We start from the raw sequence: 144,179 nt of genomic DNA, 5'->3' as shown, positions 1-144,179 counted from the left end.
TGAAATTCCCACCCTGCATTTCAACCGCATGCTGCGAAAGGGCAAAACTGAGGGAAATGAGCGTAATCTTGCATCCCGATTGATGTATTGTATTACGGTAATTGAATTTGGAACGACATACTTAGTTGTGCGGCGGTGTATGTGCTTAATTTAGACCCGACAGTTTGAAAATTACGTGCCGCTAGTTATGCGTATGTATGTATGTATATAGGCGTATATTATATAAATATATATATATAATATTCACCTATATTATGTATACGTATATTATAGAATATATATATATATATATATATATATATATATATATATATATATATATATATATATATATATAAACACAGATGTAGATTTTTAGAATATAGAGACACAAAGAAAGGACACTCACAATTTGTTATTTTACGTTTCGACAGCACGGCTGTCGTCATCAGAAGGATTTTGATTCTGAAGACGACACCCGTGCTGTCGAAACGTAAAAAAACAAATTGTGAGTGTCCTTTCTATATTCTAAAAATCTACATCTGTGTTTTTATATATTTGTGTGTCGCCGAAGAGCGTTCCATTTCGAAGATATTATATATATATATATATATATATATATATATATATATATACACACATATATATACACATATATACATACACACACACACTCCATTCTTTTATTTCCTAACCCCTGGAAATGTGATCAAGTGACAACACAGCGGTGAATATTCTTCGATGGCCACACTCAATTCTTATGCAGAATTGTGTAAAGGCATCGGGAGGTGGCAAATAATTAGAGGATCTGGACCGGAAGTTAGGATGGAATTGGCTAGATTTGCTATTTTCACAATTCATTAGAAGTTTCTTGAACGCATCATCGATTTCGTCCTTGCCTTCTGCGAAAGTAAACAAGATTATGAAGCAAATAGGGCGTTAAGTTAGGTCGCCCATGGTTCTCTTCGTCAATAATTTTCCTTTTATTGAGTTTGTAAGTGAGCCGTCTGTACTTGGAAACGGTTTGCTATTTTGCTGTGTGTACTCTAAAATGCGTTGAATCTTCATTGCGTCATGAAATTTATCGCCACATTCCTTGCTTCTGAATGCCAACGTGTGATCGTGTGTGTGTTGATTATTTATATCTGATGAACGCCATGACTCATTACTCGCTCATTTAATCTGTTTTAATGTCTCGTAAGTACTTTTAACGCGCTTAATCACACTTTGGTATGGGAAATAGTGCAAGATATCTTGGAAATGCATCGAGTTCTCAAGCCATTCAATGCCGAAATTTGAATTTGAACTTAAACGAGGTTTTCGCCGGAGGACAATGAATATTGTAAATGAGAATGGTTTGAGAGACCTTCGACCGAAAGGCAATGAAGTACCTCTTGTGATATTCACACCTCTAGCAATTACATTAATTTTTACGTGCATATAAAGTATTTTAAGTGGTTGAAATTAAATAATTTACTTTGCGATCCCCCACACTTCATTCAAAAAACACGACCCAGGTTTCGACGTTGAACGTCATCATCAGGTTTTTTTTTAAAGTTACTCGCGAGAGACATGAAACCTCGGAGGCCGTGGGAAATTTCGCAATATTACTTGATTGAAGGCATGAAATTGCGGCGGATCACTCGCGGGGCAACAATAGATAAACAATTTATTTATTTATTTTTGAGACGTCATCAAGTAAACAAACAAATTAACGATTCGAAACCACCAGTAACATCAAGCCAACAGTTGTGCATCGCTGCGCGTGCAACCCGAACGTGAATTCTGATTGGTTATTACCATTCAACAGCATAGTAAATGATATTTTACAGTTGGTTCCTGAACGAGGACCGTGATTGACAATGAGGAGTCGATTAAAGTTGAGCATGGTCGAGCTTATGGCGTCAATTGTGAAATTATCTTTTGCAAGATTGATCGAAAGAAAATTGTAGAAAAATTTGACCTTGTGAATGGGGATTGTGGGAAACTAATGTCTTCGGGCTACTTTTATCTTCATGATTTTTTATAGTTATATTATGTGATTTAATTTAATTATTCTGTTTTTTCATCCTCGGTACTTAGTTTCTGATAGTGACTCCGAAAAAAAACACTTGAATTGTAAGTCAAAAAAATTTCATGTGGTCGAAAAAGAAGGCCATGACGAAAAAATGATGGGCAACTAACTCCTGCTGATCGTTTCGGTGTCGTCTCACGTGTTTGTAGCCTAGCCTTGTCTGTCGAAATTAACATGTTCACGACCGTAACCTTGTCCGAGTGGATATCGCGTTGGGAGTCGGAGATAAAAGTTATTGAATTAGGAAGTTCGTAGAACTTCGGACTTCACCTTCACCGTGATAGCTTGGCGTTAGAAATTTTTTTATTTGCTCGTAGTCTTGGGAGTGGTGCGTCCATATTTCCTATCTACTCCCAGAAGGCTTCACTTCGACATGTCATAATTACAAATTAGCAACCGGACGTAGACCTCACGCAACCGCCCTCACTCCACCTTACCGAATGAGTTTATATATATATAATCTATTCCCCACCATTCCGGTGTGTTCCTATCCCTTTCCTTATAGCTATATCCATGAGGTGTGTGTGTGTGTAATGCCTTTACCGCTGCCGTGGATTAAAATCTAGTTTTTCATTTTCCCCACTTGCTAAGAATGTCCTTCCCTCCGATATCACTTAGTCCATCTTTCGTATACACTTTACCAAAATGACAAAGTCGTTCGCTCGTTCAGTTATTTCGCAGAGTAATTCCCCCTTCCCTGTGTAGAATTGCCGAAATAACAATAATTTTATCGTCTAATCCAAAAACCACCCGGCAGACGAGGGGGTAAACGCGAACATTTTTGGGGAAAGGAAGCGGCTGATTCGGGCGCCTGGGAGGAAAGGAAATCTCCAACAAAACAAGGTGGGCGGTGTGCTATTGTGGTGCAAGGGAACGTCACAATGCGCTTTTATGTTCGTGTGTGCGTGTGTGTATGTATGTATTGTTGCGTCGGTGGTTTGGGATTGGGTCGACCCGTGAAACCGGACCTCTCTTCCTCCCCCCGCTCCGTTCTGCCCGAACCCAATCCGCTCCCCATCATCATCGTCATCCCCCCTTGCAGCTGCACTCTCTCGCACCTATACGCCTGCAACCCCTCCAGGGGCCACCAACCCTCCCAGTTATTATGCCGTGCGTCCCACGGGGTGGTGCCTCCCTTCGTGATTTTCGATTCGGTCAGTACCTAAGCTGTGTGTTAGCGTGAGTGGATAATGGCCCCGTTTGGCACGAATTCGGGGAGAGAAGTTCAACCGTGCGTGTTATTCATACGAGACGCAACTCGTAATCCCATGCGGATGAAGCCATATTGCTTTTCCCCGCGGCGGAGGAACAGTGTATATAAATCGATCCTATGTTAATAAATTCGTTGAAGGTTTTCAGGAAGGAGTGTATGTACTCATTTATTTATGACGTGATCCCAAAATATCTACTGGGTTCGAGTCATTAAAAGGGTGAAATTAATTTTATTAAAACATTTTTCAAACTCTTCGTTCTCACACCTGAAATAAATAAACGTGTGTACCCTTGGCGACGCTTTAGAGGCAGTAAAGAAGATAATTTATGAATGGTATTGTTAGTGTTCTTCGCTGGCGCGCGAGCAATATTGTAATAGTTGACGATCACCTGCCGGGCGTGTTTCAAAATGGCAATTTTACATGCGCTATTTCAGTTGTGCGTTTTTTTGACACATTGTGCTTATTTAATATGCTAGTGTTTTTCACAGATGCATAGGGTCTTTTGTAATCGAATTGGAATCGGCCGTTTCCGTGTGCGCGACCTTATTCTCATCCGTCCCACTTAATAAATATCAAGAGTGCAAATCGCCGTCGGCCATGTTTGTGCGATCGAAGTGAAATTGACTGCGTTCTCGTGTGCACTTTTCGGGGCTGAAATTTCATTTCTGCCGTTGTGATTCATCGTACTTGGAGCTCGTTGAGAAGAACTGAACCAGCTGTTCCTCATTCATTTTTATCACTTCATTTTTCACAAAAAAAATTGCATTCAACTTAGAGTAAGTTGGCTCATTGATGCTGTGGCATTTTGATCGTACGAGATAAATTCACACTCAAATATTCAGTTCCATTGGGGTTAAATCGAATCACATGAATCGTCTTTGGATGCGGGTTTGACAAATAAACGACCCGTCGTAATAACTTTTAGAGAGGCGAAAACATCTCGAGTGTTATTAGATGAATTCATTTTCCTTGGCGAGAAAATTGAAATTTCATGATATGAAGCGAGTATGAAGGATGTTGCTAGTCTGTAAACGTTTTGCCATTTAGCCCATACCACAATATTCAAATATTCAATGACAAGATGTGTTGTTTTCCAAACCACATTACTATTTTATAATTTGAAGTTCTGTTTAGTACGGCATTTAACCTACATGAAATCATTTTTCACCTCATATGCTCCCCTTAGACTCCTGTCGCTAATATTATCACATAATATACCTTTGCCCTTGTATCTTCCACTCTTCCAAACTTTACTACCCCGTTGCTGATGTCACGTCATGGTTGATATCGGGACGTTCAACTACGCCGGCATTATAAAGGAGATTTTATGTGACTTAAAAAGTGGGGATTGTATTTAATACGACCATATTCGCATAGGTTATGTCCCACCTTGTCGTAACCTCCTTTAAGAATTCTAATTTTTATGCAAACCGAAAGATGATTTCCTTATCATGTCATCAGGGATTAAGTTAACACCGTTTGACGATAGTTGAAGAAGTCGATAATGGTTAGGGACTGTCTGAAACCTTTGAAATTGGTAGCATTCCTTGATTGAATCAGCCCAGCTGTGAATACGGCGACATTCGACTGTGACAACATCGCTTTCAACAATCGTTGTAACGTAGAAACTCATTCGACGCGAAAGTGAATTTATTCCAATGGAGAATCGAACCGTCGAAACATTAAATATCATATGACACCATCATGTTTCTCCTCCTACTCTTAGCATTGTTCTAAGAAGAGTTTCTAACTGGCCGTCCCAACGTTGTCTCGCTATTGAATTTCCTTATTTTAAAATTCATCATTCGCATTAAGTCCGAAAACGTATTAGAGACTTTTTTTTCATTACAGGACCCTGTGTGTCCCTATATATGTTAAAATGAGTGGAGGAGCATTGGATATCTACGAGGGTCATCCGGAAAGTAGTACCCGTTCGTGAAATAAAGGCACAAAAGTAAATATTAACAAACATAAAAAATTTTATTTGAAAGAGGATACTTTAAACTACTTCTCAACATAATCTCCAAGCAAATTAAGGCATTTGTCATAACGTGTGACAAGTTTCTGTATTCCTGCTGCATAGTCCTTCGCCGCCAGCTCATTGAGATACGCGAGGGACCCATCTTGCACAAATTTTTGCATAATGCAGATGGTGTTTAACAATTTCATGAACAATTGTTCGAGAAACATTGGGAAAATGCTCACAGATGTCATCAATTGTGACGCGCCGATCGTTCCTCACGAATTCGTCAACTGAGCTCACCAGTTGGTCTGTAATGACAGACGGTCTCTCCGAACGCTCATCGTCGTGTGTGTTCCCCCTCCCCATGTTGAAGTTGCGACACCACCGCCGAACAGACGACTCGTCCATTACATTGTCTCCATACACCTCCTTTAATTGGCGATGAATATCACATGGGCGAACGTTTCTTGCATTGAGGAATTTAATCACTGCCCTCACTTCACAACTGGCGGCGTTCTCAATTTTTTTAAACATTGTAAACAATCACAGAAACAACACAGGCAATGCTAGCGTCACGCAACTTGGCTCAGAGAAGGCAGACAAGCCACTGAAGCTATCTGACCTCGTCCAGCGGCTACTCGCGTCGTCAGCACTTCATGCGGCACGAACGGGTACTACTTTCCGGATGACCCTCGTATTTATGTGTAAAAAAAATATTTAATCTCGCCATCATGTGTGAGGAGTGGACAATTTCGTCATTCAGTGCGTGGAACTAGTAAATTAATATCAGACGCCGCCGTTTTAGTGCAGTGATGTTGTTGTGTGTGTATCTCTCGGTCGAAGTTCGCTGTCGACACCCCAATTTCCTCCTCCTCAACCCGGCTTGTTCTCATGCGGGGGAACACACTCTCTCTCCCTCAACCCGGCCGTCGCCGCCTCAACGAGGACAAAGGTCGTCCACCCCCACCTTCGGCTAAGGGAGAAAGTGAAAAACGTGGGCACGTATATGTGCGCCCATAGTGACATTTCTTTTCCTCCCGTCATCCGGGGTCGTCTAGAAATACCTTGTAAGGCGTGTTGGACTGGGGAACGACAAGGCGCGAATGGTGTGACTAACTTAGAGAAAAAAAACATCGCTTATTTTCGAGTTTCGCCTTTCGCTCCTAAACCCATGATATCGAGGCGCGCGGAACATACGAGGTGTCTCCGAAAAGTATCCGACTTGCGTTTTTAATTATTTTTTTAATGTGAGGGTGTTGTGCACTACGAATGTGGTCCAAAAGGTCAGACGATCAACAAAGAATATTAAGTTGAATTTCTGAAAAGATTGCGTGATGCCGTGAGAAGAAAACGACCGCGTCTCTGGTCAAGCGGTCGCGAATGGCTTCTTCGCCACGATATAACGCGCCAGCGAATTCATCGAACCTTGTTGTGCAGCAATTTTTCGCGAATCACAAGATTGTTCAGCTTCGCCAGCCTCCGTACAGTCCCAAAACATAGCTCCCTTTTTGGATGTTCCCAAAATTGAAAATGGCGCTCAAAGGAAAGCGGTTCGAGACGATTCAGAATGAAGCGACGCGCGAGCTGAAGGCCATTCCAAAATCTGCATTCGAATCAAATGGGGACTACTTCGAAGGATGCCACGGCCCAGATGACTATGAGGATTAGCACCAATGCGGAGATATGAACGCAGGTCAGATAGTTTTCGGACACACTTCGTACCAATATCCAGGAAACGCTCGATCCTCGCACAACCCAGCCATATGCGGTGATCTTTAAATCGCATCCTCCCGATCTAAAGTTCGTGTGCGTTTTTAAATATTTTTTGAATGCTGAGTTAAATGGATTCCGGATTTCTGAAAGGGATGATAAATTGGACACTCTTTCTCGTGTCCTAGTTTTGTTATTAAAAAAAAAATTGTTTTCAAATCATCGATTTTCCTTAGGAAGTGGATTATAAGTATAGTGTTTCTGGGTCGAATTGAAAGTTTTTTATCTAGAAAAAAATACGCTGGATGTTCCAGACTCGAAGTCATTCCGACTTGATTCTCCAAATAAATAAAAAATACTTATCCAACGGACGTGACCACAAACAGGAATACGAGCACCTTATCTTTTCTAGGCTGTATATTTATTTTCCAGAGTACACCATAGTTGAATACTCTTCAATTCTGCATAATACTATCTTACTTTCATTCCGTTCAACCTGTCCATTATTTATTTCCTTTCTGTAGCTTTCCCAGCCTTATCTTCTCTATTGACGTCTTAAGCACGCAATTGGTATTCAGTAGGTATCTCCCAAATACACTTCCTCTTCTTTTTGAGCTCTCCCAACATCCATCTCTCATCCCCTGCCATGCGTCCCGTCTTTCCGCCTCTTTCGGGTTTCTCCCGGCATCCATCTCCCTTCTCCTGTCAAGAGTATGGGATTTATTGGTTTTCTTTTCCATTCCAATCCACTTTCTCCGTCATTCTCCACAATCAAATCTCAAAAAAGCATCCTAATCTGAAACTCCCGTATCTGCGGCGGCTGAAGATTTATCTGAACCGCACTATAGACTACGCTTCGTGAATGTACCATGTCAGCAATTCTCTCCACGTCCCCCTCCCTCTCTCATAGGGCTTTTCTTTCTTTTATTTAATCTATTTATTCTAGTCTACAGCACTTCATTAATAGGCGAACTCTTCAATCTGGTTTAGTTGACACAAAATTGAAATCTCTTTAAATGGCTTCCAACAATGAGTAAATGCCTTACAATTAGTGTCGACGGCTTCTGTGTGTTAATTCTCCGCAATTGTCTTCATGTCGCCTAGTGACGCCCAGGCTGAAAAATGTAAATTTTACGAGAAAAGCAAAATCCTTTCAAGTGAAGTGTGTCCGTCGCGAATGGCAGACTTCCAGCTCCTTTTCCCAATCTCCTCTCTCTCTCCCTCCCCAAATATCTCACCCACGCTTTCTGGCCGAGTGCGGATTCTTTTAAACCGTCTAGGGAAACCTTCACCCCCCATCGGGTTATATATAACTTCTCGCCGATACTACGTTGGAAGGAACCCCAATGCCTTCACCCAGTGAGCTGTGTTTACTCGGAACGCCCTTCCCGTCCCCTGAAATTCCCCCTCCCCTCCCCCCGGGCCAATTTTCCCCGTGAGTCGGAGAGAGATTATGGCAAATTTCTTTGGGGTTCTGTCACGTCACCTTCCAGCCGTGCGTTGTTTGAGCAAGTGATTTATCTGGAAGTCTGGCGAGTAAGTTGTGGATGTCGACGGAATTCCGTGCTGATTCAGTAATTCGTTCGTGCACAGTCGAGATATTGTCGTGTAGCCCACTCGTCAATTTCGTTCTGTGCGTTGCTAAGGTTTGTTTATTCAAAGATGGCGCAATTCACCACATTCTCCCGTGTCCAACTCATTGAATTTCATTCCGTCTGTGAACTATCTGGCATTCCTCAAAGACTCTCAGCGGCAGTTCATTCCGTTTTCAGTATTTTGTCGCTTGAAATTCGTACTCTCGCCGCCATTTTTCATGACGTTTTTAAGTTCAGTATGAAGCGTTGTATGCGCTCGATTGTAAAACTCTGTGCCTATCTCAATTCACTAAAGCTTTTCGATAAGGTTAAGGAATGTACATTATGAGTGATGATACATTTCTCACAATCTGCAGTTCCAGTCGGCATTTATAGCGGCAAGCCTGGTATGACTCAAGTATTTAGCTTGCCTTTTTGTTATATATGCGATACTGGCAATGTTGAAAGTGAATATCCAGATATTTCCCTTGCTCTAATAGTAATAATATATTTCATTGTTTATTCTTGATAAATGTTGGCCTTAGAGAAAACTTCCCATCTGGTGAAATTACTAGTCCGTATAAGTTGCCCCATCTCCCCTCCGCCTCGGCACTTGACAGTTAGCATAGGGCAAAAACTGATACTCTCGACTCGCCAAGTCTCGCCATGAAAATATCACAGGAAAATAAGAAGAAATTTATCTTGTTGCATGGTAGATTCTTATTTCGACGATATCTTTTTCTGTATGCTGTGATTTATGTTAATTATTAGAGCGAATATGTTGTCTTCAGGTAAATCTATAATAGCAATTCGAACATATGCTCTCTCGTGTGAAAATCAATCGCACAGCATTCCACTCGAAGAAAGGGAGCTAATTTCACGCTAGACCAAATGAACTTTTGCGAGGCGTTACGCTATAATGGGGAAACAACTGGCGAACTGATTACGTACCTACATTAAAGCAGCTCTTCTTCGTCCGAAGAATTCTTAAGACAGGTATCTCAAGAGACACGAAGAAAAGAGGTGAGGGAGGAGATCTTATCTATCCTTCGTTAAAACCCCATCTCGTATGCGACTCTATTTGTTTTCCAGCACTTATGATATTAGTTACTTTTCAATACATCAAGTGCCTGTGTTGACCAACCTGAAATCGGAGCCGCTAATGACACGAATATCACATGCACGCATCTCACTGTGCAACAAAAGAGGTACCTTTAGTACAAGTTTAATGATGGTTTTGAAGGCATTGTTCCAGTCCCACATTGATGACATAGTCAGAGACGGGACCACTGTCACGGGAAGAAAATCTCTTATAAACCAATGAAAGGGATATGACACATGGAGACTGAAGTAGAAGAAACGGTCATTCCCAGAGGCTGGTAAAAAAATCGTCCGTCTTCCTAACGATGTGGTCCAATCGCAAATCTCCGTGCCGGTGCATTCTATACAAAACCTACAGGTGCAGCAGACAGGCGTAGGTGAACTCTCCACCTCCCCTTCAACCACCATTGGTCGACTGCTTAGGTGCCTCAAGGGAAGTTAGTTCAATGATAAGGCGGAGGAATACAAAGCAATATCCCCACTCTTTTGTTCCATCACGTGACTTAGCTGCCGCTTATCGCTTAGCCCCCATCCCACCACGACCATGTTCTCTTCCCCTTGATAAGCACACTCTCAGGAGACCCACCGTTGCTCCTCCAATTAACTTCAACCAGTGTAGCTATCTTTCCCTGGCCGGCCGGTTCTACTCCTCGTCGCGCGTTGGTTCGCTGGTGACATGGGTGGCCGGCATCGCCGATCCCGTCGCCGGGCCAGCATCAAGAGTTCGCGCTCTTTGCTCCTCGCGGGGTCGCTAAAACCTCCGGGGATGGAAGCTTCGACCGCGGCGGGAGGAGATGGGGACGAAGAGGGTGGAGAGGTCCCAGGTGAGGACTTGCCGGTGAATTCGTCGCGGTCGTTTTGAGTGAGTTGTGTGGCAGGTAGGCGAAATACTGAAGATGTCCACCTTCGCGCTTACGAATGTCCCAACTAAACGATTCGCCAAAGAGTGGTATCATTGACGAAAATTTGACTAAGCTACATATTTCAGCACGAGTTACGAGCAATGTGGATGTCTTTCAAGTGATCCATTGTTAGGAGAATCGGTTGCTAAAACAAAGCAACAATTGTGAGATCGCGGTGCTGTGGCATATCCAAAACCTCGATATGTGTTATTACTGCTCGTTGCTGTTGCTAATATCATTGGATGTGATTTTTAATATTTTGAATTGAAATCGTGACTTGAGGATTCGCAACTTGTCTGTTGGATTGTGAGATTAGGCCAGTGTGTTCTGTGCAAAATGACACGCAGCGATCTATTTTGCTGTGATATCATCGGACACCGATGCCGTTGGCCGATGCAATCTATCTTGAATCTTACTTTCATCCAAGTTTCATTCATATTATTCCGAGATAAATCTCAGCTGGTGTATAGTATGTGAAAGTGGGCTGACGTCGTTGCTGCGTGAGGAGTGCATTGGGATCGCCTGTTATCTAGTCACGGGCGTCAAGAATAGCGAGCGTTGTGTAGGCTGTGCAGTTTTCTAGGAAACACGTGAAGAACGCGGTGAACGCAGGATAATTGTCGCCGGATATGGTGTCAGAATGTTTCGCTACCTCATAGTTTCGCCTGAAGAGTGATATTACATTTGAGTTCATTGCCAGTTTTCCGCGACCGACTGCATATCGGTAGACCTGTTCAACCTCTGCAGTTGCCCATCTCGATAAAGACATCGAAGTTATTCTCTCTTAATCTTTAATTGAGGGAAAGCCTGATAAAAATTCGTAACTTAAAACTGCGAAGAATAAATGCAGGGATAAGGCGTAGGATTTTTCCGACTTATTTTCCAGAGACATGCTTGGTTAGATCCCCGAGGCTGACTGGGAATGTCTCATCTGTGGTTCGCAATTGTAACTGAAATGGCCACAGGGGCCAAGTTAACGTAGGGAAACATATTATCAAACGAGAATCGAGTTGTATCAGTTTATGCTCTCCGTCATTTTATTCTAGACGAGAACTGTCGAGCTAGTCTTATAGGTGTCGATCTAAATCATCGCAGTTAAATTTTTTTTAAAATGGTAAATAATTAAACAGGGTTAGCATAATTGATACATGATGGGATGATGATGGAAGGCAAAATAAAATGCATAAGAATGGGCACCTTACTGTTATATGTATCTTCTCGCTTTTATACTTGCTCAGAGCTGTGACAGAACTATTACTCGTTTCGTCAATATTATCTGTCCTATTCGTGCGTTATATTTGTGTCGCGCGAGGGAATTATAATTATCCTCTTAAGCAGTTGGCGTGTTTTGTGAATAACCTTGATCTTGATATGTTAATCGACGCTGACTTGTCTCCATTAATCCTACACAGCCTTCGTCGATAACATTCGAAGCGCCCCCGTCGACATCGTGGCGTGTTTTGACGATGACGGAATGTTGACGTAAGTGTTTGTTTTCACTGTTAAGGGATTGGAGGTCATCGCCGATGGTCGCTACGGAGGTCCTCCCCCCCCCCCCCCTAGTTATTATCACTAGGAAAGGTTTTTCCGGAGTACTCCCGGAAACAATAGAAACCCGAAATGCACAAAAGATTTTGAGCATGGGAGTATATGCCTAAATACCATTCTGCAATATTTTTTTAGAAGTTTACTCTAATACTACTAATTACTAATTTTTCACTTACTTTGAAACAACTTGAATGCATTCGATGCGTTCCGTAATGGTTCTTCGCGAACCAACCAAAACTTTCTTTTTCGTTTTTTCTTCCACCCGTTTGTTTCTTGTCGAACGGATTTCGATATTCGAAGATGCCATCGATGGAAACTATTTTTCTTCACTTTCTCCGCTTGAACGTGGAGGGAAGAGGAAAGATCCAAACATGGCTGTCATTTAAACCAACAAAGTCGAGCCCCAGCCAAACTCTGCCTTGGTTACGTCTCGATCCGTTTTTGTTTGGTGTTCTATTTCGTTTTGATGTAGCTGTGTTATGCTCGGTGTATAGTTGGGATAGTTGTAGTCAAACAAAACTATTTTCGTCATTAAGATCATCGCGTAACCTCTAAACGCACTCGGGATTTAAACGTGCATGTATGTTTCTTAAGCGGATTATGTTAGTATATTTTGATGCAATCTCAGTTGCTAATTTAGTATCAGTTTTAAGCATTAATCGGAGTACGTTATCACTTCGCCAAGTCGCGGTTCGAATTCGCATGGAAAATGTATCTCATTTTATTGATGAGTATTCCTCCGGTTGATTTATGAGCAGAATAATTGGACGACGACTGATCCCAAGTCCACTTTGCCCATGCAACAAGACGAGTTAAACGCTTGAAGAAATTCTGAATTTTGTCGTATAATTTTATGCGCTCCCTTATGTATGGAATTGTAATTCGGGTGCATTTTAGGTAGTTAAAATTTCAATTAGTGAACATCTACATTACTGCCCTTTTATCATTTGCAGGAAGCCCCTAAAAGCTGCCATTGAATCGTTAAATTTGCCATGCTCGTCATATCTTATTTCATGACCCAATAGGAATAAATCATTATCGGCTTCCCACCCTGAGGGCGCGGGTTCAAATCCCGGCGGTGTTGAATATTTTTCAGAGGTATCTCGATCCCTACTTGAGGTGCTTTGTGGAGGGCACTTTGAGTGAGTACGCCGTCCGTCGGATGGGACGTTAAACTGCGGACCCCTTGGCGCCTTTCGTAAAGAGCAGGCTAATGCCGACGCCGGGTTTCTCTCCACCCTTCATCCTTTCCTGTCCATCCCCTATGGCGCAAATGACCTTAGCTGTCGGTCGCCTCCCCCTAAAAACTACTACTACTACTACTAAATCATTATGCCAGTAGAATAGGCGTTACCTTTGGCTATCGGGGGAGGGGGGAGGCTAATGGGCCTAGGAATGGTCTATGGTTGTGGCGGTAACTCCGATTGGTCATCCCGATGCACCACTTAGACAAAGAGGCGGAAACATGACGAGAATAACCAAAAATCCATAACCCAGCGAGAAATTCAGATAATGGCCGAATTTTGTTTAAGTTTGAAGACAATTTCAACGATTAACTCGTTAATGACATGGGCGTGGTGTCACGACATTTGAGAATTATGCAATTGTGACGAAAGCGTGTTTGCCACGAACGTGCAAATGGAATTTTCATGTGCGTGTTTTATCTTTAGGATCGATAAAACGCTAAGTACCAAAGAAGTGGAATTTCTTTTTGGAGAATTGATTAAAATTTCAAATAATGCTATGCGACCATTAAATATGAATACTCATTTCAGTGGCGTGTACGGAAAATATCCGCACTTGAGACGCCATCTTGTTTATCTGTAATACTATAGTTTGCTAACGTTGCCAACGGATACGATAAGGAGAAACTGTAAACAAATCATTAATGAAGGAATAGCTGTTACACCTGTAGAGGAAACGAATTGAATTCTACGAAAGAAGTCGACAAAAAATGCAAAGAATTTCGGTGATACAGATGGGAATGAGAAATACGTTGAACCATATTAGTTTGGAAAAAGCATTTTAACAACTTGTAAAAAAGCACGAAAGACTTCGCGTTTCCAATGAAAAGGATTTATTGTCAAAGGAAAAGGCTTAGTCTTTGATTTTTATCTTCGTATTTTACTAATGGTTTTCCTCAAAGTATCTGCCTCGACCATCTCTCAAACTCATAAAAAATTGGTGGGCCTTAACTCTTTCATAAGGTCGGAGGCGAATTTCCCGGGCGTGAGTGTGATTACCGCGATCACTCTAACATCGCCCAACAAGTTGGGCAAGGCAGACTGGTGAAGAGGTGTAGCGCCGAGACCGACAAAATGTATGTGCCGTTTTTATTCAAGTTGGAAAGAATAAATGAAAGAGAGGGCACAGAATACAATACGCTTGTCCTTTCGGGGCGTAGTGTCTGGTTTCCCGGGTGGGCGGGGTGAGAGACTGGGACGGCATTGGGTTTGGAGTGCAAATGGGGAGTCAAGACTCGATCGATTAGTCTCCCGTCGCATCCCACCCTCGTCTGGCCGGCCATGGGGAAACCGTACTCTCCCTCTCTCGTCCGAATTGATCCTAGCCTTGTTATTAAATTATTCCCATCACCCTCTCTCTCCACTCATCTCCCCATCCCCTCCTCTTTTTAAGTGGAGGCGGTGACTGCAGAGGTAAGGATTAGTCGGAAGGTGGTGATTATTCCAAAGCAGCTGTCGTCTCTCTTCTTCTGCTCGTGGAAGATTAAAGGAGACTTTCTCTCTGTAGTATCCACCGCCTTAGAGGGGCGCGTGGGTAAGGTTTAAAAAATAAAGGCTCTTTCGACGAAAACTTCTTAATCTTCGGGAAATTTCTCGACTTGGGATGAACTTCTATACCAAATGATAAATCATAAAATTAGCATTTTTCTTCGTTTTTCATATTGTATTTCATTGGTTCTGGAAAACGTGTGTATATACGAGTGTGCGTGTTTACATATGTATGCATATATATACATATACATACATATATGTGTATATATATATGTGTATATATTTATTTCTATGTATATGTATATATATATGTATATATGTATATAATGTGGGTCGCGGTAGTCGAGGGGTGTAGAGCATTGGTCTAATAACCGGAGGGCCCGGGTTCGATTCCCGGGCAAGCCTGTCTGAGCACCTGTAGCTCCACCCAAGCTACAGTATGTGATTTTTCTGGTACCAGATCTTCCTGGGAAACCATAACCAGTCGGGGAAAGGAACTTGCCCCCCCTACCCTGATGTGTACACGTTGTCGGTCTTAGTATAGGAGTGCCCTTTCCTAAGGACAATTAGTCATTCAAGTCATTGTTTTGTGTTTTTATGGTAACTTTGGAAATCAGAAACAAATTTAATTTGCCATATGCTTACAATATCTTAATGGGTGGCGACCTAACACCCCCGCCACACGCCCTTGCGGTGTATTGCGTTAATGTAGTACTGGGTGAACTCTACCATCACCTACCAAACCGACCTTCGGGTTGATTACTGTGTTTATGATTTTATATATACTTAATTTCTATTAACAAGAATGAGAATATTAATTATTTTTAATTTTCCGGATTTATAAATCTGCGAATCAGTATTTCTTCAACTTGACTCCTTTTGTTACCAAAATCTTGTACTTCTTTTATTATGTCTTCTAGATATGAGTCCTAATGCTCTGGCAATAAAGATATTCTTCCTTAAAGCACCTTAATTTGTGCGTTTAACCAAAGAGTTGATGTTTAACCACGTAGACACCATTTCATTTAGAATTAACTGAAGAACAATTTAGATTTCTGAAGGGTCTGCAACCAGCCTGTATTGAAAATCTCGTCTCTTCCTCTCTGTTACAGTAATCCCTTGCGAGGAGGAGGCACCACCAGTCCAGGTGAAGGGGGAGGTGGTGCATGACGAGGAGGGGATTGAGGTGGGGGGAGGGAGTGGTTTGGAGGAAGCAGAGGACGACTCTGAAGAGGAGGGAGAGTGGAAGTACGTGTCTGCAAAGCCCAGCGAAGGTGCTGCGGTAGTCCCAGAGGCCATATCTCCCGAGGCTACATCTCCAGTGGCAGCCCTAGCCGACGAGACTTCTTGTTCTCCTGCCCTTCCCGAGCAGGAACTTCTCGATCAAGACCTTCACTCCCTTTCCCCTGCATTGCCACCGCGAGTGGAGGCTGTGACCCCAGAGGAGAGCAAGACTGAAGACTTCCTCACCAGGGCTGAAGAAACTCACGACCTCAAGGCCGAGGAGCCAGTTGCAGATGATGATAAGGTGAGCTGGGATGGGTAGCACCACTGTAAAACTGCTCTCATTTTGGTGTGGGTCATCTGGGGAGATGTTAAAACAAGCCTTTTGAGAAAATTGAGAAAACACAATTCACACCGCATAATTTCCTCTGTGCTAGTCCTGAAATTCCTTCCTAGTTATTTTAATTCCAATCCCACGTCTGCGACTAGTCTGGAAAACTTAGAAAAGTGGCATATTGAAGGGAAAGGACTCTATGGCTTAAAGAAAACCTCAAGGGACTGATTGTCTTCCTGATTGTCCGAGATCATCAATCTTTGTGATGTTAACTCACAGATTTGTGATTTTAAATATTTTTCCTGATGATTTTTTCTCATTCCAATTATTAGATGTTTTCATTGAGTGCTGTTTCATTGAGTTTTCGTTGAGCAGTGTTAAATAATACAAACTAGATTGAGATCAACTTGCCGCTGCTATTGACATTGTTACTTATTGTCCAATGTCCTAAACATTTTTCTTGCCATTAGTTGAGATGAGGGAGTCTGTCATTGTACTTAGCTTTGATGATACTAGTTTGACAAATATTTAGCCCAGTGTGTTAAAATAACTCTCATAAAAGCAATAAAAAAATGAATGATAATTGCGGTATTCAGGCCTGCTTTTTTCTAATTTGTTTTAACTGGCACTGTCCATTATATTATTAATGCCCAAGGAGAATTACAGCATCATCAAAAATTGTCAAAATTTAACGTTCATGAAGAGCTAATTGGTATACAATATTCCATTCTCAACTGCAAGACAAGGTTGATGGCCTGAACACTCGAAATAATGAAACTCCTATAATATAGGAATATATTTTTTACAGCTCAAATGTTGATAGGATTTAGTTGATGTACCTCATGCAGCCAGACTGGTCTTTATACACATGGAGGGCAACTACTGTATTTCCTGGCCCACATGACTAACTTCAATTATTTCAGGTTAGAATTTAAGAACATTTTTTGGACCAGACAGAAAAGGTATCTTAAATATTTTGATGCATACACTTAAATACTAGTACAATGTAATTGTTAAGTATGAAAGTTAGCTGGTGCATATTGGTCAACATTTATTCATCGTAGAACCCAAAAGTTCCACTTTACTGGGCCAAAATACTTAGAAGCTGCCCTGTGTCCACACTCTGAAGGGTCATCTTAGAATTTGTTTAAATGCCATTCTGTATGTCATGCTATCTACTCTATAGATCCCATGAGGTTGTTATGATTTCAATTTTTTATCCAACCCTTGGTTACTGTTATTATTTTAATGTTGTCAAAATTTGTATCAAAAGCAACAATATTCTATGCCTTTACGGCACTCGCATAATATTGAAGGTTGAATGACTGGCCTGTGTCCACACTCCATCTTAGAATTTAAGTTTAAATGCCATTCTGTATGTCATGCTATCTACTCTATAGATCCCATGAGGTTGTTATGATTTCAATTTTTTATCCAACCCTTGGTTTCGGTTATTATTTTGATGTTGTCAAAATTTGTATTAAAAGCAACAAAACATAATGTTGAAGGTTGAATGCCTGTAGACTCTTGGAGTTCATCAGGAGAGATGCAATGTATGTAGAAGCATGTGTTGTTAGCATAGGGGCAACATCTCAGTTAGTCCATGTGTGCTGTATTTAGTTTTGTGGCAGCACCACATGTGAGATGAAACTGAATGTGCTACATCGTGTATATTTATCATATATTTGGAAATTTTTTAAGAAGTGCTTTGAAAAATGTATTAATTATACTCTTGTTTCTTACTGCCGACTCAAAACAGTGACATAATCAGAATTTGTAACCATGTTAATTACTTTCAATACCCAATGTGGGTAAAAAATCCTTAATAGCAAGTATTTATTTGTACTAGCGCTTATGTATTGAATCCTGACCCATAATGTGCTGGCTGATTTTAGAGCACATTTTGAAGTAGAAAGAGTGAATATTTTGGGCCGGCCATTGCAGCATTTAATTTTGCATAAATCACTTCTGTTATTCTGCAGATTTAGGATTTTGATGTTAAAATTGTGGCCCTTTTTTATGGCATTACAAGTTATTTGAGCCATTTCACTGCATGGCTTTGAAGCTAGTTGCTGAATGGAAAAGGCTAAGCCACAGCCATGTTTTTAATCTCCAAATTAATGACTAGAATATGTATGTCATTGTGCCAAATTTAGTAGACTAAAATAGCTGCGTGTAACTTTTGACCATTCCTTTTTTGAGGTACGCAAAGCCAACGAAAACCCAATTTATGAGGTTGTTCAAGATTTTCATTTTATGATATTTTGAACGAAATGACTCAATTTTTCTGTTACTTTAAAAGTTCAGGTAAAGAGTTTTGGTTCGATGATGCTATGCATAAATTTTCGTTCATGTCAAATTTCATATTGCAAAAGTGAAGTCTGCTAAAGGACATCAATCATGATGATTCTTTTATGATTATGTATTATGTCTGTACTAAGGCAATCTTTTCTTTTAAATTTAAATCTCCCATCACTTGTCAGTAAAATGTCAATTCCTTTCAATTTTTTTACAGTTCTGCCAGGATTTGGGATTTGAGGTAGTGCAGAAGACCCATGTAGAAGAAGCTGTGTACGAGGCTGGTCTATTGGAGGAGCCTGCCGAAGTGGGGAGGGAGTCACAGTCAGAGAAGCCGCTGCAGGAAGAAGTGGGTGACGTACAAGAAGCCAAATCACCCGAACACATCGAAGAGGAAACTGAGGACTCCACGATGGAGTCTAGACTAAATCCAGATGCTGCTGAATTTGTGCCGGTCTCTCCCACGCCACTTGTTAACGTCGAGACATTTTCCGGGTTTAGTAGCGATTTTGATACATTCAAGAAGGAGGCCGAGGCATGCCCCGGTGAGGTGTCTGGAGAAACTGCTGCAGCCAGCACACCAAGGGCACTTGCAAGCAGGGTCCTTGATGATGACTCTGATGCAGTTCTCTCGTCATCATTCAGCCACGATATTCCTAAAACGTCTGCTGATATGTTTGAGGCCGAATCGGCCCCTCTTGCTCTGGACCCATTGACTTTGACTGGCAAATTCCATGAGGAAGATGAGAACAAGGAAAACATGTGTCAGGAGGAAGATAAAGAGAACATGTCTCAGCACGTTACCACAAGTGATGTAGGCAGTGCTCTGAATCGCAGCTTCGAGGTACTAGAAGAGCATGTGGCTGGAAATGATAAGGATTCAGATTTCTTTGGCTCTCCATCTAACCTTTCAAGACCTGAAAACAAAGATGAATCAGAAATGGTTAGTGAATGCTCTGGTCAGGATTTGATGTCTGATTTGGTCCCTGAAACCATTCAATCCGAGATGAAACTTAAAGAAGAGTTGCAGCAGTCAAGTGAGATGACATTTGAAACATCGGAACAGATTCCAAATGTTTCTGAAGTTTCATTTGAGCCCACGCTTAGCTCACAATTGGGAGAAATCAATATTAACCAGTTTGGTGATTTTATGCAACCTTCCCCTGTGGAAGATCACAAAAAACAGCATGATGTTCCAGTTGATGATGAGAGGCTGTCTGCATTGGACAGTGATGTGCCAAAGATGGAATTAAGTCCGAAGTCTGATGACCCTCCAACTCTAGAAGTTGATGACCAGGTTGAATTGTTGGATCATGGAGAGAAAATTGAGGAGCTCCAAGAGCCGATGCACCACTCTCCAATATTGCAGGTTTGTCCCATGAAATTGGAGGATGTGAAGGAGGAGAACATTCAGTCTGAGCTACTGCCATCAGAATTGAATGTTGTCCAAGAAGACGTGCTTGTAGATGAAGAGCTCACATTGGATATGAGAGAGGACAGCTACGAAAGCAAACCAATCCCTCCTGAGCCGGAAGTAAATATTCCTGTGGAGCCCATAGTAGAAGCATTTGAAACCCTGGAGTCCAAAGTAGCAGAATTTACTACGGAGTCAATTGTGAAGTTTGTCCAAGAAGCTGAACCGCTTGAACCTGTTAGTGTTGTGCCACCTTCGGAAGCAGTCTGTATGAGCCCTACTTTCCCCACTCCTGCTTCAGAATTATCATCTATTATTGAAGGGAGCCAAGCTTTGTCATTAGAAGAGAATGTGCCTGCCATAGAGGAGAAAATCCAGAAAGTGGAAGAGATATCCGAATCTTTCAATTTGGCCTCCGAAATGGTAATGCTGCAAGAAACCACCATCAAGAACCTCGAGGAAAATATATGTATGCCATCCACAGATATGATTGTATCCCCAGAGCCTGTGGAGATTGTTGATGTGACACAAGAACAAATTAAAACAGAGGTTTCCCTGGTTGATGTTACGAGCACTGAGCCCTTAGTTGAGGTCCAACCAAAGGAAGTTGCTGAGGAGAGTATTCCAGAAGACGTCAGCAAAGCTGCTGCTATAGCAGGTGCAGCTGCTGCCGTGGCTGCTGTGGCAGGTGTAGCGACTGCCGCTGCTGTTACATCTACACCTTCTGACACTAAACCGGCAAAGAAGCCTTTAACTGGAGACAAGAAGCAAGTGCCTGATAAGAGCAAACTGTCCTCTGCGACTGCTACAAAAGCAAAAACTTCTGCCAAGCCACCGGCTCCTGCAACCAGAACCATGGCTTCTAAAAAGCCTGCTGCCCCAACTACAAATAAGACTGCCCCCACACCCGCTGCAAGGACGACAACTGCTGAACGCAGACCAGCTGCCTCTACAACGAAGCCTGCAGCTACCACCAAACCAGCCACTACTGCATCAACTTTGTCTTCCAAGCCCAAAACCTCCACTGGAACAAAACCTACAACTGCTCCCACTAGCAGGGTGAGTGCTGCACCCAGGACTTCAGCTGCCCCTTCAAGACCATCCACTGCTACCAGCACAGCCACCAAGACTGGAGTAGCATCGGCTAATTCCAAGCCTGCCGGTTTGTCTAGACCTTCAACGGCTCCGCCAAAGACCACAGAACCAAAAAAGATGCTGAATGGGGATTTACCAAAACCGGCATCAGCCAGCACAACCGCATCGAAAACATCTCCTCGGAAACCGATCGCTGCTACTTCCACCACTGCATCAAAACCACTTGGCAGTACCAGGCCATTGACATCGGCAAGAGGGGCTGCAGCACCTGGGAAAACAACCACAGAGACAGCAGCAGCAAAAGCCAAACAGTCATCAGCCACTGGTGCAGTGAACGGAGCAGTACCGAAGACAACCAGAATGTCCTTGGGTGCTGGAGCCAAGCCCAGTGCACCTGCGCCATCCAGGACAAAACCATCACCCGCAACCAAGACGGCAACCGCACCGCCTGCACCTGGGAATGCCAAGAAAGCAAAAGAATCTGTGAACAAGCACATCTCGGCCACACGCCTCTCTGGTGTCACTAAGAGTGCAGATGGAAAAACTACTGGCAGCCTTGCTGCCAAGACGTCAGCTGTCAGGAGTCCAGCGACAAAGACCATGGCAAATGGTACTGCTGGAAAGAAAGCAGAGGTGAACTCAAATACCAAGAAGGTAGAGGAGAAAGTGGAACTACTGATATCGCCGCACGAGAATGGTATTGCTTTGAATTGCAATGAGATGAGAGAGTTAGATGGGGTGGTGGCCATGGAGGATGGCGTGCATGAAGCAAAGGAGCAGATGGTCTTGATGGGCGATTCGTTAAGTATCGGGGAGGCTGTGTGAATTGGAGGGAGCTGTGGGGCAGAAGTAGGATGGGAGGATGACCTTCTCTCCGCGTAAAAGGGCATGGGAGGGTCATGCTGCCGTCCTACTTGTCAGTCTCAAAATCTTCCAAGCATTTATGATAAAGGAAAAAGGGTTCACTATTCTCATTGCTTCAATTGTTGTGTTTATAATGTTGCTTACTTACTTTGGGGAGGGTGGGGGGGTGAGTGCTGCCCAATTTCTCCCTGTGCTTTTTTGGCATGCTGGTATGACCCTGGGCCGAGCAACATGAGATTGGGAGAGAGAGAGAGAGTGATGATCCTGGAATATACTTGTGTAACTTTTTCTATTTCTAAGAGCTTTATTGGGAAATATCCCACGATATTAATTTAATGCTTTATTTTGTTGGATTTTTTTTGTTCCTGCTATAGAATTTGGAAGTGTACATGAATCATATCTTCAGGAGGGTTTCTAATTATGGAAATTCTAGTATCTGACAAGGATATCATACAGATTGTATCATTTGATCACCGTGGATCTTCTCGACGCAGAGGCAACTGAAAGAGTGTGCCTGTGCCGTGATTTTTGTTGCCTCGGTTCTTTATTTCATGAAACTTAAGGTTTCATCTTTTATATTTAATGCGTATTACCCGAGAGGTAAATGAAGTTATCCTGGCTGGACCTAAAAAAAAAACAAGGAAGGAAGGAAGGATGTTGCTTTTATAATATTTGTGCTTTAATCAGGATTGTTTTACTTAAAATTTAGTGCCAAGTGCCTTTATTTGATGAAGGAGGCCACTTTTAAAAATAAAAAACAGATTTTAAATTACTCCAACCTGTTCTGCACATAAGTATGCTTTGTAATTTTGTATATCTATCTCAGTGTTTGAAAAAAATTAATCTGGTACTTGAAGCACTTGCAAAATACATCAACGGAAGATCAAGCATTGCTGTACACGAGTAATGTTTTATGTACAGTACCTTTTTATGTGATACATGATTTCTCATATAAAAATGTAATAAAGTTTTTAAGAAAGCTATGACCGATTATTATTTTAAATATTGCGGAATCATTTTGGCTTTTGCATACAATATGCGGTTTGATGACAGTGACACTGAAAAATAAGGCGGTAGTCTTCCTCGGTAATTAATGATTACATGTATTTGTTTCTTGTGAATTATCAATTGAGATTTTCACAGATTGCTTTACTTAATCATAGTCTTTCTGAAAATGAAATGAAAGGAGAGTGGGTTGGTGGTGTTTTGCGATAAGAATGAAGTAAATGAAACGGACTGATATAAAAGCAGGTAATGCTAAGAGAATGGAGAAGGGTGCCCCAGGAAATTTGAAGGATGCAGAGGAAGTGGGTTAAGCAAAGATAAGAGGAGACGGTGAGATCTTGAAGGCATTGATGGAGGGAAGAAAGTTAAGTGAGCAAGTCAGTGGAAGGAAAAGAGCTGGCATTTCCAAGTGAATGAAAGAAGAGTAGCGTAAGGCATATGTGATGACGAAAAATGCTTCATCATAATTCTGTTAAGGTATTTAGTGTTCAGCATGTGTTAATTGTAGCCAATCAGTGCTACATCCCTTGGAGAATCATCAAAGAGTACACCTAATTTTATACGGATTGGATTCATTAAAGATAATATACATAGAAAATGGAACCATAAGGAAAAGTGTTGCGCGAAGGACTAAATTTTGGAAAATATTGCTAATTTAGAGGAAGTGAATCGAAGTATGTTTATGATTTACATCAATTGTCAACAAGAACTGCTTTAGGTAATACACATTGGTCTTGAAATAGTTCAGTTAGTTGCACAGGATGTTGCGAATTTTAATCAACTTTGCCTGCTATGCATTGCCAAAATTCTTGGGCCCTTGAATAATTTAATACTAGAGCATGGAGCCACCTTCCACTGCAAATTTTTACTACTCATAATTTGTCAAATACCTCATCTGCCGAATTTGAAAGCATACATATTAGTTGTGGCTTTTTTCCCAAAATTATGGTTAATAAAAATCACCTGAATTTATGTAAAGGTTTAAACTTCATGGGGTTAATGTTCAATATTGAATGATATTTCTTATCCCATTTGGTCATTGATTCCTATTTTGAGTCAATTAAATTAATTTTTATTCAATATTTATCATTCAATTGAAGAATGTTATAAATAGGATTGTTTTTATTAAGCTCATCACGATCATGCAATGTGAATATCATGTTGCTCACTTCTCTAATGTAGAAAGACGTGCGAGTGAGATATCGAACTAATTTGATTGTATTTTATTTAACCCAACTGATTATAACAAAGAAGCATGTCCTCTTCTTAATTTTCAGAATTGTTTCTCGAAAAAATTGCCTTGTTAAAACTTTTTGTGTGCGCATACCCTGCTGAAATGAGGGTACCCCTTGAAGGACAAATGTTGCAACAAAGAACTTGGAGAAATCTTTGGATTAAAAGATTGGATATCATAAATTGCAATAGATTCTAAACATATCAACAAGTATGCCAGGCTCACCTATATAGTAACAAGCCAAACTTTCTTTAGTTTCCAAGATAAATATTATAAACAAGGTTTCGGTACCACAATGGCCAATTCCCTTTCACTCTGTTTGGTTAATGTATGCATTATCCATTTTGAGAAGACCTTCAAAAAGAAATTTGATTAATTTCCCTCCATACCTTAACGATATCATGACGACATCTTTGCCTTTTTGGCCACTAAGATATAAAAAATAGAAAAATTTCTTGAAAATCTTAGTAGTCTTTTTGATTAAATTCAACTCACCTATGAAATTATTATTATTAGGTAATCTACCGGTTAAGGTAGGTTTTTGGATGGACGTAATCACTAATTAAATAATTTGTGGCCCCTAGCAAAACACAACCTCCTACTCTACATCAGGTCCCTGTTCAGCTCTGAGTACTTTCTTCCTGCCTTCATCCCGTCCAGCATCCTTATCCTGTTCCTGCCCTTTCCTCGTTTGCCTAACATTCTCCCCTCAACTAGTCTTCAACATCCCACTGCCGGTCAATAACCCCTTCATCCATTTTTCCTGCCTCCATAGGATTTCTCCCAACAAACACCTTTCTTCACCCACCATACAAAGTACTTCCTCATTTGTTTTCCTCTCGGTCCATTTCACCTTCTACATTCTTCTCCAACCTGCATTTCAAAAGCCTCCAATCTACGTCTATCCTCCTGCTTCGATGACCACTTTTCCGCACTGTACATAGCTACGCTCCATATCAAAGTTTTTACGAGTCTTTTCTTAACATCCTTACTCAACGTCCCTATCATCAACTCCCTCCTCCTTGTGAAAGCCTCTTTGCCTAGTGCAATTCTTCTCCTTACGTCCCTACTACTTTGACCGTGTTGGTCCAAAACACTACCAAGATACGTAAACTGTTCTACCTGCTCTAGTTTTTGCCCTCCTATTTTAATGTTAAGCTTGGCCTTTTTCTTTCTAGAAAATCGCATAACCTTTGTTTTATTAATATTGATTCTCATCCCGTACCTATCGAACTGGATTTCCAATTCACTAAGCAATGCTTGCAGCCCCCTGGCTGACTGACAAACCAAAGCTTGGTCATCAGCAAACCTAACTGATTTTACGAATTCCCCGCCCACTTTCATTTCTGCCTCCAGTTCCTCCCATGCCCCTTTAATCATTTCCTCTGCATACAGGTTGAACAGCAACGGTGGTAATGGGCAACCCTGCCTTACACCTCTTCCTAACACTGCTCATCCGGACTCCCCGTTCCCCACCCGCACCTGAGCAGTCTGAGACATGTACAGGTTGCGGATTAGCCTCCTTTCCCTCCAATCTATTCCTAATTTCTGCAGAATACTCATTAGTTTTTCCCAATTCACTCTATCAAATGCTTTTTCGAAATCTACGAAACAGGCAAATACCTCATGGTTGTGTTCTATATTCCTCTCGATTAATAATCTCATTACTGCAATGGCATCACACGTACCTCTCCCCTTCCTAAACCCAAATTGATCATCCCCTAAGTAATCATTTGCCCTACTCTCTATCCTTTTGTTTATGATCCTGAGAACAACTTTAGCTGCGTGGGATATCAAACTTATTGTCCTATAGTCCTCACATGACGTGGCCTTTACCTTTTTCGGAATAGGAACTAAAACTGATCTCGCAAAGTCTTCCGGCCAGATTCCTTCCTCATAGATACTTCCAATCAGCCCATATAGCCTCTTCCTCCCACATTTTCCTAAACATTTCAATAGTTCCGCAGGAATGTTATCCACCCCCACAGCCTTATTTAGTTTCATCTCTCTTAATGCCCTTTCTATCTCATCGTCTAGTATGCCTGGACCTAAGCTATCTTCCTCTACGTCATATTCTTTTTCAATGTCTAACTTTGTTGGTCTGAGTTCTTTACGATACAGTTCTTCTATATACTCCTTCCATCTCTCTTGGATCTTTCCTGTGTCAACTATTACCTTACTTGCCTTATCTCTAACTGCTATCGTTGATCTCCCTTTCTTACTTCCCGATAAAGATTTAACTTTGCTGTTCAGCACACCGATTTCATCCTTCCTCTGCAGACTTTCCATATCCTCGCACTGCGTCTTCTACCAAGCTTCCTTTGCTTTATTTGTTGCCCGCCTCAATTTATTGTTCAATTCTTTGTACTTAATTTTGCCTAATTCTGTATTTATATTCTTCCATTTTCGCCGCTCATCCATCTTTGTAATCATCTCATCCGTGATCCATGGTTTCCTAGTCCTTTTAGCGTTAACGGTTCCAATAGTGTCTTTTGTGGCTTTAGACAACCCTTTCTTGAAACTTTCCCATTTTTCTTTGATAGTACTAAGCCCTTTACCTTCCTCCATGATTTTCTCTACCGCCTGTTTGTATTCCTTCCTTTTCAACCCATTTAATGCTTCTACATTCCATTTTCTAACTCGCCACCCCTGCCTTATCTTTTTGAAACGGACGCTACATTTCATAACAACTAAATTGTGGTCTGAGTCCGCATCCGCTCCCGGGAAGCTGTGCGAATTTATCACACTGTTCCTAAACCTGTGTCTAACCAGGATATAATCCAGCTGATACCTTTCTGAGGCACCTGGCATTTTCCATGTATGCCTGCGTCTTTTGTGGTGTCTAAACCAAGTGTTGGTGATGACTAAGCCCTGTGTCCTGCAGAACTCAACTGCTTTCTCCCCGCGGACATTCCTCATGCCTAATCCGTAGTCCCCGACCTCGTCATCATCTCTTCCTTCGCCTACCGTCGCATTCCAATCCCCCATCACTATCAAATGTTTCCCTGCAGGAACACACCCGATTATGTCCTCTAACTGATCGGAAATCCTATCGACCTCTTCTTATTTATGGTTGCTCGGTGGCATGTATACCTGAATAATAACTAAGTTCGTCGGTTCTGCTATTATCTCCACTAGTAGTATTCTATCCGTTACCTGCTCTATGTTGACTACGCTTCTTCCTACCTCTTCATTTGATACTATGGTAACCCCTTGTTGCCTCTCGTCCCCGCCGTTGTATATTATTCTATTCTGATCACTCCAGTAATCCCCGCTATCCTCCCATATGACCTCATATAGACCTAAAATATCTATTTTTCTCCTTTCTATCTTTTGCTTAACATTCTCCAATTTCCCTGTCCTCATTATTTTACTAACATTCCACGTTCCTATTCTAACTAATTTGGTCTTCTGTCCTGCTGCTGCCAGTTTTCCCTGGCCAGGGTTTCGTGGAATGACGACCGCGGAAGCCTTGCCTCCCCCGCTGCCGGGCACGACACACGGCCGATTGTGCCAAGCCCCGTAGTTGCCAGAACTCAAAATCTCTGTATAGTCCATCATGTTAATCTTGGGAATGATAATTGAGGTGGTTTCCCGTTGCCTTCCTCAATAGTGTTTTTAACGCGACACCGTCACTTACTGGCCACCCCACTGGGGTCAGACGCCATTGCAGCCGCCTCACTGAGGAACAGACGCTGCGTGGACTGCCTTTCGTCTGGCTCCTAACCTTCGATCTATCTGGCATGGGTGACCCTACCAGGAGCAATTATTATTACTCCCGCCAGCACCGATCTAGGGGTCATCGGAATGCACAAGCCTTTCCACCACGTCAAGGTTGTAGTCTGGGGAGGGCACCTATGAAATAGAGAGAAATAATAGTCTCAGTACGTTAGACCTTTTTGCTGACAAGATTAATAAGAAAATTCACATCTCAAACCTACCCCTCACTAACAACTATATACACGGAGACACATTTGACCAAAACAGCCACAAACTTGCAGGATTCGACTTTCTTGTGCATGGTTTGATAAACATCCCATTGAATGACAAATTTGTTCCATTAAAGAACTTTGCAAAAATCAAAGATATTGCTAAGAAGAATAGGTTCAAAAACACTTCAATAAACAATGTTGTCAAGAAGCATATATACAAGAAACTTATCACTGGCTCCACGACTCACAAGAAGGAAGTGTCTTCCTGGTACATAAAATTGTTTTTCTAGTTACCATAAATTGAAGCAATCGTTTGGCAAGAGTAAAGATTAAGTGTTTAAAACCTAAAAATCAGATATTTACCTAGTCAACTGTTGCTCATGCAAAAAATTTTACAGTGGACAGACTTTTAGAAAAAGTTTACCAAGACTCAAAGAACACGTCGCCCACTACATATACAATAGACCCAAGAAATCTATAATTGCAGGCCACTTTATCACAGCTGGTAAGAACATCACACAAGACAATTTAAAATTACTCATATAAACACCAAATCATCTTTTGGGCGGGTATGAAAGTTTTCTAATGAATTAACATAAACCCTATCTCATTTTCTCCCTTCATATTCCCAAGTGTTGGTATTGCTTTTCTGTAACACCTTAATGAGTGAGAGTGAGTTTGTGTGTGTGTGTATTATTCCCCCAAAGTAGGCACCTGGCATCTGGATTAATTTCTTCTAAAATCTATTCGATCTCTTCTTATGTAACAAGTAAGTGGTTAAGGTATCCCAAACCTGGTCCCTAGCAAGTGAAAAACTTCCCCCTAAACCACTTCGAGCTAACCAATGTGATTGTGTATTTGTAAGTTCCTGAATCAGATTAATTTCCTTGTAACACTATTAAGGAAACAACCATCCCCTCTGTGCAATTGTGAGCATCTTAGTATTTTGAATTTATGTCGGTTCGTTGGCATGTCAATGGATTATTAACTTTACCCTTAAATCATCATACCAATCTCAAAAGTCTTTATATTTTAGTAAAAAACCCTTTACCGCTTAAGGAAATGTTATTTAATCAGTCTAAAAAGGGGCAGTAAAAAGCTTAATTTATCCTTTCAGCCTTATGTGCAATGAAAAACTGTTATGTTTCTGACTTCATGGAAAATAATGTATGCCCCTATTTTTAGTAGCCAAGTCAATTAAATGGTTCTTTCTAGTTACATTAGTATTGGGACTGCTCATACTAATACAGTTTATATATTTGAGGTAAAGCCTCCATTCATAGATGCATGGTTTCATTGTCCCGATAATTTGGTGTTATTATTCTAATTCGTTCCGATGACCCCTAGAGCTGTGCTGGCGGGAGTAATAATAATTGCTCCTGGTAGGGTCACCCATGCCATATAGGTCGAAGGTTAGGAGCCAGATGAAAGGTAGTCCACGCAGCGTTTGTTCCTCAGTGAGGCGGCTGCAATGGCGTCTGACCCCAGTGGGGCGGCCAGTAAGTGATGGTGTCACGTTAAAAACACTACTGAGGAAGGCAATGGGAAACCACCTCAATTATCATTCCCAAGATTTAAATGATGGACAATATTCTAATATGCACCTATTTTGTCCATTCTGCCGGAAGGTTATCCAAAATTGAATTCCATCCAGGTGTGATTTGGCATTCAACTAAGCAGGGCATCAGGTTAAACATCTCTGTTGGAATAATGTAATTTACATGAACAACCACCACAATATGAGGTTGTAGTCATATTACATGCTACAGTCTCACATTGTACTGGTTTCTTCTAGTGGCATTCAGTTGGCTAAATGGGGGGATAACCTTTTGGCCAAAATATTTAATCAACCATTGCAACATTCATGGTTTTTCAAGTTTTTTTTAACATAAACCAAAAACCGTGGCTGAGGTCATTGTGCTTTGTTCTCATCTGTGATAATCTGGTGGAGAGCTGTCTTGTGTGTGCATGAATATTATGTTTTGAGGACCTGAAGAGCTTATCATCTCTGGTCTAAATGTTTGTCTTTAAATGATTACAAGCAGAGTAACCATTGAGTAAGGCCATAGGGTCTCACCTCCAATATTGAAAGGGTTTAGGGTTGAGAAGCCAAAAAGGAAGGCAGCTCACACCTTGACTGTCATGGTGAGATTTCTGCTAATTGTGACACAAGACCTTGACACACACTGTGGAGGTCATTAAGATGTTGAATGACATTAAAAGAAACTCTTGATCAAATCACTTCTGTGTTAACAGAATATATTTGCGAGCCAGTTCATGTGTGAAAACAATATTCAAATGCATGCTAGAATTTTAGTCTCTATGTGAACACTTTCAATAAGGAAATTTTTGTTAGATTGAAAGGTGGACTCAAGTAAACAGAACCCGGGGTTAGCAGACTTACGGGGTGTGTTCCAAAAGTAATGCTATTGAATTTCTCACGCCGTTCCTATTGATCGGAGTGGGATCGAACCACTTGGAGTAGGGAGGCAGGATGCCGGGAAACAGGTCTCAGTGCTCTCCAAGCTGTGAAAGTGACTGGAAATCAGTCATTGTAATCCTCTGCGTGCCGACCATCTCCCAAAAAAATGGAATTGACGATCTAGCAACATTAGGTGATTACTAAGTTTTGTGTCAAACTGAAAAAATCTCTTGAGGAGACTAACGAAATGATTTGTGAGGTTTACGGGGACTCTGTTCTGTCCTACTCATCAGTTTCGAGGTGGTTAAAGGCCTTCAAGGAGGGCCGGGAATAGGTTCACAACAAACAGCTTTCGGGCCTTTAGATTATATAAATTATGTTATATAATGATTTGGGGATATTCTGTTAATGGGCTATTCTTTTAAGATTAGGATTGGCTAATATCTCAGCAGTATTATTCAGGAAATGAACCAGATTACTTTGCCCTTTTATAAATGATGAATGGGAATAATGTGTGAACTTCAAGAGTAACTTTACTTGACTAATATGATGAGACTTGAAATACTGATTGTCTTATTTGTTGTCTCAGGCATAACTTTATGGAATTTACACAATATATTGAAATGAAGGAAGTAACTTTGTAATTACTCACATTTTATTTAAAACATTACCTAGGTTTCCATTTTGGACGTCATCATCAGGTAGTTCCTACAGGAGACAATTTTGTTTAAATACCTTGAGAGCAGGGTAGTGTGGGGTTTGGTCAGAGTGGAAAGGAAGGGAGGGTGGAAGGGTAAAAAGAAGATTAAATTGTTGGATGTAGATGAAAAGAAAGGGAAGTACAGACTGCAATGTCACTCATTGGCTGTTAATGGGGGTTTGTTTGAAACAAGTACCCCTTGTGGAGAGCCCTGGAAGTGAAAGAGTGGTAGATCCTTAACTTAGCCTGTAGGGATGAGTGAGAGGAAGGATACAAAATTTCATCAGCAAGTTCATCCTTACAACAGCACTTTTAAACTTTCCAATTGCTCCAATGCATTGAGCCTATGGCATTTATTTTTTGAAATGGAGAATTTAAGGCTAAGAGGTCACTTTTGCGGTCGCATTCAATAAGGTGCTTCACGAAGAGGGATGTTACGTTCCTATTCTTAATGCATGTTTCGCACTCCTGTATTCATCCTTTAAATTTTCATCCTATTTGCCCAAAGTATTTAATGGAACACTCAGAGCACTTTAAAGCATAACTTCACTCCTCTTGTCTTGGGAAACATTGTCTTTAAGGTGTGAGATCAGGTTCTTAAGGCATGAATTATTGTAAAAGGCAAATTCAATTTTTTCTTTTGGTAACTTCATGATTACTTTTGAGAAATGGAGAATTCATCTCAGAATGTCACCAAAATTGTGTCATGCCATGTGAAAGAGAAAGCTCCCCGCTCTAGTTACAGCTAATGTAATCACTTCAATGGTTGATTTTGTGGTAACGGTAGAACTGATTTAGCAATAATCCCTTTAGGAATATTGAAATTCATGCAATATAAGTTATTTGTGATCATTATATTATGATAGGAGTACACAAAAATGGTGCGATAAATATTCCTGTGTGATGAATAAGTCACTGAAACTTATTATCATAAACTATGCTGAGAAGGGACGAGTCATTACTGGATTTTAACCATTTTAACTTTCCCACTGCATTTCATCTCCTTATACTGACCGTCCTTCCTTTTTATTGTAATCTTTGTTTTGCTCTTTTTACCTGTATTTACTTTTTACTTCCATATCTTCTTGGGTTGAGCTATCAAGCTGTACAATTAGTGCTGAACAGCATTTCTTAAGTCATCCCCTACATTGACCTTTTGCTGGGTGACTTGATGTTTTATAAAATGCCTGACCTTAACAGATGGTAGTGAAGTATGCTAAAATTACCCAACATTGCTAAACATCCATACATTGACGACGTAATGATAATAATCTAATTCAAAGTGACTGGAAATAAGCTCCTTTGCTCACCTCTGGCCATGAATTGGAATTGGCCTCCATCTTCTTAGCTTGTCATAGCAGCCAATTACCTATGAGTCGCCTCTATTACTTTGCATGTCAATTTCAGATAAAAGAAATTAACATTCATCAATGACATTTCAAGAATTAGTTTAATGCAAATTACAGGTTATGAACTATCAGTCTGATAATTGTTTTGTACAAATTTTCAATCCATATCCTGCCTATCTCTTAATTTCCTTATAACTCCATTGACTTACATCTTCTATCACCTGCTTTTTTTGTAATTTATCCATGTAATTTCTCAGTATTTCTTCCTCTCTTAATTTCTATTAGTTTAGGTTGTCGATAAACTATTGTGCCTGAGTTTCATGTCCTATTAGTTTGCATCTTCTTTAAGTGTTCTCCATCCACTCTTTGTTCCCTTCACACACACTTTGGAGTTGTTCTGCAATTGTTACTCTGCCAATTAATGGTGTTTTCATCATTCTTGTGTAATATCATATTTCTATTGCCTTAAAACTTATCTTTTCTGCCCATATCATCCTTGTCTCCCAGCCTTAGAAATTAAGCCAATTATTCTTAGGTGAATGGTTATACAAGGTCTGTTTGAAAAAAGATGAGACTGTTTGACTAAATACCTGGTTTTATAAGTTACCCCTTAATCATGTTTACAAGGTCTGTGCAATTAATACGCGAACTGAAGCCATGAAAACTTTAATTTGCAAAATTTAGTCTGCATTGATTTTGTCTCCTTCAAAGTACTCTCCATTTGTTGCTATGCACTTATTCCATCTTCTCTATTCCACTGTTTATTAAGGTGCCCTTGGAAGTCCTCTTGGCAGTTAGGCTTTTTAGTTTTCTCATCGTTTCTTGCTTAATTGTGTCTTCCACATCTTCCCAGTTATATCTCCCGTCATCACATTTTTGCATTTTGGGCATTGGAAAAAGTCGCAGGGGGCGAGATCTGGCGAATAAGGAGGATGATCAAGGATGGTGATTGAATATTTTGCCAGAAACTGGTGAAAAATCAATGCTGAGTGTGCAGGTGCATTGTCATGGCGAAGGATCCATCCATCGCCTTGAATCAAATTTTGGTCGCACGCGATCTCTCAAATGCTTGGGAACTGTTACAGTAGAACTCGGCATTTACTGCTTGCACTTCAAGAAGAATGATTCATGTCCATGATGAACAACACCTTCGACGCTGAAAAAACCAGAAGTATGACTTTAATTTTCAATTGGCTTTTTCTTGACTTTTTTGGTTTGATTAAATCCACTTGGAAACGGATGTTTTCCTCAAAGCATTATCACCATAAACGGCTTTCATCATTTCAGTAATTTCTTGATAACGTTTTACCGAACTTTTACCAAATATCTTGATGTTGATTCGTTGCTCCGTGATTCCTTCAATTTCCATTTTCAACCAAGAGTAAAAACAAGGACAACAGAAGGTAACATAATTGGTGCAATGCGCACAGCTCGATGATCCGCCAACCACAGATGGCTCATTGGGTTTCAGGCAGCTAGCGCCCCTAGTGGGCAGGGCTATAGTTTGCATCATGGCCGCCAGATTGCACCAGTTCTCGTATTTATTGGACAGACCTCATTTCACCTTCAAAATACAGCCCTTGGCTATCAATATAATGCTCCCTTTTTTTTAATCCAACTTTCGAATGCTGTCAGAAATGTTTCTTACAGGTAGCATTAAGTCTGTGGTAAAATATTGTTGGATGTCTTCAATAGTTTCGAATCAGCATCCTTTCCAGGTGCATTTCAACTTAGGAAATAAGAAAAAGCCCACTGGAGCAAGATCCGAAGAGTAGGGTACGCAGGGGAATCACTGATGTGCTCTTTTTGGCCAAGAATTCAGTAAAAATCAATGATAATGCACTGGTGCATTGTTGTAATGAAAGCTCCAAGACTCTTCCACGCTTTTCTACATTTGTGGTCTCTTCTGCAGCATGGTATATCTTAACCTCCTCATAACCTCTGTATAGTGCTGCCCATTCACTGCTTTTCCTTGGAGGATATATTCACAATGAATAACCCCTTCCTAATTAAAGAAAAAATATCAACATCACCTTCATGTTCGATCGTGACATCCGAGCTTTTTTGGGTCATAGGGAAGATGGCCCCTTCCACTGTGAAGACTGGGCTTTGGTTTCTATATCGTAACTGTAAACCTATATTTTGACCCCTGTAATGATTGTTTTTAAGAATTTCAGTCGTCGTTTGAACAATCAAGCGGTTCCTGGCTGATGTCAAGATGTTTTCACCTCTGTTCATCTATTTACACTCATGGCACAAAATTGGAAGCAATGCACTGCTTGCCCAAATTTCTGTCAAAATGGTGAAACACTATCCAACGCTAATGTCAACTTCTTTGGCAATATCCTTGCTGTAAACCTATGGTTTGCACGCACTAAATCATATTATCGTGGGCTTCATTTGTTGACGTTGATGGTCATCCATTTCTCGATAATGCATCGACCAAGGTTTGTCTAGACTGGAAGCAGTTGTACCAACAAAAATACTCTACCCAGCTCATAAATTCAATGCAAAACTGCTTCTTAAACTGCTTCAAAAACCTTCATTTTCACCTTCAGAAGAATTTGTAGAGTAAGCATGTGTAAGCTCGGACAAGAATTGCTGTTATGCAGAGAAAAGCCAAGATAGGGCCCAAAGTGAGGTGATGCTTTACTTCTCATAGATGCTTGTAGAAGGTGACACACTCTCTACTGGTTGTGATCAGTCAAGCAGGTGGCATGTAGAGTGACCAGTCTCATCTTTTTTTGTACTGACCTTATACATAAATTTATCATTAGCTGACTTTGTCATTATCATTTATTGACTTTGAAGGACAGTTTTATTAATTTTTTATTTTTATAGCAGTAACTATACATTTTTATGGGAGTTACCACTAGATATTATACTTACACTACAAGGAGTATGGCTGAAGGTTTAAAACCTTAAATCATCCCTCCTCTCTCAACACTTCAATTGGACTAAGTAATGAGAACAACAACTAACCTTTGTCAGCAAATCGTAGTGAACCAGACATCAATAACCCAGATGATTGATAATGGAATCGGGCTGCTTTAGGAAAATGTCAGTAAGTAGAGAATTTGCCGTGTGTGTATGGATTACTGTATTACTTGAATTTGTGGATACATAAAGTTACTGAGAAACCTATTTGAATTTAACTGCAAAATAATTACCATTATTAGAAAATTAAGCTATTGTGTACTATCAAATATCATTTAGTTAAAAATATTAACGAGCGAACATGGGTCGCATGGAATGCATTGATGGCCGGCCATGAGTTGTGTTTCAATGGTTGGACTCATTTCAAAACCATTGTAGGACTCACAATCGCGTGTGCTAAAGTGATGCGTAAAAGAACAATTGAAATAATTGCACTGCTCAATAAATTTATTAATAAATCTCCAGCAATGACGATGGAATTGAATAGATTCCCATTTAGGGCATGTTCTAACTCTTGCATCAAGTGCTTCAAAGCTGCTCTAATTGCTCGGATTGAACCCTTAAATAGACTCCAGAGCTCATAGGGCCTTCTGAAGCATATACATCAAAGTATCAAGAAGTCTTGATGTGGTTAATGTGCAGAACAGAAAAGGTTATCATCTTACCCATTTTGGAGCTAAAAAACTTCGTCAATGAAGAACATCGGAGTGCGCATGGAAGGGTACAGAGAGCCAGTTATGTTTGAATTGACTTCAGTGGATACCAATAAGGTGAGAACAGCTGAGTGAATTATTTTTTTGCTTGCATCTGATTTGTGATTGAGAACTCTCCAAGTAAAATCTAGTGTATCTAACTTCAAAAATGTTTACTTAATACTTGATAATGCTTTCATTTTCAGAGTATCTGCGGTGCTTAAAGTTTCAAGGAGTCAATGATTCACGTACTACTGTTTCAAGTGAGCAAGTTTGTGAAGCTTATCTTTCAATAGCATCCACACCTATATTAGTGTAAATTTGCATATTTATTTCCTAATGATGATTTTCCACGCTAACACATAAGTGGTAGTCCAGTGGCTATAACAGTGGACTACAGAACAGAGAACCTAGGTTCAAATCCAGGTGATGCCTCTGCATGACCCTTAGCCCTCAACCAAAGCTGTGCTAAAGCTGTGCTCTCAACCAAAGCTATGGAACCACAGGTGGCTCAAGGAATAGTGAAGTGACCCCCCTTAATACCCTAATGTGAGCATTTCACATGGCGCTGTTGGGCTTAGTACAATGGGAGCTTTACCATCATCTGTCAAGGCAATATTTGGGTTGATTTCTTTGGTATTTTCTGCATATCACATGGAGTATATTGCTAGAGTGAAGTGCTATTAGGATAACGTACCTACAGCACTAATAACGTTCAATCTCAATTTTTCAGGTTTCAAGTCCTGAGTTCTCCTCATGGCTCTAGCCTCTTTACTGTGTTTCTTTCTCTAGTCTTATCTTCATACTTATTGCGGATTCACTTTAGGGAAGAAATTCTTCATAGACTCTTATGTGCGAGAGGGGTTGCGACTTGTGAGGTACATCATATGGCGATAGATTTTATGCATTTTAATTTCATTCAGTACTTTGTTGGTGCACATATACTATCATGGTTAGTGTGCTACCATGAGAAGCTGTTCTGAAATCTCATGAGAGTGGGTGATTTCAGTCTAGCAATAGTGTGATTTTGTTTTGTAGTTTATTTTATTTTTATTTCTTTTCTTTGGATGTGGTCATTCAGTGGACAGAGCACTGAGCTACTTACCAGAAAGGTTTGGGTTTGAGTCCTGGGTCTGCCTCTCTGCACACTCAGCAATCTGCCCAAGCTGTGTGATTTTTCTCGAATACCATATCTTTCAAATAAACCATGATGAAAGGAACTGACCCTCTTAAGTACCCAATTGATATGTGAATTTCACATTCCATTGAACTTATTAATGATTGAATTACATTTTCCAAGGTATTGGCTCAATCAGCCGTTTATTTAATTGAATGAATAAACCATACAAACTGGCTTGTACTTATGGAGATGAAAAATATGGCATCTGTGTTGTAATAGGTCATTCTAATTTGCCAATGTGCATCGAGCTATGCAAAGCATCATTGTGATTCAAAGTGAGTCTTGATGCATGCTTCAGAACGTGATCTAGTCATCCATTGAACTCAAACAATGCACAATGAATGATGCAGAACTTGTTTTCAGCTCAAGCATGTTGATATCTTTTTCTTACATGCAAAACAAACTTAAGTAATGAGGACAAAGTATGAAAGTCAACAATGTTACCTAATTGCAACTGTCTCTTATCACCTTACGACTGCTAAATCTCCCAGCAATCTAAATTGGAACTAACCAGGACTAGGCAAAGAACTTCAGCAATATTATAACATATATGCCTGAATGCCAGAATGATGGCTGAAAATTGAGGCGTAAAATTTGCGTACTCTTTTTAATGTATAAAATACCAATTTTATTTTTTTATTAAGAAGAGGAATATTCTGTTTTATGAGATTTGAACCATTCTAGTTGCACTCCTCGAATTCCAATTTATTTCATTTTTGCCAGGAGCTGGGCATGATTTACAAGATCAAATGCTTTTGACAAGTCAATATAGAGATATAATGTTTACTGCTTATTATCCACTAAATTCATGTTGGGTAAGAGAAAACTCATTGTACTTCTTAAGCTGTGGCGTTACCATTTCTAACTTAGAGAGATTGTTGAGAAATTATTTTGTATGATTATAGGCCTGTAGTTTTAAAAGTCATCTGCTGCCAGTTTTTGTGAACTGGTTTAATTAAAGAGATATTTAAGAGAGAGGGAAATACATCTTGTGTGAGTGATTCATTTATGAGATATAATAGGAGTGTCTTAATAAGATCATAAAAATTGAAGAGAGCTCCCAGGAATGTCATGTAGGTATGTGAGATGATTGACTTGTGGAATTAGTGAAGTGCTTATTGAATTGATTGGCCAAGGAATCGTTACTTCTTTCTATGTATCATTGGGCTCCCATTACTTTGGGAAAGATAATGTCAGAGGTTTTTATAGTTCTTCTGTGTTTCTATCTTGCCCGAATCTCTTTGGCTTTGATTAATATTTTCGCTGTCATACATCTTATAGTGTGCATGTATTTTCCCTTCTTATTCCCCTCAACTTCCTGTTTAGCCCACCTATTTCTGCTTCATCTGTAAACTATACGTATCCTCATACTCCTTATTGCACAATGTATCTTTCACCCTGTACATAAGTTTCTCACTTTAGTTTTTACTCATCAGTGCTATTTCTCCTCAGTGGCATTTCTCTTCTTCCTAATCTTATAATATGTGACCTCATCATCATTTTTCTATTTATATTCTTAATGTTTTGTTTGTGGGTTTTACTTTCCCTATTATGAGTTTCCACCCTTTCTTATAATAAAACCTTGTCCTCACTCAGACATTTTTCTATTGCCTCCTGATACTCTTTATTAGTGCCAATTACAGCTTTTACATTCCACATTCTCATTCATCTTCTCGTCTATATCTTTATGACAAAATACATATAGATCCCATGCTGCACACTTAAATAACTCATTCTTTAAGTCTGCATTCTGTCTATCTTCCTTAATTCCACCCAAAATGCCTACTCTTTCCTCCCCTCTACCTCGCTATCGAAGCATCCTCCCTCTGTTGATGTTATTCAGCATTCTATTTCCTCTCAGGTTCTCTTGCATTCACTCACCCTAGCTTCTTCTAATTTCTTCTACCAGCCATCTCTCTTCTGGTACCATGCCCAAACCTTTTTAATTTGTCTATTATCTACCCATTTTATTATATCCATTATGCTGCATGATGAGGGCAATGGGACACCACCTCAATTACTTATCCCAAGACTTTTAGGATGGACATGCAAATGAGTATTGGTACCCACAGGAATCTGCCCAATCAGAAATGTGTCATGCCGGGCAGAGGTAAGGATTCCGCGTTTATCATATTATGAAATCCTTTCCAAGGAAATTGAAGACAGCAACATGACAGCAGACACAGAAAATGACTGAATTAGTTAGAATAGGAGCCTGGAATGAAAGGGCAATAATGAGGGCACAAAAATTAGAGAATAAAAAGCGAGTGACGGAGAGAGAAAATATGTTTTATTGCTGTGCAAGGTGAGACGAAAGGATTATCGGAGTGATAGTTATAGAGTAAACAAGTTTTGTATAAATTGTATCACGAAAAGTTAAGGAAAAATAGATTTATTTCTGATATGACCAAAATTTCTCAAAATCCTTCACAGTCCCTTGGGCGTTGACACACTTTTGCCAGCGGCTTTTCCACGACTTGAAGGCTCCCTGACAGGCAGATTTCGGAAGGCGTTTAAGAATACGCGGGTAGCATTCTTTGAGGGCTTTTAGGGTGCCATGGTGGTGTCCTATGAGGGAGGATTTCACTTTTGGGAATAGGAAATAGTCGGCCGGTGCCAAGTCGGGATTGAAAGGGGGTTGAGGAATCGTCACGTCGCGTAGCAGAAGGTCTTTGCAAGCAGACACAAGACTCAGATTTTGGTCGACTTTCAAGACCTTCGGGACGAGTTTAGCGCAGATCTATCGCATCGCCAAATTTTCAGTGATAATGGTGTGCACTTTCATCATATCAATGCCTATACGATCTGCGATCATGCGCGCACTTAACCGACGGTCTGTATTCAGCACTTCACGCGCACGTTGTCGTCGGTTCTGGTTATGCTGTCTCATGATTCGTTCCGTATTTTGAGAATCTTGGAAGCCCTGTGATATGGGTGAATTATAAAGGGAAAACCGAACCCAACCGTGATTGTTGAAAAGATCATCAACGTCAACGGGCATAATGCTTGCAATCCCGGAAGTCACTTTATTCAAAATTATTTGATTTAATGTTTCGTAATGTATTGTATCCGTAAATACTGAAGTAACATGGCCTTTCATTAATGACGCAATGTTCTATAAATTATCGAATTTCATTTATTTTGTAAACAGGACATTTGTTTGTTTACTAATGAGACGGTGGTAATAAACTCTTTCTAATGCAAGTATTCCTGCATTTAACACATATCTACAGCAATAGTTTACGGAACTTTCAATGGGATTCATCTTACACGTGGACATTTATATCATATGGCATTCAAATCCACAGTACTTGAAAAATTAAAATGATTAGCTGTCGGGATAACCGTAAACAGGTACGATAATGGCCTCGAAAATAATTATAATGGCAAACTTATCTTTTTCTCTGATAGTAAAGGCTACCGCGATTCAATCAGGACCCTCTTTTTTATTCCGCAGATTAATAGCCGTTGGAGATGATCGCATAAGAATTAATAAAGGATTTCATTGAAATATAATTCATAATGGTCTCGACAGCTACTAAAATTAATGATACAGAAAATGCGATCAGAACTAGTTGGGTATTAAAAGTTTTGGACGAAACTATTGAAAAGATAGAACTTGCATTATGCCTTCCAGTTTTCTTTAAAAATCTTGATAGATTTGCCAACCATTTTAATGAAGACGAGCTAATCATATTATCAAAATGTAAGATTTATCAAAGTCAAGATGCAAAGGACAACAAATCAGTTCCAGAAAGTCTTGATGAGGAAGAAATAAAAGTTTCCCTCTTAAGTGATAGCTCAAACGAGATGCAATCATCTACTGGAAGCTGGAAAAAGGAAAGTGAACATTATAAAATGCAGTATGACAAATACCCTTCTAAAGTTTTCGAGGATCCAAATATTAAAAAGGTCATCAACATAATGTGGAAACATGCTGATTTAGTGCATGTTGTCAAGACTGAGTACTTTAAGTTCACCGGAGATAGTCCAGAGTTTATCTTCATGGAAAACATCTATGCTCTACGACAGTGTGCAAATGTTAGAATGAAGAATGATCACTCTTTTGAGGCAGGGAAGAAAAACATTCTATACTATAAAAATATATGGTATAAAAATGATGAGGCTTTGAGAGAAATCAATTCGCTGAAACCACAGTTAATCAATATATTGTCACAAGTTCAGAGTGATCTTGAGAGAAAAAATAATTTAATAAATGAGATGCATAACCGTATGAAAAACTTTGAAGTCCAATACGAAGAAGAAATTGAAAATATATGGTAATTTTATATGTATAAACTAATGCAAAAAATTCAGAAAATTGGTATTCTGTAGAAGAATTGATATTGTACCCTTTATCAGTACAGAGTCAGAAAAGAATATGATTATTGAAAGTAAAAATAGTGAAATACGTCAAGCAGACATCAATAACAACATTAAGAAATTGGATGAAACATTTGAAAATACAATTAATGGGCATCTAAAAAGAGAGAAGGAATTAAGAGTAAAGAGGTACCTAAATATAATATGTAAAAAAACTAGGGTTTTAATAGATGAAAAACTCTAATAATGGGATTTCATGATTTATTCCAGGTACAAGATTGAAAGTCAATTAGAGGCATCCCTAGACACATATGATAATGACTTGAGAGAAAAGCAAGCTGAATATGATGATATATTAGCTGGGTATAAGGATGAACAACGGCAAATGGCTGCTTTGCAGGTTTTAAATTCTCTCTTAAATAACTGACATTAACTCAGAATCATAGGATTAATTCTAGACAGTTTAATGTAGAAAGAGACATTCTTCACATTAAGAAAACGTCCTACCTCTAATTTGTGTACTAGCAAGGCAGAGATGGGCCTCAGACTGCTCAGGTAGTTGTGATGGATAGAGGGTCAGGATGGGCAGTGCTAGGCTAGGAGGGTACATCTACACAATATCCTGTGAGCCACCACAATGGTGCCTGGTTAAGGATATTAGGGCACAAACAACACCAGCGGAAATTTGAGTTCATACTCTAATTTAAATTCAGGTTAGCTAATTTATGACAGCACTCATGTCGACACTAGTAGAGTACATACCTCTACAGGGGTTAGGTGATAGAAGAGACTCCATAGTTTCAATCTCGCCCCAAAATAAAGACAACTATCTATCTATGCATGCATCATGAAATCATTGGTTTGTTTGATTGAATCATTAAATTTTAGTCTTTAAGTTAATATACTGGGGCACTTAAGTTCGATTTGGTTATGATTGCATATTGTGTGAGGGAAGAATGAGTACTAGAATCATTCTGTGATGGTCTCCATCTCTCTTATTTAATCTCAGTGGTTGAGTCTGACTGGGTAATATGGTGCTATAATGAATGATTCTCTTGGTTTTGCAAGGGGGTAAAGCAGGGATGTTCATTACCAGCCATGCTTTTGAACATGTATGAGATGGAAATGGTTTAAGGAGAATGCAAAAAACTAGGAGGCAAGAATGAAAGTTAGTGAGGAATTCATAAAATTTGGTAGTTAGGTTTGTGGATGATCAAGCTTTAGTTTGCTGGTTAGACAAGGAATTGCAAGCACTGTAAGCAGTGTATTAGGTATACTCTGCCATCACCTACCACCTTCACTTCACCACACTCAACTCCCTTTCGGGTTGATTGCTGTGTTTATTTTTTTCTGTTTTAGTCTATTTTGAGTACATATGCAGTGGATACATGTATATCTTATTCATAATTACTCCTTATGTATGCACTCATATCCATTTGACAGTTACCATACAATTAAATCTCTTATACACTGAGTACAATTCACTACAGAATGAAAGTGTTTGTTTAGAAAATATAAAGCGAGAGATGGGAAGAGGAAATATAGTATTATAGGTCTATGCGAGGTGAGATGGAGGGATAGCAAGGTTTTCTAAAGTGATAGTTATTGAGTAATATACAGTGGAGGGGAAGAGAGTCAGCTAGGGGTGGCTAAAATACTGAACAAAGAGGTTGGTAAAAGCGTGGTAAACAAAGAGCAAGTGACCAATTGAATATTATTAGTAGAATTAAAAGCAGAACCAATGAAATTAGTCACTGTTCAGGAATACACGCTACTAGGCAATCATAGGCAGGAAGAAGTTGATAAGGTATACAAGGATAAGATGAAAAGTTTTCGGTCTGACAATTAAAGACTGCAATTTTCAGTTAGAAAATGTTGTCCTGGTGAAAGATGATTTTTTTTGTTCTTCAAGCCAGGCCTTTTCTTGTGAAGTTTGGCATCTAGCTGGTCAGAATGGTTGAAGTAATATTTGCCTGTAATTATTCTGCCTTTTTTCAAGGTAATTAATTAACTGGATCCCTTTCGCATCCCAAAACACACTGGCCATGACCTTTCCGGCAGATGCGATTAAATTGCTTTCTATGGTGCTTAACCATCGGCTTCCACCCACTGCTTCAACTGTTCGTTTCTGGTGTGTAGTGATGGACTCATGTCTCATCCATGGTGACAAATCGCCATACAAAATTGGTTGGTTCCCTCTTGAATTGGTCCAAACATTGCTGCAAAAATCATATGCTTTTGCTTGGCATTCAGCAAATGCAACACCTACCTAGTGCAGAACTTTTGCATCACTAATTCTTTGTGTAAATTGTTTTGCACCCTTTTCTCCAATATTCCCATGGTCTTTGCTATCTCACTCACCTTCACTCGCCTATCGTCCAACATGATATTGTGCACTTTTTCGATGGTTTCCACTATGGTTGCGGTTTTTGGCCGTCCTTCATGTGGGTCATCTTCAAGGGATGTGCGACCATGTTTAAATTCTGCCAGGGATCAAGATGGTGTGGGGGCTAATGTACTGGCTTCCCACCCTGATGGCTTGGGTTCAAAGCCCGGCGGTGTTGAATATTTTTCAGAGGTATCTCGATCCCTACTTGAGGTGCTTTGTGGAGGGCACTTTGAGTGAGTACGCCGTCCGTCGGATGGGATGTTAAACTGCGGACTCTTGGCGCCTTTCGTAAAGAGTAGACTAATGCCGACGCCGGGTTTCTCTCCACCCTTCATCCTTTCCTGTCCATCCCCTATGGCGCAAATGACCTTAGCTGTCGGTCGCCTCCCCTAAAAAACTACTACTTAAATTCTGCTGCCTAATTTTGAACGGTTGATGTTAAACGAACAGAGTCCCCATACACTTTTGTCAACTTTGAATGAATTTCCATGGGGGTTAATCCATTCAAAACAATGAATTTTATGACTGCATGGAATTCAAGTTTTTCCATTTTAACAAAAACGCGAGCAAAGTGCACTGTAACTATATGCATAAACAAACTATTTGAGAGAACAAGTTGAAACTTGTCTTATGAACTAATGACTTGTGCACCAAGGCAGGGATCATAAATTTTTGCTGATTTTGCTCTTTGTCAGGCCCAACCCAACGGAAACATTTTCACCTTAACCTGGTATGATCAGTTAAGAGGATATAATCATGGTTGTTCCTCTGGAAAATATTTAAGAGTCATGGGGGATTGGAATTTGATGGTGGGTGAATGAAGAGATGGTAGTGGGGTAGGGGACTGTGGTTTATTGTGGAATGACTGCAGGGATAAAGTAATACAGTTCTGAAGGAGACAGCGGTTCATCTTCACCAACACTTGGATTAGAGACCACAAAAGACATAGGTACACATGAAAAACGTCGGGGAATTCAGGAAGGTATCAGATAGAAGATTTAGGAACTGTGGGATCAATTCACACAGTTTCCTGGAAGGAGATGCAGACTCTGATCACCATTTAGTAATTATAAAATGTAGCATCCAATTCAAAGAGATAAAACAGGGGAAATGGTATAAGAAATGAAACGTAGAAGCACTAATAGGGTAAAAAAGGAAGGAATATCAGCATTCCGTCAAGAAAATCATTGCAACCAAAGAGATATCAGGAAAGATATTACTTGAGCCATAAAAGATTCAAGAAAGAAGGATTGAATATATTGGTGAACTTTATGGTAAAGGCATTAGGCCAACCAGCTTAGACATAGCAAGGGAATATGGTGTAAAAGAGGATAGCTTAGGCTAGATGGTAAGAAAGAAAGGATATTAAAGGTATTGAAACCAAATAAGGCGATGGGGTTGATGATATTCATGTGACTCTACTTGGAAGTGAAAGAAATATTAGGAGGAAGAATCTTTATGGATGTATTCACAGCATTCATGAGAGAGAGATTTGGCCGGAAGACGTTGTCAGGTTTCAGTTCCTGTACCAAAAAAGGGAAATGCAGCAATGAATGAGGAAAACAGAACAATAAACTTGATTTTGCACTCAGCTTAAGTGGTTCTAAAAATCATCAATAAAAAGATGGAGAGTAGAGCAAATTGATAATTAAGGGATGGCCAGTTTGGGTTGAGGAAGGGGATAAGCACACATAATGCCATAGCAGTAATGCGGTCACTAATAGACCGGAACATAGAATACTATCAGGAAGGAGTTGCGAACTAAGCTGAGTGCATTTGAAGGTCAGGTATTAGATCGGAATAAATACAAATAAAACAAAGGTCATGCAGTTTTCAAGCAATAGAAAGGTTAAGTTTAAGGTCAAAATAGGAGAGCAAAAACTAGAGCAGGTGGAACAGTTTTCCTATCTTGTAAGTTTTTTGGACCAAAATGATATTTACAAAAAATATTCAGATCAGACAGAAAAGTATCGCAATCAACACATAATACTGAGAAAATGGACTTGTTACATTAAAAAAATTGCAGTTATTCAAAGTTTATTGATCACAGAATCCATAAATTCATCATCACAGCCGCTAAACCATTTCCCCTGTTATTTTTACCTTCCTCATACTCAATGCTATCTTCACTTCCCTCAGGTGCATTGCTAATTCAACAGTTTTTAAAAGACATTGTGATACTCCTATATTTACCTTCCTGTCAGGACTTTTTCAACCAATCTCAGACACTAGATATTGAAGGCCATTTCATTTTTCCCATCCATGTGACATTGGGAGTTGGTGCCTTGTAAACCTATCTTTTGTATTAAAGTGGCAGTTTTTGTGAAATTGTAATACTGGTATGCATGCACAGACTATTTCTCTACATGAATCACTCACATCATAACATTGTCCCAGAAAAATCAGCAATAGAAATACCAATCGTTAATTTTCTCGCTTCAATTAAAATAATTTCTGTTGAAATCCTTCTTCCTGTGATTTATAATCCAGTTCATAGCATGTTCTTCAAGCTTTTGACATTTAGTAGCCAATGAATATGAAGTTTCTTTTACTCAGAGTTTATTGGGAGGGATACATTGTATTAGAAGTGGGGTGACATATCTGGGGATTTAATTGGGAATTTTTTTAGGAATAATTTTCAAAGAAATATTATAACTATATTGCTTACTACTGGCTGAAAACAGTGATTTTATCAGAATTTGTAGCTAAAGGCAACCATTTTCTATGCATTTCTGTGCAAAAAACTTAATAGTTTGTATTTTTCCAGCGAATTGGTTTGCTTTATAGATCAAAGTTATACCTGCATACCCTGCCATAAGATCCAAGCCACTTTTACAGCATATTTTGTAATAAAAAAAGTGTATACTAAGAGCTGAGAATGATATATACTTCTTCATTAATCAGTTTTTAAGAGAAAAGAAACACTTAAGCAAATGATTACACATGTATTTATTAAAAAAGTAAATGATGAAAGTAAAAAATAATTCCTTAATTATAACCTCACCTTATAAGGGAACCCTTGTTTTTAGGAAAAATTTGATGAACAAGAGAAGGAGTATACAGTTTTAATGGAAGAAAAAGCTTATGAAGAACATTTAGAGTTAGAGAGACGCATCGAGGACCTTCGACGCCGCGTTGCAGCACGCATAATCCAGACATATTGGCGAGCGTTAAAGCAAAGACGACTTGAGCGTATGCGGAGTAAGAAAGCTAAGAAAGGGAAAAAGAAGAAGGGTGGGAAAAAAGGCAGAAATCCAAAGAAACCCAAAATTCCACAAATGAAAGGAGGGAGCGGCACTAAGAAACAAGGAAGTGCTGGGAAAAAACATTAACTGTTGTAAGTAACGATGATGAACTGTTGAATTTCGGTGATAAGCATCTGGGTAGGAGAAAAACTCATGGAATAAGTACTCATGCCACAGAATAGACTAGTTGCATTTAAAAGGGAACCACAATGGCAAGCAGCATGGATAGTACCACTAACAAATAAGTAAAATCTCAAAAAATAACTCCTAGCAAATACTGTATCGTCATGAATAAATTATGAATTTTATACACACTAATACACTTACCTTTGTATATTATTTCTTCACTATAGTTGGTGATACTAAATAAACATAGTTGTAAGAAATAATTCTCTTCTCTCTATTAATCAATAAGTGTTTCCTCAATTCAACACTCATTTTACTTAGTTTAATTCTCATCTCACCATAATAACCTTAGAAATGTCTATTCTACCCCGATTTCTTTATTATGATGTTTTATATCAGTATTCCTGATAAGTGCTAAGAAGTTGTCTCTTAAAAACTTCTGGGAAGAATGAACCCCAGTTGTACTCTTACATACGACCGTAGTTACCGTTCGCTTCATAAATCTGAAAAACTGATAACCATGTACAGGCTGCGGCAACGTAACTTCCTTCTTTTAAAGGGCTTTTGCTTTATGGAAAATGAAGTTGTACTGCCGCACCCTGTATATACGCTGAAAAACCACAAGTTAAAATGAAACACATGCATATAGGTATTTCTTTAAAATTCCACCACCTAATAGCATTAAAAGTGTATCATAGCACATGAAAAGAAGCAATTATATTTATGGAGTTTGCAAGATGTTGAAGTCCAGTTTCATCAAAAGGGTAATTGGTGAACACATGATGAAATATGGTTATTATTCAGACGAGGAAATTTTCTTATCAAGTACTATATAAGGTAGAATGAACAGCTGCATGTTTTACATGTGCGCACAAAAAATGCAGATGCTCATCCAAATTTTATGGGCCTTCAACTTTAGTACAATTAACTCCCAGCTGAGATAAAGACCCAAAAAAGTTTGGCTGCATTTCAAGTCAATCTGCTTAGGTTCTTAAAATTAAAAATGTTTTATTCAATAGCTGAATTTCTTAGTATTGGCTCATATGTGTCTTGCATCCATTATATGTATTTTCTTACTTAACCCAGACTTGTCATATATCAAGTGTAACAACTTGATCGCTGGACAAATAAAATGTATTTTCATTATTATGCCCAAATTTCCACGAAGTGATTCTGTTCAGGGAATTTGATATTCGATTCCATGTGCAATATATGTCGAAATTGCTTTTAAAAGTCAAGGTATTAACAGTTCCTGCAAAATGCGTGTGGATGATTAATTAAATTCACAGAATTAGAGATACGTGTTTCTAATTTTGATGGGATGAGATGCTCTGCGATACACAGGGTGCGACAACATTACTTCCTTCATTAAAGTGTTTGAAAAAAGGAAGTTATGCTGCCGCACCCTGTATTACCATTTGATTAAGTAGTGATATTGATTTGGGAATAGTTGCCTATTTAAAAAAATGCATGGCACAATCCTCAAATGAGCATTTCATTGTAGGCATTGATGCAGGATGTACCACACAAAAATGGTATAATGTCTGTTAGATTTCACTAATTTTTGAAAATATTTAATATTAGTATTATTATCATAATGCTGGATTTTAGGGTGAATGCAGGATTTTAGATTCCATGCATTTCACAAATAGAATTCAATCCATAAAAGGCAAAATTATGTGTTTCCATTACGGGTTCATTTCCAGGGAATATGCTTCTCATAGGTAACCACAATAGAGTTGTGATTTTTAATCCTCATACAACTGGGAAAAAGACCTGTATACTTTTTGCACTGAGGAATGTTTTTGTTGACCATTTTCATAGCAATTATGGACATTTACTAGTGTGCATAAAATGCATGCATTTATGCATACTAGTATGCTACAATGAAATATTCGGGATGGAGAGCACTATTAAATTATTATTATGTCACACACATTTAAAGTTAAAAACCAAGAAATGTTAAAAAATAGCAATATATTTATTTAAACATACATATTTTAGAGTCAATTTGGTTACAAAAATTTCAATGCAAAAATTATGGCGTTAATTCTCTTTTAACATGTTTTAAACACATAATTGTAGCAAAATAGTATTTGGTAAGAAAAGCAAAAACAAAGACAAGGTAACAACTAGATATTAAATCTCTAGACCATCAACATTGTATAAATCTTTCAAAAACCATAACAGTCTTCACAGAAATACGTTAGTAACATATATGTATGTGTGTGTGTATATATATATATATATATATATACACATATATATATATATATATATATATATATATATATACACACATATATATACACATATATATATACACATACATTTTTTGTATGTGTATATATATATATATATACATACACATACATTTTTTGTATGTATATATATATATTATATATATATATATATATATATATATATATATATATATATATATATATATATATATACACACACACACACATACATATATATATACATATATATTTAGGTATAAAAAGTCTTATTACATAATGTCATATTAAACTTTTGGGGAAAACAAAGATTTTTCTTTACTTTAAAAAATGGCAAACATTGGATGGCACACATCTCTCAACTCTATCAACCTAACAATATCCTTAAACATTCCTCTTTTATTCAATTATTACTTTTCATGAGTTCTCACTAACATGGCCATTGGAGTGAGGTCTTATCTCCTTATCCGCTTTATCACCCTGATCTCTTCTGATGCGTGGGCGCTCTCTGACGCAGGACATAAATGACAGTGCTCGCCTCACACCCTCAGCTCCACCATCCTTACCTGTTTCTGGAAACATTACCTGGAAAGAAAGATAGTATTTATTTAAGCATGTTCATGTCTCACTTTGCTAATTACTCAACTTAAAACCTCATTTTGAAACACAAAGAATAAAGATGGTGTCTTTTTGACAGGGGATGAGCACACTACAATGGCCATATTTGATGGCATCCTAAATGCATCTGTTTTTCCTAAATTACGGTTCAAAAAGTAACCCCCACTCTGAGAGTTGACGTTCAACACTGAATGCTATTTTTATCCCAGATGTTCAGTACTACTTATTTTGACTCATTATATTTACTTTTACATAATATTTATTATTCAATTGTTGCGGTTGCTAATGTTACAGCGGGGATTAATATTACTCATCTCATCGTTATCGGGTGACGTGAATATTGTGTTCCACACTTCTGGGATGTTGAAAGTTGCAATCAAGATATCGAACAAAATTAAATGTATTTCATCACAACTAATCACAATGAAAAGTGTACCCTGTTCTTAATGAATGGAATTATTCACTTTAAAAAATTACCAATGCTTTTTTAAGTTTTTTTTCCTTTTGTGTGAGGTAATGAAAAGAGGGATCATGTCATACGGCATCACATATGGTACATTACACATAAAGGGATTTCAAGAATAATTAAAAGAGGACACATACTGTGTTTTACATACATAGATTGAATTGATAATTATTGCACTGGTCAAAATATAAGGATGGATATTTGCGTGATACACCCAAGTTTTTTGCCCAGGAGAAAACAGAGCCAATAGAAGTTATCATCTGCACCAAAAAATTCAGTTAATTTCAATTGTAAAATCTCAATTGCACTATTTTCATTGGAATTCCATAAAAACTGACAAACCATGAGACAAGCTGCCTTAGATCAGACTTTTATCATTCCAAAACCTTGCTTAACGTACTACCTTGATCAAAAAGTTCCCGGAATAACCACCGTGTGGCGCTCCCATCGTTCCGATTTGAGTTCTGTTTTTTTTGTTAAATTGGTACATCTGTTGTTGATATTCCCTTTAAATCTTAGTGTCATAACTTGACATTTGCAAAAGTTACGTAGCCAAGAGTACATCTATCTCTGTGTGTGTTGGCGATTTTTTACAATTGCAGAAATGGATTTAAATTTGCAACAACGAACTTGTATTAAATTTTGCGTAAAAAACGGATTTAGTGGCGCACGGACGTTGGAAATGTTGGAAAAGTGTTTCGGCAACGATTCTCTAAAAAAAACGGTCGTTTACCAGTGGCACGAGCGGTTCAGAAGTGGTCGTGAGTCAATCGAAGATGATGAACGCAGTGGCAGACCATCGACATCGAAAGTCGGTGAAAAAATTGATAAAGTAAAAGAAATGTTGGTCAATAACCGCAAATTAACCATCAGAGAAATAGCGGAGGACTTGAACATTGCCTATGGATCCGCCCAAGACATTGTGGTTAATGATTTGGGTTTCCGTGGTGTAGCAGCAAAGTTGGTGCCAAAAGACCTCAATTTCATGCAAAAAAGAGACCGTGTTGACGTCGCAAAAGACATGATTTGCGAGGCTGAATCCGATCCCACATTCATCAAAAGGATCATTACTGGAGACGAGACGTGGGTTTATGAGTACGACACGCAATCCAGACATCAGGCAAGTGAATGGCGTTCACCAAATGAGCCGAGACCAAAAAAACCACGTCGTTTTCAGTCAAAAAAGAAGGCAATGCTGACGGTTTTCATGGATTACAACGGTGTAGTGCATCATGAATTTTTGCCAGAAGGCCAGACAGTAAACAAAGAGTATTATTTGGGCGTTATGAGACGTTTGCGTGAAGCAATTCGCCGAAAGAGACCAGAAATGTGGGCAGAAAACTCGTGGATTTTGCACCATGATAACGCACCGTCGCACAGTGCTATCATTTTTCGTAATTTTTTGACGAAAAATGCAACAAATACCATCCAACAGCCACCGAATTCACCTGATTTGGCTCCCTGTGACTTCTTTCTGTTCAATCGAGTTAAAAAACCATTACGGGGAACGCGTTTTAGCAGCCGAGAGGAAGTAATGGAAAAATCGCAGGAAGCACTGATGGACATACCGAAAACCGAATATAAAAAATGTTTCGAGGATTGGATCAAGCGCTGGCATAAGTGTGTTGCAGTCGATGGGGATTACTTTGAAGGGGACAATACAGATTTAGATGAATAAACTTGTATTTTTAAATTTCTGAATAAATTCCGGGAACTTTTTGATCAAGGTAGTATATAAATGGTGAAGACAAGCTGAGCTCTTTTCTGCCGTCATCGCTTCGGCTATGCAAGGATTTTGTGAGATGATGCCTGCACCGGCCCTGCCTCCCTCAATGCTAGGCACAACTGCTGCCACTCAGAGCTCAGTCTCCACAGTATCTATAGCATGACACCATCACTTTAAATGCCCCCAACTGGGCTCCTTTGCAGCCACCTCCCTGCATTTACTACCCATTTCCTGATTCCTACTTTTCAACCCAAGGGGTATAGGATAGGTGACCCTTCAAGCAGCAGTTATCATTGCTTCTGCCAGCACAGCCTTATAGAGGCCATCAGAACTAGCAAAACCTTCCACAATGTCAAGACCATAGCCCATGAGATGGCTTTAAAAATTATCAATTGAATTTGCATGCATTTTAGTTTGAAGACCTTACCTAAGATCATAAGAAACTGCTACTATTAGTTTGTTTGCTAACTGCCATCACTTTCTGGAATCATGTAGAGATTTTAACTAACTAGATGCAAATTTAACAGGAAATTTCTGGTTGGTTTAAAAAATGTGGTGTGCGAGTTGTTTCAATGGATGTTGTATACATACGGATGAAAAGGTGATGAAAATGATTCTTCTAATCATTAAAATGTTAGAAATACATTTACCCTAAGTTTAGCCTCCAAAATTTCTTTTGCTTTTTCTGATAGCTGAATCTTCTCTCTGGCAGTTTTCAATTCATGGTCCAACTTGATCCTGTCTTCTTCTAATTTTTTCAATTTGGACTCTGCATCTATAGGTGATAAAATAAAATACATTATTTGAGATACTCTATAGTTTTCAATTTATATCATGCCAAAAAGACACACAACCAATATTGCAAATTATATATACATAATTAGCAGCTTTACGAGGGGATAAAAAGAAATTACACATTGCTCAATTTCAACAGTCATTTTTTTTTAAACATCCCCTTCCAAAAATCACTAGCCAACGATTTACCTAAAGCTGACAGAGGGACCAATAACAGGGCACAAAAAAATTAGGACAAATTGTTAGAATAATGAATTTTTTAGCCATAATGACACAGCTAAAGAAGTTAACAAATGCGCATGTCTTCCATGCCATTTCAGAATAGATTCCTTTTCTGATGTGCCAGTCAGGTACAAGTTTAGATACAAGTCACATATACAGATAATCTATCTCAAATGAGATTGTAAGGATAAAGTTAATATAGGTCCCTTTTCAAAAAGAATAGGGTAAAGGGATAATATATATATATATATTATATTATTGGAGGGAAAAATATTGGAATCAAAAGCATTGCCAGACACAGCGTGGAGACAGTTTTAAACACCTCTCTAAAGGAATTAGATGGATGGAATGGTTTCAGGCGTCACTTTGTGGAAGCCATTCATTTCAGAAAATAAATACTTGGTTATTACACATATATTTTTTATTAAACATTATGATGACTTTATAAGTCGAAACCCAGGTCGTGTTTAATAAAAAATATACGTGGAATAACCAAGTATTTATTTTCTGAAAGGAATTAGATAGATTTGCAGTGGGGATAACGAATATATCCAACTTTTGATTGATCATATCAATGATTTAAAATAAGAATTAGTCATTAATAAGTCATAATCAACCTGAATGATACTTTCAAATATATATATGTACATTAATAAAACCAGAGTTTAAAAAATCCTGAATACCACAGGTATATAAAGGCAACGAAGCGAGACAGACTCAGTAAAATCACACTTGAAGGCAAGGCGCAGCTGGCCACTATTAGCAAAGACTATTAGCTGGCCACTATAAATTTATTTCATTTACTTAGATCTCATAGAGGAAAATGGACAAACAAAACTTTAGCAAATGAAAGGAGATCATTACAGCATTATTAAATATGTACTAAAAACTGCAACAATTTGACCATCTAGGGAATGGATGCACCCTTGACAATGCTAAGTGTATCCGCGGTACTTGGACCACATATTCCTATACATTAAGTCAATTCTACTTCTTATCAGTGTGTACCTTGCAATTGAGCTTCTTTATTTTTCTGAAGGTCTTCAAAGACTCTCCTTTTCTCTCTTTCCTCTTCCAAGAGTAATCGCTGCTCATCCTGAAGCTTCTCTAATTCTTCTCTTTTCTCCCATTCTTCCCTTAATACCCTGTGAATAAAAAAAATATGTTACGTACACTGTTTGAGCAAGAGTTGTCGACAATAGTGTTAAAAAATGTTTCTTGATAATTAAATATTATGATTCCTCACATTACTCAGATATTTAATGTAGAGCCATCAAATCAGGAAATTAAAAAATCAAAAGATAAATTCGGAACGATGAGCATTTTGTAGGAAACCGATATTAATTTGCCCTTTCACCACTTATTTACACTTTCATTCTGTTATTCTCAAAAAGTAAACTGTTCTAAAACTCTCATAATGTTTTTCTTCTTTCAATGAACTAACATCATTTCCTTATGCAGTTTTGACAGACAAAGTTCTGGTCATAACAAATGAGATCCAATCTTTACAAATTCCAGTTCCCATCCCTCTTCTTCCACAGTCGTAGTTTCTCCTTCTTGCCTATTTTGACAACTTTGTGACAGCCAGGATCTTTGACGACAATGAAAATTTTCTGCCTTTTGTAATTGAGAGTAATCAATTATTTTGGTCATTACTTTTCTCTGATTCAATTTCAAAATGCACACAACTTCGTTAAACAATACGCACTAATCCATAAAATTAAATGGCTCTCCACACAACTGGAATTGCAAGGCACAAAAATTGCTCAGCTGTAGTTGTTTCAATATCTCTCCAATAAAAAAAATGCAGTGTCACTGAAGTACTTGGACAGTACCTGGCTTGTAAAGCTCGGACTATTTCTTCATCTCTCTTTGCTTGAGTCTCCTCTTCCAAAAGCTTCTCCAATTTTACTTTCACATCCTCCAACTCACGCGCCTGGGTTTCAGCAGCTAAACGTGCCTGTAAAGTGTAAAATAAGATAAGGGCGGTGAGATATCTTAATATAATAACCATAATGAACTTTCACTTGGAGTTGATCTTGATAACACAAGGGCGATTCATATTCACCACTACTCATAGATGACTCTACACACTGATTATGAACACAGCTTTCTCTCTCCTTCAAACGAGTATGGACACTATTGCTTGAATTTAACCAAATTCATACGTAAAACTTAGTTGCCAGTGTTTTCAAATTTCAACATGAGTGCAAGATAACTGTCTCGCACCGGACACCATGCGGACAAAGGAATGCAACAAGGGTGTAGGGAGGAGGTCAGATTGGAGAAATGTGAAAACAAAATCCTGCTGAAAGGAACAATGACGAGTCAGAGAAGATATGCACCTCACATAGGGAGGAATCTTTCACGCCGATGATGACGAGATGCATGAGCATCTCAGAATTCCCTGGAACGGAATGCAGGAGGTAAAAGCAGTGAATAACATACCCCACTAAATACAGAGACTGAGAGGCACATCTGGGAGAATAATCTTTCATAAAAGAACCTAAAAGTTTCTCACCATGAAGAAACAGATTCACTTTTCTGTCATTATTTCACACCTTTGGCTTTGCGTGAATTGGAACATCAGTGAACTGCATGATAACAACAGATTATAGTAATTAATGGTTTCTGGCGTAACTTTATGGAACCGATTCATTATAAATAAATGAAAGGACTAACTTTGTAGTTCCACACGAAAACGATTTATTCACACGACCCGGGTTTCGAAGTAAAACTTCATTTATTTATAAAGATTTAAACCTTTAATATAAATAATAATAAAGATTTAAACTTCGAAACCCGGGTCGTGTGAATAAATCGTTTTCGTGTGGATCTACAAAGTTAGTCCTTTCATTTATTTATAACAGATTATAGTGTTTGAGTTCACATGATAAGATAATAAAAAACATTGGGGATCTTTATTGGGCAGAATGAAACACCAAGATGGACATACGAATATTAAATACTGAATTAAAGTCTAAACATCTTCAAAAAAGACAATTACATAATTGTAATATGGAATTATGATTTAGAAAGTCTTTGGAGTTGATTGCAATACAGGAGTGAAAATTTCATAAATACGTTACAAAGCCCAATGCTACATGAAATTCACATATCTGGGTCGGGGGGCCAGCTCCTTTCCCTGCGCAGCCTGTGCTTTCCCAGGAAGTACTGGTGCCCAAATTTATGACAGAGCTCAAGTGAAACTTAAGGGTGTCCCAAGTCATGTGCGGGAATCGAACCAGGGCCCTTCAGTCAGTAGACCAGTGCTCTACTAAATGGACTATCAAGTCCCCTAAACAAATTATAAGCAATTAATTTTGGAGTTGTTTTGGACCTTCTGCACATACCAAAACCAGAACCCTACTGGTGAGGCTAGAAGAATAGGAAGGATTTAACCGTGATCGATGGAAAGTTTGAGGACTGATGTCATGAATCAGTGCTTTGTCAAATGAAGTCAAATGCCTAACCACAACAAATGCGATTGAAAACTTACAGTCTTTTCTGCTTGAAGCTGAGCCTTTGCTTCCTCAACTCGAAGTAAGAGTGGGAGGAGCTGCTGCTCGGGAGGAGTTGCGTAAATGGGCTCTGAAGCACGGGCCTTGACTTGCTCCTTACGGTGCTCCTCTTTCTCTTTTTGCTGCTGCGCTTTCCTTTGCTCCTGACGTCTCATAGCTAGTTGGCGTTGGTAGCCCTCAAGACCATTGCCGCAGTGGGAGAGAGCCACGTGAAATGCACTAATCCACTGCAAGCGTGTCCTGCAAGAGATATGAATCATGACGATGCTTACTTAACCCTCAATGCACACTCCCATTTCATGATGTTGTGAAGCCTTCAAGAACCCAACTCAAAGAAAAAATATTTGACCAATATTTAGTCGGTGGGGATTTTCATTTGTCAAATGTTTGCGCGGGTTATATTATCTTAATGACACAAGACGAGAAACTTGGGTAAAACTTGGATGCTGGACTTTCAGATGCAAAAATAACTTATCTTTGTGAAGTGTTCATATTGAACAATTCACAAAAAGATGTATTGATTTAAGCAATGGGACAAAAGAGTAAATTGAGCACATCATCCTGCAGACTGCCAGACACTCTAAACCTTGAGGATCATTGGAGTGTGAGGGATGAAGATGAAAGGGTAGCATAAACCTTGAATTGACTATTTTTTGAAAATAGATGGCAAAAAATAATGCCAACAACAATTAAGTAGAACATCGGAATTGAACAATTTCATGTATGCAAGAAGATCAACAGAGTCTCGAACAAAGATACGTCCAGAATACATAGCATCAATTACTGTTTGAGCAGAATAAATAAAAAATAACTACACAATTCAATTTCATTTAATCACAAAACACTCGATTTTCAAAATTGTACATAATGCATTTATGCATTGGGTACAATATGCATATATTCACTAGCAGAGTGTTAGGCAATAATAAAAAATAATTTATAACTAAAGCAATATGTGATCTACCATGCATAAGCAAGAAAATTCAACTTGAAGGCTGTGATAAATAAGCAATAACTATACGTATTACGAGTGAACATTACTCATTCTTTTCATTTAAAAAAAAGCAGCAAAAAATATGCAACCAAAGCAATTTTCATATTAAGCTGCTTGAAAAAAGTTCAAGCTGTAAACTATACCAATCAGTAACATATTCCACAGCTAGCATCCCAAAATCTGAGACTATTCATTTCAAAAAAAATAAAATAAAAATATATTACTACATGAAACTCTTGGTGGACTTTTAACCGGTGGAATTTGGTCATGAGATGAAAGTACAAAAATGAATCACGCTAATTCAGTTGAAAATGACCAAAAGAATCTCACTCTTTCAGATGCAGACGAGAGTGATTCTCCAGTATGTCATTTAAATGCTGACACAAAATGATCAAAGGCTCGCCATCTCTGTTCCAAATAGAGATGTCTTCTTAAATATAAAAATGTATGTTTATTCTATGGACTACCATCAAGTATGAAAAAATTAACACAGATATTCCATGTGTTGACGCACTTAATTTATAGCCGTCTAATGACTTCCTGGAGAAATGTTCGACTCTTCCATCTTCAAATAGCAATGGGCTCAGGATGATGTGCCACTGCTCTGTTGGCAAGACCTTAATAATTTTGAACTCAAATTTACCTCACTTAATGATGGTTAGAAGATCAATATGATCATGCAAGACATTGGATAATTGGTCATCATAGAATACAATGCTCTAAACAACAAATCAAATATAGTCATCATTTCTCATTCAATTCGTATTCATAGATTACTTAATACTGTAGGTTTAGGATGGTCCCTCATGCAATCTACATATCACGTTGTTTGCCCTCCATATTTCCTTTCCTCATTTCTGAATTTCTTCAGCCTGCCTTCATACAGGTATTGTCTCTGAAGCCTATTACTGTATCCCACCATTAAACCCATCCTGTACTGCCTAAAAAGTCTATTCTATCCCCTATCCCTTTACCCACTCTGCTTGTCCAACAGTCTCCCATCTATTGCTGCCTTCAACATCCCATTACCTTTCAATATTTCCTCCTTTCATACATTCTATGCCTTTTTTCGATTTCCCCAAGTCATCTCTTCTTGAATTTCCCCCTATTCCCTCTCTTTGCCAAACATTTCATGATTGAAAGTTTTGCCTCCCTCTCTTTTAGAATAATATACTCCATTGTCCACCACCACAACCACATCTTGAAAGCCTCCAAATCTACAGTCAATATCTTGTCTCAAAGAACAGGTTTCACATCCATACAGTGCTAGGCTCCATTTTAAAGTTTAGTTTCCAACATATAGAATCGAATCACAAAAAAAATTTCTATTGCACTTAGGAATTACATAGGGACAAAGACTTCTTTTGTTACCCTGTCACAGTTTAATTTCACTCTCTTTAATATCAAAGAGGGATGGTAAGAGATGACTTGACTACTGAATATGATATGTAATTACAGAAAATTAAGAAGCTAGGCATTATATATAAAAAACAAATTATACATTCAATGCTACTAAAAATAAAAAAAATTAAGATGTGATATGAAATTCTACCACGAAACTACAATTACTCAGAGAAGAGGGGCATGCTATTATTTACCAAATAATATTTCCACACAGTAAGTGGTGTTTTTGCCTTACGTTTATTTTTCTTTCTTCCTTGGACTAACTTTACTCAATGATTAATGCCACAAAGTACACATTTTTTGCAGAATAAAAGAGTATGAAGCAAATTCAATTGGTTCGAAGAAAGTGAAATGACAAAAACACCACATACGTAACCAGTGACAAAACTACATCAGATTAAACTTTGCAACTCCTACTTCTACACATCAAACAAGCTTTTAAAGAAATATTTAATTATACCCTTCACACCGCAGTCAGGAATAGCAGGCACTGCAGTAAGCAAGTGCCACAGCAAGCGTGGCAAAAAGAAAGCCTGAAAGAGTAAAAATATTTTTCGAAATACTGACACAGCCAATGACACTCAAAAAAATAGTTAACTATGCTATTATAGTTCTAATGATGTGTTTAGAAAACTCTATGGAAGTTACTAGAGCCATAATCATAAACTTTAAAGCAAATCCCGTGAAAAAGGGGTTGTTAGAAAATGCATCTGCAATTTTGCTCAAAGTTCTCTACATTAGTATTTCCACCTTGATGTCTCTATCAACATTTCACACTGCTTTTTTCTAGTAATACAAAGGACGATGATAAACCTGATAAATATCAGCCCAAAGGATAAAATGAGCACAATCTTACTCCAGAATTAAAATCATAAGCCTGATTTTTAAAGTCATGATTAAGAATTCCTTAACTTCTGTTATTATCAAAGGGTGCAGATTTCATTTCCGCTGAGGGAGTACTCCATTATGTCAAAAGCACATTCTTTCCTATCGTTGATGTTGTCTGCCAACTTCATTATTATCATAAGATTATTACCTCACACATCGCAAAAACTTATTACTTTAGCTGCATTACAGGCAACTCATAACACAGTTCATTATTTAAAATTCATGCAAAATTGAGCATTGACTAAGTTAAAGAATCACTTCTTTACATGGTATATTTATTGAATCCACAGCCAGAAGAGGAATGTTATTTTATACGCAAACATTGTGTGTGAATTTAAGAACAGGATTCTAAAAGGGCATTCTTAAGTATAAGCTGAATTTTGATCTGGTCTCCAAGATGCTAATGAAACTGAAGTGGCAGCATGACCATCTAGCCGAGGGAAAATACAACTTCGCAAGCCTTTCAAGTGCTTGTAATGGCTGTAGAAATTCTATACTGCATTACAAATTGGTCACAGACTGAGTGTTGATGCCAGGTTGGGATGTCAGGGATACAAGCAAAAACAACTGCTCTGTGCCCTCTGGCATAGCACAAATAATGCTTGCTAACCTCATGACCACCTAAAATGGGTGACATACACTTGGATGCAAAGCCATGACGAGTTACTCTCTACCACAAAACATAGCACCGTTGGTTATGCTTGTTACATGATTTGCCTCTACCTCACTGACTCAGTGCTTGACACAACGCTCAGCGCAGTGATACTCAGTCAGGTACTTATTTGGCTGACAACTAGAAGAAATAATTCTGCAATCCTAAATCAGCCCTTATTACCTAAATTACTGCATTTTCCTATTGATAACGCGCGCATAATCCAAACAAAAATGTTCAGATAATTGAAAAAATGATGATGCACTTTATGTAATGAAAATTGAAAAAATCAAAACATAGATGTATTTTTACACACACTACATAAAATTTTTACACGAGCATATATATATGTAAATACAGATGGGCGGCATCTAAACACGTTCAACTATGAAGGCCTGGGCGCGCGGTATCCATACAAATTCATGAAAACTATAAAGTTCTGGGCGCGCGTTGTACATAAGGAGTGCATTGTCAATGGGAAAATACAGTAATACTACTTTTTGGGCATCAAGAGTATAAGTGATAATCAAAATATTTTACGAAAACACTTTAAGTTCCTAAAAAGATTAAGACTATATTATAAAGAAAGAGGATGGCCAAATATTACATGTAGAATACATTTTTGTACAGGTCAGAAACATACGTAGCAAATAAGTTGGAAAAATAGTGAAGATTGGAAATGTGGTCGTGAAAGACATTGAATGTACTATTGAAGTACGCAAAGGGGCTGGAGAATATTAATTGGATAGAGGATGTGTAAAATTAAAACAATAATTATGTAAAAGGTCCAAGGCATTCTGAGTAAATGTAAACCATTACTTGGAATTCAGTCTTTATACCTCATACACAGCAGTACATACCTAATTGGTAACAATTCATGTTCTTCCAGCATTAATTCATTACCAAGAATTAATCATTTATTTTAAAATTGAATTAGCTAAAACTACCACTACTTTACTAACACTTTGATTAGGAAAGTATGTACAACTGAAATGTTAATAATGCAGTTACTTATCTTAAGACAAGATTTTTCACTGTTAGTTAATACAGTACTTTATGGAAATGGGGTGACTACTATTAATAATGCATTGAAAAATGTCATTACATACCTGTACACTTATTCTTTCTCAATAATTATTCCACTTTTGCTAAGTTATGGATTACATAAGATGGAAAAAATATCCTCAAAAGCCATTTACAAAATTTCAGTTCTTGGAGTATAAAATTGACAACATGAATTGGGCTTCCACTGTAGCCATTACAGAGAGATTTTTGCATTGAAGCAATATAAATAATTAACTTACATCAGAATAAAGGCTGATACTTAGTGGATGTTCATATATTCCACTCAATTCAGCTAAGTTTTTAATTTCTTACTATCGATACTGTACATAAACATGCTGTTTTAATTAATGAAAAAATATACACCCATAAATTAATGACATTGCATGAGTCTTGCAAAAACTATTATCCAAGACCTCACTCAGAGAGGCAAAAATGATGGGATTGGTGATCCTTACATATTTACGAAGACACGTGATCAGTGAATTCAAATTCAAGGCTATGTACAATTATGTTCGCATGAAAAATTGTGGCTTCAAAGGTTTGTTGGGAGTCTTTAGAGTGAGGATCCAAGTTATTTCTTTCCTGGACTGACATAATCTGAAATTTAAGGGGAATGTTTTACATTTATAGGCAAAGAACTTAACATTGAATGGGAAAATTGTTATTTCAACACAGCTACATTCCAAGTGATGCAATTACAGCAGGAAATGGTTAATTAAAAATGACAAATGAAATTGGACACTGGAAATTGGTTCACTTGAATTTTCTTTATTCTTCTACGTACTCCCATTGAAAACAATGGAAAAATTACATATGTTATGACTTTTTCAAGCACGAATTAGGTTGATTCGAAATTTTCAACCAACAATTATGATAATTTAAAGCTATGACGTCACCTGGTTCAAGTGTATTAAAAAAAATGTGGTTAGTAATTCCTTAATTCTCCAATTCCGCGAGTGAGTCAATTAATTTTTATCTTTCTATATTTTGTTTTATATTACAATATCAGAAAATGTCAGCTTTTGTGCCATTTTTGGCTGCTTTGATTAATAAATAAATCCGGAATCTGGGGAGCATTCATTAATCACACACAATTTTTTTGGACAAGGTTAGACCCATTACTTCTTCCCCAATGACTCAACATCATTTTTTTCTCATCCACCTCCCTCTGTCCCAGCATCAAATGAATTTTATCATTTCCACAGATTTTCCACTGCATTCCGGTAACCATGGCAGTAAACTGTGAATTAGGGGGATGCAAGGATGATGATTTTTTTGTGTTCAAACTTATTGCGTATCTTAACATTCATACACCGAGTATTCATACAATATTCAAGTGCACATAGTGGAGAATAAGGTATGCAGACCATACTATTTTGAACTTCCATCACTCGTGGACACGGCCCCCATCCTTAATCTATTACTGAGATCATGCACTTTTCTTTAATTCTTCCAAGTATTCTCACCACCTTAGCAGAAAATATTTGGTTCCACCGAAAAATTTCATGCTATACCCCTTGAAGTCGATAAAGATTTTCATTTTTTTTGCTTTGTATCTTGGTAGCAAATTAGAATCTGCTAAGAGAAAAATCATAATAGGTTTTCCCAGGATCAGGGTGGCTATATTCTAACGTCATATGATGTCATCATAACCATTTTAATCACATATGATCACCTTCTATTGTTTGGGTGAGATTGCACTCAACTAAGTACTCGTAAATCAATAATCTTGAACTGAAAAACTCCATACCTTTGATCATGGGCAGCGAGTTCATAACTCCGTTCTCCGGTTGTCAGGACAAACCTGAAGTCATGGTGACCCATTCGGGGTGACGGAGACACACCTACACGGCAGTGTGGTCCTAATGGTATGGCCGCACGCGGTTCACTACCCGTCTCCTCTTCTGCTCGACCTTTGAAGTACGTCAGTCTATTTGGCTGCAGCACAAACCAATATTCACGCAGTGTTGGCAACAGTTCTCCTTTTTTATGCAGGTAACCCTAAAAAACACATGAAAAATTTTTAAAGAATGCCACAAAAAAATAGAACTTCCATAATACAGGGTGTCCATGAATTTTTATGATTTCCCATTTCCTTAATTTTTTTCTCCAGGGGGCATGTTAGTTAGCTTGTAAATGCCTCATTGCTTTGTATGCCATTAAATGTAAATATCACTCACACCAGTCTTAAAACAATGGTTTTTGCCATGGTTAGCATGCCTATGCTAAACACTAACTCATCTCATAAATTTAAAGAAAAATCATTCTCATTGGGGGTTCCTGAATAATCCTACAGCAGTTGCTTTGTTACTACAATTACTTCATGGAAATCTTCAATGTTTGTCATCAAAATATAAAAATAAAATTGGCATATTAACCTTCTTTAAAACATCCCTGACATATGTGTCATGCAGTTCTGATATGGCTTCTTTGATAGCGCCCTCTTCCAAACTTTGACTTCCCTCTATGCTGTTCGCTGGTTTTCCTACATTCGGGGGGGATCTTGGCGTGGTGCAAGATGCAGAATGCTGTGACTCGAGTAGTGACAGGAAGTCCAGGAAATTTAATGGAGTTCCCGATACACAATCCTGGATTGATCCTTCTGTTTCTCCAGTTCCCAATGAATTACCAAGTAAAGATTCCACTTGGGAGGCAAGAAGAGCAACTTCATAGGTGCTTAATACAACCTGAAATAAGAAAAACAGTTTTGGCACCGAAACCATTTTCATGCACGCTACAAAAATATATTAGTGATAAAAGCAACGCTAAATACAGACCATTAAGACGTACATATAAATAACTCCCTTCTACCATAGGAATTAACTGTTACCACACTGGGAATTTTGACTCGTCAAAAAACATCGATCACTTTCGTAATTCATCCTCATTTAGATTCACTGATGTACGATGTTTGCTTTCAATGTTTCCAAACATTTTAAAAACTAGCATTGAAAATAAAAGCGGAGTCATAATATGTACCTTGAATGATTCTTTCCCATCAGGAACCATTTCGGCAAGTAAGCAAAATATTCTAAAAATCTGATAAACGGAAATATCGGGGAAAATTTGATTTTTCCTGCTCAAGTATGCTTTCTTGCAAACCAGCCAACACACTTCGTCAATGCTTGATTCATACATCCTTAATTCCTCCAATTGTAAAGTATCAGGCAGTGATGAAAACACCTAAAAGAGAACTATTGATAAAGAGAGGAAGACTCGAAGCCAATAGAAGATAAGGACAAAAATTACACAGACCTCCTTCTGAAGATAATACTTATAATGCTCAAAGTTGAGATTAGGAGTACTTCTATAATGGTCTAATCCTTTCTCCAGGCCGTATAGATGCAAGAGGGTTCCCATGTTGGCAGTTAATACCTGCGAGTTGGAATTCAATCAGACTCACAAACAACTTATAAACTTATGTGACAAGTGACAGTACACAACCAGGAACCATAAGGTATAAGTTAACATATTTGGACAATTAGAGTAACATAAATGTGAAAATAATTAAATGTTTACCTTAAGTTTTGATTTCATCACATTTCTTCCATCACTTGACAAAGAATTAAATGCATGCCAAATGCTATTTGAGACATTTTTTAAAAGGACAGCCATGCTATTAAAATACTATCATTCGTCCCGGAATATAAACAGCCTATATCACGCCCAAAGCAGACTAAATAAAAGGGAGGATCACGGAGAAAGAAAGATAATGTGCCGGTATAAGCCGCATAACCAATAATCTACTCTCGCGAATAACGCTAACTGTAACGCGCACATTTAGCGGCAGCAGAATCAGGAAAACTCATGATTAATAACTTGTAACAAATGTCGACACACGTCCCCAATGTCTGCACATCAGGTTCTCCAGTTCTTCCTTGTATGGTGCATAATGTGAAGCCTCATTGGACGAGGAGTCTTGTGCAACTCTTTTCATAGCTATTTTTCGCTTTTCATTTGTCCTATTATTTCTCATTTTCACCTTCAATTGTTTGCTGGCGCAATTGGCGGCAAGATCTCCCTATCGGTGTTGAAGGGAGTATAGATTACTGTCGTGAGAATTAAGTTAAGTACTATATGTCAACTCGAAATTTCACTCCTTGAAAGAGCATTTTCATATTGTCGAAGACATGGAAGTGGACGATAAACCCAGTAGTTCGTCTACAAAAACACCAGAAATCGGCAGCCCAATAAGTGAGCGTCAACCTTCTCAATCAGTACCCACCAACTCTGCACCATGGTATGTTGATGGAAATTGGTGCTTAATTCACATCATGTAATGGGAAGATTTACAATATTTTTAACTTTATGATTTATCCAAATTAGGATTGAAAAATATAGACCAAGAGTGTTTTCAGATATCGTTGGAAATGAAGAGGAGGTTGCTCGATTGGAAACCTTCGCAAACACTGGAAATGTACCAAACATCATATTAAGTGTGAGTTGTTTCCCAGAATATTTATATTTTTTCAAAGGTGCATTTTTAGTTTTCATGATAGAAATGAATAGCTTTGGAGGGGTCCGAGTGGGTGTGATTCTTCATGGTTTGTTTTAGTTCTTCCTGTGCGTTATAATTTCCTTTATACACTAGGGTCCTCCAGGAATTGGTAAGACCACAACAATATTGTGCTTGGCTCGGACGTTATTGGGACCCAACTTCAGAGATGCTGTTTTGGAGTTAAATGCTTCCAACGATCGTGGAATAGATACAGTTCGCAACAAAATAAAAGATTTTGCTCAACGAAAGGTCACGTTACCTCCTGGAAAGCATAAGATTATTATTCTGGATGAAGCTGACAGGTATAAATACAGAATTATGTGTTGGTATTATTTTTAATACTGTTTTAGTATCATGATTTGTTTGATTTTTTTATTCGGTCATATCATGGGGAACGGCGACCGGAGAATTTCTGAGAACAATGAATTTACCCATGTACAGGAATTCACATTTTAAATTTGCTTAGAGATGCCCAAATTCTATTTCTGCGAATTGACACTCGTTAGCATGATCGTTTATTTCACATTTCTAGTGCTCCACTTCCTCTTTACTCCCCTTAATCCTCACATTCTGTTATCAGGAGCATTATTCACTGCTCATGGCCAAATCTTAGTGACCAGCACAGGATAAATGGAAGTGATTTACATTTTGCTGGGTACTTTGACTAATAGGGTGTGCAACCGAAAATGGCATAGTAATTGTGTGTGTAATAAGCGGTTATGTATCAATTACATAATGAAGTTGGTGATCTTAACATTATGGTGAAACATACACATTCATGACAGCCTAAGTTAACAATAATTGCCAGGAAAAATGTATGAATGTTAATTATTTTTCACTTTCACGCGTATCTCTGAACTAAATTGCAAATACTCTTCCATGGGATTAAAATATACATATTTGCAGCTGCATTCGTGTAATTAAGTTTCAGCATGTTTTTAAGTTGATGTAAAGTTGTCTATTAAACTATGTCAGCAATTTATTCATTGTGCAATAAATTGGATTTACTTGGTCAAGATTATACATATTTCCCCTTTCAATAGTACAGGCCAATGAAGCTCTATAGAGACCTGATATCAGGTGTTGCTTGGGAGATGCCATTGCTAACAACTAATGATTTTTTATTTGGGCTTATCTCTAAGAAATTGTGTTCTAAGAGTACACTACAAGATGTGGTTAATTATGGACCTAACCTCTGCTACATCTCCAAGCCATCCGACCACCTAAGTTTCCCACTTTCTCCTCATAGAAATCTCAAAAGTTTACATTTTATGCGTATCCCAATGCCTCTGCAAACAAGTTTCAATACTGTGCCATCATGCAGCGCATATTTTAGTGTTCAGTTGTCTCTTCTAAATGTCTATACTTATCAACTCCGGCCTCATTGTGAAAGCTTTTCTACCTAATGAAATTCTTCCTTTACTCCCCTTACTACTTAGCCCGCCTTCTTCTGAAAGCTTTTTAAATTAGGAGAACTCTTCTACCTGTGCTACTTTATGCCTTTACAACATTAATGAAACAAAGGTGGTGTGCACTATTGGTTGTGTGCATTTCGTGTTTAGTGCCAATCATATAGCCAAGGGGATCGGGATGGTGCGGGGCTAACGCACTGGCTTCCCACTCAGAGGATCCGGGTTCAAATCCCGGCGGTATTCAATATTTTTCAGGGGTATCTCGATCTCTACTTGAGGTGCTTTGTGGAGGGTACTTTGAGTGAGTACGCCGTCCGTCGGATGGGATGTTAAGGTGCGGACCCCTTGGTGCCTTTCGTAAAGAGTAGGCTAATGCCGACGCCGGGTTTCTCTCCACCCTTCATCCTTTCCTATCCATCCCCTATGGCGCAAATGACCTCAGCTGTCAGTCGCCTGCCCTAAATACTACTACTCATATAGCCAATATTGATGTTTTGTGTTATTCTAAAGGGAAATATTGATATAGGGTTCTGCAAAAAAATCAATATTGGCTATAGGATTGGCACCTTACCAACCCCAACATAATTGTTCATCTTATATTTCAGGTTTCGTGAGAATCTCATTTCATTTATGTTCTTATGATTAATTTACATATCTCGTACAAATCACATGAAAGGTGCCCAAAAATGATTTATAACCTTTTGCCGATTGACCAACCAAGGTTTGATCATCCATTATGCTAACTGATTTAAGGAGTTTCCAGAATGAAAATACAAATGAATTAACGTTAATCCAATAAGCCAATGTCAATCAATGCATTTACACTGTTTAAAATTTGTAAGTATATCATTATTAATGACAGAGAAATATATGTATGTAGTAAAAGAATTATTGTAGTGTTACTTAAATAGTAACACTAGGAAAAAACTATGAAATATCTCTATGAATAAATGTATGCTCTCAAATTTGGTTGCCTCTATTGTAAGCAATGCTTCTTTGAGTAAAAAGATACTGATTTTAGGAGCAGCATTAATGTATACGTATTTAAAGGCTTTCCTTTATGTTAAGTATTAATGTATTTTTATATTTTAGCATGACTGATGGAGCTCAGCAAGCTTTGCGACGTACGCTAGAAAAATATAGCAACACAACACGTTATGCTTTGGCTTGTAACAATTCTGAGAAAATTATTGAACCCATACAATCAAGATGCGCAATGATCCGCTTTGGAATTTTATCAGATATGCAGGTTTTGGCCAAGGTGTTGCAAGTGTGTCAGGCAGAACAGGTAAGTTGTTTATGTTCATTTATGTTGAAAATGAACTACTATCATTAACCAATTTGTGTTTTTAGTATCAATTAAATGGATAATGTGAGATGCTTGCTGCTTGAAATTAACAGTATATGTGTGCATATTGTAAAAGTAACACCATTGTGGTGTTCACCAATGTTCGATGTGCATGCATACGTTTAGATTAAAAATTTGTTTTTAAAAAAGATTGATGAAAATGAAAATAACTTGCTTTAACATTTCGGTGGCCCAAGCTACCTTCATCCTGGGATTACAGGGGTGTTTAAATGAGAGGGGCATTCGATGATTGGTCGTTTAGAGAACAGGAGAGGAAGGAGCAAGCTACTGGGAATGCTTGAACCCAGGGAGTTGATAGAATTTAACAAGCCTGATACAAGTGAATTCTAAGGTCCTTAATTGGATTTTTCATTTTTTTAAATTGGTCCTTACACCATATGGTTTGATTAGTATTGTATTCTATCCAATATTTCTATTTTTATGCTGTTATGATCTCAAAAGACCATTTTGAGGAAACTCCGTAATCTTATTTCAAATTTTTAATTTTGTGTTTGGACTTAAATTTGATGTTGGTTTGATTAACCAATTCACACTACTCTGCTTTTTAGGTGTCCTACACAGATGATGGACTTGAAGCCATAGTTTTTACTGCTCAAGGAGACATGAGGCAGGCATTAAACAACTTGCAGTCGACTTACAATGGCTTTGGCCACATCAGCAGTGAAAATGTTTTTAAGGTATGAGCATCTTCAGTAAATGGGTTTAGACTGTATGAACATCATTTGAATAAAAAGTGAGGTTGACTTCATTTTTTACAATCAAATGCGATGGGAGAGTGCCCTGGAGGAGCCTCGAGTACATAGAAACTTAATTTGAAATTTAGAGGTTTGCTTAAGGAAATCAGTAGTACAGTAGCAAATTTATTGATGCAAGAAAAGTAGTGTGCCCTGAATTTCAATTTCAGCTACCAGAGTGAACAGTTCAGGTGGGTTTTTTCTTGTAGGCTGTGCCGCGATAAAGTTCTCTGTAGTTAACCATGTCATAAGACTATTAATAAGTGTTTCTTCATGGTAGCCACAGATGATTGAAGTCATTGGAATGTCAAAGAAAATTTAGGGTACATGTAAATATTCTAGAATGTTTCAGAGTGGCAAACCAGATCATTTAAACTATTAATCTTCTACTAAACACCTACAAGTATTGTTGCAAGCAAAAAATATTATGAGAAAGAACGTTTTATTCAATTTTCAAAACTTTCTCTGATTTTTCAAGATAATTATTTTGAATGATTTTGAATGATGATGTAATGTTTTCACTCAAGGTGAATTTTAAGCACTAAATGTTTTTGGTGAGTGGAGATATTCATTCTCTGGTTTTCCTATAATTTGGACGACAGAAGACTTAAGTACAGAGATATAGCACTCTCATTTATGATGCATAAGTAATCATAATGTAACATAATTGAAATTTTTTCATTTCCCACAAATATTTATTTGTATATGTTAGCGTAGAATAATTGAATTAAATGTATGATACTTTTTAAACTATTAATGAAGTTAAAATTAATTGAAATAAATGGTGGTTTATTTTTTTATTATACGGCTGCCTCCTCTTAGGAAACCAACCAGTGAAAAAAATGTTTCTTTACCAATATATATCTGGTGGTATTGTGTAATTCTAGTGGTAGCATCATGATTCTTCTTTGGTCATAATAACTTCTGAATTCTTCTTGATGTCCTATTAAGTTAAAAAAATCTGGCTTTGCTGTTTTATGAATGTGTTTTATCATTCCAGTTGATATTTTCACTGATTTCATTGGTCTGCCAGCTCTTGGTGGCAACTCTCTCAAGAAAAGTCTGAAATGACTCTAGCTCTTAAAAAGTTTGGGAAAAGGCCCGAATATTTTGAAAAAGTGTGAAAATTGATAATTGAATGCAGAATATAATTCATACTCAATGATTTCTGAGACAGTAATTGGACAGGCTTCAATTATATTGGTGCCATCATCCACATAGAAGATACATAATTAGATTCAAATCACTGAGTCTGTGAGACAGCTCCTTAGGGAAAATCAGGAAATATTCAGGAATTGAAATTTGTGGAATGAGTGCCTGCACTTTGTGTAATTTTTTGTCATATTGAAATTGTTCAAAAAATGCACTCAATTAAACAAATCTGCATACCAACTAGCTGACCTGGTATATTTCACAGTAGTCAATGATGGATATTGTCTCTTATGCATGAATCATTATAAAATGGGTATTTTCGCTGATTTATTTTTCACGCAGTCCTGCACTCAGTGAATCAAGAGTAATCAAATGATGTAATATCCAGTGTATTTCCCTTCGATTGTAGTTGGGCAAAGGAGCAAAGGAAGCTCAATTTGTGTTGTTGCAACATTATATTTGATCAAATTAAAGTCATTTTGGTCATTTTGACCCTGATGGTTTGTGATCTAGAGGCTCATTTGATGAGCGTTTGATGTTAATTAAGATTGCTCCCAAGCCACAGATGAGAGACATCCTGAGAACATATTTGCTTTATATTTGTTTGTAAGCAGGTGAAAAAGTTCACATATGTTGGTAGTGTTTTGGACCAAGATGGTCAAAGTAATAGGGGGGTAATAAAGTGAAGATTTGTGTTCGACAAAGAAGCTTTCACATGGAAGAGGGAATTGATGAGAGGAGCATTGAGTAAGGATATTAAGAAAAGGGTTGTTAAAATGTGTGGCATAATTTTGAATGGCAGAGAGATGTGGTCATTGAGACAGGATAATGGGTGTAGATTGAAGGCATTTGAAATGTGGGTGTGGAAAAGAATGTGAAAGGCGATATGGACGGAGAGGGAAACAAATGAGGAAATGCTAGATGTGCAGATAAAGAAGGAGAGGGAATAATTGTTGGAAGAAATTCAATGATGGCAGGGGAGATAGATTCAGTGTGTTTTGATTTGTGATTGATTACTGAGGACTGTGATAGAGGGGAGAATGTCAGTCAAGTGAGGAAAGGATGGGCACATTTGATGGAATGAGAGGCTATAACAGAATATTCAGAATTGAAAAACTGTTTATTGTAGTGTGTGGAGTGTCAGGTTGTGTAATTTTGGATTGAGCTGAGAAGAGTAGTGACGATCAATCTTGGGTTCACCTGAAAGCCTACTATAAACTGTAGACTACCAATTAATTTGTGAATAAATTGCATTCCGTAGTAGCAGTGCACAAATATATGATGGGCGTTGTTTTAAGAATAACAACAGGAAAAAGGGAACACTGTGTATCATTCAACTAAAATTTTCTTGGTGTTGTTTTCATTGCAGACGCATCAACCACAAGTACTGTGAATAGTAGCATTAATAGAGTAACAGAATATAAAGGTTATGAGTAAAGTGTTACTGTGTTTAAGCAGTCATATGCATAACAACACTAGCATTAGTGGAAAAATATAGCATCCATGAACTGCTTAAGTCAGGTGGATTTGTTTGCAAAAATGAAAAATTGGTTACTAGATTATTCAATATATAGTATGTATATAAATTATCTTATAGGGAGTATTGGAAATTCATTAAAAAGTATGAAATGCTTGAGTTGGATTGTCACTGTAACTTGGGTTTAAACTGTCTGTATTTCAAGTAAAAACTTCACTATTTCGGCATCCCTTTCCCAAATCATCCTCCTGCTTTCTCCAATCTTGTTTGTTTGAGTGAATCTGCATTCAGTTAGACATTATTAATTAGAAGGCCTTAAAGATTAAGCATTGGAGAGTTTACATTTGAATATTGTGAATTCTCTTATTCTGTTTTAGGTGTGCGATGAGCCACATCCACTTCTTGTCAAGGACATGATCAAGCACTGCATTAATGCAGATATTGATCAAGCATATAAGGTATTTCATCCTTGTGGTTTCATAATTTATTCTATGGAATCCATCTTTTACTCTTTACATAATTAACTCTGTAGGTACATCTAGGAGTAGTCTAGTAATCTAAACTGGAATAAATTTAATCTTAATTAACTTTATTTACTTGAAGTGTATGCAGCTTTTTTCCCACGTCTTACATCTGCTCCAAGAGTCGTGGTTATTTTCATTGATTGCTATGGTCTTTTGCTTATTATTATTAAATCAATTTAGCAAGTAATTTAGTTTTATGTCTCATTCTATGCAGCTTGTCAAGAGAGAAACCTTATAGTGAAAATATCCTGATGCAACCCTTGGGCCCCATAATTGGGGCCAGCTAGAAAATGTTCTTTCTATGTTTCAAGTCCTCAGAAAAGAGTAGGACCAGAATAACTTCAAAGTAGTCCTAATCATGATTTAATTTGTAGAGATGTTAGTTCTCCCAATTTTTAATTAAAAAGTGAGTTTCACTGTGGTTGATTTACATCTTTATGATGACCATTTCTATCTATTCACACTTAAATCTTAACGTACGTACTAATATGTGATTTTCTTCTAATTTTTTTAAGATATTGAATCATTTATGGACCTTAGGATATGCTTCAGAGGACATAGTGGGAAACATATTTCGTATATGCAAAAGCTATGAAATGCCAATCAATTTGAAGTTGTACTTCGTACAGGTAAGGATTTAAAATGTTATTTTAAATGGTTTTCATTCTGATATCATACCTTTTTGTACACATGTGGGTACTGTGATTTTGGTTACTTTGTTCATGGTGAAACTATCCATGGAAATTCACTCGATCCATTTTTTTTATGTGTATTGTAATTTGATGTTTGAAATTTATTTTTTAATTTAAAATTTAATTTTCAGGAAATAGCTACTACTCAACTTCGTGTAACAGAAGGTTTAACAACTCTCGTTCAGTTATCAGGGCTGCTTGCCAGGATGTGTGACAAAGCAAAATCTGTACAGGCCTGAAAGGTTTTTGTGCTACTTTGCTGTAGTTGTCTCCTTCCTTTTTGTGTGTATTTATGTAAAAGGTAATAAATTGCATTTTTTATTTTTTTTTACATTTTTTTCATTTTGTACATAGAAAAATTTTATTTGTCCTTGTTCTGAGTTATTAGGTTCATGCCATACCACATTGTTCAACCCAAAGGTTTGTTCGATGGGCTAGACTAGAGCTCACCCAATACTAAGTCCAATGCATTGTGAAATTCACTCATAAATGGAGTAATACTCATAAGGTGGGGCCTGTTATGTTCCCTGTGCCACCTGTGTTTTCCTGGGAAGAACTAGTTTCCAATAAATCACACAGTTTGTGTGTAGGGCTGAAGGTGTCCAGGGGGCATCACTGGGAATCAAAGTCAGGCCCCCCAGTCCATAGCCTATTGTGCTCCACCCTGGGCTAACTACTGGCATAACCTATTAGGTGCATATGTACCCTAAAAATTAGTGCCACGTACATATGGTACATCGGAAATGTATAATTCATTCATGTATATTATGGTGATATTGTGTAATACTTGCGGGTTGTATTTTCTAAGTTTTTGTCTGTTTTAATATTTCATTCAATAGCACCATTTAGCTATATAAATTTGTATCTGTGTGGCTCTGATTCACATGTAGCAAATGATGGGATTATTTAGCCTATTGTGCATATTTTAGGAGTGCGTCCATTTTCTCACTGCAGTATGATGCAATTGATGCCCATCATCAGTGAGAATTCTGTATCCGAAAGCATGAGAGGAATTGAGTTAGCTTTTCAAAGTATTCCAGGAACATATGTACTATCTCGTTAGTATCAATCTCTGTTATCTTTTCTGTGTATTTTCATGTTTATATGCTTCTCATCTACGGTTGTTTCATCTGGAGATGGAAACTCCACAATGAGCACGGAATGAGTGAGCTGGATAATCCAGGAGAAAGTTTTCAGGCATTTCCACCAATTGCTACCTTGAGATGTTAATTGGTACATAATTAGATTTGGTATTACATTTATCCCTTCCCTTGGAATCTAACTTTGGCATGGTGGATGGAGAGTAGGGCAAATTAATACTTACTTCAGGGAGGAGGACTTGGGTACTTTTTATTTATTTCGCATTAATCAGAAAATGAAACTTTCGCCTTTGCATTGGACTTTTTACAATTTTATAAGTAACAATTACAAACACTCAAGCCCTGGATGGAGAAAAAACCAACTTAGGTGGGAATCGAACCCACAACCTTTGGGTTGGCAGGAGAGGACATTACCCGGCTGCCACAGGCCAGCTGTTAGTTCTGATGTCAGGTTGTGTTTTCTTATTAAGAGAGACAAGTAAATGTATTGTTGTGCAATTGAACGGACTGTGTCCATCCAACACCTACTTTCACCGGTGGAGTACCAGAAATAATTAAATTTATTCAGGGTTCCTGAGGTGTTGTGTTAATACCACGTGTTGACTGTTTATGTAGATTTCTTATCAATAACCTCCTGCTTGTTTGAAAGGTTGTCAACATAATTTTCCTGATGAAACATGCCCCACATATTGAGAAGATTGATTTTTGTACCTGTTGACCATAGTTTTGATAAAACATGTACGAGGGTCATCCGGAAAGTAGTACCCGTTCGTGAAATAAAGACACAAAAGTAAATATTAACAAACATAAAAAATTTTATTTGAAAGAGGATACTTTAAACTACTTCTCAACATAATCTCCAAGCAAATTAAGGCATTTGTCATAACGTGTGACAAGTTTCTGTATTCCTGCTGCATAGTCCTTCGCCGCCAGCTCATTGAGATACAGGGTCACTCCTTCTTTAAGTTCTTCATCGCTGTCAAATCTTTTTCCTGCCAAAAAGTCTTTAAGCTTTGTAAAGAGATGAAAATCTGAAGGGGCCAAGTCCGGGCTATACGGTGGATGGTCGAAAGTTTCCCATTTGAATTGCTGCAAAAGTTTTTGTGTTATCCCAGCTGCATGAGGCCTGGCATTGTCATGAACGAGAATGACACCAGTAGACAATAGACCTCGCCGCCGATTTTGTATTGCCCGCCGTAATTTCTTTAATGTTTCACAATACGCATTGGCATTAATAGTGTCTCCACGGGCCATAAAATCAATAAGCAATACACCTCGTCGATCCCAGAAAATGGTTGCCATGAGTTTCCTGGTGGACAGAACTGTCTTGAATTTTTTTGGTTTGTTTGGTGAATGAGCATGATGCCACTCCATTGACTGTCGTTTACTCTCAGGTGATGCATAACAAACCCATGTTTCGTCACCAGTAATTATGCGAGTCAAGAAAGAGTCTCCTTCATCAGAATAACGTCCCAAAAACGTCAGTGCTGCAGCCATACGCTTGGTTTTGTGCTCATCTGTAAGCTTGCGAGGGACCCATCTTGCACAAATTTTTGCATAATGCAGATGGTGTTTAACAATTTCATGAACAATTGTTCGAGAAACATTGGGAAAATGCTCACAGATGTCATCAATTGTGACGCGCCGATCGTTCCTCACGAATTCGTCAACTGAGCTCACCAGTTGGTCTGTAATGACAGACGGTCTCTCCGAACGCTCATCGTCGTGTGTGTTCCCCCTCCCCATGTTGAAGTTGCGACACCACCGCCGAACAGACGACTCGTCCATTACATTGTCTCCATACACCTCCTTTAATTGGCGATGAATATCACATGGGCGAACGTTTCTTGCATTGAGGAATTTCATCACTGCCCTCACTTCACAACTGGCGGCGTTCTCAATTTTTTTAAACATTGTAAACAATCACAGAAACAACACAGGCAATGCTAGCGTCACGCAACTTGGCTCAGAGAAGGCAGACAAGCCACTGAAGCTATCTGACCTCGTCCAGCGGCTACTCGCGTCGTCAGCACTTCATGCGGCACGAACGGGTACTACTTTCCGGATGACCCTCGTATGTACAAGGTGTGTTTCAAAAGTGATGCAATTATTTTTTTTGCAAGTAATTTATTGAAAAGATTTGCACAAACCCTCAAAATTCTTCAAATTACTGTTCTTGGAGCTCTACTGATTTTTTTTCCAGCAACTCTGCCATGACCATTACGTGCCGTGCCGTGGAAGGTGTCTTCGGTAACCTCTGGCAAGGTCCTCGTTTTGGCTGATTAATGGACAAAAACAGACAAAAAACGGGTTCATTTCAGGGTTGCCTTAATCTGAGGAAAAAGTCTGCTGGGGCGACGTTGGGACTATTGGGGGGGGGGGGCATCGTTGGCACTTTGTGTTTGGCCAGGAAGTCCCGGACTCGTAGCACGTTGTGGCAAGGCGCATTGTCGTGATGGAGTCCCCAGGTAGCAGAGATGTCTTTCCTCGTCCTGATGACCATTTTTCGGAGTCTTTCCAGTACATCCATGTAGTAGGCAGCATTAACTGTCTGCCCTTGAGGAACAAACTCCTTATGGACCACTCCTTTACTGCCGAAAAAGACAATAATCATTGTTTTCACTTTTGATTTCCTCATTCTTGCCTTTTAGGGCTTGGGGGACTGGTCAGAGTGCCACTCAGAGCATTGGCGTTTTGTTTCTGGGTCGTATTCAAAAGCCCATGTTTCATCATCAGTGATGATGTTGTCCAAATAATCAGGTTCATTTTCAATACATTTCAAAAAGTTCACTTGATATTTCCACTCGGTTGATCTTTCATGATATATTTGGCACGCGGAGGTTTACAATAACTGTTGTCCTGCAGCTTCCACAGCTTGGAGAGCACTAAGTCCGGTTTTGCGGCAAAGCTTAGCATCCCCCCCCCCCCTGCTTCGATCCCACTCCGACCAATAGCAGCAGCGTGGGAAATTAATTACATCACTTTTGCAATGCACCTTGTATTCACATATTTCATTCTGTCTGTCTGATAGAAGAGGAAAAGTCTTGAATCACACTTAGTCATCATGGTCAGTATTTCAATACTAAGACTGGTTAATTGCAGCCCTCAATTCTTCTTTATTCAATGTTGATTCCCTCTCACTCCCTCATAGCTTCTCTGTTTTATGGCCTTTTTTAATTCATCCCATGTACCTACTTTTCTCCTGGCCTTCCTTTGTGTTCCTCTTCCTAATAGTGTTCCTATCTGTTATTATTTCCAGCTAATTCATTGTGCATCAAGCTGTGTCTAATCCATCGAGTTCTTATTTGTTGTAGAGTTCCCTCCACATGGTCCCCTCTCCTCTTCTTCACTTCTATCTACTACTCCCTCCTTTCTCACTTTGTCTCAATTTATTCATCAGCACAATGCTTCATAGGCTCCTATTCTCTGCGAGTCCCTATTCCATTGTTACATGTCTACCACTGCACTAAGCCCCATACCCTTTGAATGACATATATTTGAAGTGAAGAATGCTTCACTTATTCATATACTTCATTATTCTTATACTGCTTATGAATTCCCATCGAGCAGTGGTGCCCTGATAATCCTTAGCCAGATTGGAACTTCCTTGTGAGTTGGCCAATGTTCTGTCATTTAGGCTACCCTGCATTTTTTGTTAGCATAATATTTTTACTAAAGTTTCTATAGTTGCAAGTGAAATAGGCTATGATTTGACTACTGTCGAAGACGCATGCATTTAATAATGATGCACCTGCCATAATTGTGTCTTATGTTTTTATTCTTTGCAATCTGATAATGATTCCCAGGAATCAAATTAGAGATGATTTTCAAACCTTTCTTAACTTAATCCTTGAAAAACATTACCAAGTCCCTCTTTATGAAAGGGAGCCAACTAAAATAGCTATACGCTTGAAAGTTGAAGTATAATGACAATTAGTTTCAGATAAGATCGTAAATAGGTACCTACGTTATTTTAAGAGTTTAAAATTTGTGATTTTCATTTCGAATTTTGGTACTGACGAATTCAAGTATAAAAAGGTGGAGTACTCATCAAGCCACACATCCCGATTTGGATAAGGTATTATTTCAGTTTTATGGATACTAATATTGTTGGAACATACAGTTGCATACTCTTAATGACTGTGGTTTTAATGAGATACTCCAAGACTAATGAGCAACGATAGTGTAATCATTTGAAAATAATATATCTTATGAGTAATTCATCTTGCAGTAGATGGCCTTACAGGCTTAATGGGTAGATCTTGGTGATAAATGAACAGGCTGAGCTGTGTGACAAGGATTAAGAAATATTCCAGTATTGCTCCATTAATTGACCTTCCTTTCCTCACTTGACTCCTCTTCCTTCCGTGTCTTTTCCATATTCCTAGAAATGGCAGTTTCCGGCTATGTTTAAAAAAAAATATTTTCAGGCAAAATCCAGAGTTTGTTAACTTGTGCTAGTCTTTAATTGTTTTCTATTATCTCTCCGTAAGTATGCCAATGTGTGATTGAGAGAGAAAACCAGGGAGTGAAATTACATATTATGACGTATTGCTATGTTTAATTGATATATATGTAATGAGTAACATTTAATAAATACAAAAGTCTTCAGCTCTTGCATCTCATAGTATCAGAATTTGTCTGTGGATTCAATTTCTGTTTACTAATGGAGGGGATACGTGCATCTTTACTCAATCCTGTTAAAGTGTATATTTACACCTATTGATATTTGGAATTAGTAATTACTTGCTCAAAAAAATGTTGGTCCATTAGCTGCTGTGGAAGCATCTTGATATTGAAATTTTATGGGTGAATTTTAAGCGTGTAGACATTTTTAATTGATTAAAAGCTTAAATAATAAAAACACTTAAAAAAATCTACTTCATAAATAATATTAAATGCAATCTCTTAGTAGGTGTGGCATTGTCATTGGAATAAATTCTTGTTTTATTCTTGAAAGGGTATTTGGAAATGAAATTGAGTAGGTATTGACCATTATACTAGTAGCAGTAATATAATAAAAAGAGATGTTTCAGGCCTGATATGGTGGAATATCATAATTAAATAAAAATTAAAAATTGGCAATATTTTCCACAAAATAATATTTATTAGTGTGACCGGTGTCAACTACATCATCGTCAGATGACAGTCGTCACTCAGAGTCTACTATATAGGAAACAAGATAGCAAGTAAGGGGAGGGTAGTGGAATAGAAGGGAAGAGGGAGGAAAGGTGGAAGGCAGCATGGGCAACTATACATGTGCGTGGGGGAGGGGAATGGGTCGGGGAAGACGAAGTAAACAGGTGTCAAGTGCAGAGAGAACGTCGTAGCTGGATGGACGGGGGGATTTCCCGTTGGGGGTGTGTCCCATGGAGTGGCACCATACTCCTAGGGCCGTAGAGAAGACGGTTGAAGTCAGGGGTATTCCCCCGTGGTCGTTGACTGGCCATTGGCATGGTATCAATAAACAAAGGAGCACAGTGCACAAAGGATAAACTGGTGATTAAGGGTTGGAATCTATTGTGGTTCCGTTAAGTGATTCCAACCCTTAATTACCAGTTTACCCTTTGTGCACTGTGCTCCTTTGCCCATTGATAGCTTGCCAATGGCCAGTCAACGACCGTGGGGAAAACCCCCGATTTCATGCGTTTTCTCCACGGCCCATTGAAACCGATGGTATCAATAAATTTTATTTTGTGGAAAATTGCCAATGTTTAATTTTTATTTAATCAGCGGTAATTTGTTTTGGCTAGATCACCACATGAATTAGTACTTATTGCATTTCCTTTTGCCAAACAGAGTTGGTGGGTCTTATTAATTTTAACACTGAAGTATAAAATACATGCATAGGTACCTTCTTAAAGAAGGAAATCACCGGTAACTCTTCATTTTAGAAAATCTACCAGCAATGTTATTTGGGAATTACTATCATGACTGAGGGACCTGGGAAATCTGCTTCAGTTCACACATCAGATGTAGATATGTCATCCATTTTTCAATCTTCTTCAAGTCAGTTTTTTTTAGCCGAAATTGAGAAATTCAAATGATGATCATGGATTAGGAGAACGATATCAAGTTGTGGTCGCCACTTCTTATTTTGGATTAGTGTTGGGGAAGGAAGAGTAGAAAATATGCGGAGCCGAGTGGGGGGCACGCTGGAAAATAGCCACAGGAGGTGACTGTAATTCTTTGGCTGCTCTCAAACTTGCTCCACTTCTCTCCATTGGGAATAAAATATTATATTCTGTTAGTGTTAATGGAAAACCCATTTCAAGCATGCATGACCTATTATTAAAATAATCTCTTTTATAGGAAATCAGTTTATGTAATGAAATCTTTCCACTGATGCAGCAAAAAGAGGATTTAAGTGTAAAGGTATGCAGAAGAATGAAAAGGTTTTGAATTTTCTGCCGAGAATTTAGTATACTTTTCTGCATCATCTTTACCCCTGGTTTGTTTGAATGATCAGGCCAAATGAAATATTGGTGGATTGGAGCATACAGTTTGAGAACAGAACACTTCAATTATGTGCACTTTTTATGACTACAGGTTGAGCTACCATAAAATCCCATTTGCCATTATTTTCTTGATATAGAATTTGAAACATTAATCCAGGCCAAAAACTTCTTTTGTTTACTTAAGGATGCAGACAGAAATAACAAAAACTACTTTTGAAAGTTGAATGAAATCTTCGTTATTTCTTATATTTTGTTATTGGCTTTCATTTACGTGAGCAGAATGAAGGCTAGTTAGCACAACCAAAGCAGCATGGATTAAAATCAATGCTTCTCAGTGACTTAAGTATTTTTCTTGATGTCACCATTGTAACAATAAGCTTTCATAATATAAGCACTATTCCGTAAACTATATTTAGAGGGCAGTTCTTCTAAAGAAAGCTAACTTTGTTTACCTACCATACGATTGTTTACCTTTTATTCCACTCGATTAGGTACTTGATGCCGTGGTAATGGCAAGTATTAATGAAAAATCTATTTCAATCACAGCACCCACTCGTTATTAGAACCAATAATGACTTCAGGTTGCCCAGTGTGTGAGTATATCATGTACCAGTCAAATCAGTTAGACACTAAGGCCAAAACCTGCTTCGGTGATAAGCAAGATTGTTCTTTTCCCCATGCATGAAACTTTGGTGAAATCTTAATTAAGGGGCGTGGATAGTTCGTTGAGGAAACATTTATTTACATACTGATTAACACAAAACAATATATATATCTATATATGTATATTTTTTTTTAACATTAACAATCGTTTTTGACACTGCTTGCTTGTTTTCTTGTCCTGTGGGAAAGGGCATCGAAAAGTGTTTGGGAGTCCACGTTTAGCCTGTGGGAATTGTGATGGTGATGCCGGGATGGTGTCGATGACACGGAATGGCATGAATCCGCCCGGGAGGAGGCACGTGGAGGGGGTTGAGGTGTCTCAACAAGCAGCACAGGGGGTTCGCCTCTGTGGTTCCTCTTGGTTGGCTTGCGCGTCGCTAGGAGAGAAGTGTCTGCAGGGAGGGATTCCACGGACTGTAGGCTCGTGGCACGCGGAAGGGATAGCCTGAGCGGCTTCTTGGGAGGAACTGGAGGCCTTGGAGTTGAGGGTCCACCCTGCAGGTGTGGAGCGGTTTGATTACTGGAGTAGTTATGATTTTGAGGGGTCACCTGTCCATTCTGCTCGCTAACATTCACCTGGGATGCCTTCCCTCCCTCACTCGCCCTCTCTTCCTGTTTGCCTTGGTGGTTGTTATCGGAAGAGCGTGATGGGGTTGGTGCGTAGGGGGGTTGGCTTGCCTTCCAGCTGCCGGATATAGAGCTCCTCGAGGCGTCACTGCCTGAAGCAGCTGTCTGTAGTTCTACGACTTGTTCCTCAAGATATGATATTCGGTGCGTTAGACGCAGGTTCTCTCCTTTCAGAACATCTCTCTCTTTCTTTAGTGATGCCACAATGTCGTCACTCCTGGCCTCCTCGTCTTTCTTCAAGCTGGCCTCTGTCCTTCTTGTAGGATTCACCTTTCTGAGCACCACTACACAAACTGTTCCTGACACTGCTGCCAATATCCTACGCATTTCATCCGAACTGCTTCCAATGACTGATTCTCCATTCACCTCAATGATCCTGCAATTTAGTAAATGCCTTTATTTTAGTTTTTAAAGGTTTTTACTTAATTCATTTATTTAGAAAAATACCTGTTAGTACATTCAATAAATAAAAATATGCATGTACGTTCATGAGAAATTGAACTCTCTTGACTGATACTTTGAACTCTATCCTCACCTATAAAACCAACATTTGGTTTGATTGCGGTGGTTATCTTATTTTTTAATTGGTATAATTTATTGATTTAATAGTCTTTTTGTCTCATCATACATGAGTTATAGGATAAAGCTTTCTAATTCACTCCTTGATCTTTTCTATGTAGATATTTGATTGAAACAAAAAAAAATGAATTGCATGAAATTTTTCACCAACGAGAATGAAGAGAATGGCAGAACAGTATTAAACTACAATTTAATTCTACATATAACAGGTTGTGAAGGACTACGAATTGTTGGCCTACGACTGAGGTTGGAAAATTCTGGTTAGGAGTAATGGCTTCATTTTGTTTTTTCAAAGTGGAGTTACTAACTATTTATTTCTTGTTGATGTCATATTTTACTTTCGTTAAGTTTTTTGAGATATGACAACATGCATAAACAATTTTCATGGATTATATTGTTTGCTGATGTTATGATAAATTGCTACAGTCGGTTTTAATTTAAATTCTAATGTTTATGTTCTCAAAAAATTGAGTATTCAAAAATTTCTTATGCTCTGGGAACATTTTAGGCATTCTGATCAGTTATTGAGGAATTGAAAAAGAGTTAGCAAAATGGAAATCTCAAAACCTGAATGATGCTAATGTCTAAAACCTGCTAAGCACAACAATTGCCGATCAATAGTCTATTGTGCCTTGTAACAAGATGATTGGATATAATGGGAAGAGTCAACCCCAGCCCTACTCTTACAAATGGGCAAAGGATGGGTGAGGAAAATTAGAAATTTTTATTTTATTACGTGTGTTTGAGTGCTTGAGACTATCAAGGATCAATGCTGTATAGTATATCCAAGCTAGAGAGTAGGTGATTTATTTGCATTTTTCCATTTCATCATTCTAACCGTGTGCGGAATCTATTTATTTAAATTATTTTTAGTTTTTTTATTACATTTATTATTGGTTTTATTTTCAGTTATTTATTTATTTTTATAGTTTTTATTGATTTACTGCTTATATCTTCTCTAATTTCCCTCACCCATCCTTTGGCCATTTATAAGAGTACGGCTGGGGTTGACTCTTCCCATTATATTCATACGGCCGTAGTTGTTACCTTCGCTTTGTTCAAGATGATTGGATTTCAAACAAAACTTGGAATCAGATCCTAAATTAGTGCATACTTCTACTTTTGACATTATATTCGTTTTCAATCCTAATTATAAAATGCGCTCTTAATTTTTTGGGCTACAAATGTCGATCCAATAGTCATTAAAGATATCAGCACAACTACTAAGGGTTATACTAGCCATGATGCTTAGGCACAATTGAGTAATATATGTTGGCTGACCATATGTTCAAGTCAGGTGTTTGAATATAAAAGATTTGCAGGTTGTATTGGGTCATCAATACAGTGAAATACTTGTAAAATATTCATGGTAGCCAATTAGTTTGTTCATTCCTTTTATGTATCCCTAGAAAGTTGCTTCTCTATGGAAGTAGATTTTGAAATGTGCATTCTACTACAGTTTTAAAAATTCAACCACATTTAATTTCATATCACACAACTTTATAATGGAAATATCAGGATTTGCCTGAGTTCATGATTTGCATGTTTTATAAAATATATGAAGGTTTTTTCAATTTAGTTTATGTCTGTCAGAAAACTTTCCTTTGGAATGTTTTATCTTACATAAATATGGCATTTCATAGTTCGTGAAATTTGTGAACTTACTTATACATTTTTTGTTGAAATCAGGTTATGCCTATTATCATTGTTATATCAGAATTGAATACACTTCATTATTATTTGTGCATCAACAATTTAAATCAATTGGGGTTGATGATATCATTGCATTTTTGTTAACTTAAGTACACCTTCGATGACAGTTATAAATTCCAGGTTCTCCAAAACCTATAATTATGTGTGAACAGCAATCAGTGGATATCTGCATGAAGCTTAAGGGCGATTGGAGACTTTCAGGAAATGTCACTTAATTTAGGGCTTACAAGGATCAATGCAATTTTGGAGAAAGAGAAAAGCTTAGTCAAAATTAATATAGGTGTTTATAGACTAGGGCATTTGGAACAGTTTACGTATCTTGGAAGTGTTTTGGAACAAGATGGCAACAATAGTTTGGCCATAAGAAGAATTACATTAACAAAGAAGGTATCACTAGGAGAAGGTAATTGATGACAAACACATTGAATAAGGTCGTTAAGATGAGGCTCTTTTGAACTTTAATGTGAAGCATGGTTTGGTACGGCTCTGAAGCATAGCCATTGAAGCTGGAAGATAGGATTGGATGCTTTTGAAATGTGGATGTGGGGAAGGATTGAGAAGGTTAAGAGGACAGAAAGGAAAACAATTGAGGATATATTATGGGGGAACAGAGAGGATTGTTGGGAGAAATCCAAAGGAGGCAAGAAACATGGATGCCGGAATGTTGGAAGGAATGAACGGAAGTAGGAAGCATGGAAAATTGAAGAAGGGTTTATTGTGGTGTCAGATATCAGGTTGTGTAATGTTAGGAGTGGCAAGGAAATGTACCATTTTATATATCATATATCTTCCTTCCTCCTCGAAAACCTTCCTCAATCTTAACTGGTAGAATACCTAATAGAACCGTAAGGTAATGATAACAGTATATTTCTTCAACCTCTTCGAGATCAAATTCTTTTCTTACCTATCTCCATGGGAGAGAGGACAAGATGAAGATGCCCACTCAATGAACAATTCAGACTTGCTTGCATCACTGCTACGCCGTTTTGTCACCACACTGAAACTTGGTCTTCGAAGGTCCACATTCACTTCCACAGCTTTGATTTCCAAGCGACCATTGCCACTTTCTTTCAGACACCTATTGAAAATTTTAAATAATAAATGGATTTCCATGAGGCAGGTCATTTTAAATATTTCAAACAATGTTCTGCTTAATTTGATGGCTGCATCATGGAACGTGCCAGAGATTATTGTGACTAGGCTGAAGATTGCACATGAAATGGTGTTGAAAGCAAAATTTTCACTCTATCCATTTCCGCTCTACTTTGAAATTTGACATTTTGATATTAACTATATTTAATGGAAACATGCATCGCTTTCTTAAAATGGTAATAATTAAATCATGCATACCAGTAAAGAGAGCTGCTTCCAGGAATATCCCTTAATTGCTGCCTCAAGGCATGAGAATTTGTAGCCAGTAATATTTCTTCAGACTCTTCAATGGCAGCTTGAAGGTTTCGTATTTGCTCAAGCAATGTTAGAAGTTCCAGCTCCTCTCTCCCAAGGCTGAACTCCAATTCTGCCTGTTGTATCCGCACATCAATGTTGCTGCAAGTGAGGAAATCAAATACATTATGAGAACACATTGGTTTTTTAGGTGCCCATGGGCACAGCCAACAAAAGTGCTTGAAAAAGAGTTTGCTGTCTCCGGTGTAACTTTATGGAATTTGCATAATATATTGAAATGAAATTATTGACTTTGTAATGCCGTACACTTCATGTGGAATGATGAAGTACACTTTGTGTGGAGTTTCAACGTCAATTTCATTTCAATATGCTTAGAAGAGATTTGGATGGAGCATTACTCGGTGACATGAAGAGCAGTAAGAGATGCCTGCAGGCCCTGAATTGTGCGTCGCCGTGCATCTACGTCCTGTCGCAAGTGACGCAGCTTACGCTCGGCTGCAGAGCGTTCTTCCTTTGTGAGTGGGGATTTCAGAGCTTCGCCATTCCTTCCTGTTATGCTCTTCACTATATTTGAGCCTTTGGTGCCATTTGTGAGGAAATCCCATTGGTTATGACTTGCAGGAGCTGGCCACCTCCCCAGCTGTTGCTTCAAGCTGCAAAATGACATTAAATGCTTAGAAATGCCTCGATTGACACTAGTAATTCTTATTCATAATATCTCATGGCTTTCATTATTATCTTAAACATAAAAGTAAGTAAAACCTTCCAAAGAATTTTTTGCAAACAAATCATTCTAAGGCTTTTGTACTCTTTCAGTTAATCAGAAAGAGCCGTAAATACATACTTATTTCGTAGAATTTAAAATAAGGTAAAATGTTGTCATTAACAATATGAATTCAGGAATAAAAATTAAATGACATGATAAATGATACCTGTTGTGGGACATTTCAAGTTGTGGTCACACATTCTTTTCCAGCCATTACCTTCAGCAAAATTCATTATTGGAAAGGGATTGATGGATTAGGCATAATAATTCTGTTATAAAAAATATGCATAAAGAAAACTTATTTTTTTAAAAGGTTTATTCATCTTTTTGTTAGTATTCCTTCCACTTTTATTCCTATTTAATGTACACCTTAACACTACTGTTCTAGATTATGGTCCGAACCTTCATCTGTCCTTGGAGACTGTTAAATATATATTTTCCTAGACCTTTGTTTCATCATGTTATGATTGAATCAGTATTTTTATGCTTCCTGTCAATTTACTAATTTGAATATCCTTTGGCTGCTTTCAAAGTAGATTTCATCATAACCCTCTTTTTTCTCCGAAATTCTGTAGTTTTTCTGTGCATGATCATTGATTGTTCACAAGTCGTAATACTTCCTGTTATGTTTCCTCTAATTTATCATATACTCTCTCTATTTCTTCATTTATTAATTTATTTGACAACTTTTTACTGCCATTTTGATCATACTTATGGATTGCTATTAATTGCATTGTAATATTTTCCTGCCCTATTTTACTACCCTATTCCCAATTTTCTGTTTAGTACAATGGCTTGTGACTCCTCCATTCTCAATAAAATTCTCTGTAACCATTAAAATTTCTATCGCCCAAAAAGTCCCAGCAATATTCACATGTCACATAATCTAAGGTAACATATTTTTTACCATGTAACTTTTTGTAGTTTACATTTTTCAATCCCTCTATGTAATCATCTCATTCTGTCTTTTTTTGAACAGTTGCAGTGATCTTCTGCTATTATATTTTTGATGTGTTGTGATGGCTGGGGATGACTTCATTACCACAGAGCATGGTAATCACACCAATGTCCCATAATATATTCGTACAGTGTTCATTATTCTATTGATTCAATCCATTCTGAGGAAATGAAAACGTGATGATCTCTTGGGAGTAAGAGGACATCACTTTAGATCTACTGCCACAACCACACTACGTACCTGATTACCTGATACCATAACCGGTATATCACATAAGCTGTATATATTCACTGACCCAGGTGGGGTAACGTTCTCGTCTGCCAACCCTATGGTCGCGGGTTCGATTCCCGCCTGGGTGGGTTTTTCTACACCTAGGGCTTGGGTGTTTGTAAATATGACCATTGTTATCATAGATAACAGTTCAATATAAATCCCTAAGTGTGCTGATTTCGGACCAATCGTAATTAAATAAATAAATAAACACAGTAATCAACCCGAAGGTCGGTTTGGTAGGTGATACTCGCGTTCACCCAGTACTAAGCCCGACGGCGTGTGAAATTCGCACATCAGGGTAGGGGGGCCAGTTCCTTTCCCTGTGCCGGTTTTGGTTTCCCAGGAAGACCTGGTACCCGAAAATCACATAGCTTGGGTGGAGCTGCAGGTACCCAAAGAGGCTTGTCCGGGAATCGCACCCGAGCCCCTCCGGGCAGCAGTCCAGCGCTTAACCCCCTGGACTACAGATGGACTACTCACCACTGGATGACAGTCTCCTTTTCCCGTAGGGTTTTCTTCAGCGTGTCTAGCTCAAGAGGCGCGTGATCAGAATTATTGTCAGCGGTGGAGTTTAAAGTCTTCTGCGGCACCGGCGTCGGTGGAGACATGGGCTTGATCACCGGCCGTGGACTCGGTGCCGTTAGCGATGATTTGGAGGGGAAGGAGCGGATCCCTCGATCCCCTAGAGGCGTCGCGGGCGCCGAGGGAGCGGCCGGCGTGATCCCAGACTGACTCGGCGTCCTGCGCCTCCTCGGGGTCACCGACAGGGAAACTTCAATGCTTGCCATCTGGAATATGAAATATCAATCGAGGACAATGCTTTACTTCCCACAATCTTTCTACGAATCTCAAGTTGTTCAGTCGAGTAATTTCTCTATTTTGCGACTCATTGCAGTTTTATTTTGTACCGTTTACGTAATAATGACGGATTGAGGTGTTCTTATACAATCGTTTTCGTGCGTGTACATCACGCATTCGATGGTTGTGACTTAATAGTGATGGAGTTTTAGTTTTAAAGGGTTTAATTTTCTTTATCTGTTCGCCTATTGTTACCATCAGACCCACATTTTGACAGCTCATGCTCTTGGAATCTATGGGAGCAATTGGCTCGTAAGAAGAGAATATGTGGCCGGCATTCATCTTCATCGAACATTCTAATTCTCTTTAATTATTTCAGCGATGCTGTCTAAAAATATCTCTCTAAGATAACAAAAAAAACATAAACACAGTAATCAACCCGAAGGTCGGTTTGGTAGGTGATGGTAGAGTTCACCCAGTACTAAGCCCTATACGGCGTGTGAAATTCACATATCAGGGTAGGGGGGCCAGTTCCTTTCCCTGTGGCAGATATTGTTTCCCAGGTAGATCTGGTACCCAAAAAATCACTTTAGCTTGGGTGGAGCTGCAGGTGCCGTAGGACTTCGAACCCAGGACCCTCCGGTCGGTACTTCCTTTTCTACCACCTGGACTACCGCGACCCCTTTCTAAGATATGTGATATTTTTTAATACATATGTTTCGACTCGTTTTCACATTATTTCACGGAAGATTTTAGTAAAAAATGTAAATTCTCCGATAAGAAGTGGAGATTTAAAATATGATCGATTTATCTTTCGAGAATTCAAATTAATTCAGATTTGCGTGTCAAATGTATTTTCTCCCCGGTTGTCTCGACATGGCCATATTTATCAACCAAATAGTGTAAGAAAAAGGTACTCCTTGATGGTAGTAATGCTGTTTGGTTGTATCAAATCGTATGATGGTATTAATATTCCTTACTCGTCGTTATTACAACGAATTTTTTTACGTATTTAGTCGGTAACAAATTTTGATGGTTGTAGGTGGCATTTAACGATTTCTTTCCGGCCAATGTCAATTCAAAGAAAGATTTTGAAAATATATTCAGGCTTTTTTACATTATTGTTCTATTCATTACACTGTGCCATCGATACTCGTTAAGTAATTATAATATTGACGGTCTTCTGATATGTTGATGACCCTCTACCTCTGTTTTTATAACCGTTCCTGCTTCTTCGCTGACGAAAGAATATCGTGGAAGACGTTTTTCATGGCAAAATCAACGCCGCGCTGTGAGCATGAGACGTATATAAAATTATCAAAGAATGAATGATCTGTGGGTGAAATTATGATGTGCAAATCACTGAACCACCCCTACAAAAAAAAATTAGAAAATCTCGGAATTTATCCACGCATAACTCGGGGTGGTGGTTTACGGGCTGAAAAACAAAAATGTGGGTATTTTATCTTTGAAAATCATTTAGCCGGCAATGAAATTAAGGAAACAAGTCTTTTGTTCAATATATCTACGATGACACGTAGAAAATTATTAGCCATGATGTGCATGGTAATTTTTTCTTAGTGAAATCGAATCGTTTTTTATTGAAAATGAAGTTAATCATATCACACTCCTTATTCGCTTCGTGGGAAAGTCGAGCTTAAAGAATTATTTGTGTATGTGGAATTTTAAGCTTTATCGATTACAATTCTCTTCGGAAAACATGTATTTCGTGCAGAATTGTAAAATCACCTTTAGGCATGTCTTTTGTGATGCAATCCGCGATGCGTTTTTGACTTGTTGAAATTATTCCTTGTACCTACCTTATTTTTTTGACAAGAAACAACTTTAATTTTCATGTGCAATAGAATATTTAAATACAAAGAACAATCATCGTCATGTGATATGGCAATATAAATTGAGAGAAGTAAAAATTCCCTTCTAGTCCAGCTAAGCCAGTCAGTTCTAGCGTTACAGCTGGTGCCACATACTATATACCAAAAAAATCACAAAAAGTCATGTAACTATATTCTGTGTCAAGTTATGTTCCAAGCACTAGCCCCTTCCTTTTGTCAGCTAGTATTGTATTTGCCTTCTCACAGCATTTTGTTGAATGTAATAGCCTAAATTCCTAAGGTTAATTTAAATTACTTAGTACATTAAATACTAGGGGTTCAGTCACCTTCAATTATCTTTTACCTTGATTTGTATGATATTTTTTGCTATATACTTAATATTTTCTCTTAATTGCGATTCCCTCTTCAAAAAATAGTACTAAGTAACACCTATTAGGGAATCAAATAACTATAAAAAACTCCAATATTTGTTAGTTAAAAAATAAAATGAAAATCGGGAAAATATTAAAGAAATTTACCATGTAAAAACGGGCTACTAGGCCGCCTGTTTTTCGCTATATCGAGCGGTTAGTGCGGATAAGTTGAAAGGTTCGTCGATATTCCTTCGTAATTTAATAGTAAAACTCACCTTGGCTTCGAGAGTTTCCAGCTGTGCCATCCTTGGCTCGAGGAGGATTTGCGTCGCTGGTCCATAGCAGGTTTGCCCCGGGTGTAAGGCCGTCTGCAACAGAAGAGTCAAGCTTGAGTTACGAACTGCTAGGTCGTTGAGTCAGCGGGAGTGAGAGCGTGTGGAAGTGATTTTCTCAGACAGAAGCCGCTGTTTTCGTGGATATTAACGGGCATGGCGATTTAATTGGAAAGAGACCGAAGTGGATATCATGGATAGACGTCGAATGCATTCCATTACCCGCCTTTCGTGAGATTTACTCTGCGAATCATGATTTTGAGCAATGTGTCTACAGTCAATTATTTCATTTTTATTCCCATATCCAGTTAATGTCGTGCGTAAGGAAAGTTTAGTGTTATGAACAGGAACCTGTACAAACTTTCGTGGAGAACTTTCCGGAAGTAACTATTTTTATGCAACCATTGTGAATAATTTTCCCCTATCAACATCTGCAATTTATCTTAAGTACAGTGAGGTCCCTTGGCTTTCAGTAACCTTTACGTCAGGGATTTTTCAAGATTTCGATCATCTAAGATTTTTAGAGATTTTGAAGTTACGAATTGAACCTCATTAATACCCAGTTATTATTTATTACTTTATTTGCATATCGGCAGGTGAAGTCCATGGTAAGAGAAAGGCCATGATGCAAGTATTGTCATTAAAATTCTAGCGAGGTGGCAGTCGAACGAAAACTAATGGGCAGAAAGGTTTTAAGGTAAAGGAAAATTTGTATCGAAAAATACAGTTTTCTTAATTGAAGTGTTTGAGCAAGAACATTTCTCATTATCTCATATGGAAACAGTACAATACAGTAATAATTTATATTGTTATCAGAATATAACTTCTATTGGGTTAATAATGCCCGAGTACAATTTTAATTCATTTAAATAAGCAGGTTATAATAATTGAAAATAATTCAGCATAAGAAAGAAAAAAATGTAATAAGAGTTGGTATTATTTTCAGGAGATTGTTGGGAGGGGTGGGTGAGTTTTTAAGGGGGTTGGTAAACATTAGAGAGGGGAGACCACCCCTGCTATATGGGTGATTTGCGTGGACTTTTACTATTCTTTACAACTTGTCTGTAGGATGTCGGAATACCCTTTTCTAAGACGAGTATGTAGTATTAGCAGGTTTAGCATTGTCTTACACAGATTTTTTCTGTCATTTTGAACTTGTTTTGTCAATTTTGCCTGTGGTATGATTGTGTGTGTCGGTAGATCAATGTCTCATCGGCCTCCACAGGGTTTAAGTCCGGCATGGGGAACTCCATTTTCACATCAGTTAACCCCTTTAGCGCCTTATTGGTACTATCTCAAATATTTGTGTATAAATTTTGGAGAAATCAGCCCCTTTAGCGTTTTCTCTAAGTTATTTGTGCTGTCTCATTAGTGCCCGAGCTGGAATAAAAAAAAGCAATGGAACTAGATCTTTTTTTTTGTTCGAACCACAGAGACTTGAGCGAATTTTCGGATCCATATAAATTTCACAAGGCCAGCGTTTATTAATAAAGTAAAACTTCACACCTACTTGAGTTTCTGTCCAGCGCGGGAAATTGAAATAATTCCATCACCGAGCGATGCACGTCCTTCTCCACCGAGTTTTGTTCCGGCGAGAGATTTCCTTTTAATCAATGGAAACGCTCTCGCAACACGTGCTAACTGGAACGTAAAACACTCAATTTTTGGCACCTCCTCTTCAACTTTATGACCCTATTAATAAGTGATTGCAAATTCAGCGATCAATTTGTAAGATTTGTTTTTTTTTCTTAAAGGGCACGCTTTTGTAGCTCCATTATCATTCCCTTTCCGCTTTCATTGAACCTTTGGCGGAACGCAGTCAACATGCTGATCGTTAGCGGCATCACTCGCTAGATCGTCCCGCGAGCTAAGGCGGAGGAGAATAGAGCGCTGTCGCGGGGCATGATGGGAGGGCGAAAGTGGCGGGGGGGGGGGGGAGGTGGCGATTAGCTCCGACAGCATTGGACGTAATCGCCGGGGCCGGTGGGACTTAAACACGCGAGGTCGTCTTCGTTAAAGCGGTTCACATAATCGGTCGGGGATACCTTTAAAATCATTACCGAATCCGTGGACACGATGAATATGGATTCTCAACCCCATCCACCCGATGCGAATCGTCCATCTTCATTAAAGCGGATCGAATGTGATTATTATCCCGGAGGTGGTGGGGGACATGGGGTGGGGGAAGGGGGGAAAGAGGTTTATCGTCATCTCAGGCATCCATCGCCATCCTATAAACCCTACCGCCTGAGAGATCTTGAATATTCAACCCTTCTCCATTATTTATTTTTCATTCCCGAACCCATTCCGTAAGCCAAGTTTTATTAAGCGGTCTTGACGATATTACCCGCGGGCGAGATCGTTTGGGAGGGTGAGAGGGGGCAGGCTGGTTGTGGGTGTTAAATTCAATGACCCATTCTCACGCATTTAGAAAGGAGCGCTGGAATAAAGGGATGGAGTTTGTGTGGATATTATTCTCCCCTCACTCGACCGAGAATCTGCGTTCTTTTGTTTTCTCTTCGGGTCCTTTTCTCTGGTGCTCCTGGCAAACGGAGTTTCCTTCCCCTTTTCATCTTGGGAGGTTCACATCCTTTCCTGCCATCCGATCGGCCTCATTTGTTTTAGTGCGGGAGGTTTAGCTTACGCTTCCCCAGGCCATTCGTTATCGCCGCCCGCGCGCGCTTAAGAATGCGACGGGAAGAATATATGAATGGGGCCGCTGACGTTCAACCATCCCGCTAGCGCGCTAAGTTGATGATAACGGCGAACTTTTTAATTTTTTTTTCAAACGAAACGTCACCCACAAGTTTTGACTAGTTTGACGGAGGAATGTGGTCGATCTGACGTTAAAAGTAACAGAAATTTTCGGCCCCGCTGAGATAAAAGAAAAAAAAAGAATTTTTTAAAAAAATTCAGCGCGGACGCCGCTAGTCTCCTTTTTTTTCTCGTGAGAGGAAATCGTTGCCGCGGCCGAGCGTCATCGGCCCCTTTTGTTTCTGAACGGTTTTCAGTGATTGTGTTCACGTTTTAGTGGGAAGTTAACCTCAGATCGACAAGAAAACTACCGCTTGAAAGTTTTTTTTCTTTGTTGTCAATTGGATGGTCTCATCTTGACTTTTCGACCGTATGCGCACTTACGCATAAACCTTCGTTCAGAAGCTGGACCCAATTCAGTAAAATCATCATTGTGGATGTTTTATTTTGAACACTAAAAAATATCGAGACTGTATTCAAGGAACGAAGCCTTTACATTGATTGCGAGAATGAGAGAGAGAAAGTGCATCGAAGCTGTCTCAAGTTCACGGTTCTCGGCTTTCGGTCATAAATGAGTACGAATCCGTCGTATAGAATAGAACCTGCGGCCGTATTTCTAAGACATTAGCAATTTTAATTAGTTTGTGGAATGCAAATTGGTTTGCCTGCATTTGCATTGTAAATGGTAAATAACATGTTGGTTAAAAACTAAGTAAGCTTAAGGTCTGGAATAATTGTGATACGCGCGGAGATAAGTCTCAAACAATCCCTCCTAATGACGACATTGTCCAGGAAGGTAAACAGCGGAATTCCATCTCCGCATCTTAACCACCTCAGGTCAATATGAAACCGGGGCACATCGAGAAGCAATTGTCAATTTATTCCATTTGAATTCCATCCCTGCAGTTGGAGGTGCCAGCTACCGTTTGTTTAAGATAGTTAATGAGCCAGAACTTGAGTTTCCAATAATTTTGATGGCAGTGGAATTCTTTAGATCAACCGAATTAATATGAGCATATAATGTGCCTTGAGAACAGCGCGAAACCACACCCATAAGTTCACTGAGCTCATCCGCGGACGCTTGATAACTTGATGTAAACTGGTTACAATTCTGCCTCGTTATTTAATGTTTAAATAAGTTTTCATTATTGATAATGCCTGGAAAAATTATTCCCGATACTTGAGTGTGGTCTGAAAGTTTCCGACCTAAAAATTTCAGAAAAAATGCTTTGTATCTTTGTTAGGTCGGAAACATTTCAGACCACCCATATATTATTATTATTAGGTAATCTACCGGTTAAGATAGGTTTTTGGATAGACACAGCTACTAAATAAATATTTTGTGATTCCTAACAAAATTCAAAATCCATCATCCTACTCTATATCAGGTCCCTCTTCATCTCTGAGTACTTTCTTCCTCCCTTCATCACGTCCAACATCCCTATCCTGTCCCATCTCTTTCCTCGTTTGCCCAGAATTCTCCCCTCTATCACAGTCTTCAACATCCCACTGCCGGCCAATACCCCCTTCATCCACTTTTCCTGCCTCCATAGGATTGCTCCCAACAAACCCCTCTCTTCCCCCACCATACCAAGTGCTTCCTCATTTGTTTTCTTCTCTGTCCATTTCACCTTCTCCATTCTTCTCCACACCCACATTTCAAAAGCCTCCAGTCTACGTCTATCCTCCTGCTTAAATGGCCACGTTTCCGCGCCGTACATAGTCACGCTCCATATCAAGGATTTACGAGTCTTTTATTAACATCCTTACTCAACTCCCTGTCATGAACTCCCTCCTCCTTGTGAAAGCCTCTTTGCCCAGCGCAATTCTTCTCCTTACGTCCCTACTACTTTGACCGTGTTGATCCAAAACACTTCCATGATACGTAAACTGTTCTACCTGCTCTAGTTTTTGCCCTCCCATTTTAATGCTTAGCTTAGCCCTTTTCTTTCTAGACAATCGCATAACCTTCGTTTTATTAATATTGATTCTCATCCCATACATGTCGCACTGAATTTCCAATTCACTCAGCAATGCTTGCAGCCCCTTGGCTGACTGACAAACTAAAGCTTGGTCATCAGCTAACCTAACTGATTTTACGAATTCCTCGCCCACTTTCATTCCTACCTCGAGTTCTTCCCATGCCTCTTTGATCATTTCCTCTGCATGCAGGTTGAACAGCAACGGTGATAATGGGCAACCCTGACTTACACCCCTTCCTGATATTGCCCATCTGGACTCCCCGTTTCCCACCCGCACCTGAGCAGTCCGAGACATGTACAGGTTGCGGATTAGCCTCCTTTCCCTCCAATCTATTCCTATTTTCTGCAATATACTCATTTCATTTTCCAAATTTACTCTATCAAGCACTTTTTCGAAATCTACGAAACAGGCAAATACCTCCTGGTGGTATTCTATATTCCTCTCGATTGATAGTCTCATTACTGCAATGGCATCACGCGTACCTCTCCCCTTCCTAAACCCAAACTGATCATCCCCTAAGTAATCATTTGCCCTACTCTCTATCCTTTTGTTTATGATCCTGAGAACAACTTAAGCTGCGTGAAATATCAAACTTATTGTCCTGTATTCCTCACAAGATGTAGCCTTTACCTTTTTCGGAATAGGAACTAAAACTGATCTCACAAAGTCTTCCGGCCAGATACCTTCCTCATAAATACTACGAATTAGTCCATATAGCCTCTTCCTCCCACATTTTCCTAAACATTTCAGTAGTTCCGTTGGAATGTTATCCTCTCTCACGGCCTTATTTAGTTTCATCTCTCTTAATGCCCTTTCTATCTCATGGTCGAGTGTGCCTGGACCTTAGCTATCGTCCTCTACGTCATGTTCCTTTTCTATGTCTAACTTTGTTGGTCTAAGTTCTTTACTATACAGTTCTTCTATATACTCCTTCCATCTCTCTTGGATCTTTCCTGTGTCAACTATTATCTCACCCTCCTTATCTCTAACTGTTAGCCCTTTCTTACTTCCCGATAATGATTTAACTTTCCTGTACAGCGCACCGATTTCACCCTTCCTCTGCAGACTTTCCATATCCTCACACTGCGTCTTCAACCATGCTTCCCTTGCCCTATTTGTTGCCCGCCTCAATTTATTATTTAATTCTTTGTACTTCACTTTGCCTAACTCTGTGTTTACATTCTTCCATTTTCTCCTCTAATCCATCTTTCTGATGATCTCATCTATGATCCATGGTTTCCTAGTCCTTTTCACGTTAACGGTTCCAATAGTGTCTTTTGCGGCTTTAGAGAACCCTTTCTTGATACTTTCCCATTTTTCTTCGATAGTACTTAGCTCTTTACCATCCTCCATTTTTTCCTCTACCGCCTGCTTATATTCTTTCCTTTTCAAACCATTTTCCCTGCAGGAACAACCGTGATTATGTCATCTAATTGATCGTATATCCTATCGACCGCTTCCTCTGTATGGTTGCTCGGTGGCATGTATACCTGAATAATAGCCAAGTTCGTCGGTTCTGCTTTTATCTTTACTAGTAATATGCTATCCGCTACCTGTTCTATGTTGACTACGCTTCTTCCTACCTCTTTATTTAATATTATGGCAACCCCTCGTTGGCTCTGGTCCCCCACGCTGTATATTATTCTATAATTATCACTCCAGTAATCCTCGCTATCCTTTCATCTCACCTCGCATAGGCCTAAAATATGTGAAATTCACACGATGTGTGAAATTCACACATCAGGATAGGGGGAGCCGGTTATGGTTTCCCAGGAAGACCTGGTACCCGAAAAATTCCATAGCTTGGATGGAGCTGCAGGTGCTCAGAGTGCCTTGCCCGGGAATTGAACCCGGGACCCTCCGGTCAAAAGTCCAACGCTCTACCCACTGGACTACCGCGACCCACACACAGAGACATACACAGACACACACACGCACCGCACACACGCACATGCGCGCACGCACAGACACACACACACACACACACACACACATATATATATATATATATATATATAATATATATTTGTATATATATATATATATATATATATATATATATATATATATATATATATATATATACGTGCACATACTCACACATACATATTTGGAATTAGCTGCTCCTCCTTGAAACGATTTTTGAGTGGATTATGATTTAAATTTTATACATGTACATGTGTATCATCATTTTCATCAGCAATATCAAGTCTTATTTGATAAATGGAGATCAAAGAAAGAGTGGGAGAATGAATCAAATCTCCACTATTCAAAACGAAATAATGGATGTTTTCGTCTGCCTCGACAAAAAAATAGAGATCCCCGAGGAAGCTGGCGAAAATAGCAATCAAAAGATAAGACTAGAAAATTGAAAAAAGTTGACAACTTGCACTTGAGGTCGCTCCTAATGCGAGCAATCATTTCCCGTGGTAACACAAGTCTCCAGCCTTGTTCCTGGTGTAGTTAATGACCAATAAAGGAAATCGATGACTCGCACTTCATCTTACAGGATTCATTACTGAATGGGCTCAAAGCGGTGGAGGTTGAGCTAGTGTGGTGGTTAAGATGAAGAGAATCGTGCGATTGATTTTAAACCGTAAGAGCACATTTTCACTGAGAGTCAAAGGTCAAATAATAACAAAGTTAGTCGTCATCCTCGAAGAATAAAAAGTGAAATTTGGCAATCTACTCAAGGCTGACACACACCTCAAATCCGAACAAGAGGCAAACTTAATATACTCCGTGCCTTTGGCGTTACTGTGAAGTCCATATGGAAGTTGGGAATTGAAGTGCGCAGGCGGTGAGTATTTTGTGTGGCCTTTATTGAATGGGGTAGTTTCATTTGCAATAGCGAAATGTAAACATTAAATTTAAACACAACATTTTATTGATTAGTCTTTATCGCGATATCAGACATCAACGTTGAGTTCCAAATATATTTTCTTGGAAATTAGTTGCTAGTTTTTTTGGCACTTTTTGAGTTTTCAGTCGAAAATGAATTAATTACCGGACACTTACATGTCTTATTTTTAAAAATCAACGAACTTTGACATTTTTACTATTCATGTACTTATTGAAATATTCCTCAGTCGTTAACTTTTGGGTGAGGCGATCTAACATATTTGGTAAAACTTTGAAGGTAGCATTTTTACGAAAAGAAGGGAGCTTTACTAGGGAAGGAAAAAAATATAAACCCCAGAAATAACAGCTTTGAAAGGATATGTATTCCATTTCTGCTTTTATCTTGCGTGACATTCATTCTCGCCGACGGATAAGTATCCCTGTAGAAAATAACTATTTCTGATTCACCTGATTCAAGCGTCTGGGCTATAAAGCACCACAAAAATCGAATTCAGTGAATAAAATTACCCATTTAGTATTCCTACATCTCAGTGACGGATGAAACAACTACATAGTCGACGACGCGGCGCGCATTTAAATTATGTTTGCAGCTGAGTCTCCTGCTTGACTTAATTTAAGCTCTCAGATTCCAGTCTCCACGGAGAAAAAAAAACCGACTCGCACATCATTTTTTTATCGCGTTGAGCCAAGCCACTGATTTGTGGTGTGCAGGACAGGGACTTTTATTAGCCGTTGAAATATTTATTAACGCGTCGAAAAAAACAGTTTCGCACGTGAAAAATTGGCGTGTCAATAAGTTTCAAGACGCTCTGGAGTGGGGCGAAAAAAAAACAAAGACAGTCGTCTTCAAGCTCAACCCGTTAGTTCGCCATTTGCTGGTTACTGAATGCCAAAGATCAGAACCATCCTTAAGGCCTAAATGCAGTCAAGGCACATGCAGCCATCCGTAAAATATGTTTAGTTAAATTATCTTTTCACCCGACGAGGTTTTCACGTAAAACGGATGAAAGATAGCGAAGCCAGAATAAATAGCCATAATTAATTGCCCCAATAAAGCCTCCATCTCATAGCGGGGGATTTTCGACGAGCCACCTCCAAGCATATAAGAGTATATATATATATATATATATATATATATATATATATATATAAACACACATTTCTATATATACACACCATAAACATCAGTAATCATTTTTGTCAGCATCATAATAAAATCTTCAGGACCATGAAGACTCGAAGGCTTCTACAAGTCTTGTATTATTCGCTATTCCCCTTTTCCAATGTCTTATGTTACTGACCCATGGAGTGCTAGACTCCATACACATGTGTTTAGGAACTGCTTCCGAGTTTGCAACCTCAGGTTCCTTGTAAATATTAGTCACCTCCTCTTCATGAACGGCTTCTTCTTAGCTTGATGTCGGTCATACTTCTTCCATCCCAAGTTTCCTGCTTCCCAGGTAGATAAAGTATTCCTCTTGCACTATTTTTATTCCTCCAATTACGATATCTGCCTTCACCTTCTTTCTTCCCTTCGCAAGCATTCTACTTTCCTTCTGGTCGATGGTCGTATTACATTCTCGCAGTACTTGGTCTATAGCATTCAGAGTTGTTTTGAGGTCCTCTCCCGTTTCTTCTTCTACCACTACTGCGATGCCATCTCCGAAACAGAGCATGTTGATTTATTCGCCATTCACTTTGATTATTTTGCTGCTCAATTATTGTGCTTATTTTATTGGCTCTTCTAGGCATAATTTGTTTGCCCATTGCAAAAAAATACTCTTCTTGTTTTATTTTTAGGGATATGGTCCTTAGTTATGATTTATGAATGAAACCAATTACTATTTAAATTTATACCACGAGATAAGGCGCAATGATGAGGATCAACTAGAAAGATTTGCCTTTCAGAGAATATTTTTGCACCTCTATAAATCTTCCGATTTTTATATATCTGCCGAGCAAAGTTGAAGTTACGAGCAATGTTAAACCAAAAATATAAGCTTGTTACTTTTACGTAGTCTACCGTTAGAAGCAGGCTTGAATCCGACCTGACCCTGACTTTCTAATGCCTAACACTAAAATGAACCCATCTTCGATATCATATAAATTCCATCTGCCTTCATTCCATCCCACTTGCTTATCATTTCCCACACTCCTACCTCGCTTTCCAAAAGTCCTTAAAAAATATATTAAAAAATAATTTGTAAAAATGTATAACATTTGTGGGTTATGGAGCTGTGTCCTGATTTGGAAGTAATTAATTGCAAGCACATGTGTGTGCTGCTTACGGGAAATTGATCTACTTTTTCACGCTGCCCTACAAGCCACTGTTTGGGTGTGTGGCAGGAGATGATTCCACATCAGGCATGCAACATCAAAGTTAAGTTTTGCTTAATTGATAGCTACCAATAAACATGCAAAATATTTCTAATAATGGGCTACGGTATCTCAGCATAAATACTTATCTTCGTATACGAGATAAACTGCTAGTAACAGGAAGAACGATAAAATAAGGTTTCGACAAAATATTGAAAACATACCAGGCTACCTAGAATAACAATATAATTTTTTCTTCCATTTGCAGTCACTTAGCGTCATTTTCATCTCTTATTGTTCGCGGGAAATATATCTCAAATCCATCCGTTCTAATGCTTAATCTCTCTCATTTGATTTACATGATCTCTCCAACGTAGTATAATGGGGCTAGTAACATATTTCCAGCATCATATCTAAAGATACCTACTTCCAATTTATGCAACAGATTTCATCTCAGATTTAACCCGATATCCAATGCTCTCAAAAATGTGAGCTGGAATCCGTCTCATGCCACACAAAGACCGTACGGAATGGGCTCGAACCAGGTCATCATTGTAACAGCAAGCGATGTGAAAATAGCAATTGCAGGCAAGGGTCATTGCCGTGGGTGAATAAATCGCCACGTAACACGAAATTCGCTGGATCGTAACCCGCTCCTGGCAGGGACGCCATATTCTTCTTAGGTTTAGTTTGCGTTCTGGCTCATATACTGGCCGAAATCATTAGGGAGCCGATAGAACAATCCCAATGATACAAAACACTGGACTTCTTTTGCTTTAGAGTTTGAAAGAGTGTCATAAATCGCAAATATTCATGGAATTTTGGTCGGAAACGCTTGCAACGGCTGACCATTTCACTCTCAATTACTTCTTTCTCGTCGGCGGTCCAAACGAATGGGGTGAAAAATTAAAAGCGCGTGGGGAGGCCCGCTCTCAGGTTCTATCTCCACTCGCTGACTTCCTTTGCCTTCACAGAAAGCCGGCGGCACGCCTTTGCCGCTCGGCTTCGTGATCTGTAAGGGCCAGTGAGGCGACGACGGGTCCGTGGAATTCCCGGGCGCGGCGACGGGGCCGCTAACTCAACCTCTCCTCCCTCCCTCTATTCCATCGCTGTCCGCCCCGTCTGCTTTGCTCCTCGACCCTCCTCTTCTTCCCGAGTCTCTCTCCTCCTCACCAGGGAGACGGAGAAGCGTAAGGGAGGGCGGTAGGGAATGGTCCCGGAGGTGCAAGGGAAGGGCGAAGGCGTGGCTGGCCTCAAGGGGAGAGGAGGTTGGTGAGGGGAGATGCGGGAAAGGTTTGCGGTTGGAGGCGGCACCTTCGGAGGTCCCTGGGGGCGACGGGGAACGGGAAGTGAGCGGATGAGACCGTTGGTAGAGAGAGAGAAGGGCCTTTCTCTCTTGTGGGAGGAGAATGGATGGGGAGTATTGAGTTGGAAGAGTCCGTGAAGAGGACGCATGACCCATAGAACGTCTGAAAGGCCTCTAGTCCGTCGTCGGATGGCGTTTGTTTCGATCGCAGTTGGGTGGGCGATAAGAGATTGGCGGGGTTTTTGAGGGAGGAAGAGAGGGGTGGAGTGAAACTCTACGGCGACATTAGTCAGCTCCCGTCCCGAATGGATCAGGAGGGTTCTTGGTTTTATCGCATCTTCGCAGACTTCGTACACTTCTACGAACATAGGTTTGACTATCCAATTGTTCAAGCAACGTATCAAAAGATGCCAACGCCGATGTCTCGTTTTCGAATTCTTATTATTTATTCTAACACGGAAAGATCCTTGCCGCAGACACAGTCGCAACACACACCATACAGTATTATAAGTGTTTATTTGCATCACTTTCAGGGACTCCCGCTCTAATGACCATCTGCTATATAACCTTTATAAAATATCGTACTTAATAATTTGGTTTTCAAGAGCAGTCACCTTTAACTGCTTTATCCCCGAATGATATTTTACGTCGAATACTATTTGGTCTCCTTTCTTTTGATTTTGAAAAAGGTAATGCACAAATAGGAAAATTTTGGGATGTAGAAGCTGATTCAGATGCCTAAAACAGAATTCATATAATTTGAAAGAGCGCATTAATGTTTTGGTGGATGCACAAAAAGCCTTACTCAATACACTAGATTCTATTCGCATTTTCAGTTGCATAAGTTGGAATTTAGTGAACCCAATCCAAGAAAAGAGTTCACGCAAATACGTGGAATACCAACTAAGGAATGCATATTTGCACTTGTAATAAAATGACCTTCCCGGCATTGACCTGTGGCAATGTCAATTTGCAGTTTCCTTACGTGGATTGCAAAGTGAATAGGGAATAAAAATCGAAGAAGTTGATGGCTGATGAGGAAAAAAGTTTACAGCTGCAATTAGTGGACACCTCCACTCTTTACAAGACTGAGCCGCCTCCGGTTCGAGTTAAATTCAGAGCTAGCGAGACTAATAGCGCGTGTTCATCACGTGTACGTCCAGCTGACTGACTGGTGTTTATTAGTACGCGTAACTTTCTCGGATCATTAAAAAAAAAATAATATCACATTCGCGGTGTGACATTTTTCAAATATTCGCAGCTTTCTTTTATGATTTCTTGGCGAGATCGAAAGAGATATTCGTACCTGGTAAACTCTCTCACGCATGTGAAATGCGCCTCGTTTTTTCCAAGCATTCCTTGGTCGCGGGGCTTTACGTTTCATCGTTCAATTTTCATCTGTGCCGTGGAATTACAAAAATACTTGTTTGAATCTTCAATGGATGAAATGGAATTTATGGTTCAACGCTAGGCTTATTGATTCGAGAGTGGTTTGAATGATGGTGAAGCGGATGTGATTGTCGTAGTCAATATCAGAAGAAGCAAGTTCTTTGGCTCATAGAAAGGGAACATAAAGTGGTACCAAAATGCTTGAACATCTTCTAACTTGTAATTGTGTGTGGAGTTATGACTCTGTTAACCATAGCATTGTTAAGAATCTCTCGGGAAGACGATACGGAAGTAGTATAAACTATATTTGTTCCTATTGTATCTTAAGCTTTGCATTATCCTAAAAAAAAGGTTCGTTGAAGCCCTTTGGGTTCATGCTCACCTAAAAGAATGACTATAACAGAGAATGGAATGGTTCAACCGTCGAGAATTGTTTTTTTTTAAGTTTTGCCGCCTTTCTCATTAATATTTTTTACCTCAGCAAACAAAAAAAACTCCCTGTAAATGGCCGTTGGGTTTAACTGTGAAGGCTAGCTGGTCGTAACTGTGATGGGTTGATGGAAGCTTTACCGTAACCCATGTCGTGTGCAGGACATTCATTCAGTGCCTCGCGTTCCGAGTTACTTAGGTACGTAGAAGAACGCCCACTTTATCTTCGACATCCTCGGCTCCAACTTTGCCCCGAGGCACCTATATTTTGCTGTTGATTGATGTCAAGGAGTCCTCATTTGAAGTTGGATGGGCGGAATTATGATGATGATTGATTGCATCTTATCGGCCTCCGTTATGAAGTAAACATAAAAGGTGAAGTCGTCGGTTCGTATCAAACACAAAAACTTTTACTGTCATCCTGGTAAATGGATGTCTCCGGTGAGAAACATCTGAAGGAAACATATATTTGCGAAACGTGTTTTCTCCCGAGTATCTCAAATGTCGCGACCAGTTCAGTGAAATGATCACATCACTGCTGAGTGGCGCACTGCTAACAGTTTCTGCCGGATCGGTGTCGCTGAATTAGTTCGCATTATTTGGGCTAAGCGATGTTTACCCAAATTACGAAAATAAAACCCGACCCTCGTCAACCATTAAGCATGATCTTTTTATGAGGTCATATCATGCACCAAGAACTACATCTGTTTTCAGCTAATTATACTTGTAATATTTGCAGTTATTACGTATTGACATTGGAGAACAGAGCAAACAATCCTTTCTTAGTTTTACTATTGTTATGGGCGATATTAATATCCATCCAAATCTCACAAGATATGGAAATTTTTATAACGTCCCGTAAAAATTAAACGGAAGACTACACACAAATGTATGTTTATATATTCTGACAATGATTTAGTGAACTTACGATGGAGATATTACGTCTTTTTGTCTCGAAACTCCCCCCTAAGCTTTGTTTTCATGTTTGATTTGTGTCTCGTGTGGTTGCAGATAGCAGTTCATCGGAGATATTTCAATAAACATCTCCGCACCCGAGACTGTAGTGCATAAATTTTCCCGAGCGAAGACGGGGGTGATGGTGGGTGAGTGTTTCCTCCCAGTGCAAACCAACAATTCCGTCGATTCTGCTCTTTCGAGATAGGGATCGGGTTAACGACGGAGCTGGGGATCACGGGGGAGGGGAGGGGGGCGTATTCCACGAGCGGAACGCATCGGAAAACCCTCCCGGGCAGATCTCGCTCCACCAGGCGGCGGGGACAACGAGGCCGCGTTAACGACGCCGAAGCAAATCGCCGAACGCTCACAGTTTGTTCACCGGTCAGCCCACCTCTTCCTCCCGAGCATCCCCTCCACCTCCCACTCCCCCCCCCCCCCGATCCATTCCTCCGGGATGATGATGCTGTCTCCGTCAAGTCCGTCAGTCGTCGAGGCGAGAGAAGTGAGGGAGACAGACGCCGTCGCAAACGGATTCAATTACTCGCCCTTTCCTCGCAAGCGATTCGCGAACATTATGAAATCCAACCAAATAGAACGAAAAAATTAAGTTGAATACTAGAATTTGATGAGTTGGTCAACCGTAAAATAACTTCTTGAGGTATATAAGTTTGAATTCGCACGAGAGTCGTACATGAGCTAACGTATTTTCAGGTGTATGATGAACTAATATGTACGCTGTTCAATAACTCCTTAAAATATCCAAGAGATGGGGCTCGTAGTATCGGAAAAGATTTGTTTTTAGTAAGTCTCATCTCTCACTAGACTGCTGGTAAAATTTTAGGCATATCCATTTCGAGATTTAGTTTTCACAGTTTATTAAAGCAAAGAACTTTTGTTTATTCAGAAAATTGTAAAAAAATGAGTTTCGTGCGGTGATTGAACAATTCTATTTAAAAGGCTTAATACCGATTGAGAGCAAAGCCGAGTTGGATGAAGGGAATGAAACATCTGCTCTTGTGCACTCGTATGAGACTTTTAAAATTGGGTAAATGATTTTTTAACGCGGCCATATATAATCAAATGGCGAACATCGGTCGTGACGTCCAATGTAAGTGATTTCCTCCGAAATAATTGATAAAATCCACGATATGATTGTGAGTGATGAACGAATCAAAAATAGTTCAGAACACGGACATTTCACAAGGTACAGAGATTTCAGTTTTGCACGAAAAGTTGGGTGTGAAAAAATCTCGGCAAGATGGGCGCCTACTTTCGTCTCAGTGGAGAATAAACGCAATCTTGTGGTCTATTCGGATGCTGGTTTGGCGCGTTTCCATCGTAATCCTGAGGAGTTTCTTCGTCGATATATAACTGTTGACAGAACATGGATACGTAAACTGCAGCACTTCAGAGACAAATGAAAAATCGGAAGTGGATATTTAAAGGCGATCCGACTTCGAGAAAGGCGAAGACGGTGAAATCGGCCGACAAGGTGATGGCCGAGGTTTTTTGGGATGCACACTCGGAATCATCAACATGCATCGAACACTTGCAAGAAGAAATGAATGGAGAATAAATGGAGAGTATTATATGTCGTTATTTCCCCGGTTGGGTGAAGAAATAAAGAAAAAACATCCTAATTTGGTGGCAAAGAAATAAAAATCTTCCATCGAAACAATGCACCTGCGCAGTTTCGATGGGGAAAATTATGAAATTGAAAGTTCGAATCATCAAAACATCCCCTCATATTCACCAGATTTGTCCCCCCATCGAATTCTGTCCCATATTCACCAGATTTGGCCCCATGGTTCTGCGGAAAACGATTACCATCGAACGAGGTTGAGGTCGCCTCCGACACAGATGGCTAATTTGGAGATCTACCGAAATACTACTTTTTGGACAGCTTAAAAGAATTAGAAAAACGCTTCGAAAACTTAATCGAGTTAAAAGGAAATTATGTTCTTATATACAAGAAAATCTGATCAAATTAATTTATTTTTCAAAATTTTGTTCCTAAGGAGTTATTGAACGACTTCTTCATGTATGGCTTGTGCCCTAACAACCCCCGCCACACGCCCTTGCGGCGGCTTGAGGAGTATCGTGCAGATGTGGATGACGTGTCTGTGAGAGAGAGCCCTTCCGTTCCCTATCTTCCGTTCGCGTAGGCATCCATCAGGTTGGCCACCGGCAAAAAAACTACCCCCGATCGGAGGGAGAGTGCTGGCCGCCGGGTGCCCCCGATCGTGAACCGGGCGCGGGGATATCTTCCCGTGGACCGACCTCGGATCGGGGCGGACGTGCAGAGCGAGGGAGAAGCTTTTATGAGAGGGGGAGGGAGATGTCTCGTGCCCTTGTGGGAGAAAGGAAGAGGGAATGAAGAAAGAGAGAATCAGTACCGTATGAAAACGTGTGCAGGAGATTAAAGGAAATGTCGGAGGGTGGGGCGGGGGTCGGAGGGTGGTGGGGTGGGGAGGAAGAGGAGAGGGGATGGAGATCCGTGTCCCGGGGAGGCGAGGGATGAGCGAGAGAGATAAGAAAGAGAGAAAGAGAAACGAAACGGACCAGTCTCCCTCCCTCTCTCGCGTGGGTGTGGGGGAGGGGGGGGGAGAGGAGTTGCGGGGGAGGGTCGGAATGGCACGGGTGGAGGAAGGAGGATGCGGAGGGAGGGCCAGACTGGATTGGTCGTATAAAAGTGCCGTGCGAGTGGGGATCCCGGCGGGAGAGCCGAGCGGAAGGGATGAGGGAGGCAGCCGGGTGGTGTGGGGCGGAGCTGCGAGAGGGTTGTTGTTGCGGGGTGAGTCGGAGGAGGCATTGTGTGCGCGGTGCCCGACGGGACGGTTCCCGGGGGGGAGGGGGGTTGGTAGGGAGGGAGAGGGTGCTGAGATGAGAAGGGGGGGACGTGGAACCAGAGGGGTGGGTGGTGTCCAACAAACTTCCACCCTGCGTCTCTCCTCTTTGCGTGAGAGAGGCTATTAAAGGCGGACGGACGGTGGAGTGGTGCATGGATGGCCGGCCGTGTCTCGTGGTGCGGAGGTCGGGGTGGCCGAGTGGGTTAGGGTGGTGAGGGGGGGGAGTTAGGATGGCTCCCGGGGAGGAGGAGTTGGATCTGCACGATGGAGGGACGGCGAAGAAGGGAACGACGAACGGGGAGGAAATGCAAAAGCTCCGACAAGTCCTTCAAAAGAAACTGCGATAGATTTCTATTTGCTCAGGCGCAGTTCGAATAGGGATCGTGAATACCCCCTCTACCCTACTGAGTAGACTCGTTCCGGGTTACAAGAGAAGTCTCGTCCGGAGTGGCGACTAGAGAAATAATTAATTCTCACCAGAGAAACGGAGCGTTGTCCCAGGAAATGGGAGGACGGGTCTAGCACGCCGGTGACCCCAGGACGTCTGCCCATGCGACCTCCCTCGCTGACCTCGCCGTCCTCGGCCGACGCGTCTATCCGCTCGGCGTGGAAGTCCGAGTAGGATAATGCACTCTTCTTCGATGACCTGTGCAAGAGAGATCCAAATGTTATACTATTGCTTCCAGTAGGTGATGGTCTTTATCGTCTATCTCCGCTTCTACATAAAACCCCGCAAGCCGCCGCAAGAGCGTGTGGCGGGGGGTGTTGGGACACCAGCCATACATGCACAATCATTACATCTACACAGGTATTATTTCGAACATGCAAAGTTAAACCAACACACAAGAAACTCGTACTAACATGCAAAATATTTAGCAACAGGACAAGATTAAAATCATGGGGGCACAATGTTATAAATATTGGTATACGTATTTGTGAAATGTACATGATGTCGACAAAATATGAGCATAAAGAACCAATACTAAATATACTCTTTGCTCCTGCGGTCATATCTATTATCGTCTCTATTAGTACGAGGAAAAATTGATTTAAATCCATCTATTCTATCTATCCTTTCTCCCTGATTTTACATAGGTACACGATTTGATGTAACAAAGTAAGATGGGGCGGGGCGGGGCTTATACGAGGCGGGGCTCGTAATTTGTCGTTAACAACGTCGGATAGGTGACCTGTCTCAAATTTACGCAGTAACATTTGACCTGTATTTCAACCTCCGGTCAACTAGTGGCTCCTATTCTAATACTTCCAATAGTGTCATGACTCTGTTACGTTGTTCAAAACAACTTTTCACAAACCCAGCTGCTCTACGTTGCACTCGATCTAGTTCCAAAGTTAAAGCCTTCCTCGTGAGGATCCCATGCCCACGCAGCATACTTAAGGTAAAGCCTGACTAATATACGAGGGTCATCCGGAAAGTAGTACCCGTTCGTGCCGCATGAAGTGCTGACGACGCGAGTAGCCGCTGGACGAGGTCAGATAGCTTCAGTGGCTTGTCTGCCTTCTCTGAGCCAAGTTGCGTGACGCTAGCATTGCCTGTGTTGTTTCTGTGATTGTTTACAATGTTTAAAAAAATTGAGAACGCCGCCAGTTGTGAAGTGAGGGCAGTGATTAAATTCCTCAATGCAAGAAACGTTCGCCCATGTGATATTCATCGCCAATTAAAGGAGGTGTATGGAGACAATGTAATGGACGAGTCGTCTGTTCGGCGGTGGTGTCGCAACTTCAACATGGGGAGGGGGAACACACACGACGATGAGCGTTCGGGGAGACCGTCTGTCATTACAGACCAACTGGTGAGCTCAGTTGACGAATTCGTGAGGAACGATCGGCGCGTCACAATTGATAACATCTGTGAGCATTTTCCCAATGTTTCTCGAACAATTGTTCATGAAATTGTTAAACACCATCTGCATTATGCAAAAATTTGTGCAAGATGGGTCCCTCGCGTATCTCAATGAGCTGGCGGCGTAGGACTATGCAGCAGGAATACAGAAACTTGTCACACGTTATGACAAATGCCTTAATTTGCTTGGAGATTATGTTGAGAAGTAGTTTAAAGCATCCTCTTTCAAATAAAATTTTTTATGTTTGTTAATATTTACTTTTGTGTCTTTAATTCACGAACGGGTACTACTTTCCGGATGACCCTCGTATAATAACAGTGCTCCTTGACCCTAAGCTTACATTTCCCGAACATCCCTCTCATGTATCCTAACTTATTATTTGCTATTTCGCAAAATTCGGGAATGTGTTTTCACCGAGAAAAATCCTTAGTTATTGTTAAACCCAAGTATTTTACGGAATCAACGCTTGTTATGTTCCCTGTATTTTGTGTATTTGGGTGAAATGCTCGTTCTCCAAAAATTCATCGAAATGCATTTGTTCAAATTTAACTTCTGTAATTGTTGCAAAAAGGATGAATTCAAAGATAATGAATATATTTCTGTGCTCTTAATTATATTTAAAATAATTGCATATCATTGCTTAAACGAGAAAACAAACAATACATACATGGACTTACTTCCTATTTGGAATTTCAAGAAGCATTTGATGTAAAACATTCACGTTGATAAACGATAATTTGCTCTCAGGTTCTACTTGATGTTTAGGTCGCATTCATGAGAAAGACACTTAACAAAGAACGGTAATTTCTTCTAATTTGGACTGTATACCACAATGAAGGCGTGAGAATTTACTGTACCGTTAATTCTCCCAGATTTAAAACCTTTTATTCCCCGCACGGAGATATGACCTATGCCGGAGGTGTATTCCCGCAGCTAACAGTTTGATGGCACATTATTTGATGAAAGTTTTACTAATCTGAAGTCGGAAGCTTTATGATAAACATCTATTTCTGGAGACGGTTTGCGCAATGCTATCTTCAAATTAAGAGTGGGAATAAGAATGGAGAGATGAGGCTTTTTGGCCGTTGTTGCGTGAAAATCGAAAAATCATATATAAGAAAACAACATAAATACACTCCCGCAGCATAATTTAATTACCAGAATCGCAGTTACTACAGGAGGAGATATACGGGCGAGAAAAGTTGGCTGATGCAAGTGGAAGTCTTCCAGGAAACAGGGGGAAGGGTGGAGAGAGAGAGAGAGAACCCTATTGCAGGGGCGACTATAGCCTACTATTTTAACCACTTCTTCAACTCGTATTTCATTTTGTTGTGAGTGTTGCCGTTAACAGTTGTTAATAGTTGTGTAAAATATTTCAAGTAATGGATATTGCGTAGTTTCATACATGATATTGTGTATTTGGAACATAATGACCACATAATAGCACCTTTACACTGGATGAAAATTTTACCACCGACCTGAAGATGACATAGATCATAGTCTGTAATAAAAATTTATTTCTAGCGGTAAAGAGCTATTATTTGGTCATCATGGAGAATATGTTAACTAAATGTACAGGCACAACGGTATTTAAGTGTGAAATACGTCTCCAGGCACAGGAGAGTATCTGATAGTCACAACATAGACATTAAAGAAAAGTTAGAAGAAAAAATGACAACATAATAGGTTACTTAAAATGAAAAAAAATACCTTTCCCCCCTAATGCGGTCGTTTGCGTTTGTTCTGATCTATTGAAGATTGCAGGGAAAAATGACATCTTAAATCTGTCGATCACCTTATCTCTCTTATTTTATTTTCATGATCACCCCAACCAAAGTATGCTGTTGCTAATGATATTATTTTCAATACAATCCCTAAAGAGTACTGCTTCCAAGTGATATAAGACATTAAAATCTGTGATTTAACTTTCACTACGCCAGTGATTCCCAACCCAGCTCCTCTAATCATTTTGATTCGTATTCACTAAGTCATGAGAATGTTTTACAAATCCATCTCCCGCGAGCTACGCCCGATTTAATTTGATAACCATTCCAACATCATGAGTAACCCATATACCAGCAGCAAATTATACATTAGGCCAATTTTTGACGCCGGGCTCAGACAGATGAAGGAGATAACTTCAAGTGTTGATAAACCAAGTGTTTCTTTTGCAATCAGACAGAGGGGTCTAGCACTAGAAAAACTCTTCATATGGCTTCTAAATAGGGATCAGAAAACAACTGAAAAATTCTTCGCCGAATGCATACCAACCAGTGCTCTAAACCATTCACCACACATCTTATCCCTGGGTCTTTTAGGTTTTTCGTCACTGATGCGAATGCGTAAGAACTTGTGACGATATGGAGTTTATTTTTACTTATCTTTCGACTACCCATTTTGTTGCTGAACTATAATTCAACGACGACATCACTTTTTAAATGGATGAGTCTGAAATATGTGATTTATTTAACAAACGAACCCTCTCTGATTGAAGAGGTTTTCTGGATGTTGTAATAGTTTTTTCGATACGTGCAATCATTGATTATGACCGCGTTTTATCCCAGTTTACTTCATCGCTTCATTAAATATTTCCTCACAACATACACCCATAGTGTTTGAGTTTGCAATTTATTCGGTTTCCGATGCGTAAATACAAAACATATTCGGTATTTATAGGCCGTAAATTGCAACTGGTCCCTACATTGATTAAGTCAAGTTTATTTTTTTAAATTAAGTTTAATTAAGATTAAGAATAAAAATTAATAATTATAAACATAAAGCATAAGTATGAGGTAAGTCTTTGTGTATTCCTGCAATTTGATTCATTGGAAACAAGGCGCACATAATAATCTATTACAGATATTTCACATTTAAAGTTTGATAAGAGACACATATCGTGAATTTAACTACAATAAGTTACATTCACGATTTTTTAAAACATAAAAAAATATTCTTGGTTGTCCTCCTGTACATTAAAGTCCCTGCGTAGAAATTTTTATGCAAATAACTATCCCTTTTCTGTGCCATTTTGCCTGGTGGCGTGGATAGAATTTTTAACAGGCAGTCTCTCTAGAAAACCAGAGCGTTGCACGGGCAGTAATGGGGTCGGGGAAGCTGTCATCTCGGTTGAATTCAGCCTTCAGCTTCCTGATATACACGCCACCGATTTTGCATCGTCTTTCGTTAAGTGCTGTCACCCGGAAACATTTCCATTCCGTACCACTTGGAAACTGGCATGCCCCAGGGGACTTGTTGCAGGCGTGTATTCCAAGATGAAGATGAGGTTGGGTTGCAACGTGACTAATGCCATCCGAAGGTCTTCCGCAAAACATTGAGATGAACAGAACTCATTTAAATGACCCCGACTTCCATGTGAAATAGTATCTTATAGGCTCATGTAGACAATGATTTTTCTATCAGCGTCAGGGCTGTAAAATATTTTTAGTACTTTCTCCAGAATTGTGAGAGCCAAATATGATATGAATTTCACACAATTTGATTTTAGATGTGTCACCATCATACAGGTAGTCAGCCTATCATTGCGAGTAGACGCGGCGGGCTTAATTTTTCATCTACATCGAAACAATACTCTACAGGGCCGTGTGGCAGGGGGTGTTAAGAGCAACAGACATGCATGTACAAATATTAAATCACACATGCACCTGAATACATGTCAGCTCATATACTAGTAAATGTTTGCAGATAAACTAAAACACTGAGCACGCACACACGCATACATATATTCCTATAAACAACATGACTTAATTGGTATCTTAGACTGAATCACTGCGCTTTTATTTTTAAGTTAATATACTCGGTCCAAAAGGACGGGTGGCGAGGGACGTAATGACGCCAGCCACGATAAGGGATAACGTAACTTGTATGTTCCTAACTATTTTCTCCAGTGTTTATCCATTTATTTCTTATTGTTTCCCTTTTGTGATGTTTTTGCGAATGGTGCGCGTGAAAAAACGAATGCTTGAATTTATTATTTCGGCACTTATTTTATCTTATTTTGTGACAAATGTCTGTCCTTCCAATGACATTGTGGAGCTGGATTATATATTAAATATCGAATACAAAACTACACAATTGGTATATTGTAAAATATGTTTGATCTTGATCTGAGTCTTCGCATATCTAAGTGCCCCCATCCTGGATCTTGTAGTAGGAGTGAGACGCTTTGTGTTCTTTCGGAAGAGGTTTTGACAAATCTGGCGGCCCTTCTCTTTATATTGTTCGATTCTGTAATGAATATTTTTTTTAGGTGGATCCCATATGCTTTCAGCATTTCATCAAACTCGTAGCTTTGACTACCAACTCACACTATTATAGCTGGTTATTTAGTTTTTTGGCAAAATACCAATCGCCGCGGTCAATGAAATACGTATTTCATTTATTAATTCATAGCCAAACCGTGATAAATAGGAGTTCTATCCGAAAAGGATCCAGCTATGCTATATTTTGAGAAAAATAGCCGGTTAAGAACAATAAGGCCTCATTCCCCTTCGAAGTACTTCAATTGGAATCATAAACACTTATCTCAGCGTCTCTTCCAATTTTTCAAAGAAATCGGCAAAGTCCTTTTACAGAATGGTTATCAGCTGCCTAGTCGCATTCTCTTTTATCTCGTCAACGTCCAGAATTTCGTACTGCAGTTGCATGGGACTTTCTCCAAGCCGCAAACTACGACCCAGGTTTTCTAAAACCATTCATAACTGGAGTTGAGTCATAGGTCTATGGTTCTGACCCTGAAAAAAAAGTCCAGTCTTCCCAGCAGGGAGTATTTCAGTCAGTAGTAGCATAGCTGAATCCCTTTTGGACAGTCCTCGTACATTAATCTCACGGGTATACACTCGTATACGGCTCAAGTGGTGATCCCACATGTGTTGAACAATAACTGTTCCGCTCAGCTTTTTTCCTGTTCAACACTAGGTTCTATCTAAATATTTGGTGAAACCCTTCAAAATATAATGCAATACCCTCTTAAATGTTGCTCTCAAAAGATCAAATTAAGCTTTCAATTAAGTTTTTGATTTCGAATCGTTAGCAGTGCATTGATAATTAGTTTAACATGTCTTATCAATTCGACAGAGATCACAATTAATTTCGGCTTTGAATTTCGTCATCCGATTGAATTGAAAGAGCGAATGAAATCCTCCACGATAAAATCTCTTTTGCGCAACACCTTGAGCAAAAAAATTACGCGGCATGAGCTTAGTCATAAGTTATCCCTCCATCAAGCGGCGGCGGCGTCCTGGCCGGAACAATACCACGTCCAGGGCGAAGGAGAAGGGGGCGAGCCCGTGCTCATTGTGGGGTGACTCGCCCACTTTCACCCGATCGAGATTCGCGAATCCCCCGGCATTAAGAGTGAGGCACTACGAAATTTCCTCCTCATTTCATTATCGGCAAGCCGAATCGAATCGTGAATCGGCATGCATCATCTTTCTCTTTCTTTTTTTTTCTTCGCTTCAGTATTTTAAACTCGACTTCGCAATGATACCACGTGAAACCAGACTCACTCGCAATCGCTTCCACCTACCAGCTTTCCGGATTACGGCCCTTCAATGCGTTTGTTGGCTGCGCGCGAAACCCATCTCAGCCCGAGGGTGTTCGCCTCTTGATGGGCGGAAGGTCCGCCCAGATCGGTGGCGGCATCGGTTATATTTTACGCGCAAGCAACGACCCACGGGGAGGAGTTGCCGTTTTATCTATTAATGAAGTCAAAGCTCCCCCTGGACGAATGGAGCTGCCCCAGTGGCACATGTTGGGCATTCAGCGAAGTGTGCAATTTCCGGTTCGAAAGAAATCACGAGGTATTTAATAGATACATCACGGGTGAATCGATTGCGGTGTTTTCATCCTGTAATCACGTCGAATTTCCAGTAATACGTTGCAGTTGCAGCACATCAATTTTCATAAAGCATATTTAATGGTTAGGAATGAACATTCTATGGCGTTTTTTTTCAATGTTTTGGTTCGGAAGAGTCTCAATTTGGCGCAAGGCATATCTAGATGTTAACACCGGCGGTAAACTTCATGACGTTCCGTGGATTGCACACTTTCTAGGTTTTCACTCGTCGCTTGTTTAGCTATGGATGCTTTTAGAATTTATTTTAATAATTCACTTCAATGTGTAATAATAATAAGTACTTTAATGCATGTAAGTGAAATATTGTATTTAAATGAAGAATACAATGTATCTTTCCATTCTATTCTTCATTTAATTAAAATGAATTTCCACAGGGTTGAGCCGGAAACAATTGAAATATTGTATATTCATCTGTAGGTGTAAATAGCAAATGAAGAGCTATTTAATTAAAGACGAAAATACTTGATTCAACTTCAATGGATTTGAATAAAAAAATAATAAATCCAGATTAAAGAACTGGCATTTTGTTGGAGAAATAAACGTCAATTGTTTTGAAATTGAAAGTGGTTCAGATTCTTTAAATTAGTTACAATCTAATGATCCTATTTCTCCGAGTGGACGTACATATCTTTCTAGTTAGTCTCGGCAGTGAGGCAAACATGTTTTGAAATATTTAATTAACTTATTTCAACTTTTCTCCCGAGATGTTAAATTAATTAGACCTCATTGCTGTATCTCCTGAATGAATGGCCTTTGCTCTCCACCTCTGTATTTGGCACTCGTCCAGGGTTGAATGTGCAAGTCATTAGCGCGTGGAAAAATGACCTATCATTTCGTCGCTTTAAATTAATATGATCTTTAGTTTCTTATTAGCTGCAAAATTGAAATACGGCCAAGACGAATTCCATCTGAGAAAACCTATCCCGAAGTCTAATTGGGTCGATGTCCTTGCATTGTTAAAAAAAAAATGGACATTTAGGGCGGAGGGTTCTCTTCCGTTTCTTCGGGCATCGAAATCTCCAGATTCGAGTTGGAGATTCATCCGAGGTTCAGAGGTCGTTACTTCATATTTTTCTCGAATTTTCTCTCAAATTTGGTGTTTCCCTGCAGCTATTTCATCTCCCAGCGGCCACGCCCTTTTCCTTTCCCGAAGACTTCGAACGCAAGCAAATTAAACCACGGTGCCGGGGAAAAGATGAGGAGTGGGCAATTTTCAAATGATGGGAGATAAAATAACAGCATATCATTAACGGCATCGGAATCATTAAGAATTAATTCGTCAGGGTTCGAAGAATGAAATTCGGTTTACGTAGAACGCGTTCGTTCCGCGTGAAGTCGGCGTATATCTTTAAGACACATCATTGTAATAGTAGGACAGCCATTCGTGATTTTTCACGAATTTAAGATTTTCAGCATCCTGAAATTTCAAAGATATGCTGCAGCCTAAAATATAGTGTTCTCTGAATATGAAAGTAAAATCAATGCCACAGTCACACACCATAAACACACACACACATGAGCGTGTGTGTGCATATGTAAATATGTATACTACCTTGATCAAAAAGTTCCCGGAATAACCACCGTGTGGCGCTCCCATCGTTCCGATTTGAGTTCTGTTTTTTTTGTTAAATTGGTACATCTGTTGTTGATATTCCCTTTAAATCTTAGTGTCATAACTTGACATTTGCAAAAGTTACGTAGCCAAGAGTACATCTATCTCTGTGTGTGTTGGCGATTTTTTACAATTGCAGAAATGGATTTAAATTTGCAACAACGAACTTGTATTAAATTTTGCGTAAAAAACGGATTTAGTGGCGCACGGACGTTGGAAATGTTGGAAAAGTGTTTCGGCAACGATTCTCTAAAAAAAACGGTCGTTTACCAGTGGCACGAGTGGTTCAGAAGTCGTCGTGAGTCAATCGAAGATGATGAACGCAGTGGCAGACCATCGACATCGAAAGTCGGTGAAAAAATTGATAAAGTAAAAGAAATGTTGGTCAATAACCGCAAATTAACCATCAGAGAAATAGCGGAGGACTTGAACATTGCCTATGGATCCGCCCAAGACATTGTGGTTAATGATTTGGGTTTCCGTCGTGTAGCAGCAAAGTTGGTGCCAAAAGACCTCAATTTCATGCAAAAAAGAGACCGTGTTGACGTCGCAAAAGACATGATTTGCGAGGCTGAATCCGATCCCACATTCATCAAAAGGATCATTACTGGAGACGAGACGTGGGTTTATGATTACGACACGCAATCCAGACATCAGGCAAGTGAATGGCGTTCACCAAATGAGCCGAGACCAAAAAAACCACGTCGTTTTCAGTCAAAAAAGAAGGCAATGCTGACGGTTTTCATGGATTACAACGGTGTAGTGCATCATGAATTTTTGCCAGAAGGCCAGACAGTAAACAAAGAGTATTATTTGGGCGTTATGAGACGTTTTCGTGAAGCAATTCGCCGAAAGAGACCAGAAATGTGGGCAGAAAACTCGTGGATTTTGCACCATGATAACGCACCGTCGCACAGTGCTATCATTATTCGTAATTTTTTGACGAAAAATGCAACAAATACCATCCAACAGCCACCGAATTCACCTGATTTGGCTCCCTGTGACTTCTTTCTGTTCAATCGAGTTAAAAAACCATTACGGGGAACGCGTTTTAGCAGCCGAGAGGAAGTAATGGAAAAATCGCAGGAAGCACTGATGGACATACCGAAAACCGAATATAAAAAATGTTTCGAGGATTGGATCAAGCGCTGGCATAAGTGTGTTGCAGTCGATGGGGATTACTTTGAAGGGGACAATATAGATTTAGATGAATAAACTTGTATTTTTAATTTTCTGAATAAATTCCGGGAAATTTTTGATCAAGGTAGTATATACATATACATATATATATATATATATATATATATATATATATATATATTCCCAGGTTATATATATATATATATATATATAACCAGGTATATATTATATATTCCCAGGTTCCCATGGTTATATATATATATATATATATAACCATGAACACAGTAATGAACCCGAAGGTCGGGTTGGTTGGTGATGATAGAGTTCATCCAGTACAAAGCGCGATGGCGTGTAAATAGGCGCCTTTCCGTATGCCGGTTATGGTTTCCCCGGCAGATATGGTATCTGAAAAATCACATAGCTTGGGTAGAGCTGTAGGTGCCCAGAGAGGCTTGCCCTCCGGTTAGCAGTCAAACGCTTTTCCCCCTGGACTATATATATGTGTGTGTGTGCATCGGGAATCGAACCCGGGCAAGTTTTTCTGGTGGTTCATGTCCCGGTAAAAGAAATATAATTACACTTGTGATCTGCTCGATTCCGCCTTCCCCACCTCTCCTGTGTGTGTCTTTTATGTGTTCCTATCCCTTTTCCTGACATCTATATCCATGAGAATGGATATTGTTCGCCATATGGCAGGTTTTTTGTGTTTCGCCATTTGGCAGGTTCCGACAGACGGTCGTGCCGTGGAAACGTCAAAACTACAAATGTGAGTGTCCTTTATTTGTGTTTCTATGCTTTAAAAATGTATATATGTGTTTTTATATATTTGTTCGTCGCCGAAGAGCATTCCATTTCGAATATATATATATATATATATATATATATATATATATATATATATATATATATATATATATATACAGGTATATATAGGCTGTGTGTGTATATATATATTATACATATATATATATTATATATATAATATATATATATATTATATATATATATATAAATATATATATATATATATGCTTCTATTTCTTAACTTTATATGAATTGTCGAAATAGTAGGGACATAAGAAGAAGATTTGCGTCAGGCGAAAAAGAAGCTCTCACAAGGAGGAGGAAGTTGATGGCAGTTGAATAAGATTGCTGAGAAACGAAACGTCAAATCTTTAATATGGACCGTGGTTTTTTTACGGCGCGGAAACATGGTCGTTGAAGCAGAATGATAGGAGTAGATTGGAGGCTGTTGAAATGTGTGTTAGGATATGGATGGAAATGATGATATAGATAGAAAATTGTTGTGATAAGAACACAAGTGTGACAGGTCTCTTAGGGGAATTAGGCTGGGAACCACTTGAAGTACGGAGAGAACAAGCGAGACTTAGACTTTTAGAAAGATTTAGAACAAACGAGTTTAACTATGACACTGAAGGAATTATAATGGCCCCACACTACTTAGATAGATCAGACCACAAAGATAAAATAAGGGAGATAGACTCCAGTACAGATAGATACAAATACTCATTCTTTCCCCGAACAATCAGGAATGATATAAATGAGAGAAAATGATATAAAGGAGAGAAAATTAGGCAAGGAAGGAGAGACACGCTTGACGGAATAATGGGAGAAAGGTGATATGCCGAATCGAAGAGGGGAAGGACTTATTGTAATGTCGGATGTCAGGTTGTGTTATGTTAGCAGAGGCAAGGAAATGTATCGCTTCACCGTCGTAGAGGCTGTCCATCCAAAAGCTACCTTAACTGGTAGAATCCTATTACATGCGAACGTAACCTGCCATGTAATATTAAGGTGGCACATAACCCTTCTTCGAATTCAATTTCCCCTATTAAAATTTAAAATAATCCAAAACTAACCAACTAAAGGTTTTGAGTTATGAATAACCTTACGACTGAGGAGAAATAGGAACTTATAATAGCAAAATATAATTTTTACATCGTTTCTGATAAAGTGGAATCAATTTACAGAAAGAGAAAATCTTAATCCAGTCTTTGGAAAGCGATAGATCTAGCGTTCGCAATCCTTTTGAATGCGACTTATAATCTCCCCTAATATGCCATATGCGTGACACACTGTAAGTGCACCTCGCAGAAAGAGGAGGATGTAATTGAGTCACATCGGATCGGTTCGCCACGGTTATCCATCTTCAATCACTGGAGACCTAAACGTGCGAGAACTCGAGAGGAGATAACTCGACACTTTTCCCTCGCTGGACAAGTCGTTTGACTTTTGGAGCACACTTGAGGGAAGGAAATGTGAGGAGGGCAAGTGAGGATTGATAGGCGTGTCCATTCGTTCCTACCAATTACTGAACGCGATTCGATTCATAGAGAGGTGGTATTCCACGCGTACGTTCTGCATGTTGACTTATGGTAAGCTGCAGATATAAGAGGGGAGATCTCGTGCAGATATTTCATGTCCATACTCGTATATTTTCGAAGGAAAGCGCGAGATGCAGTGGCTATTGGGGAGGATGAAATGTGGATATTCATGGAAAGCTCCGCTATTTTACTGCTGCCTCTACTCGATCATTAGTGAGAACCAGCTAATGTATCAAAGTTGAATTGTCGAAAGGAAGGAACCAGGTAGCAATTCCAACGAAAGAATCACTTATTTCGTTCTATTACAACTTTTTTTCAGACATGAAAATACATTTTTATGCGTCTTGTATCACTGCCTTGTAACTTTGATTGTTCAAATCAAAAAAACTCCCGAAAGTTTCAATTCATAGTTTGCAAACGAATTAGAATGTATTCTTTTATAATACTCTCCTATTTAGAGAGATTCTTGTGGACAAAATAATACGAAAATATATTAATCTGTTGGAAACTGTATCAGCGAAAGAAATAAGGAAAGAAGTTTATTTTTTTTGGCTTATAAAATTAGTTTAAAAAACTCATGGTGCGAATGTATTGCGATTCACGTATTTTTGGTTTTTATCTAAATGCTGCGATATTGGTAGTAATTAAATTAAGTTGTAAAGGCAGCAAGGAAAATATTTGAAGATATGCAAATAAGAGCAAATCATGACGTATCACAAACATGCATAAAGTAGGATTCAAACTCTCGACCTTCGAGTCTGCCGACCAGATTTCCCTTTTTATAAAAAAAGTCCGACGTTCTGATCTGCATTGACAGCTTAAGTTGCGCGATTACCGTGAAAATAGTTAATAATAGTAATAATAATAGCATCTACGCCAGTTTTAATGGGTCGCAACGTCAAGATTTCATTATAGTTGGAAGAGATCAAACTCGCATGTATGGCAAAGTAAATTACAAGTATTTTTCGGTATTAGGACAGTAGATTTAAATGGTAAATATAGTTTATATATATAGTTTCGGAATGAAATTTATATTTAGTTTCGGAATGAAATTTTCGGTGCACTACACGCAGCTGATGTAAAGTAAATTCATCATGTATAGGGGCTTTCACATGTCCTCTGGCATTACATTATTGCTGCACGAAAAGCCCTTATGCTCTGCGAATGTTTGTAACTGATGCAGCGTTCATAATTTTAAGTTGATGAAGCTCAAATGTTAGAAAATACGTACCGGGCACCCATTTCTGGAGTTCACGAATTCACGTTCGCAAAATCCTCTCGGTAACTGCAGTGTAGCCGAGTAAAAAAAACTATTCAGGCATTACCTTTTGGCATCGTGCCATAGTAAAAATGAGTCATTTCCCACTACTGGGGAATTTATTAGGCACCGTGGACTTATTTCCTCATCGCTTTTTCACCTCGATTTGAAAATTGTCAATTTTGTATTTTGTAGCATGAAGAAAAAAGTTGAATGCGTTCGTTTGAAAGGTATTTTAAATAATGCCTGTACAGATGGTTTTAAAATACAAATATATTTCGCTTTTTAAAATAATGTATAAAAATCACGTCAATTTAAATTTATTTCCTTAACCATTTCGATACGCAGGATTTTTAGATAGAATTTCTTGTTATGGATTTTAACCAGAAGATTGAAGAGAGTACTAATTCATTCCTAAAGACATTTGGCAGCGTATACGGCTGAAGCTCAGACATAACATGCCTGAGTTTTGTCAAATATCCAGATGGGTCCTTCTAAATGGCAACGTTTCTGTTTTTTTGGCAATAGGAATGACAACTTTTCAGCTATTTTTCTCATAAAAAGATTCCTATTTCACAATATTCTGAAATGAAAAAAAGTCATTAGGGGGGCAATTCTGGCGAATGTGGTGTCTTTTGTAACAATTCGAAATTTAATTCCACAATTTTCGCCATCGAAGCTGAGCAGGCGTACACCTGTGAATTGCCTTGATGGAAGAGAATTTTTTTCTTTGCCAAATGAGCACTTTTTTTTAATTGCTTCGCTCAAGCGGGGCAATAACGATGCATTGCATTCTTCATTTGTCCTTTCTACAAGTAATCGATGTAGATTTCTACATGCCAAAAACCATGATCATCATCTTGTCGGCTGACTTCACTTTCCTCGAAACCGGATCTCCATTCGTAACCCACCGTTTCGACTGTTCCTTTGTCTCTGGGGTCTAGTAGTTTACGTGTCTATGAACCGTTCACAGTTACGTATCGATGTAGAAACTCGTCAGGATTGGGACGAAAAAGCACCGAGTCAACCTCCCAATCGACCGCGTTCATTGTCCACTGAGAGCAAATGCGGGACCAATCATGCCGAGATTTTTTTCACACTCAAACCTTTCACGTTAAATTGAAAATTGTGTACGTTGTGATATGCCCGTGTCCTTAAGTATCTCGTGAAATGTGATCCGTCGATCACTCAAAGCTATATCGTGGATTTTGTCAATCATTTCGGAGGAAATCGCTTCCGCTTGATGTCCCGAGCGATGTTTATCACTTTTGGTTATACGGCCACGTTTAAACCCATTTACCCAATTGTAAACAGGAGCAGATGAGCCAAGAACATCGCCCAACTCGGCTTTGATCCCTTTCGGATTTTTTTCAAATTTTAATTTGACCCAATACGTTTAATCACCCCACAAAACTATTTTTTTTCTATTTTCAAAGGTTTGCTGCTGTTATCGACTATGAAAATGAAACTACCAGATAGATATAGCTGGAACTTTGAAAGCAGTCTTGCAAGAGTTGAGACTTACTAAGCGCAAGCATTTTCCGCGACTGCGAGTGCCATATCTTATATTTTATAAGGAATTATTAAACGGCTCGCGTACTACTTACAGTTAGGGTTTAATTTTACGACATGAAGTTTCAGAGGAATTTTGCTATCTTAACGTATTTTTTAGGCGTTCTGCGATTGCCGTTCGCTCTAAATTATTGCATTTATGTATACACTCTTGGGAGTGCACAACTAGGAAGCTTTGTCTACGATTCATTTCTTATTGAAGAAAAACTTGAAGTATTTCTATTTTCCCTGCAAGTTGGTATAATAAGGTGTTCCGGCTTCACGTACATTAACTTAGCAAACGCGCCGATACTTTGCTTCTGAGGCTCCCTGTCGAAGATACACGTGGGCGTTCACATGCTGTCACTGTTTAAACTCTTCTTCTTGAGGATCCACCCATTCCACCCGTGTTGCCGAGGTGCTGATAACTCACTAAATCAATTCCAAAGGCTTCTTCAAACATACTTTTTGCTGCCTCAACTAATCTCGTCCCAACGGGAAATCTTCTTGCTGGTTTAAAGTGGTTTTGTGTAAGTTACTCAACAAACAGTGAGGTTTCCTGCTTTATAAACAAGGATGGATAATAGCTTTCCCTTCTAGAGGTAACTCACGATCTTCAATTATGCACTCATTGAAATACTGGATGTGGCGACGAATAAGCACTCGATTCCGTGCCTAGAGTGCCCCCCGCTGTGTGTTCTCTGTGTCATCTTTGTACTTGATATCAAAATACTATTATCCTAGCATCTAATTTACGTTAGATATGCGATGCTTTCCCGAACGAGTTAGAATCCGTAGAGTAATGTAGCGGTCGTTATATGTATTCATGAAACATCTCTGCAAAAATGGGTAATTTTAACGACTAGAGCAAATGCAGAAAATTAAGTGAGGCGATGACTATTAACTTCGGATTGGATTTTGTTGGAAATAATGCAAAATATATGTTAAATTGACTATATATAGATGAAGATGGACCTGATGTTAAGTAGGCTGCTGGATTTTGTGTTTTGTCAGGAGTCACAAAATATGTATTTGGTAGTTGTGTCCATCAAAAACCTATCTTAATCGGTAGATTACCATATAATAATAACACACACACACACACACACATATATATATATATATACATACATATATATATATATATATATATATATATATATATATATATATATATATATATATATACATACATATATACATAAATTCAAACGCGAAAATCCGCCACATGGCGAGTAAATATTCATTTACAGGGATACAGATTTAAGGAAATGGGATGAGAACACATGAAAGATTACCGAATTTATCCAAATGAGGTCTCATCTAATATATTCGACTGAATTTATTCGTGAGTGTGTGTATATACGAGGCATGTTCATAGAGTAAGGGCCGTTTGGTCACAGGAAAAGATATACTCATATGGAACACATTTTATTGGCCCTTTTAGTTAGCTACAAACCTACTTCACTTCTCTGCATAATCGCCGTTCACTTCTAATCATTTTTCGTACCTCTGCATCAGCTTCCTTAACCCCCCTGAATAGAAGCTCGCCCCCTGAGAGTTTAAACAATTGACAACAGCGTTTTTGACTTCCTCTTCGGTTTCGAAACGTAGTCCACCGAGCCACTGTTTCAAGTGCAAGAAGAGGAAGTAGTCGCTAGGTGCAAGGTCAGGACTGTACGGTGGGTGATCGAAGAGTTCCCAACGAAATTCTTGAATTTTCTTATTGTTTTTGGCGGCAGTGTGAGGACGCACGTTATCGTGGAGGAGAATTACGCCAGATGACAGTTTCCCGCGTTGTTTTTTTTTGGATCGCACTTCTCAGTTTGTTGAGCGTTTCGCAGTTCACACCAGCTGTAATTGTTTTCCCACGTTCCATAAAATCCACTAAAAGAACACCGTTTATGTCCCAAAAAACGGTAGCCATCAATTTTCGACTAGTGTACGGAGTTTGCTTGAACGTTTTCGGTTTTGGTGAATATGAGTGTCGCCACCGCATTGATTGCTGTTTTGTTTCTGGATTCACGTAGTTTATCCACGTCTCGTCCCCGGTAACAATGCGAGAAAACAAGTCGTCTCCATCTTGTTGGTAACGGCCGAAAAACTCTCGTCCACTGGCCATCCTTTGCTCTTTGTGGTGGTCGGTGAGCATTTTCAGTACCCACCTTGCACACAATTTGTGGTATCCTAGGTATTCCGTAAACATATTGTTGGCAGTAGTGCGTCCAAGTTGAGGAAATTGTTCAGCCAGGCCATTAATCGACAAACGACGATCACATCGCAGTTTTTGTTCCTCTTGCCAAACAATTTCATCGGTCAGAATACTGGGCCTGCCACTTTGCTCTTCGTCATGGACATTTGTTCGTCCATTTTTAAAATCACGGCACTATTGTCTATCCTTTCCTTCACTTACAACTGTAGGCCCATAAACTACATCCATAACTCCCGATGAATTTCATTTGCAGCCGACAATCCTTTGGCATACAAGAATCGAATGACAGAACAACGCACTTTACAGCTGGCGGGATGAACAATTGTCGCGGACATTGTTGTTTGCATGCACGGACAAGCAAACGACTTCTGACACAAAACAAATGCTGCTATATAATCTGAATGAATCAGTAGATGGCGCTGCATGAGTAAAAATGTGTTAGGAAGCGCCAATTACTTTATGAATATGCCTCGTATACAGATATATACATATATATTTATTTATATATATATATCTATGTATATATATATATATATATATATATATGTATGAATGTATGTATGTATGTATGTATGTGTATATATATATATATATATGTATGTATGTATGTATGTATGTATGTATGTATGTGTATATATATATATATATATATATATATATATATATATATATATATATATATATATATATATATATATATATATATATAGGGTCGCGGTAGTCCAGTGGGTAGAGCGTTGGACTGCTGACCGGAGGGTCCCGGGTTCGATTCCCGGGCAAGCCACTCTGGGCACCTGCAGCTCCACCCAAGCTAAAGTGATTTTTCGGGTACCAGGTCTTCCTGGGAAACCATAACCGGCACAGGGAAAGGAACTGGCCCCCATACCCTGATGTGTGAATTTCACACCCCGTATAGGGCTTAGTACTGGGTGATCTCTACCATCACCTACTAAACCGACCTTCGGGTTGATTACTGTGTTTATGGTTTATATATATATGTATATATATATATACATATATATATATATGTATATATGTATAAATATAATATGTATATATATGTGTATATAATGTATATATATAAACCATAAACACAGTAATCAACCCGAAGGTCGGTTTAGTAGGTGATGGTAGAGATCACCCAGTGATATATATATATATATATATATATATATATATATATATATATATATATATATACATTCATACATACACACACACACTCACGTTGGTAAACCACCTAACCCATTTCAATTAAAACTTCGAGTTACACTCCAGCACCAACAGAAAACAACTTTTAAATTAAATAGGTTCATAGTAAGTTACAGCGAAATTTTGTAATTTTTTAAATCGAATATATTAAATGAGGCCTCATTCAGATATATTCGGTATTCTTTTGTGTGTTTTCTTATCCCGTTTCCTTATGTCTATCCATGTGAATGGATATGTTTTCGCCATGTGGCCGGTTTACGTGTCTTTCAGTCAATTTTAAATACGTATGCATGTTGGATTATTTCCGAGAAAATCCATTGAGGCAATGAGAAGTTAACAGTCAATGTTTCGCGCAATTTATACACGTAGCTCCCTAATGAGGCATTAATAGCAGTACTTTCTCCTTTTCTACGTGAAATTACCCTAAAGAGCATGGTAATCATAAGGAGCTCGGATGTGAGTGAGTTTTGTGAATCTCAACCAATACAAATATTATTCGTCTCGATGATCCTTGGATCAAAGTATGGTATCACTAGAAATTATAAAAATGGATGACTTCAACTTCACTTGACAATGTTTTAACCAGATTCTTTTTTCCATTTATTTTTCTTGTGGTATTTTATCTGAAAATCCGTAATCCGTTTATGCCCATAAGAATTCTCTTCTTCTAAAACCTCTTTGAGTAATCGCATAGCATGAAGTAAATATTCTTCTTGCCCTTCGTTTCCCTTTCCGTGCATCTTTATCGAATATAATTAGCACGAAACGCAGCAGACGTTGGGTCGAACATTAACTGCCATCTAGCTGTATAAACCGAAGTAATAGCATAGCTGGTGAATTCATGTGCTCTTCTTTGCCAACATTTATGTATGTATACAATACGCATGCCAATACTTTGTCGAAAGATTCTGAATCCACTTATTCGTCGGCATGGGCTTCCGAAATATTACGCATTACTAACTGGACGAGCGCCGTAAATTTGATATCAACTACTAAAATAAAGAAAGTCGCTTATTATAACAAATTACCACAATATTAGGTGAACAAAGTTTTACCAATGAAAATCCTTATATGGCTTTAATTCATCATCATTTGTCTTGTTCCTTCGGGGTGGTACATGTATAGGATAATGAGTTAGCGTTTTTACTCTTTGGCTTGCAAACCTGGAGTTTCGCCATCTGTGGTGCCCTTTGTGGTTCGGTGCCAAGGATACCAGGGCCCTATGTGTAGGACTTCAATCGCCGGTAATTTACATTTATATCTACGGCTACATTTCAATTGTATGTACTCTAGAAGGGATAATAAGTACTAGCATGAGCGCATATTTTCAGGCACAGGTGTGGCGTACTTATTGATGAAATAAAGCAATGCAAACATTAAATATCTTAAGTCGCCAAGTTAGGAACCCGGGAACCCATTTTAATATTTTTGAGAATAGAAAAACGGCTCGTGGGACTTTAACATCAGCTTCGAACAGTCAATGTTAGCCCGATCATATTATTATTCCGATTATTGGTAATCCACCGGTTAATGTTGGCTTTGGATGGACACATCCTGTACAATTTTAAAGCAATGCATCCTCCCTTGCCTAGCGTCATCCCCTTTATCACAGTCTTCAAAATCCTATTCCCAACCGTAGAGCTATGAATCCATCTTTCTTGGCTCCTTTGGAATTCCCCCAATGATCTTCTTTCCTCCCCCACCATGTCTAGCGCGTCCTCGTTCGTTTACCTCTCTACTCAGTTTACCTTCTCCACACCCACATTTTGTAACTCCTTATTCTACGTCCCTGCCGTTAATTCCTTTTCCCTCCTGAAGATCCATCCATATGCATATGTATAATTGTAACAATATTGTTAATTTTAACTAATTCCGAGACTTGAGTGATTCTGGTCAGGGGACGTGATTCAGACAATAAGCTCTGCCGCGGGGTAAAGCTATACGAAGGGAAACAGAAGTGCCAGAGGTATTAGTTTCAGTGCGCGACACATGCTTCGTGAAATTTATCATCGATAAATCATCGATTGAAGACACTACGTCGTTGCCTGGAGAGGCAGTACAATCCACGTTATTCTAAGGCAACGATCGCGTTACTCACAAAACTACTCGACTCGATGCGGCAATGGTAGATGGCAGGTGATTATAGACACAGATCTCGAGCAGATGGAAATGTCCCAGGGGCTATGAGGACCACTTTGCAACGTAATGTAAATATGGCCCTTAATGTTCCAAGATTTTTTGCCGCGTGGGCTACCGAGATTTTTTGCAGCCCCACCAGAGATGTCCGCCTTCCTCTCGTTCCGAAACGAGAGAGAGAGAGAGTGTGTGTGTGTGTGTTTGTGGCTTTGGGGTGTGGGAGAGCGTCTCACCTGCCGAGGGGCCTTCCCCCGCCGAACCTCACCCTCCCGCCGCCGTGTCCCTCGCTGAGATGTGTCGGCGACGGCGCTGCGTTCACGGAAGCGGAGGATGCCCTGCCGTCTGCGGGGAAGCCGGCGCCGGACGGTTCACGGCCCCGCTCCCGCATCACAGTATGCGAGGTCCAGCCTCCCTGAGCGCTGTCCCTGAAAGAGATTGGACGAGACGTGTCGATCAGTTGAGGTGGAAGATCAGAAGACGAAGATGGTTAAGATGGGGCGAAACAATGCACTAGGGGGAAGATGGTTCTCCACCACAGTCACAGTCAGTATTTCCCCCCCCTCCCACCCGATGGTCAGTTTAATAGGTGATGGGTAGAGCTCACCTAACACTAAACCCTATACGGGTCAGATGGCCAGCCCCGTTCCCTGAGCTGCCTCTGGTTCCTCAGGAAGATTTGGTTCTTGAAAAATCACACAGCTTGGGTGAAACTGTGTGGTTAGTTTTATTGGAGCAAAATAACGTCGGTGGTCCATGTTTTTGTCCAGGGATAATACCATTAATTATGGGAAAACTAGATATTACAGTAAATTAAATTCCGAAAAACCTGAATACCTCTGGGCGAAATTGTTGCGTGCAAATAAACGAGTTCTATCCGGCCATGTAATATTTGAGAGAAATAGCTTATTTGGAACAAAGAGGTCTTAGTCCCATTCAAAGTATTCCTCTTCGGACCTCACACACTTATCCCAGCGTTTCTTCCACTTTTCAAAACAATCGGCAACGTCCTTTTTTCGAAATGGTTATCAGCTACCACGTCGAATTCTTTTTTTATCTCGTCAACGTCGAGAATTTCGCACTGCAGTTGCAGGGGACTTTTTCCAAGCCGCAAACTACGACCCAAGTTTTCTAAAAACATTCATAACTGGAGATTAGTCGTAGGTCTACGGTTATGACCCTGAAACTCAAGTCAAATCTCCTTCCTCCAAACCCTCCAAATCAAGTCAACTTGATGTCATCTACCTTGACTTCTCCAAGGCTTTCGATGCCCTGCATCATCAATTCTTCCATCATAAACTCAGCCAACAGTTTGGCATTCATGTATGTTCCTAAGCCTTCTCTCTAGCTTTCTCACCCACAGAACCCAGCGTGTGATACTCTCGGATGCTTCTTCCTCTTGGTCTCCTGTCATGTCTGTGGTTCCCCAGTGCAGTGTTCTGGGGCCATTTCTTTTCAATTTATTCGTTAATGATCTTCCTTCCCGACTCCTCTACTCCCAGGTCCATACCCTTCTCTACGCTGATGATTGCAAGATTTACAGGCAAATTAATAACACTGCTAACTGTATTCACCTTCAACTTGCCTTACATTAAATTTTCCTATATTAAACCCTGGAAAATGCAACATCATGACTCTTGCTCTGAAAAAAAACCCCTGATGTTCAACAACTCAATTAATTCAACTCCCTTAAATAGAGTAAAAACCATGAAAGACCTTGGCGTTTTGACTGACCATAAACTAAATTAATCTGACCAGATACAGACTGTAAAAAATAAAGCAATGCCCATACTAGGCCTACCGTACCACTTCACAGAAATTAAAGAACCAATAGCACTCCATTCATACTTCTCAACAATTGTCCTCCCCATAGTATCATATTGCTCCCCAACTTGGTCCACCTCATCCCCAACTAATCTTAAATCCCTCGATTGCATCTCTCACTTCTTTGCCAAAATAGTCAAACACCGAGACCCACATTTCCGCAATATGTCCTTAAATCCTGTTCTGTCTTCTTTATCCATTTCTAGTCCCCAAAACCGGAGACTTAAAGCTTATTTAAAACTCCTCCACAACACCCTATACTCGACTATTTATTGCCCTGAACTGCTCTCTTTCTTCAACTTCAGGATATCAACTCAATCCACCCGCACCCACTCCCTACTCCATCTGCCTATTCCTAGAATATCTCTCACCGAGCGCTCACCTTTATTTCGCCTCTCTTCCCATCTTAATTCACTCACTCACACTATCCATCCTTTTAAATTTATCATGTAACAATTTCACCATCAAAGCTTTATCCCACCATTTTTTTGAGATAACATCTTTATATAAATAAAAAAACACACATTATATATATAAATTATATATATTATATATATAAATTATATATATTATATATATAAATTATATATATTATATATATAAATTATATATATTATATATATATATATATATATATATAAGACAAACACTAAATTCATACAAAGACGAATTTCTCGCTTTGGTAACATGTTAGGTAATGGATTCGTAAAGGAAAATCAAGTTTGGAAGGACCAAGGTATTGACGAATACAAGGGATAGGTAAATTCATATGGTATAAATTCACTTATCCTTGTATTAGGGAATTCCAGATTGAGTGCCTTCACAGAACTAAATAAACTCGTCACCCTTGTTGAGTCAGGGACTACTAGGGATCCCCCTGGCTTGTACGTTTATGACCCATGCTAATTGTGATTTTTAAAGCAGTTAACTTGTGTTCCTGTGGATGATCTGAAGACGAGCCGTAGCGAAAATGTTCGCGCGTCGGTGGTAATCACTTGGAAGAAGATGCAACGATTGTTTTACGCGTCTTTTCTCGGCTGATTAAGAAATTAGAACGGTCGAGGAGAGAGTCTGCTGGGGTGGAAGACTCATTGGTGCAGTTTGCGGGCCCGTGTGGGGAGGAGAAGGGCTGGGGGAAGGGGTCGCTCATTCAAACGCGTGAGGGAAATGATCCAAGACGGCCGATTGTTTATGGCTCTCCTCTCGCCGGTCGACCCGCGCCCTCTCGCTCGCAGCGGCGGCGGCAATAACGAACCCACCCTCGTCAGCGCCGGCGCGCGGAGGGCCGGCGTGGGAGGGTTTGCCGCCGGTGCCAGCCATCTCTCTCCCGCCCGTCGGATGTGCCCATGGGGCGGGCGGCGGCGAGGCGGTGGTGAAATGTGCCCACGTGCCAAGCGATTCGCTCGGTTGCGACGACGCAGCCTCCAATTCAGGCCGATCACTCCGTCTGGCGAAGGACACGCTGCCCGCCACATCCTCTCATATTTTGACCCGCAGAGTGTGTGCATCGGTGCGCATCGCGAGGCACGGCGGCCTTGGACACATCGCACCTCGGGGTGGTCGAGGGAAAAAAAATTGACCCACTTGGTCTCTACGGTCTGATGGCGATGCCGATGGCTGCCGAAATTGTGTGTCCATAAAAGCACAGCCACAAGTAATTGCGATAATGCGTTTGGCGTTTTGTTTTCTTGTTAACATTTCACTAATGCCAACTTTTCTCAATGAAACTCTCATCGGAGTGGCAGAATTGAATACTTCGAAGAATTCAGTCGGCTTTAACATAAGTGCTTACACTTATGTTATTGAATGAATTCTTCGAGGTATTCAATAAAACGTAGATAGTCATTGATGACTGTAGGAACAAAGTTCCTACAGTCATCAATGACTATCTACGTTTTAATTCGCAAGTGAATGATTAATTTTTGTTCTGTGTGTACATTTAAAACTTCGATATGGGGCGTGGTTTTGTAGGACGCGGAAACATGTTGATTGAAGCAGGATGATAGGCTTAGGTTGGATGCTTTTGAGAGACGTTGGTGTGGAGAAGGATGGAGAAGGTGAAGTGGACGGAAAGGAAAACAAACGAGAAAGTGCTAGCGATAGACGGGAGAAGGTAAAGGCGAACGAGCGAGGGGCAGGAGTAGGATAGGAATTTTGGATGAAATGAAGGGAGATTGATTGAAGTATTCGAAACTGAAGAACGGTTTAATGTAGTGCTAAGTGTCAGTTGTTTTTTTTTCTTTTCCGACAGAGATGCTAAGTGTAGCGATGATCAGTCTGCGTTAATTCAATACCTACCATAAACGGTAGAATACCAATAACAGTGCGAGTATCATGGCTAATAAAACGATAAATTAACTTTCCAGAAAAAATATATGGTGCAGAATTATTTCATACTTGGAGTTTTAGCGCGGGGCTTTAGAAAAATGATCTCCTTTTTAATAAATATCTAGTAATTTTTAACTAAACCTCACATAATACAAAACTTTAGTAAACAGGAATACAAACTTTAGTAAACTTCACAACTGAGGTGCTCACAGTGTGTGGTTGAATTGGAAAATTATTTTTGTTATTCCGCTCTAAGGTATAAAGTTATGAGCAACGGGAACACGGGAACGCAGTATTATTGGAAAACAGATTTTATGGAAGGTTCACTTAGAGTGAGTATATAGGGGGGGAGGATAGTAATGAGCGTCATTATCCTCCTTTGCCAAGAACATTCTGTAAGTGAAAATGATGGGGGTGTCTCAAGTTGGAAGAGAGATAAAATTAGTTTCGTGTTTGTTCGTCTACGAGGGAAGAGCCAATTAAAGGATTCATCAAGAAACATTTATTTCCTGTTCTATTACGTAACCCATCCTGTCTAACCGAGGTGTGTCCATCAAAAGCACGTGGTCTGAATAAGCGCTTCAGTGCGTAGCCTAACTACAAAAACGCCAAATTCACACACACTATATATTTTTGATATATTGTTATATATTATTTTATAGTTTGATATATATATATATATATATATATATATATGTATCACAACTACGGAATGAGTGTGTCGATATTATGGTTGTCATGACGTCCGCGGCCACTCCCTAATAATCGTTTAGTTAAGCTCTTGAAGTACCAAGGACAGTGCACATTGACCTCGAAGTACATAGGTATTTCTCACTTGCCTCAATAGGAGGAAAATATTATGGGATTCCGTCCATGAACCAAAAACCCGTTTACGTGGTCACATTACACGTTTTCTTTTCAATTCAACCAGTCTAAATATTTTTGACGGTTGCTTGAGATTTTATGGGTAGAAAGGTCGAGGAATGCGATGAAACGGTTCTCGGCCAACGGAGAGAGTGGCGCTAAAGCACGTTAAACACGTATTTAAAGGGCTCCAGAATTTTCATTAATCAGGGAGGAATATTTTCCTCTTTCTTCTGAATGCCGAGGACACTTTAAAGGCATGGCATTCCAAGCGATCGTTGAAATACATCTCCGAATCAGCTTACGGAAATGTTCGCGTAAATCCATGACTTTTCACGCTAACTCGACTTCTCGCGTTAGATATAACACGGATAACTCTTCGATTTTTTAAAGGTTTATGAGTTTGAGGTTTACAGAAATCATTTTAATAAGAATTTTCGAAACTGTGGCTTCAAATACTTCCATAACTTTGGTTATGTATTTGTTACATTCCGTACTACTTAATAAAAAATGACATGATTTTTTGTGATTGTGATAATTTTGGGGGAAGAAAATGAAATAATATTCAGTTTATGCGAGTGTTTGTGCATGCGAGTATTTGTGTATATACTAATATATATATATATATATATATATATATATATATATATATATATATATATATTAGTATACTCGGAGTCTTACTTGAAGAAGGCCTCAGAGAAGGCCGAAAGCTCAATCTACAATGTGAGTGTCCTTTCAAGTGTTATCTATTTTATTTGTGTTCTATTGTGCCGTCCAAATGTTATGACTCTTGTGAGTGGTTCAACATCATCGATATATATATATATATATATATATATATATATATATATATATATATATATATATATATATATGATGTATGTGTGTTCGCACATACATATATAGAATGATATATGTGTGCGTACATAGATATGCAAGATCGATGCAATCGCGGGCCCCGGTGACGGCGGGGTAACGTCCTCACCTGCCAACCCAGAGGTCGCGGGTTCCAGCCCGGGTAGTTTTTCCTCCACCTAGGACTTGGGTGGATGTAATTGCCAATTGTTATATCAGTGTTCAAAGTCCGATGTAAAGGTCGAACTGCTGTTTTCGGACAAATGCAAAATAAAGAAATAAATGAAGGTGTTACCAGTTATTATCACTGATATTAAACTTCGGAGAAAAGCGATTTCGCTAACGCATAGCATCTTGAAGGGGCATTTCCGGTGGCACCTAGGAGTCTTCTTTTTCCTCTCGCTTCCTCCCGATGAAAGCAGCAATCTACCTTTGGAAACTGTTTCCCCATGAATACTAGCAATTAACATTTAAACTCATATTCGGGCAGAGATCTTCAGTTTTTTTTTCAAAACCCGTTCGTCGTTACTATCCTGAGGCAACGATGTAACTTAAAGACCAATTTGGCAAATCAAATGCTAAAATAAGTTAAAATTTAATTAAGAAAATGATTTAAGCTAAAAAATTAGCAAATTCCACGGAATGCTGATCAAATTGTTTATTCATGGCACGGATGCAAGATACATTTTCGCCAATAATCCAAACTGATTTTATTTAAAAATTAGGAATTCAATTTGATGTCAATTATCTTTATTTTGCTTTAAGGTGAGCGAGCCATAAATGAAGAAAACAGTTCGTAATTCAATAAATATGAGTTTCCATCGAAATAGCACATCTGTGATTCGCAATCTCTGATTAGCCAGTCATAGGGAATCAGTATTGCATAATTAAAGTTTAATTGCAATAACTCGACTCTAGTTGGGGTTAATGATAAGCCAAGCATGAGTACAAAAACTTAAATGGTCTTTAATCTCCAGCGAAGTTAGTTAAATTTTTTATTCCACTCTTGAATTCACAGGAAAAGGATCGTTGGTACAAATTATCGTCATGTTGATTGCACACTTGCAGGGATATCCAGATAATAATGATCCCGTTGAAGGATGGTTTTTCAAAGATAATTTTCTATTTTAATGACGCCGTCTTCACATTCCTGCAATTTTTTCGCATTTGACAAGTCGCTCAAGGGGTGAAAGAATCCTAATGCTACTTTTTTGTCATATTTGAACGTCAGAGTGAAGGAGCATGAATATGGATTTATGTCCGTGGAGATAGATCTGAACTGGAGATTTTAACCATCCCTACTTTGTGCTTTAATTAGTTAGTCAGCCGAGGGGAATTGCAAACTCTACTGAGTGCATTAGACGTTCAGTGCGCTGAGTATGGAATTAGAATAAATGTAAACGAAACAAAGGTTATGCGCTTTTCGAGAAAGAGGAAGGCTAAGTTAAATGTTAAAGTAGGAGATCATAAACTAGAGCAGGTGGAACAACATACGTATCTCAAAAGTGTTTTGGACCAAAATGGTCAAAGTAGTGGAGACGAAGAATTGCATTAGTCAAAGAAGCTTTCACAAAGAGGAATGACTCGATGACAGGGACGTGGAGCAAGGATGCTAAGGAAAGGCTCCTCAAAACTTCGATGAGAAGCGTGGTTTTGTACAGCGCGGAAAAATGTTCATTGAAGCAGGAGGATAGACGTAGATTGGAGGATTTTGGAATGTGGGTGTGGAGAAGGATGGAGAAGGCGAGTTGACGGATAGGAAAAGAAACAAGGATGTGCTGTTAGAGATGGCGGGGGAAGAGAGAGAATTGTGGGGAAAAATCAAAAAGAGGCAGGAAAGATGGACGAATGAAAGATTTTGAAGACTGTGATATAGGGGAGAATATTAAGGAAAGGCGAGGAGTAATAGTTTTAGGGGATGCAACCGACAGCTGAGGTCATTTGCACCATTAGGGCAGGGTGGTAAAGGATGAAGGGGGAAGAGAAACCCGGCGTCGGTATTAGGCTACTCGTCGAAGGCGCCAAGGGGTCCGCAGGTTAACGTCCCATCCGCTGGACGGTGTACTCACTCAAAGTGCCCTCCACAAAGCACTTCAAGTAGCGATCGGGATAACACCGGGAAATATCTGCCGCCGCTGGGATTCGAACCTGGGCCTAGGTGGTAAGCAAGCACGTTAGCCACCGCACCATCCCGATCCCCGGAAAGGCGAGGAATTTGTAGGAATAGGAGAGGGATGTTGGAATGAAAGGAGAAAGAAAGTATTCGGAATGGAAGAGGAATTTGTTGTAATAATGAATGTCAGGTTGTGATTTGTGTGGAGAAACACGGGAATCGTCGCTGTATCGTTTGGTAGCTTGTGCCCATCCAAAGCCTACCATGACCGGAAGATTACCGATTATAATAACTTTGGTAGGTGACGATTATGGTAAGGCGACCAATCAGAATATTGCCAGTAGATACATTTTGATTTTTTTAAATGCTTGGGCGACTCATGTTATATTGTATTATAAAGGGCGTTTTTCGGAAAAGATCTCAGCACCACGACTCCAGCCATTGGGGGGGGGGTGCAGTATCTGCATTTTCGGTTACCTGGAGACTACGACAGCGCTCAACTGTTAACGTTTGCGGAATAGTTTAATTGTCGAGGCCGAAACGTCTTGGAGCCACAAGTGCTGAGGAATCTGACCAAATCATGGGCATTTGCATTTTAAATTTCGCACGGTCGTGGGATTAGAAAAATGAATTCATTATATTGAGCTGCCCGGTCTCAAATGTGTGGGAAGTCACGCTCGAAGGCCCATTTTATGACTGGCGTTTACTACCTCCGCAGCTGCCGGCTTCGTACCTCAGCCATCGTGGTCAACTACCTCGGAATATCCTTGCTTAATGTATCTTGGATCCAGGTTGTAAGTCATCAGCTCATCAGCCATTTCCCGTGCATTTCTATCTCGTGCTTCCTGCGAAATGACGTCTTCGACGAGTGTTCCACGCGAGGGTTTTGTGAGGGAATGCGGGCGTGAGGAATGGAAGGATGGAAAGGGTGGGGAGAGGGGCTTGAAGGTGATTAGAATGGGTTAGATGGTAGCATGCCATCTCTTCTTTTCTTATAAGTATTATTCGTGACTCGTGAAAAAATAACCCACCATTTCGTCACTATCGCATCTTGTTTTTCTCGAGATACGGTCGTAGATTAGTTTGTGCCTCCGTTAGATTCCGAACTAGAGTAAACAATCGCTCTCACCCCTTCATTCACCTGTTGCATTGTCGAAATAACGTATTATCCTGACTGCCACGAACCTTATCTTATGAAACCTATCTGTTTTCCCTTGATTCAAGAAACAAATTTATCGTATCGTCATGTTTGGGAGACCTTAATTATACATCAACGACGGTACATAAATCCTTTTTTTTTACACGTGATATCTATCTAATTTTTAGCCTTTCTCGGCGTAATTTGTGGGAGCTCATTCATTCGCAGCATTTAAGTCCCTGGGCGCACGGAGCAATGGAAGTGTTGTCTACTTGGTTTTATCAAAGCCTTAGCGGGTGGACGCCACAACTAGTACACGTAAAGGCCGTTTTACTCGATTCTTATTTCAGTTACTGATATCCGGATATTCAATGATGCATTTAAGCTCAGCGCTGAAGTCTCGGATGAATCCTCGATCCAACTCTCCTCACGACTTTCGATTATTGAGCATGGGCAAAGGCTTTTATTTTATGTTTACGGCTTTGTGCAGGGATGAAAACTATGTGAACCAGTGAAACGACAGTCCTCCTTTCTTTCCCTTACTTTGGAAAATATATCTCAGCTCAGTGCCGTACTATTTTCGAAACATTTCAAGTTTTACTAAATGTTCTGCTTGGATCGCATTAGATGTTTCAGGCCGTTACCAATCTTACACTAGTAAACGCAGTGAATTCGTCCGGTATTAGACGTCACACCGACCAGCTACTCTGGTCCCAAAACCGATTTGTGCTGAGAATACGTCACGATACGTGCATTACCTTATACTCTCGAAGGTATACGGTCGACGCCAGTGTTTACGCTTGAATTCATATAAGAATTCAGCAGTCGTCGCGTCAGTTTTCATCCATAGTTCTGACAAGGAAGTGGCTGTCGCATTAGGAATATTATTTGCAAAATTGTTGAAATCCAGGGATAATAATTTCGACAAAAGATTGGATTCGAAGGAGTGCGCTAAAGAATTGTACTGGGGATGTGTCGACGCTGTGCAATAAATTGCTTGCTGAAGTAAGTCATTGGCAGTTATCGAAGTAATTTGCGAATGTCCCCAAATCGTACATTGAGAGATATTTAAATCTTGCGAAAATAGGCCCCAGCCATGAATCTAGAGGGATCTTTCTATTTCCATGTTCCCTACAAAACAAAATGTGAATTTCAGCGTGAAAGTATCTGTAATTCCTTGTAATACCCCTACTCGTCTGTGATTGGCAGCTGGATTCAAGTATCGGATATAAAATAAGGATCGTACCAATTCCTCTTTCCAATGCTGAGAATCGAATACAACTCATTTATCGAATACGATTTACCCTTTTAAACGATACGATTTTAAGTATCCTGGATCGAATACTGATCGTAGTAATGGAATGAGCATCGTTTGAAGCGTTCTCTCAGTCGCAAAAGACATTGTGTTTTGCACTGTTGTCTCAGGTCGCTCTCTACGAAGCGATCATTCGTACAAGACACTGATGCTGGGCGTTAACAAGGTGACGTGATACATGGTACTCAGCGTCAGCAAAAAACATAAAACAGCAGGGCATTATATTTCATGACTCAATTTATGTCAGTTACCACGGCATGTATTACACATCTGAGTCAAGGTTGGTTTCCATATTGCATATGATGGTAACATTTTTCCCGCTGCCAACATCTGCCAGACGCGAAAGGTATTATACATTTCTCTGGTAATAAGATATTTCATTCTTGTTGGAAATGTACGAGGGTCATCCGGAAAGTAGTACCCGTTCGTGCCGCATGAAGTGCTGACGACGCGAGTAGCCGCTGGACGAGGTCAGATAGCTTCAGTGGCTTGTCTGCCTTCTCTGAGCCAAGTTGCGTGACGCTAGCATTGCCTGTGTTGTTTCTGTGATTGTTTACAATGTTTAAAAAAATTGAGAACGCCGCCAGTTGTGAAGTGAGGGCAGTGATTAAATTCCTCAATGCAAGAAACGTTCGCCCATGTGATATTCATCGCCAATTAAAGGAGGTGTATGGAGACAATGTAATGGACGAGTCGTCTGTTCGGCGGTGGTGTCGCAACTTCAACGTGGGGAGGGGGAACACACACAACGATGAGCGTTCGGAGAGACCGTCTGTCATTACAGACCAACTGGTGAGCTCAGTTGACGAATTCGTGAGGAACGATCGGCGCGTCACAATTGATGACATCTGTGAGCATTTTCCCAATGTTTCTCGAACAATTGTTCATGAAATTGTTAAACACCATCTGCATTATGCAAAAATTTGTGCAAGATGGGTCCCTCGCGTATCTCAATGAGCTGGCGGCGAAGGACTATGCAGCAGGAATACAGAAACTTGTCACACGTTATGACAAATGCCTTAATTTGCTTGGAGATTATGTTGAGAAGTAGTTTAAAGTATCCTCTTTCAAATAAAATTTTTTATGTTTGTTAATATTTACTTTTGTGTCTTTATTTCACGAACGGGTACTACTTTCCGGATGACCCTCGTATAAAACTCCTCAGTGTCTTAATCTTCAAAGACCTTTGGAATAGAAATGTACTCTATGAATTTGATGTATTTTTTTTAGACTGACGAAAATTGAAAATTTTGCTTCATCCATCAACTATCAGGGTATGAAGGATGGAGAGAAACCCGGCGTCGGCATTAACCTACTCTTAACGAAAGGCGCCAGGGGTCCGCAGTTTAACGTCCCCTCCGACGGTCGACGTACTCACTAAAACTGCTCTCCACGAAATCACCTCAAGTAGGGATCGGGATACCACTGAAAAATATCTGACGTTTCTAGGATTCGAAGCCAGGCCCTCTAGATTGGAAGTCAATACGTTAGCCACCTCACTATCCCGAACCCCCATCAACTATCTGGTACATCGAAAACAGTGAAACATCGCGCTATGAGTACATCATTATTATAGCTCCCACTCGTTAAGAGTAAAACATTTTTAGCGTAATGAAATGTGAAATGAAGTCAAAAAATGGTCGATGGAATTGGACAGCTTTCTTCAACAGGCGAGTTTAGTTTTGTATTTCCAATTATGGTTAATTTCTCCCCATCCTTCTGTTTCTGACCAGTGTTTTGGCGATGATCTGTATCGTATTTAATGTAAAGTCAGTTCAAATATAGCTATTAAACTTAGGTTTGAAAAAGAGGCAAACTTAAAAAGGTGTTTGGTATATGTGTTTCCATGAGTGTTGGATGAAGGGATTTTTGCATGGAGTGCGTGCGCTGCTGGGGGTGTATTTTTCCATGCTGTTGTTTTTGCATTTAGTATTGTTATCTTGTACGGGTGGTGACCTAACATCCCCTGACACTCGCCCTTGCGGTGGCTTACGGGGTATTATTTAGATGTATATGTAGATTAAACCGGGTTTATTTTCTTACAACTGCATTACGATCCACTGAAATTTCATTGAAATAATTGGGTTCATGAGAATTCAATCGTAAACAAAAGTCGTCGGAAATGTCTTAGTGTAAGTGCTACTCATGAGAATACATAGTGACTATAGTAGATAGTTAATACGGAGTCCGATTGCATACGCTATTTCATATATTGTTATTTTACGCAAACATAAGTTTTTCAGGATTCGAAAAAAAACATTGCTTACGATTATGAAACTTTAAGTTGCTTCAAGTACTGATGTGTTAATAAAAAAATAGTAAAACATTAAGACAACCGCCTGTTAAGTATCACTTTCGTCAGTTCAGTTTGGCCAAAATCTAACAAATTTCTTCTTCAAGAATTTAGGGAATACATTAAGCTTTACTTGCTTTCATTACAAAACGTTTTGATACAGATCTTCATTTCTTCTCATTTTAATAGTTTTTGAGTAATCTGGACCACAAAATATCGATGGGATTAGCTTTCGTATTGACGATGACCATCGGGAAGAAGGGAAAGAAAATGTTCACGGGATCTGAAAACCTTCTCCTCCCAGTGGAATCTCAAAGTGGAGGTTACTCAATAAATACAACACCTTTTTTCACACTATATAGAATGTAAATAGATTAATACTAAGTAATTATATGGAATAAAGATATTGAAAATTTGCCGAAAACAAATATCCCAGCAGAACGTATACACGAATGATAGATTTGCCATGAAGATTCACCTGCATACAGTTATGCAGTTTCTATTCAAAATATGATAAAGACAAACATTAATTGCGTCCTAAAGCTGCAGTGGTCCATATTTTATAAACTAATACCACGAAGGGTATCTGATACATATATAGTATGTTGTTTCAAAAAATTGAAGCTTAGAAACGGACATCCAGTTGGATTTCAAAACGTATTTCTTGCAACTCAAATGAAAGTTAATTGAAATGAACTATCGATGATTAGCAATATACGCAATGACACAAAAAAGGCTAAATTGTGTCCGCAAAGTCTATGAAATAATTGAATATTCAATGCCATTGCATCATTAATAAAATTACGCCCTAATGCATCTGCCTTCTGGAGACGTCCCAAGTTCCGATACCAAATCTAGATATAAACAGCGTGGAAACATTTCCCAGTTACGGATCTATGTCTTTTTTTTTGCCAATCTTAATGCTTCTCACAGCACGCGGGACTTCTTGGAAGGATTTATATAAATGCGTGCAATGTACCTTGGGATGAACCGGTTCCGCAGAGGTAGATCAATCAAAATAGAAAACGTTCATCGGTGGTGAGTGCTGGATACACTCAATATTTTAAGTTTTCGACTTACCGTACATGCAGTCGTAAAATTAAACATTTACTTCAATCGTGCAGGTGACATTTTATGGCTACGTCTCTATCGCGACTTTAATTTGTGAGTTCCGGTAAAAAGGGTAGATGTATCTTTTTTATGTACCCGACGTTTTATGCGTTTTCAAGAATGTCTAGGTGTGGCAGAGCGGGAATATTCGAGATGGAAGGGTGGAAATAGTTTCCGCGAAAACTTTGCCGGATACGAAATATTATTAACGTGCGTGAGATGTCGAATCGGTGATTTTTTTTAAAATGGCTTTTACGTTGGCTTTAATGTCTCATCGAAATGAGGACAACGCGATGAATTTGACTCCCGCATAAAGTGACGGCTTCATTGTCATTACCAGAGCGGTAAAAGAAACAAGGGCATTTTTAATTACCCATTTAAAACCTCTCACATTCC

General features: G+C 39.2%; 4 protein-coding genes across 6 annotated transcripts in view; 2 read left to right on the top strand and 2 right to left on the bottom strand.

The window, feature by feature from the left end:
• Positions 1 to 23,012, top strand: part of LOC139696112 (uncharacterized) — a 1,156,921-nt gene extending 1,133,909 nt beyond the window's left edge. For both annotated transcript variants that reach the window (XM_071594713.1, XM_071594712.1), the window contains 2 exons: positions 15,913 to 16,328; positions 18,874 to 23,012. In XM_071594713.1, coding sequence (XP_071450814.1) covers positions 15,913 to 16,328; positions 18,874 to 21,990 — 3,533 coding nt within the window. In that variant the 3' untranslated portion in view covers positions 21,991 to 23,012. The remainder of the gene's footprint in view (positions 1 to 15,912; positions 16,329 to 18,873) is intronic.
• Positions 23,013 to 50,055: 27,043 nt separating this feature from the next.
• Positions 50,056 to 66,070, bottom strand: LOC139696116 (differentially expressed in FDCP 6 homolog). The gene is made up of 10 exons (XM_071594718.1): positions 65,674 to 66,070; positions 65,410 to 65,529; positions 65,134 to 65,337; positions 64,533 to 64,841; positions 63,905 to 64,155; positions 57,130 to 57,391; positions 55,466 to 55,590; positions 54,639 to 54,775; positions 53,264 to 53,388; positions 50,056 to 50,388 (listed from the first exon to the last, which is right to left on the bottom strand). Exons 1-10 carry the CDS (start codon positions 65,767 to 65,769, stop codon positions 50,221 to 50,223), a joined length of 1,797 nt encoding a protein of 598 aa, XP_071450819.1. The 5' UTR covers positions 65,770 to 66,070; the 3' UTR covers positions 50,056 to 50,220.
• A 91-nt stretch (positions 66,071 to 66,161) lies between these two features.
• Positions 66,162 to 74,338, top strand: RfC4 (replication factor C subunit RfC4). 2 transcript variants are annotated; one of them, XR_011702583.1, is made up of 8 exons: positions 66,162 to 66,394; positions 66,481 to 66,592; positions 66,746 to 66,954; positions 69,157 to 69,352; positions 69,982 to 70,110; positions 73,174 to 73,254; positions 73,535 to 73,726; positions 73,836 to 73,891. XR_011702583.1 is itself a non-coding variant. In XM_071594714.1 (8 exons), exons 1-8 carry the CDS (start codon positions 66,285 to 66,287, stop codon positions 74,249 to 74,251), a joined length of 1,059 nt encoding a protein of 352 aa, XP_071450815.1. In that variant the 5' UTR covers positions 66,162 to 66,284; the 3' UTR covers positions 74,252 to 74,338. The 2 variants fall into 2 exon arrangements, 1 of the variants encoding a protein (XP_071450815.1); XM_071594714.1 differs by lacking the exon at positions 73,535 to 73,726 and adding an exon at positions 74,144 to 74,338 and having other exon boundaries at positions 73,836 to 73,949.
• A 7,967-nt stretch (positions 74,339 to 82,305) lies between these two features.
• Positions 82,306 to 109,289, bottom strand: sprt (PDZ domain-containing protein sprite). Its single transcript, XM_071594721.1, has 7 exons — positions 109,215 to 109,289; positions 91,836 to 91,928; positions 89,037 to 89,344; positions 86,958 to 87,212; positions 86,503 to 86,700; positions 86,057 to 86,230; positions 82,306 to 83,236 (listed from the first exon to the last, which is right to left on the bottom strand). The coding sequence occupies exons 1-7, from the start codon at positions 109,287 to 109,289 to the stop codon at positions 82,372 to 82,374; spliced, it is 1,968 nt and encodes a 655-aa protein (XP_071450822.1). The 3' UTR covers positions 82,306 to 82,371.
• Between the last annotated feature and the right edge of the window lie 34,890 nt (positions 109,290 to 144,179).

Source organism: Hetaerina americana, unplaced genomic scaffold (assembly GCF_022747635.1).
Source record: "Hetaerina americana unplaced genomic scaffold, ioHetAmer1.1.p SCAF_68, whole genome shotgun sequence".
Lineage (NCBI taxonomy): Eukaryota > Metazoa > Arthropoda > Insecta > Odonata > Calopterygidae > Hetaerina > Hetaerina americana.
The sequence above is the reverse complement of the archived record's forward strand: the minus strand, read 5'-3'. Positions and strand labels throughout refer to the sequence as shown.

What these genes read in the sequence shown, in the direction of transcription:
- LOC139696116 (XM_071594718.1), bottom strand. Translation starts at nt 65,769, where the DNA reads ATGGCTGTCCTTTTAAAAAATGTCTCAAATAGCATTTGGCATGCATTT. An exon ending in ATGGGAAAGAATCATTCAAG is followed by an intron (nt 64,842 to 65,133) that starts GTACATATTATG and finishes TTCTTATTTCAG; the next exon opens with GTTGTATTAAGCACCTATGA. An exon ending in GTCCGAGCTTTACAAGCCAG is followed by an intron (nt 54,776 to 55,465) that starts GTACTGTCCAAG and finishes TTTTATTCACAG; the next exon opens with GGTATTAAGGGAAGAATGGG.
- RfC4 (XM_071594714.1), top strand. Translation starts at nt 66,285, where the DNA reads ATGGAAGTGGACGATAAACCCAGTAGTTCGTCTACAAAAACACCAGAA. An exon ending in GCAGTGAAAATGTTTTTAAG is followed by an intron (nt 70,111 to 73,173) that starts GTATGAGCATCT and finishes ATTCTGTTTTAG; the next exon opens with GTGTGCGATGAGCCACATCC. An exon ending in ATATTGATCAAGCATATAAG is followed by an intron (nt 73,255 to 73,835) that starts GTATTTCATCCT and finishes AATTTTTTTAAG; the next exon opens with ATATTGAATCATTTATGGAC.
- sprt (XM_071594721.1), bottom strand. Translation starts at nt 109,289, where the DNA reads ATGGGCAGACGTCCTGGGGTCACCGGCGTGCTAGACCCGTCCTCCCAT. An exon ending in GGAAGCAGCTCTCTTTACTG is followed by an intron (nt 86,231 to 86,502) that starts GTATGCATGATT and finishes AATTTTCAATAG; the next exon opens with GTGTCTGAAAGAAAGTGGCA. An exon ending in CCTCTCTCCCATGGAGATAG is followed by an intron (nt 83,237 to 86,056) that starts GTAAGAAAAGAA and finishes ACTAAATTGCAG; the next exon opens with GATCATTGAGGTGAATGGAG.